The sequence below is a fragment of the Onychomys torridus genome, chromosome 16 (genome assembly GCF_903995425.1).
Source record: "Onychomys torridus chromosome 16, mOncTor1.1, whole genome shotgun sequence".
NCBI lineage: Eukaryota > Metazoa > Chordata > Mammalia > Rodentia > Cricetidae > Onychomys > Onychomys torridus.
Window position 1 is genome coordinate 46701234 of NC_050458.1, and position 119695 is coordinate 46820928.

At 44.0% G+C, this 119695-nt stretch overlaps 2 protein-coding genes, 1 long non-coding RNA gene and 1 other non-coding gene across 4 annotated transcripts in view; 3 read left to right on the forward strand and 1 right to left on the reverse strand.

Moving 5' to 3' along the window:
- Positions 1-12807: 12807 nt before the first annotated feature.
- LOC118596829 lies at positions 12808-21978 on the reverse strand. Its single transcript, XR_004946756.1, has 3 exons — positions 21879-21978; positions 17452-17583; positions 12808-12884 (listed from the first exon to the last, which is right to left on the reverse strand). It is a non-coding gene; the product is annotated as an uncharacterized LOC118596829 (long non-coding RNA).
- Positions 21414-91459, forward strand: Ep300 (E1A binding protein p300). The gene is made up of 31 exons (XM_036207735.1): positions 21414-22905; positions 37825-38462; positions 44738-44914; positions 46741-47002; positions 48917-49030; positions 50083-50328; positions 53026-53119; positions 53640-53777; positions 55763-55880; positions 59057-59231; positions 60605-60682; positions 61525-61634; positions 64823-64960; positions 65461-65892; positions 66797-67000; positions 67144-67288; positions 69347-69465; positions 71220-71459; positions 72341-72429; positions 74402-74482; positions 76887-76943; positions 77645-77722; positions 80108-80175; positions 81088-81238; positions 81353-81499; positions 81805-81918; positions 82886-83051; positions 84211-84375; positions 86755-86916; positions 88221-88502; positions 88733-91459. Exons 1-31 carry the CDS (start codon positions 22812-22814, stop codon positions 90923-90925), a joined length of 7275 nt encoding a protein of 2424 aa, XP_036063628.1. The 5' UTR covers positions 21414-22811; the 3' UTR covers positions 90926-91459.
- Positions 29215-29321, forward strand: LOC118597559. Its single transcript, XR_004946857.1, has one exon. It is a non-coding gene; the product is annotated as a U6 spliceosomal RNA (small nuclear RNA).
- A 9548-nt stretch (positions 91460-101007) lies between the features above and the next one.
- L3mbtl2 (L3MBTL histone methyl-lysine binding protein 2) overlaps positions 101008-119695 on the forward strand; it is a 20569-nt gene continuing 1881 nt past the window's right edge. Inside the window, exons 1-15 of the mRNA XM_036208670.1 lie at positions 101008-101137; positions 102375-102612; positions 103621-103754; positions 105521-105644; positions 106446-106525; positions 108305-108422; positions 108829-108963; positions 109476-109564; positions 115396-115627; positions 116029-116105; positions 116322-116426; positions 117228-117375; positions 117659-117741; positions 118012-118246; positions 119072-119137. Of these exons, the coding sequence (XP_036064563.1) occupies positions 101114-101137; positions 102375-102612; positions 103621-103754; positions 105521-105644; positions 106446-106525; positions 108305-108422; positions 108829-108963; positions 109476-109564; positions 115396-115627; positions 116029-116105; positions 116322-116426; positions 117228-117375; positions 117659-117741; positions 118012-118246; positions 119072-119137 (1888 nt within the window). The 5' untranslated portion in view covers positions 101008-101113. The remainder of the gene's footprint in view (positions 101138-102374; positions 102613-103620; positions 103755-105520; positions 105645-106445; positions 106526-108304; positions 108423-108828; positions 108964-109475; positions 109565-115395; positions 115628-116028; positions 116106-116321; positions 116427-117227; positions 117376-117658; positions 117742-118011; positions 118247-119071; positions 119138-119695) is intronic.

Below are 119695 nucleotides of genomic sequence, written 5' to 3' on the forward strand. Positions count from 1 at the left end.
ACCCAGAGATTACCCTGTCTTGGCAAAGTACAGTGATCGCTTTCCTTGTGTCCCGCTTGTCCAGAAGGACAGCACTTGTACTGTCAGCAGTTGAGGCAAGGGCCGTTCTTTGCCCAGGAGGCCATTTTGTGCCAAGAAGACAAACTTCCAAATGGAAATGTCTTAGAAGCCCAACATTCTCTCGGGATCAAATTGGTGCTGCCAGGAGCAATTGTGTCTCATGTCAACAGAATTCTAAGTTATTTAAATGTCATATTCTCTAGGTCCATGAAGTGTTTGAAGATTACTTGTCCATCTGACCTATGTATTTATAAATCTGGACAACCTAACTAACATAATTATAGAGATGACAAGCATAGCTGACAATAAATCTGTAAGTCTTATCTACCTAAACAACCTAAGGACTAAGGCTTCATATAAATAAGGCAAACAGTCTGTAAGCAAATGTACAGTAAAAGGACAATGACTTTAAAATTGTGACAATACATAAAATATCTTTTACAGAGGTAGGAATGTATAGTGCAATATGCAATATGATAATAATCCTAAATATATATCAGTATACAGAATCTTAAACACAAGTAGAACATACATACAGTATGACAGATATAAATTTACATTTGTATCAATATATAAATATTTTAAATAAGAGTAAAAAATGTGTACAATATAACAAACATAGTTTTGTAGTTGTATCAATATACAAATTATCTTAAATAGGAACATAAAAAGTTTATATTTGTATCAACATATAAGAATTCATAACAGTGCAAATTACAGTGTAAACTATCTAAGGCTGTTATTTTATTAAATTTGTTTATTAGTGTATATGATAGTCTATCATGTATTCAATATAACAAAAATAACATTAAATTTGTATCAATATACAAAAATCTATACCAATGTAACATATTTGAGACTAGTGGTTGTTTAAATGTAAACTCAACAATCTACCATTTTATCTCATAATTTCTATACTATTACCCTCCCTCCTTTTTCCCTTTAGAAAGAGATCCTTGAGTCTAATCTCGGTTGTTTATTTTTTTTTCTGACCACAACCAACAACAACTTGTAACCACCCCCCCAGATGATGACAAGCATCTGTAACTCATCTAATGACCAAATGCCATCCACCCCACCTCTTGGGAAAGTGGTCATCATGTTCTCTAGAAAGCTTCCTGTTGTCTGTGGGTGCTAGCATTTTTGAGACCCTGAGAAAACTGGGATAATGGTCAAGGCCTGGGAGAGGTAGCTATCTTATTTGCTATCCAGTCTGTATGCAACAGAAAAGTGCAAGGCTTGTCTGAAGTTCTGGCTGGAGCAGTCTGTGAGGCTGGTCCATCTCAGCCAGCCCCCTTGAAGCTGTTCTGGATGCAGAACTCTTAAGGAAACCAAAACAGATGCAGTCTGAGAGGCTGGATAACCTGGGCCACCTGTTTTCATTCATGTCTGGTCATCTTGCTCTGAAAACACATAAACTTTCAAAGGTAACGTATATATCTGCATTGACACAAGTATGGAATGTGCAGTATGCACAAATCAATTACAGATGACTTTTTTGTTTCATGTTAGAGCAGGTAAAAGGCATCTGTCTACTTTGTAAGACCATTTGGACTGTATAAGCAAACTAAAAAATTTTAAAATCTCTATCCATGCCATATGAAAGGATGGTATGTAATAATAAGTCATGAAGACTGTGGCCAACAAGATTTATCATGTCTCATCTCATCTCAGATCTGTTCCCATGTTAAGGGATCAGCTTATATGGCACCTGTCCTGTAGTCTTTTTTGGCTTCCTCCCTCATATCTGTAACCAAGATCCTCAGAATGTCTCCCCTGGTCTAATCTGATCTCTATTAATCTAGAAGGTATTCACAACATTTTGTTTCTTGTGGAAACAAAAGCATAACCTCTCCCCCAAGACAACACATTGTCCAACTTCCATTTTGAACTTAAGACATTTTAAAAATATACAGATTGGCCAGGCGGTGGTGGTGCACCCCTTTAATCCCAGCAGTCGGGAGGCAGAGCCAGGCGGATCTCTGTGAGTTCGAGGCCAGCCTGGGCTACCAAGTGAGTTCCAGGAAAGGCACAAAGCTACACAGAGAAACCCTGTCTCAAAAAACCAAAAAAAAAAAAAAAAGAAAAAAAAAAAGACTATGCACATTGTTAAATGTACTGTAACTTGTTTAGAGTTTTTTTTTTGGGCTCAACCTGCTTTACTGCGTATCTGTAACCTTTTCTGTCTGCATGAGCAAAACCTTAAGCCCACCATACAGTTTAGTTCATGGCACACTGGCAGATGGAACATGCAAGCAGCTGCTGGTCTCTGTACCATGACTGGCCTTAGAGACACAAGTTTAGGAAGATGCATTTGGCTCTGTTTTTGTGATGAGAACCTTTTTTTCAAGCTTTTTCAGGTCTTATGTGGCCCCACATTGGGTGCCATTACAGTCCAACCTTTTCATCAGTATCACCAGCTTCCCAATAATGACACAAACACTTATTATTAATTATAAAAGCTTGGCCAATAGCTTAGGATTCTTAATGACTAGCTTTTACAGCTTAAATTAACCCATTTTCATCAATCTTTTTGTCTCATGGTTTTAGTACCTTTACTCTGTACTGTCCACGCTGCCTCCTCTTCATCTTCCCAGCATCCTGTGTGCCTGAAAACCTGCTTAGTTATTGGCTGTTCAGCTTTTTATTAAACCAATCAGAATGACACATCTTAACAGTGTATAAAAAGATCATTCCACAACTCAGTAGTTCATCTGTAAGCCATTTGATTAAGAAACTGACTTTGCAGGCTGGGGATTTAGCTCAGTGGTAGAGAGCTTGCCTAGCAAGCGCGGGCTCTGGGTTCCATCCTCAGCTAAAAAAAAAAAAAAAGAAAGAAAGAAAGAAACTGTCTTTGCTCCACTTTTCTCTTAGTTTCTCAGAGTTTGGCTTCATCCAAGCTTTTGACTTCAGCCACAGTTGATATGCTAATGATGTACAAATCACAGCTTTCAATTTAGAATACTCTCCAGCTCTTTCTCTCTCTTTCTCATGCACCTAGCCATATTTGGTAGTACTTAATCACTAGGACATCTTGCAGAATCTTTACATGTTCAAATGCTTGTTTCCCCTTTCAAACATTTTTTTCCTTTCTTGAATTTTCTCTTGATAAATAACATTTGGGTAGGAGGATGACTCAGCAGGTAAAGTGCTTGCCCTCAAAGCATGAGGACCAGTGTTAAGATCTCCAGAATCCATGAAAAGGCCAGAGGTGTGGCTGTTTGTAATCCTAGTGCTTGGAAGGTAGAGATGAGATCCCTAGAATAAGCTGCAAGCTTGGCTAGTTGCATCATCAAGCTCTGGACTCAATGGAGAGATCTTGCTTTAATGAATAAGATGGAGAATATTCAATGAAGACAGTCAGTTTGGGGCCACTATATGATCCAGAACACACAAGTGTGCCCATACACTTATGAATATGCATAGAACACACACATACCACACACATAAACACATGAAAAATAAATATGATCATCAACTCCTAAGTTATTTAGACTTGACACCTGGATGACACCTTGGATACTTTAGGCAATAGGTTATAAGCCTGAACTTGGCCACTAGACAAATGGCCTAAATAGTATTTCCAAATAAATAAATACTAATTAACACATTTCACGAGGAAATTTCTTAACCTTTTTAGCTTTGTTTTTTTTTTATCACTATCATTTGTTTATTGATAGATAGATAGATAGATAGATAGATAGATAGGGTGTCACTATGTACCCCTGGCTAGCCTGAAACTCACTATGTAGAACAGGCTGGCCTCAAGCTGAAAGAGATCTGCCTGTTTCTGCCTCCCTGAGAGCTGAGGTTAAAATGTATAATAATGCCTGAAAAGCTTTGCTTTGTTTTGTTTTGTTTTTCAAGACAGGGTTTCTCTGTGTAGCCCTGGCTATCCTGGAACTAACTCTGTAGACCAGCCTGGCCTCAAAATTAGACATCTGCCAGCCTTTGCTTCCCTGAGTGCTGGGATTAAAGGTGTGTGCCCCACTGCTTAGCAAAAGATCTGTTTTTTTTTCTTTTTTTCTGGGGTGGGGGGTGGGCAGGCGGGTTTAGAGACAGGATTTCTCAGTGTAGTTGTAGTGCCTGTCCTGGACCTTCCTCTGTAGCCCAGGCTGGCCTCAAACTCACAGAGATCTACCTGACTCTACCTCCTGACTGCTGGATTAAAGGCGTGCACCACTGCTGCCAGGCTAAGATCTGTTTTGTTTTTGTTTGGGCAAGCACTCTACCACTGAGCTAAATCCCCAACCCCAAGATTTGTTTTATGAGACAGGATTTCACTATGTAAACCAGGTTAGTCTTGAACTTAGAGATCTGCCTACTTCTGCCTCCAGAGTGCTGGGATTAAAGGCGTATGCCACCACTGCCCGGCTATTTTTATTTTTTTAAAGATTTTTTTTAAATTTGGGACTAAAAAGATGACTCAGAGGATGTCTTAGTCAGTGTTCCATTGCTGTGAAGAGACACCATTTCCACAGTAACTCTTGTAAATAAAAGCCTTTAATTGGGGCTGGCTTACAGTTTCAGAGGTTTAGTCCATTATCATCATGGTGGGACATGGCAGCGTGCAGGCAGACATGGTGCTGGAGAAGGAGCTTCAGAGTTCTTCGACTGGATCCACAGGCAGCAGGAAGGGAAAGTTGCTGGGCCTACCTTGAGCACTGAACCTCCAAAGCCCACCCCCGGTGACACACTCTCCACTAAGGCCACAGCTCCCAATCCATGTTTATTGTTTATTTATTTATTTTTTCAATTTTTTAAAAAGACTTATTTATTTATTATGTATACAGTATTCTGCCGGAATGTGTCCTTGCAGGCCAGAAGAGGACACCAGATCTCATTACAGATGGTTGTGAGCCACCATGTGGTTGCTGGGAATTGAACTCAAGACCTCTGGAAGAGCATTCAGTGCTCTTAACCTCTGAGCCATCTCTCCAGCTCCCCAATCCATGTGTAATAGCACAGTTCTCTAATGACCAAGTATTCAGATATATGAGCCTGTTTGGACAATTCCTATTCAAACCACCCTGGAGGGTATCAGCACTTGCTGCTTTTGCAGAAGACCTAGGTTTAGTTCCCAGCACTCAAATGGCAACTCACAACTATCTGTAACTCTGGTTCTAGGGGATCTGCTGCTTTCTTCTGGCCACTGTGGGCCCTAGGCTCTGGGCTACATGTATATATTATATACACATACATGTAGGCGCAACATTTATACACATAAATTAAAAATAATGTTTTGAAAACAATTTATTTTATTTTACTGATTGTGTGTATGTGTGCATTTGTGTAAGTGCCCAGAGGAAGGAAAGTGTGTGTGATCACTTGAAGCTAAAGTCACAGGTGGACAGAAGCTGCCAGATGTGGATTCTGGGATCCTGATCCATTAATAGATTAGTAGTTCTCTTAACCTACTAAGCCATCTCTCCAGCATCCAATGTTAAAAATCTACCTGTCTGTCTGTCTATCTATCTATCTATCTATCTACCTACCTATCTATTCATTCATTTATTTATTATATTGTGTGTGTGTGAGTGTGTGTGTGTGTGTGTGTGTGTGTGTGTGTGTGTGTAAAAACATCTGTGGGCACAGGGCTGCCATGGTACAAGACTGGAGGTCAGAGAACACCTGTGAGCCTATTCCCTGTAACACACTGGGTCCTGAGGCACCTTAACTCACTGAAACATCTCACCCTTTTAGGTTTTGTACATTTTTTTTTTTTTTTACCTTTTTACATTTCTTTATATTTTGGGGGGAGGGCAACATGCCAGAATGGCTATGTAGAAATCAGAGGACAATGAGGAGTCAATTCTCTCCTTCCACCATGTAGATTTCAGATACTGAACTCAGGTCATAGTGCTTGGTGTGAACATTCCTTACTTGTTTTTTGTTTATTACTTGGATGGAGGTTTTTTGTTTTTTTGTTTTTTCCTTCTTTGTCTTCTGTTGTTGTTGTTGGTTTTTTGAGAGACAGGGTTTCTTTGTGTAGCCCTGGCTGTCCTGGATCTCACTCTAGACCAGGCTGGCCTCAAATTCACTGAGATCCACCTGCCTCTGTCTCCCTAGTGCTGGGATTAAAGGCGTGCGCCACCACCGCCCCGCTGTGTAGAAGCTTCTTACTGACTTTTTTTTTCTTGAGTCTGGATCTCACTCCATAGCTCACACTGGCCTAGAATTCGCTATATAGCACTGACTTCTCTCAAACTTGTGACAATCCTCCTGCGTCTGCCTCCCAAGGGCTGGTATTACAGGCATGCAGTACCACGCCCAGCAGGTCTGGATCCTTTCGATCCTTTCTCCACATTCTACCTGGCCTCTCGCACGGTTTCTTCTAAAGCTTGGCTCATGTCTACTTCCGGCTGCTCAGAATTTCTTTCAGTTCCTCAAATGGACTTTGCTCTGTTCCTTCCACAAATGCTGTTTCCTCCACTGGGGCTTCTCTTTCTTAGGACCACTTCCACTGGCTGGTTCTCTCTTGTTCCTTTCTGCCTCCAAGACCACTGGATGTCCCTGCTACCTGTGTCTCTGGGTGTCCTGTCATAGTGCTTATCAGCCCCTGCTTTGCTGCTTTTAGTGATGCCTCCCTCTGGACATGGGCTCTGTATTGATCAGCACTGTACCTTCAGATCGTAGCACCAGCCTGACCTATAATAAGAAATCAATACATTCACCTTCAGTCCCAGCACTCGGGAGGTAGAGGCAGGCGGATCTCCCTGAGTTTGAGGCCAGCCTGGTGTACAGAGTGAGTTCCAGGACAGCCAGGACTGCTCAACACAGAAACCCTGTCTCAAAAAAAAAAAAAAAAAAAAGAATTCAATACATTCATTTTGTTTTGCTTTGTTTGAGACAGGGTTTCTCTGTCTAGCCTTGGTTGTCCTGGAACTCAATCTGTAGACCAGGCTGGCCTTGAATGTACAGAGACCCACCTACCTCTGCCTCCTGAGTGCTGGGATTAAAGATGTGTGCTATCACTGCCAGGCTCAATACATTTTTTTAAATTTATTTTATTTTTGTATGAGTGTTTTGCCTGTATGTGTGCATCATAATTGTACTTTATGACTAAGGAGGTCAGAGAGGTTGTTTGATTACCCCCCCCATCTCACCCCCCCCTCACACACACACACTCCAAAGCAGGGATGGTTGTGAGCCACTGTGTGAGTGCTGGAAACTGAATCCATGTACTCACCAGAGCAGGCAGTGTGCTTAACAGCTGAGCCAGTTCTTCAACCCCAGTATTCTTTTTCTGTCTACCTATTTTCTTTTTTTGTGGTGCTGGAGATTAAACATGAGGCCTTACACATACTGGCCAAGTGCTCTACCACTGAGCTATATCACCAATCCAGCTCTACCCCTTGGGGTTGTGTATTTAGCTCAGTGGTAGAGCACTTGACTAGCAAGTGCAAGGCCCTGGGTTTGGTCTTCAGCTCCAGAAAAAAACAAACAAACAAACAAACAAAAAAACCCAACGAAACAAACAAACAAAAAACAGCCACAACAAAATCAGTTTTTCCCCCTTAATCACATATCTTGGGAAATATTTCTTTTCTTATATAACTAATTTATACGTTAACCATTATGCTGGGTGTGTGGGAATGGGTAGTGGTGAGGACAGGTTAACCTTGGAGCTTGCTAACCTACCAGTCTGGCTACTCAGTGATTTCCAGGCCGGTGAGAAACCCACTCTCATAAACTAAGGTAGAGGGAGACACCTGATTGGGTCCTTTGGCCTTCCACATGTGTAAGTATAAGCAAGCATACCTGTATACACACACACACAACACACTCATTGTTGTGAGAGAACATCCTTTAAGCTAAACCACTGCCATCTTGGAGAGTTTAGCTGCATCCCCTTGCGAACGTTCTACTGGGCTTCTTGACTATTTACACCCCGATGGAGGAGCAGGGTGTTACGAGACCCTCACCTGAGTGTCATAGCCTCCTTACCGCCTGTTGTTGGTAACGCTGCCTTATAGGACAGACTAGTGGAGGGGGCTCCGTCTATGTGGGTAAGGGAGAGCCCTCATCCCTTAGGGATAAGTGTTTTAGAGGTCCTGCCTGTCGGGGTAGGCACACCCACACCCCTGCATGTCACTCCTCACCTACGCTCTGTAGGAAGCCTGATAAACTCATTTTCCGGAATGAACTTTGGTGGAATTGTGCCTCGGTTAGTCACTGGGGCCTTAGGAGAAAGGGTACACGTTTTGTCATTGCTTATGTCTCCCCCCAGGGAAGGAACTTTAGCAATAGTCACACAAAACAAAACAAGAACTAACTAACTTGTTGGATTATTTTAAATAAATTTTTTTTTTTTTTTTCCAAGACAGGGTTATTGTGTAGTCTTGGGTGTCCTGGAACTAGCTTTGTAGACCAGGCTGGCCTCGAACTCTGCCTTCTGAGCACTGGGATTCAAGGCATTTGCCACCATCACCAGGCAGATTATATATATATATATATATATATATATATATATATAATGTGTAAAGGTGTATGTATTGCCTGTATGTATGTCTTTGTATCGCATGCATGCCTGGTGTTTATGGAGGTCAGAAGAAGGCATCAGATCCCCTGAAACTACAGTTTTGGACAATTATAAGCCACCATGAAGGTGCTGAGAATGGAACCTGAGTTCTCTGTATGGGTAGCCAGTGCTCTTAAATGCTGAGACATCTCTTCAGCCCCTTGTTTGAAACAAGCCATACAGCTTGTCTTGAACTGAAGATGCTCTTACTTCAGCCCCACAAGAGCCAGGTTTATAGACATACGTCACCATGATCATGCCTGGTGTAAAACACATTGCTTGTAAAAGGCTGTGGGATGTCTCAGCCAATGAAAGCATTTGCCCACAAGCCTGAATACCTGAGTTCATGCCCCCCAGACCCCTGTGGAATGAGAAAACCAGTTCTTTTTCAGGACAATCTTTCTCTGTGTAGACCAGGCAGGCAGTCCTGGAACTCGCTCTGTAGACCAGGCTGGTCTCGAACTCACAGAGATCTTCCTGCCTCCGCCTCTTGAACGCTGGGATTCAGGTGTGTGCCACTACACCTGGTGAGGAAAAACAAACTTTTAAAAGTTCTCTTCTGGCAGTGGTGGCATAAACCTTCAAATCCAGCACTCAAGAGGTAGAGGCAGGTGGATCCCTATGAGTTTCAGGCCAGCCTGGTCAACAAAGAGAGTTTCAGGACAGCCAGGGCTAGACAGAGAAACCCTGTCTCAAAAAACCAAGAAAAAAAAAATAAGAAGAATTGGAGAAGGTGGTACATGTAATGAGTCTTTCTCTGTCCCACCAGCCAGCTCCCAAACAACTACATAGAAAATTGTTAATTATGAAAGCTTGGCCTTAGCTTAGGCTTGTCCCACTATCTCTTATAACTTAAATTAAACCATTTATATTAATCTGTTTGCCTCATGGCTTTTTACCTTCCCTTCATTCTGTATGTCTGACTCCCTCCAAGTCTCAGTGGCATCTGATGCACACCTAGATTTATCTTCTACTTCCTTTTTCTCTGCCTGAAAGTTCTTCCCATATTGTCTGCCTTGGCCGTTCAGCTCTTTATTAAACCAATCACAGTAACATATCTTCACACAACAACAGGTACACACCTTTAATCCCAGTACCAGGGAGGCAGAGGCAGGCGGATCTCTGAATTCGAGGCCAATCTGGTCTACAGAGTGAGTTTCAAGACAGCCAGAGCTACACAGAGAAACCCTGTCTCAAAACAAAAAGCTGGTATGGGCCTGCGGCTGTGACTCAGAGGTAGAGTATAAAGGCCTAGGTTAGATGAAGTACTAAACCAGGTCCCGTGGTCACACCTAAAGTCCCAGTTTAGAGAGATTCAGGAAGGAGGGTAGAATTTCAAGATCATCCTTGGAGTATATCAAGTTAGATTCTAAAATTAAGAAATTTGACAACACCAGGTGGGCCATGGTGGCATAGGCCCTTAATCCTAGCACTCTGGCGAAAGAAACAAGTGGATCTCTATGAATATGAGTTCTAGGATAGCCAGAGCTCTACAATAGAGACCTTGTCTCAAGAAGACTGGGGGTGGGGGAGGAAAGGAAGTAATTTGACAACACCAACTTATGGGCCATTGTCTGTGATTTGAATTGATACTATCTAGAAAAAATTGGTAATATCTAGAAAAATGGAAGATATTCATATCCATCCCTAATGTATATGATCCTTAAGTAACTATGTGTTCAAATCATATGGTCTGTAATACGACAAAACCAGGAAAACGCTAGGCGGTGGCGGTGCACGCCTGTAATCCCAGCACTCGGGAGGCAGAGGCAGGGGGATCTCTGTGAGTTCGAGACCAGCCTGGTCTACAGAGCTAGTCCAGGACAGGCTCCAAAGCTACAAAGAAACCCTGTCTCAAAAAAAAAACAAAAACAAAAAACAAAGCAAAACAAAACACCCAGGAAAACATCTTGTTTACTTTTTTTGGACCTTGGACCAGGATATTGTGAATGCTAAGTATGTTCTTTGCCTTCAACCTGCTCAGCTTCATCCCAGGGTGTAAGCAAGGTGTCAGCTTGCTCTCTGTGTATGCATGGGCAAGTAATAAGTGTGCATGTGCACTCATGTGTATGAGTACCAATGTCTGCTTGACTTGGCCAGGGGTGAGAAGATCACAGGACAGCCTTGGGTATCTGTCCTTACCTTCGACTTTGAGGCCGGGATCTCTTTGTTGTTTCCAGCTGTGTAGCCCAGGCTAGCTGGCCTGCAAATTCTGGGGGTTCCCAGAATTTCTGTTTGTTTGTTGTTGTTTTAAAGATCTATTTTTATGTATATTTCTCTTTATGCCTGTTTAGATCTCTTATCTGTCTGTGCCAGTATATACCGTGTGTGTGTGTGTGTGTGTGTGTGTGTGTGTGTGTGTGTGTGTGTGTGTGCTTATAGAGGCCAAAAGAGGGCGACAGATCCCTTGGAACTGTAATTGTATGTGGTTCTCAGCCGCCTGATGCTGATGAGTTCTGGGAAGCTCAAGTGTTCTGGAAGAGCAGCTGGTGTTTTTAATCACTGACCCATCTCTCCAGCTACCTGTTTGTGTTTTTGAGGCAGGCTCTTAAGCATCCAGGATAGACTGGAGTCTTGTATGAAGGGATACCACTCCATAGTTAATATAGTGCTGAGATAGAACCCAGGTCTTGGTGCTTTAAACCGAGCCACATTCAAAGTTCTACAACAGGCTAGGATCCTTTTTTTTTTGTTTCTCTGGCTAACCTAGAACTCTGTATAGGCTGGGCTGGTCTCAAACTTGCACCAAACCTCCAGCCTCAGCCTCACAGGTGTTGGAATTGCCAATGTGGACCACCATGTCGACTTCATCAGGTCTCCATAGAAAGCTGAGCTGGGATAAAGCACAGTTAAACTGAGGTTCAATAACGGGTGGTCACACATGCATTCAAACTCAGCACTCAGGAGGCAGAGGTCACCCTGGTCTACACAATGAGTTTCACACCAACCAAAGATGCATCAGGAGACCCTGTCTTAGAAAAAGAATGGGTGAGAGGGACTGGACTAAGAGAGGGATCATCAGTTAAGCATCATAGTGCTCTTGAAGAAGGCTGTTCCTTTCCCAGCAACAACACCCAACAGCTCATAACTGCTGTAACTCCAGGAGATCTGATGCCTCTGGCCTCCATGTACATCCGTACTCATGAGCGCACGCGCGCACGCACACATGCACAGACAAACACACAGACACACACACTCCTTTGTGATGTTTAGTCTGTGAGATTTAAGGATGCCACCTTTTTTACCTGCATGGATCCTCCATGGAATTAGCTGATTATATCATGTGAATTTTCCTCAGTTTTAATAAATAAAATTTAACTTAAAACTACTTATTTATTTATTTATTTATTTTTAAAGATTTATTTATTTATTATGTATACAGAAGAGGGTGCCAGATCTCATTACAGATGGTTGTGGTTGCTGGGAATTGAACTCAGAACCTTTGGAAGAGCAGCCAGTGCTCTTAACCACTGAGCCATCTCCAGCCCCCCTCCCTTTTTTTTTCTTTTTTTTTGGTTTTTCGAGACAGTGTTTCTCTGTGTAGCTTTGTGCCTTTCCTTTGGAGACCAGGCTGGCCTCAAACTCACAGAGATCCACCTGCCTCTACCTCCCGAGTGCTGGGATTAAAGGTGTGTGCCACCACAGCCTGGCCAGCTCCCTATTTTTATTTTAAATTACAAGTATGTCTCTGTGTGGGTGTGGGTGTATACACATGATTGCAGATGCCTATGGAGTTCAGAGAATGCCCCTGGAATTAGAGTTACAGGTCAGGTGGTCATGAGCTGCCAGTTGTGGCTTTTGGGACCCAAACTTAGGAGGTCCTCTTCAAGATCTACTAGTATGCTTAACTACTAAGATATCTCTTTAGCCACTAATTTAATTTGTTTCTTTGTTTTTGAGACAGGGTTTCTTTGGTAGTCTTGGCTGTCCTAGAACTAGCTCTGTAGACCAGGCTGGCCTCAAACTCAGAGAGATCCACCTGTCTCTGCCTCCAGAGTATTGGGATTAAAGGTGTGCACCACCATCTGGTTTGAGCTCATTTGTTGTTGTTTTGGCTTGATTTTTTTGGGGGGGAGGGTTCGAGACAGGGTTTCTCTGTGCAGCTTTGCGTCTTTCCTACAGTTCGTTCTGTAGACCAGGCTGGTCTCGAACTCACAGGAGTTCCTCCTGCCTCTGCCTCCCGAGTGCTGGGATTACAGGCATGTGCCACCACCTCCCGGCTTGGCTTGATATTTTTATCTTCAGGGTCATATGCCACAGTGTCCTCCTATGGCTGCACACTAGATGCATTGGGTTGTACCTCCTGCAGAGGATATGCCCGTTACTTTGGATTCTGAGAAAGATGCTCTCCCAAATGCCCTTTGCCACGCCCCCGTCCCGCCCCGCCTCTGCCCCGCCCCGCCTCTGCCCCGCCCCGCCCCGCCCCCGAGGCTGGGATTAAGGCTGGAGCCAATAGCTTGTCTGTCACACAGCAACAATAGTAAAGGATGAGCTCTGCCGATTGGAGCAGAGCAGGCAGAGCAGAGCTCTTTTGAGATCGTTTAGGTATATTCCAGTCTGATAGGTCCACACATTGCAGCTATAGTTACCATGCATGGCTTGAGCTAAGGGACGACAAGGCACTGAAAAAACATCTTATTTGCATATGTTTCTTTTACCATCCATCCCTTAGAGCTTCCTTTTTGAATACAAAAGAACAATTCTGAGTCGTGGGTTTTTGTTTTTTATTTTAATTTTTTTTTCTTTTGAGTCAATCAGAATATATTTTCTTTCTCTTTTTCTTTTTTCTTTTTTTTTTTTTTTTTTTTTGGTTTTGTTTTTTTCCAGACAGGGTTTCTCTGTAGTTTTCGTGCCTGTCTTGGAACTTGCTCTGTAGACCAGGCTGGCCTCAAACTCACAGAGATCGGCCTGGCTCTGCCTCCTGAGTGCTGGGATTAAAGGTGTGCGCCAAGATGCCTGACTATTTTTCTTTTTTAATTTTAGGTGTTTAGGTGTTTGGACTGTTTGCATGTTTGGGTACCACCATGTGTTACTGATACACTTCTGGAGGCCAGAAGAAGGTTTCAAATTCCTTAGAACTGGAGTTACAGATGATTATGTGGGGCTATGTGGGTGCTGGAAATCAAACCCATGTCCCCTGGCAGAGCAGCCAGTGTTTTTAAACTGAACCATCTCTTCAGCCTTCTAATTTTCACAGAAAAGGTATTAGTTATGTGTGTGTGTTTATGTACAAAACATTCCTGTTCCTCCTTTCCTCCCTTTCTTCCTTTCTACATCTCATCCTTTCTTCCTTCCCATAGTCACAGATGCTCATGCACATAGGCTTCTGTGCCCAGTCTCCATACCAGGTGAGTGAGGAACGGAGGATCTTGCTCTACAGTGCAGTAGTTTGGTAAAAAGAGGCCTCCATCTTGTGGTGGGTATTGTGTTCCCTGAAATATTGTGTGTTCCCCGAAACATATCTGGGGTCAGAGGATAGACAGCCACTAGAACAAAGCCAAAAATAGAGGCTAGAAAATGGGAAGAGTAAGCCATAGCAGAAGTTGGGCAGTGGTGGTACACGCCTTTAATCCCAGCGCTTGGGAGGCAGAGCCAGGTGGATCTCTGAGTTCAAGACCACTTTAGAAACAGCTAAGCATGGTGACCCACGCCTTTAATCCCAGAAACCCAACCTTTATTCCCAAGGAGTGGGGGCAGAAAGAGAAAGGTAGATAAGGCGTGAGGACCAGGAACTAAAGGAGTAAAGCATGTAGTTAGTTAAGCATTTGGCTGGAGAAGCATTCAGGCTTTGGAGCAACACAGTTCAGCTGAGATTCATTCTGGATGAGGACTCAGAGGCTTCCAGTCTGAAGAAACAAGACCAGCTGAGGAACTGGCGAGGTGAGGTAACTGTGGCTTGTTCTGCTTCTCTGATCTTCCAGCATTCACCCCAATAACTGGCTTCAGGTTTGATTTTATTAGTAAGACTCTTTAAGATTCCTACTACACCATCTAGCAGGCAAAATACTTGCTGTACAAGCTTAAAGAGCAGGGTTTGGATTTCCAGCAAACTGCTAAGCAGGTATGAGAGCCTGTCTGTAACCTCAATGGTTAGGAGGCAGAGACAAATGATTCCCGAAAGCATGCTGGCTGCCTCAACTATCCAAATCAGGTACCTCCATGTTAACGTGATAGACGCTGCCTCATTGTATACAGTGGAGAGTGATCCAGAAAGGTCCTGAATGTCATCTTCTGTTCATCTTATTTATTTATTTATTTATTTATTTATTTATTTATTTATTTATTTATGGTTTTTCAAAACAGAGTTTCTCTGTGTAGCTTTGGTGCTTGTCCTGGATCTTGCTCTGTAGACCAGGCTGGCCTCGAACTCATAGAGATCCACCTGGCTCTGCCTCCCGAGTGCTGGGATTAAAGGCGTGCGCCGCCGCCGCCGCCGCCCGGCCTCATCTTATTTTTTCAGAAGGTTCTCACTATATAGCTTGGGATCCCCTTCATTCATTATCCTCTTGCCTCAGTCTCTCAAGTGCTGAGACTACAGGCTTTGCCTCAGTACTTGACAGAGAGGGCTTTATAGGAAAGGGAATATATGGGGCTGGAGAGATGGCTCAGTGGTTAAGGGAACTGACTGCTCTTCCAGAGGTCCTGAGTTCAATTCCCAGCAACCACATGATGGCTCACAACCATCTATAATGAGATCTGGTGTCCTTTTCTGGCCTGCAGGCTTACATTCATCTAGAACACTCATATAAATGAAAAAAGGGGGAAAATATAAAAGGTGGGGTTGGTAGTGTGAATGAAAATGGCCCCCATAGGTCATATATTTAAACGCTTGGTCCCCACTGTTTGGGAAGGATTAGGAGGTGTGGCCTTGTTGGAGGATGTTGTTTTGGAGGTTTCAAAAGCCTGCATTTTCTCAGTCAGTTCTCTCTCATCTTCCTGCTTGTGGATTAGGATGTAAGCTCTCAGCTCCTGTGCCATCAGCATGCCTGTCTGCCTGCTGCCATGCTCCCCGCTGTGATGGTCATGCACTCAGCCTAGGAAACTGTAAGTCCCTAATAAACTCTTCTATAAATTGACTTGGCTCTGCTTTTTTGTCACAACAATTGTAAAACAGCTAAGACACTGGGCTTGGTGGCTCATTCCTGTGATTCCAGCATCAGGAGGCTGACACAAGAGGATTGCTGCAAATCTGAAGCGAGACACACTGAGACCGTGTCAAAACTCAAGTAAACTGGCATAGTAGCTTGTGTTAATTGTCTTTAATCTCAGCACTCAGGAGGGATAGGTAGGCAGATTTCTGTGGACTCCAGGCCAGTAATGGCTACATTATGACACCATACCTCAAAATAAATAAATACATAAATAAATAAGTTGTATTTGTTATCTTTGCTTGTCAACTTTACTCCATCAGGCATGACCTAAGAGACCCTGGGTACACCTAAAAGGGGATTTTTTGTTTGTTTTGGTTTTAGATAAATTGAAGTGGGAAATGCAATGTGAAAGATGTCTCTCAGTGATTACCCGGGCATAAGGAAATCACAGGGAAAAGTTTTTGGTTTTGCCTTTTTGATTTCATGTCTCACTGGCAAATCCATCTATCCTGCTGACACCAGAACCCTGTATCTTTAGCTTTCCAGTGTGGACTGAAGAGCAGTGGTTCTCCAGGATTCCTTTGGGTCTTGGCAGGTTGGGATTGCTCAGACAGCCAGGCTCATGCATTAAACAGCCACTGTTTTTCAGCCTCTCCAAAATGAAGATAGACATTGTTGAACTACAGCTTATACCAACCTAATACATCTCCTTACTTATCTCCCCCCACCTTTATTTCTATGAGACAGGGTCCCACTATTGTCTGTCTTGAAACTCACCATGTAGACCAGGCTGGACTTGAACTCACAGATTCACAGGCCTGCTTCTGCCTCCTGAGTGCTGGGATTAAAAGCATGTGCCATTATACCAAACTAAATCTCACATATTAATTTTATTTTTTTGGTTTTTTGAGACAGGGTTTCTTTGTATAGCTTTGGAGCCTGTCCTGGAACTCACTCTGTAGACCAGTTAAAGGTGTGTGCCACCACTGCCAGGCTAATCTTTTTTTTAATCAAACAAACAAAAACATAGCTGGTACATGCACTCAGGGGTCAGAGGCAGGCAGGTCTCTCTGTGAGTTCGAGGCCAGCCTAGGCTATCTAGTGAGTTCCAGGACAATTAGGACCTTGTATTGAAAAACAAAACAAATAAATTTCAAGATGTGCTGCCTATTTCCCAGGCTGGCCTTGACATTCCAAACTTTCAATTCTTTGCCTCTGTCTCCTTAGAGTTGGAATTTACAGGTATCCCACATTCAGCTTCTATTTTAACCAATTAAGTTCATAGTTCAGTGCACTCACATGTATTCACATCAACTCCAGAAGTTCTTAGTTTCCCAAACCGAAACTCTGTATCTGTATCTCTCCACAATTCCTTGCTAGTGTGTCCTAGCAAGAACCATCCAGTCTGGTGCTTCCAGGAATTGAACTAATTCAGATGCCATTAAGTGGCAGTTTCTTCAGAATTGAAACTTTTCTTTTCTGGAGGAGACTTATTAAGACCTGGAAGTAAAGCTGGGTGGTGGTGCGTACCTTTAATCTCAGCACTTGGAGGCAGAGGAAGGGGAAGAGCTCTGAGTTTTGAGGCTACAGTCTGGGCTCCAGAGTGAGTTCTAGGACAACCAAGGCTACAAGACTACACAGAGAAACACTGTTACAAAAAAAAAAACCAAAAAACAAAAAAACCCCAACAACAACAACAACAACAACAAAAAACCCCAGCCAAACAAACAAACAAAAACAAAAAGGGCTGGATACAGAAATGAACTGTGGTCCCCATACCTGTGGATCATGTGGAGAGTATCTTGGCCTCCACAAAACTTTACTGATGGGCACACACCAGGATAATGCCTTCCCTCCTCTGTTCTTATATCCACAATCTAGGGTTCCCATCTGTGGCAATCATCAGGACCCCTGAGAAAGTGAATTATTCGTGTTGAGGTTTCAGTGGGCTATAATTCCATCTTTATTCTTCTAATAGCTTGTGTCATGAATGCATGCATGAGTATATGGTCTTGTGTGTACATGCATGTAAAGACCAGAAGTCAATGCTGGATGTCTTCCTCTATTCCTCTCTACCTTATTTTTTGAGGCAGGGTCTCTTACTGAAGTTGGAGCACACCAGTTTGGCAGTTTGTTCTTGTGTCTTTGTCCTCCTCAATGTTAGGGTTACAGGTGTGAGCGATCATGTTTTTTGGGGGTGAGGGGTGGGCTTGGAATCATCTTGGGCCTCATGCTTGTGTGGCAACTTTTCCAACTGGTCCATCTTCCTAGACCTCCTTTGAGTTATATACAATTCTTTCCTTTTCATTGATTTATTATTCACAGGTTTGAGTCTCTATCACTCAGGCTGGTGTCCAAATTGAGATCTCCCCTGCCTCCATCTCTTCTGAGTTCCATAGGATAGATGGTGAAGTGGTGAAGGTCTATGGAGTAGTCACTGTGTACCAGTCACTGACTGTGGTAATACTGTCCTCCCCTTACCCTGTGATGAGGATGGCACCCAAGGCTTTGTGCAAGCTAACTGCATGCTCTACCACTCAGCCATAGAATAAAGTAGGCCTGATTATGAAACTCACCTTACAGATGACTAATTTGCCTAAGTCTCTGTTGTCTCCTGGGTCCCCAAGTCGACAAGAGACAACTTCTTTTTTGTAAATGTTTTTTTCTCTTCTTTTTTTAATGCTGGAGATAGATCCCAAGATTCACACCTATCAGACAGCTACTCCAAAAAGTTATAGCCCCAACCCAATGACCACAGATTTTTTTTTCTTTTGGGTGTCTCTGTAGAACTCTGTATAGATCAGGCTAGCCTTTAACTCCCAGCTACATGCCTCCCTCCATCTCCTGAATGCTGGGATAAAGGCATGTGGCACCATGCCTGGCTATCCCAGTCTTAATCTACACATGAAACTCCACAGTTCTTGATTACATTCGATATAATCCCACTTTAAAAAAGATCTATGAGTGTTTTGTCTACATGTATGTATGTGGACCACATGCATGCTTGGTGCCCTTGGAGTTCAGAAGAGGGCATAGGGTCCCTTCAAACCGGAGTTATACAGATGGTTGTAAGTTGCCATGGGGATGCTGGGAATCAAACCTGGGTCTGCTGGAAGAGCAGCCAATACCAATGCCAATGCTCTTAATCATTCAGTGGTCTCTCCAGCCCCCAAGATCCTGCTTTTTTTTTTTTTTTTTTTTTTTTTTTTTGAGACTGGGTCTTTCTATGTCTGCCTGTCCTGGAAATCATTATGTAGAACAGGATAGCCTCAAACTAACAGATCCCCTTGCTTCCTCTTCCCAAGTACTGGATTTAGAGGCATATGCCACCATATCTGTCCCACTTTTGATGTGGTAGAGGTTAACCTTAGGGTCTTGTTCCTGGCCTGCCTTCTTGTCCACCTCTGTGCCCCCACTCTCCAAGTACCGGGATTACAGGTGTGTATAAATCATGTCCAGTCTTTGTGATGCCAAATGAACCCAGGGTCTCGCATTCTAGAAGAGCAGTCTGCCAACTGATCCACTTCACCAGCCTGTCCCATAACAGTTTTAAGAAGGCACCTCACGAGTCATGTGTGGTAACCTACGCCTATCATTATAGCACTCAGGGACTGCAACTGGAGGACTGCATGTTCAAAGCTAGCCTGGACGTTTAATGAGACATGTCTCAAAGTGAAAATCAAAAACACTTTGACTTGGGGGTTGGGAGGTAACTAGCTCAGCAGCAGAATATTTGCCTGGTTGAGCTAAGCCCTGGCTTCAATTTCTAGGTACTGTACGTATTTTTTTCTGCCCACTAGTTTGCCTGAACTAGGTTTGAAGATCACAAGACAAAATTTATTAGAGCTACTCCATAGGATCATCAGCTTTAGATGTTTGTTCATTTTTCAGAGTTAGTTCTTTCATTCTACTACATGGCTCCAGGAATCTGGTCTTCAGATTTGGTGGCAATCACCTTATCCAGCTGAGCCACCTCACCAGCCTCCATTCTAGTCTGTCTGTCTGTCTCTCTCTTTCTTCCAGAAAGCATCTCTCTGTGTAGCCCAGGCTGACTTGGAACTTGCCCCATAGACCAGACTGGTCTGGAATGCAGAGACCCACCTGCCTGCCTCTGCCTCCCAAGTGCTGGGATTAAAAGCGTGCATGTCCAACCCCCCAGCTAATTCTAGTTTCTCAAACTATTCTTTTAGAAGTAAAACATCTGCAAACACTGAGGAAGTCCAGAAGAATGGCAAAACAGGGGAAGGTGTGAAATATGAGAAAATACGGCCTGATGAGAAGGTTCAGCAGGTGTAGAAACAAACTGCTAAAGCCTGACCTCTCCAGATTGTGCTCTGACCGCCACACCTGGGCCACGGGCATACATGTCCACACACTTATACATACCAACAGAGACACATGAAATAAATGTAATTAAAAAAACAAATCTGGCCGGGCGGTGGTGGCGCACGCCTTTAATCCCAGCACTCGGGAGGCAGAGGCAGGCGGATCTCTGTGAGTTCTACAAAGCGAGTTCCAGAAAAGGCGCAAAACCCTGTCTCGAAAAACCAAAACCAAACCAAACAAAAGAAAAACAAATCTGAGAAAAAAAATATATTTTCCTGGCAGTGCTGGTGTCTGAATTTAAGGTCTCGGGAACAGTAGGCAAGCCCACTACCCATCCAATTGGTAATGGCTTCAAAGTTTCTCTTAGTATCACTTAGAACCTCGCCATGTTCCCTTGCTTTTAGGATGCTAACCACAGAGAACCTAAAAGCATGGTCCTTGCTTTCTGCTGCGAAATTAGGCTGCCTTACACACTGGACTTCACAAGACCATTTCCTCACTTTCTTCTAGTGTTACATTATCTTTAGCACTTAACATTTTTGTCTTCTCCCATATTTACACTCCTTTGAAGGTGCTACATAACATGGTCTTTTATTAAGCTCATCCGTTAGAGAGGGTTGGAAATACCCCCCAAAGGATCTTGGAAGTTTCAGGCAGATTCAGAAAAATAGTTCTCAAAGCTTCTTTTTTGAGAGTGGTACCTAATGAGGATGTGTAGACACATGAAGGGCAAAAGTGCACGCGGGGTCTAGTCCTGGATAGCCTCCCACTAGCTGTGTTCCTCCCCCCACCCCGTTTTTGTAATTATCAATATTTTCGTTGTCCAAATTTTTCCTTTTGAATCGGATCTTTCAGAGAAAATGGAAAAGACTCGCAGTGTGACTTTGGGAAACGAATCGCTCCTTTCGAAAAGGCGATGATGGGGATGCAGTGTGTTTCCATCCCGAAACACAGCAGGTGCCTGGCGGATTTAATAGGGTTCTAACGATCAACCTGCGTGGGCAAAACTCAAGCGCTCCGACCGTGCCACTGCGCCTTCATGGAGCAGCGCCCGAGCTCCGACTGCGCAGAGACCCAGCCCCAGCACCTTCTCCCGTAAATGTCCACCGACTGAAAATACGTTCTAAGTCTACCCCCTGAACCCCCCCTTCTTTAAAACCTCCCCTTTAAAGGGAGCCACCGAGTGACGCCGGAGGGGGGAGTTTGCGGAAGCGCCTACCGCGTCGGGCCCTTGGGCGGATCCCGTGATTGGGAGTTGGCACCGCCCCCCCCCGGCGCCGCTTCCCCCATTGTGTGAGCTGCCAGGGCGAGGCCCCGCCCACGCCCCGCCCCCAAGAGGATCAGCCCCGCCCCTCTCTCTGCTCCCCCCGCCCCCATCTTGGCTCATTTCCGGCCGCCGCCGCTACCGCTATCCTGTAAGGAGGATTCGGCAGAAGCAAGAAACAACAGCCGCCATCTTGTTTGTGTGATAGGCTGGGGAGGGGGGGGGGAAGAGAGAGGGAGAGAGAGCGAGAGCGAGAGGGACCGGGCGAAGAGTAGGGCAAGCGGGACGCCCGGCTGAGTGCGAACTGCGGGAGCAGGGAGTGCGGAGGGGACCGGGCCGGAGAGCAGCGGCCGCGGTCGAGACACTGGCAGGGGGCCCGGGGCGCACGGGCTGAGGCGACCCCCAGCCCGCTCCTGCCCGCACACACCCCCACCGCGGCCCGGGGCCGGCGTCGACGCCTAAGGCGGCGGCGGCGGCGGGGGGGGGGGACCATTACATAACCCCGCGCGCCCCGCGGCGTCTCTGCCCGCCGTCCAAGGCGGCCCCGAGCCGAGCCGAGCCCCCGGGGGTGTGTGTGTGTGTGTGTGTGTGGTGGGGGGGCGGGAGCTCCCGGCACCTGGCTGCCGGGGGTGAGGGCCGGAGAGGCGGCCGTCCTTATTTCTCTTCCGCGGGGCTTGGCGGGCGGAGGCGGAGAGCGCGGCGCGCGGGGAGGCCGCGTCGGTGGGCTCGGCGTCAGCGCGGGCTTGCGGGCGGGCGGGCGGCCCTACTCGGCCCGGCCCCCCTCGGCCCTCGGGGCCGGCCAGCTCCACGCTCGGCGTTGTCGCCGCGCCTCCGCCGTCCGCTGCGCGATGTGAGGCGGCTGCGGCGCCAGTCTGGCTCTCGGCTCGGGTGAGCTCAGTGCGGCCATTAGGGGCCGGTGCGGCGGCGGCGGCGGCGGCGCGGAGCGCAGCGGCGGCGGCGGCAGCAGCAGCAGCAGCAGGAGGAGGAGGAGGAGGAGGGCTCGCAGGGTGGGGGCGCAGGCCCGGGAGGGGGCACCGGGAGGAGGTGAGTGTCTCTGGTCGCCTCCTCCTCTCCCCCCTTTTTCGCCCCCGCCTCCTTGTGGCGATGCGAAGGAGGAGGACAGCGCCGAGGAGGAAGAAGCTGATGGCGGCGGCGGCGGCGGAGCAGCTCCGAGAGACCTCGGCCGGGCAAGGGCCCGCCGCGGCGGGCTGGGGACTGCGTGTGTAGAGCTGTGAGTTTGCCGAGGCTTCGCTGCGGCGGACGCGCTCGTCGGATCGGTGTTGCCGTGCCCTCCTCCGGGCCCGGCTTTAGGCCCGGCCCCTCGCACTTGCCCCTACCATTTCTGTTGAGTCCGCATCCCTCTCCGGCCACCGCCACCGGGCGAAGAGAAAAAGGAACTTCCCCCACCTCCTCCCCCCCACCCCGCTTGGGTGGCGGCGGAGCTCCCGAGCCCACCCTTAGGAGCGGGGCGGGGACCCCGGGCCGAAGAAGAGGTTTCCTCGGGATTCTCCTTTTTTTTCCCTCGGCTGTATCTCCGAAAGAATTAAAAATGGCCGAGAATGTGGTGGAACCGGGGCCGCCTTCAGCCAAGCGGCCTAAACTCTCATCTCCGGCCCTCTCGGCGTCGGCCAGCGACGGCACAGGTTAGTCTCGGGACTCCCGGCCCTCCCTCCACCTTTCCCCTCGTCTTTTCTGCTTGTTGCATCTTTTTTTTTTTTTTTTTGTATTTCTGTATCTCTCTTCCCCGTTCCTCGGCCCATGTTTAATTTTAAAGGTGTTTGAATGGGCTGGTTGAAGACGTCCAGTGGCCCGACCATTTTCTTTGCCTTCTGATACATTCATTGCAACACTATGTCATGTCACATCGTTGTGTGTTCTGGAATTAGGAGCTCGGAAGTGGGTTGCTGCATGGGCCTTCATTGTTGGCCCCTTGCAATTTAAATTGGGAAATGCCGGTACGATTGTGTGTAAGGACTTTCATGCACTTTTAGTTTTTTTTTTTTTTTTTTTTTTTTGTTACTGGTGAGTGAGAGATTTCAAATCTTTCTCCCCAATTGCACTTTGTTCTTTTCCTCTGCTTTCCACTTTAAAAATTTTTTGTTCTGTGCAGATTTTCTGTTGAGGAATAGGGGTGGCAGAAAAATCTTAGGGGTGTGTGTGATCCAGGATTTTAAGTGTAACGTGAAGTTTAACACAATACTATTCTTTGGTCTCCTCGCCCCGTTTTTGCCTTAAGAATCAGTATGGAACGCAGTTCATTTTATTTGTATTTAGTGTGAAACGGAAAATGTCTCAAACTCAGTCTTCAGGTGAGGAGACCCGAGACATTTTCTTTGCACTTGTCACTTATTTAGGAAGAAAGAGAAAAAGATAAAGTTTTTCTGGAATTTGGTACTTAGAAATGGAGATTAGAAGTTGACAGAGTCCCAGTCATGAACTTCATAAAGTGATTGTTCAAGTTTAAAAATATGTAGTAGGTCTTGTGTGTATGCTTTATTTTTTTGACTTTTGCTATTTCAGTTTACAAGATCAAGGGATTCTTTTCACTCTGCCCCTTTGTTAGGAGAAATGCAGGGAGACTTTCCATCATCCCCTTTTTTCTGCTTACTGTTAGTTTGGTGTTACTGTTCTGATGGTCACCGACCTGGTTCTCTTTTGCTCTCGGAGTTGTTTGAGAGGCCAGGATAATGAAAAAGAATCATGGCCGGTCATCTGACAGTCCACACGATGTTCCCTCTTCCTACAACCACCTCTTTAACTCAGAACAGGCTCAGCGTCATCTCTCCGCCGCCAGTGAGAGTGCACAGTGGAGTTAAATGTACCCTGGAAGTTGGTGGAGAACTTGTTGGCCATGTTTCTGAGTAGGACTTACTTAAAGCAGGAAAGTAAGATAGAGCAAGTGCTTTACTTTGCTTCTAGAAACTGTATTCTGTGACCCATGAGTTTGTCAACCTGCAGTTGGGAAGGAAGGACGAGTCTTGAGTTTTCTCAAAGGCTCTAACTTTAGTTACACATGAACATTCAGGGTAAAGTTTCTGTAGTCTTAGAGGATTTTTAAAAAATTATGTCTTCAGAATTCATCTGAATATGTTCCTTTGTAGGTATAGAGAATGTTTATAGAAATTCTCCTGTGCATTTTTTTGCCACCCCACCTCCTACCCATGCAATAAATGTAGTTCTGTAACATGTTCACATGGTACCATATTTGACCTAGCCAGTAACATGAAATACCATATGGAAAACTTTTTAAAGGAATTAATTTGAAAAATCCTAGTTTAAGTGGCTTAGTCTTGAAGTTCTATTCAAACATTTCTGTTCAGATAGACTACTGTATTCTCTATGACTGGTCTGTGTACTTAGCTAACTTGTATAGCTTTGGTTAATTTTCCTGGTTAAAAAGCAAAACTTGCTTTGCATATCTTTGAATACAATTACTGGAGTCTTTTTCCTTAACTTCTTCTTCTTCTTTGGTTTTGTTTTGATTTGTTTCATTGTGTAGCCCAGGCTGTCCTGGAACTGAGATCCACCTGCCTCTGCCTCCCAAGAGCTGGGGTTAAAGGCCTGCGCCACCACTGCCCTGCTCCAATTACTAGAGTTTTAAATATGAAAAAAATTCAACACTGAAATTGATTTATTCTTGGTACTAAAAATTTATATTAATAATAGTAACTTTTTTCTAAAAGTTGTATTGAGTTAATTTTTTGCTCTTCTTGAATTTATTTTCCAGTAGTTTTTTTTGTTTTTGTTTTGTTTTTGTAGACAGAGTCTTTCTGTGTGTCTCTGACTGTCCTGGAACTTTCAGTGTAGATCAGACAGGCTGGGTTCAAACTCACAAAGAACCTCCTGCCTCTGCCTCCTGAGTGCTGGGATTAGAGGCCTGTGCCACAATGCCAGGCTTGTTTTTTTGTTTTGTTTTGTTTTTTAATTTTTTAAAAATTAATTGTTTTATGTGTCTTCGTGTTTTGCCATGGGTGTCAGGTCCCCTGGAACTGTAGTTACAGACAGTTGTGAGCTGCCATGTGGATTCTGGAAATTGAACCTGGGTCCTCTGTAGGAGCAGCCAGTGCTCTTGACTGCCAAGTCCTCTCTCCAGCCCATTGTTTTTTTAATTGGACACAGGGTATCACTGCATAGCCCTGACTGGCCTGGGATTTAGAGAGATTCACCTGCTTCTGCCTCCCCACTGGTGGGATTAAAGGTCTGTGTCACCAAACCCAGTTCACATACAATTTAAACGGTATAGGCCTCCGTTTCTAGTTGTTCTTGCAGGGCTAGAGGAGTGAGTACAAAGAAATGCTGCCCCTTCCTGAACTTATGAAGGGTACCATTATGTTTGGATAGTTCTTTGCATCCAGGAACAGATGTGATGGTAAAACTTTCAGTGTCTATATTTCGATTTTCAAGATGTCAGTTCGGCATTTGATAAATGTAAAAGAAAGTTGTTTATTGTGCCTCATTTTTGTTTTATCTAGAGCTGGTAAAAATTCTGGACTCTACAAACTTTTAAACAGTAAATTAGCCAGCCTTGTCTACAGAGCAAGTTTCAGGACAGCCAGGGCTACACAGGTAACCCCTGTGTGTGTAGGGGGTGAGGGATGACCACAACACACACAGACGACAAACAAGAAGTTAATTAGGTTTGTACAATTGTAGTGTAAGATCAAGAGTATTTGATTGCCTTTTCTTTATAAGAAAGCAACTACTAGGTCCAGTGAGCTGTAAACTGAAGTATTACAAAATAGATAAGTATTTACACCCAACTTCTGAATTTTGTCTTTTGTGGTATTTTTGTTTTTTTTTTTTGTTTTTTTCCAAAACAGGATTTCTCTGTGTAAGAGCTCAAAGCTGTCCTGGAATTCCCTTTGTAGACTTCGTGGGTCTCAAACTCACCAAGATCTCCCTTCCTTTGCCTTCCTCATGCTAGGGTTAAAGGTGGGCTCCACCTTCTCCACCCCATTCTTGGATTTCTAAGGTTAGGTACTAATGTAGAATTAAGAGGACCCTAGGTACATTGTGAAATTGCACCAGTGATTCCAATGACTTGATATAGGTTCACATTTTGTGTTAAAATGGGAAAGGATAAAAACCTTTATTTATTTATTTGTTTTTTGTTTTGTACTTTTATGTTTGTATTTCAGTATTTGCATTTGATCCATTAAAAACTGTATTCAGGCCAGTCAAGGTGGCACATGCCTTGGGAGGCAGAGGCAGTTGGATCCCCATTTGAGGCCACTCTAGTCTGTCTACAAAGTGAGTTCTAGGACAGCCAGGGCCATACAGAGAAAATCCCTGTCTCGGACACCCCTCCCTATTCCCCTTCCCCCCCAGCCCCCTCCCAGAAAAAAAAATTGTTTGGTATGGTTGCACAAAACTGTGAAATGCATTTTTTATTCATTCATTCATTTATTCATTTATTTATTTTGAGACAAGGTTTCTCTCTGTAGTTTTGGTGCCTGTCCTGGATCTGGAACTCACTTTGCCTCTTGAGTGCTGGGATTAAAGGTGTGCACCACCGCCACCGCCGGCCAAAATGTAACTTTTAATTAATTAATTAGTGGTTCGTTTGTTTGTTTGTTTGAGATAGGGTCTCACTGTATAGCTCTGGTGGCCCTATGTAGACCAGGCTGGCTTCAAAGAGATCTTTTTCTGCCTCTTTGTGCCCTGTTTGAAACATAACTTTGTTTTTGTTCTGCCCTTTCTCCTCTAAAAGATCATGAGCCAAACACTGTTTTTTTTTTTTTTGTTGTTTTTTTTTTTTGAGCTGAGGCTCGAACCCAGGGCCTTGCCCTTGCTAGGCAAGTGCTTTACCACTGACCTAAATCCCCAACCTCTAAAAGATCATGAAAGCTGTTTGTAAACTTTCTTTTTTCTTTTTGTAAAACTGGCCACAGAAGTTAATAGATAAGTTTTTGGATACTTACTGAACTGATTTTTGCTGATCATAAGAGATGGCAGTGATGAAGGTGTCCCTTGTATTCCCCTAGCCCCTGGTTTTTGAAACAGGGTTTCTCTGTGTAGCCCTGACTGTCCTGGAACTTGCTCTGTAGACCTGGCTGGCTTTGAACTCAGAGATCCACCTGAGGAGGGTAACCTTTTTTTTTCTTTTACTTCTTTGCTCATTGAACGTTTTATCACTGCTTGGAAATCACTTAAGAGCACTTAAGGGGGCTTTGGTGGCACAAGCCTTTAATCCCAGCACTCAGCAGGTGGACCTCTGAATTCTGAGACCAGCCTGGTGTACAGAGTGAGTTCCAGGACAGCCAGGGCTACACAGAGAAACCCTGTCTCAAAAAAAAGAGGGGAGCACTTAACCTGCTCTGTAAAAATGGGTGACAGTGACAGTTTTAGGACCGATCACAATTAAGTAGGGTAAAGATTCCTCCTGTAGCACTACTGTATGGGTAAATGGATTGGCTTGGGTTTGTGCCCCAAACAAATTCAAATTCCAAATTCCTTTCCCCCAATTTATTTTCTTTTCTTTCTTTCCTTTTTTTTTTGAGACAGGGTTTCCTCTGTGTAGCTTTGCGCCTTTCCTGGAGCTCACTTGGTAGACCAGGCTGGCCTTGAACTCACAAAGATCCGCCTGCCTCTGCCTCCCGAGTGCTGGGATTACAGATGTGCACCACCACCGCCTGGCTTCCTTTCCCCCAATTTCAAAGGCACTGCTAAGAGATAGTCTATAAAGTGTACTTGAATTTTAACCACTAGGTTCATGTATACCCTAGAGAACTGGTAAGGATGATTGTTTTGCTACAGTTTTCTTGCCTCTGTCTCCCCAGTGCTGGGATTATAGGGGCAAGTCACGTATTTTGTATATTTTATTTTTCTCAGAGTAACATTGTTTAAGTGACTTACCATCCTACTTAGACTATTCTATGGAGTAGATTTTTTTTCCTAGTTCAGACATTGGCATTATGTTTTAATTTTGTTTTGTTTTGTTTTTTTAAGTTAGAAAATGTGTATATTAGAGTTGTTTCTGAATCAGTATTGATCAGATGAGGTATTGCTGACTGTGGTGCAATATAGCAGAATACTTTACCCTGTACCTTAAATTTCTCAATTTCTTGTAAATTTATTGATAGGACCTCAAGATTGTTTGGTTGAGAGTGAGATAAATGACATTTTTGTTAAGCTCTAAGTCCTGAGTGTTATAATATAGGTGCTGATTCCCGGCAGAAGCTTGTGTTTCGTTGTTCAAGAAGAGACTGTATTAGCATGCCCAGTGAATTGATGTTAGGGAGGGTGAAGAGGACTTCTGCCTTTGATGCTTTTTGGCATCTTATTTTCTACCTCCTCTAGTTTATTCATTGAAGAAAATAATTTGAAACTTGAAAATCAGTGCAGAGTGATATTTGTAGTCATATTTAAAGGTTAAAGAAAGGGAAGAGGGGCTGGAGAGATGGCTCAGAGGTTAAGAGCACTGACTGCTCTTCCAGAGGTCCTGAGTTCAATTCCCAGCAACCACATGGTGGTTCACAACCATCTGTAATGAGATCTGGTGCCCTCGTCTGGCCGCAGGCAAACATGCTGTATACATAATAAATAAATCTTTAAAAAAAATAATAAAGGGAAGAAGTGTAGGAAGAATATTGCCTGATACAAGTGGGAATATAAATAATTCTTCCTGGTAAATTTACAGAAACAATTCAGAAATCATTCTGGCAGTTTATAGTACCCAACAATTAGTTCATGGAAAATAGGAAATAATTGTTTTGTGGTTTTCAGATTTTGTTTTTCCTTTTGCGATGGGGTCTTGCTGTGTTGCCTAGGTGGTCTGTAAACTATAGGGTTCAACTGACTTTGCAGTTCAGCCTCTTTAGTAGCTAGGACTACAGGCATGCTGCATTACACCTAGCTTGAAGTTATTTTGAGTGTGAGAAACGTTAGTGAAATTAATGGGTAAGTGAAACAACTTATGCTAAAGAGTAAGACAAATTAAAACATTAAATTTTGTGCTTGCTTTGGCAGCACATATACTAAAATTGGAACAATACAGAAAGATTAGCATGGCCCCTCTGCAAAGGATAACATGAAAATTTGTGAAGTGCTCCATATTTTAAAAATTAATAAATTTTGAGTTGGATGTGTTTATTTGTGCACACCTATAATTCCAGCGCTCTATGGCAAGGAGGATTGAGAGTTTGAGGCCAGCCTGGACTATGGTGTAGTAAGGCCCTGTTTCAAAACGAAATTAAAGAAACAAAACCAAGAAACCAAAATAACAATATTGATTTTTGCAAATGACTGTTTTCATGTGATGGTTAGTAGTTTCCTTCTGAAATTTTGATACAGATTTTTCTGTTGCTCATTTCTTGAAGAGTTTAAAATGGAACTGCCAGGATGGCTGGGTAAAAGTACTTGCTTGTGCAATACTGTAGACTTTAGTTCAATCAGAAGAACCCATGTAAAGGTTAAAAAGGAGAACCAGCTCTACAAAGTTGTTCTCTGACCACCACATGCATGCTGTGATGAACATGAACATACACAATGGGGAGCCTAGAGAATAAATATTGATTAATTAATTAAGCCTCTTAGCAATTTGTATTTTTTTTTAACTTTTAGTTAAATATTTATTTTGTGTGTGTATATTTAGCTTGCATGTGTGTGTGTGTGTGTGTGTGTGTATGTATATATGTATGTGCCTGGTGCCCTCAGATCAGAAGAAGGTGTGGACCCCCTGAGACAGGGGCTAACATGAGGGTGCTAGGAACCAGACCTATGTTCTCTGGAAGAGCAGTAAGTACTCTTAACCATTGAGCCATTTTCCAGCTCCACATAAAATGTGTTTTTAGCTGTAAATTCTTTTTAAAATAAATGCCTCAAAGAACAGTCTGCAATTTTGTTGAGAGAGAAAAATACTACTAAGGCTGGCATGGTCTACATGCTACTTCTAGGCCACCCAAGGCTACTTGTAGTGAGATCCTATCTCAAAAAAAGACAACCTAGTGAATGAAAAAGATGAGTGGCTATCTGACAGTGGTGACTCATGGTTTTAATTCCAGCACTGGAGGCTGAGAAAGGTAGCTCTCTGTGAGTTCGAGGTCAGCTTGGTCTACTGAGCTAGTTCCAGCACAGCCAGAGCTACATAGTGAGACCCTGTCCCTGGAGGGAAAAGGGGGGGGGTTGGTTAAATGGGTACTAGAGTCAGACTTCTAGAATTGAGAATCCCATGCCTATGTTTATTAACTGAACCTTGGGCCAATAACCTGACTTATGGTTCATTTTTCTTATCTGTAGCACCTCCTATTGTAGGGTTGTGGTGAGGAATAAGTGAGAATTCTCTATAAAATGGTTTAAGGAAAGCTGTGTGTGGTAGTATTTATATTTATATAAATCCCAGAATTCTAGGAAGATGATACTTATTATTTCCCCTTAGAGTTTAGCCTAGGCTACAAAGTGATACAGTTTCTGGCTATCCGGAGCTACATAAAATGACCCTGGGATAAAATAAAACTAAACAAGACAGCATTAGTGTGCACATTCTGTTAACTAGTTGCTGCCAACTCCACTGCAGGAAATTAGTGTGGTAGGGTTTTATTTTAATGGTCATACAGATAAAATGGGATAAAGACAAAGGCAAGGACTTTAGAAATAGTGATCAAGTAAGTTTTGTAGCAGAGTTTTGCATCATCCAACCAAAGATTAAGTCTTTCAGCAAAGAATATGGGAGCAGAGAGGCAAACATAAAAGTACTCTTAATGATGATGTACTGTAATCCTAGCATTTGGCAGTTGGAAGCAAGAAACTACAAATTTTTAGGCCAGCCTGGATTAGAGTCATATCTTGTTCTAAGAAAAAATAAAAGTGAAGTAAAAAAAACCCAAAAGCAATGTATGTGCTACCACACAGTGTTTTGTATCTAAGTAATTAAAAATGAATTGGTATTAAGAGTGTGAGAAACTGAAAAGCAGATTGTTCCTTTTGGCAGTGTTCAAGATACGGATGATTTTTTTGGGGGGGGGCAAAAGTTGTGTGATTGAGCACTAATTTTTTCTAGTTTCCATTTGTTTGTCTAGATGAAATTTTTTCTATTTATGTGTGAGTGTTTTATCTGCATGTATGTATGTATGTATATGTGTGTGTGTGTTTATCTGGTACCATAGAGGCCGGAAGAGGGCATTGGATCCTTTGGAACTGGAGTTATAGATGGTTGTGAGGCACCATGTGGGTGCTGGGAATTGAACCCTTGAGGTAGCAAGTGCTCTTTACTGATGAGCTGTCTCTTCAGGGACTGTTTGTGTTGTTGTTCTGAGACAAGAGTATTCATTCTGTACTACAAAGTGGCCTGGAACTCACTGTGATAGCCCAGTAGTTCAGGTTCCTTTCAGATCTCTTCTGATAGCTCTACCTGCCTGGTGTTCTGAGGGTAGAAGAATCACCATGCCTGGCCAAAAGATACATTTTCACAGGTTTGAGCCATCTACACTAGTTTAAGGATTAAAAACTACATTTATATGTAGCCCAGAAACCCTGGTCACAGTGTGGTTATTGTGTATGTGTTTTATGTTCCTGTGTGTGTGTGTGGACCTGTGGTTAATTTGGGACGTCTTCTGTAGTCACTCCCCACCTTAATTTTTGAGGCAGGGTCTCACTGAATCTGAAGCTCATTGATTAAGCTAGACAGTCTCAGCAGCAAGGCTCAGGGCTTCTCTTCTCTGAGCTTCCTCAGGGTTCGGAGTACAGTGTCACTACTTGCTTTTACATGGCTACTGGGGGCCCAAACTCAGGTCTCTTTTTTTTGAGCTGAGGATCGAACCCAGGGCCTTGCAAGCTCTACCACTGAGCTAAATCCCCAGCCCCCAAACTCAGGTCTTTAAGCTTGAGTGGCAAGGACTTTACTGACTGAGCCATCTCCTCACCCCTGTTGATAATGAACTCCGGTATTTTCTCTCTTCTGTTTTAGCTTCCTTGAGTGCTAGAATTACAGGGATGTGCCATCACACCCAGGTATTTAGTTTGGGTTTTTTCAGAGCCTCTTGATTAGTTTTGTGGTCTACTACTAAGCTTGTGAATCACAATTTAAAGAATATTAAGCCGGCGGTGGCGGTGGTGGCGCACACCTTTAATCCCAGCACTCGGGAGGCAGAGCCAGGCGGATCTCTGTGAATTCAAGGCCAGCCTGGTCTATAGAGCAATATCCAGAAAAGGCACAAAGCTACACAGAGAAACCCTGTCTCGAAGAAAAAAAGAAAAAGAAAAACAGAATATTAAAGAGTTAACAAGATGGCAGTAGTCTTTTGGGCTAATATTTTTTGTATGCTCTTATGCTGCGTATAGATCCTTGGTTTATGGAACGCTCTGGTAGTTCAGACAGAGATGATTTCTTTTTGCTTTCCTAGGAATTACAGATTCAGGGGGAAGACATTGATATCCAACAAGCCTGTTGTGACCAGAATTTATTTGGGAAATACAGGGACAGATGGGTGAATATGGAGCCTTTAGCCTAGTTTATAGACACTGGTGAATATCTTTGAGGCATTTGTGTCCTGTCTTGGAATCTGATAATAGATATGGCTAATAAGAGTGTCATTTGGCTAGAACAGGGTGAGTACATGAGGCTTGAAAGTGTGATCATTCTGAGAACCTGACTAGAGGGGTAGAAGTGAGAGGTGAGCAAGGGGTTAATCATTTGGGACTAACAATACTTAGAGAAGTTTAAATTTTACATTTTAGCTATTTAAATGGATGCAAGATATTAAATTGAAGGAAGACTTGAGAAAAAGGCAGTAAGAAGTGACGTTAAAGGACGCTAGCTCTAGTATGGGTGGTCTTTGTCACAGAGGATGGAGACAAGTGGGAAGGTTTGGAAGTTAGTTAGCTGAGACGTAACTTGGTATTGTTTCCAGTGTAAGTGGCCAGATGGAGAATCAGAGCATTCCCAGATTCAGGTTGGGGAAGATGGGTAGGTAATTTTTTTACTAAGAGATTATAGGAAGAGAAAGAAGTGTGTGTGTGTGTGTGTGTGTGTGTGTGTGTGTGTGTGTGTGTGAGAGAGAGAGAGAGAGAGAGAGAGAGAGAGAGAGAGAGAGAGAGAAAATGCATGAATATGCTGGGAGAGTTAAAACTTGGACATTTTAAAGTTTTTTTCTGATTTCATTTGGTTTCTGTTCCTTTATAGGTAGCAGATGCTGAGTATTTACCAAGGATTAGGCATTTGAGATATAAAGGTGAACCAAGGTGGTTTTTTGCTCTGTGAATGTAGGCCCTGGTGAGGTGGTGTACACACACATATACTGTTTCCTTATAAGCAGTGCTCTGATAACTAAAGGTTAGTTGATAGGAATATTTCAGACATGGGTCTTGGATGTTGCTAGAAAAATTCATATAGCTTAATATGTATTTGAACAAAAGTTGCTAGAGCAGAAAGTACTTAGCTTTTCTTAGGCATGGGGAAGGGAATTTCACATAAAGGAAGTACAAATGATGTGGCTGGGACTTACGCTGTGTGCTTGGGGTGTTTTCATGGAAACAGATGGAAGAAGATAGGATATTGGGAAGATGGTAAGACAAATATGCTAAGGAATTTGCCATTTATTTGGTTATTCCAGCAAAAACTGTAGGAGTAGAAGTGAGGTTGGTGAAAGACAATTCTGATGGCAGTATACACAGAATCAGTTGCAGGGGGAGGCCTGATAGCAAACCAGCTGTCCTGGAACCCTCTGCAGACCAGGCTGGCCTCGAGCTCAGAGATCCATCTGTCTGTCTCTGCCTCCTAAGTGCTGAGATTAAAGGCATGTATCACCATTGCCTGGCTGGAGGCTTTAAAAAATTAGAATTTTATTTATCTTTACTGAGTATGCATTTGTGGAGTTGTTTGTTTCCCTTACCTTAAATGGGTTCTAGGATTTGAATTCAGTTGTTCAGGCTTGTGGGGCAAGTACCTTTACCTACTGAGTCATCTATCTTTCTGGCCCCTCTACGAGATTTTAAAAATAAATAACATGACACTTTACCTGTCTATACTCCTGTATGTATTCCTTTTGAACAAATTCTGAAGTTTATTGAAAACCAAGAAGTGTGCAGTGATAAATTAACACAGTTTAGATTTAATGTGAATATGCCATTTGGCTGCATAAAAACAAAACCATTGTTGATTAAAAAACAAAACTATTTTTGTTTATGTGTATGTGAGTGTATCTGTGGGTATATGTGTGCACGCGCGCACATGCGCTTGTAGAATGTGTAAAATCCCCTGGAGCTGGAATTACAAGTAGTTGTGAACTGCCAACTTTAGTCTGGGAACTGAACTCAGGTCTTTAGGCAAAAGCAACAATCGCTTTTAACCACTGAGACCTAGGTCTAGCCTATTCAGCTCATATTTTGTTTTTCATGTGTCTGAGTATTTGCCTGCATGTATGTGTATGTACCATCTATGTGCCTGGTGCTTAGGAAGGCCAGAAGAGGGTAAGCTGTCACATGGGTTCTTTGAACTGAACCGCTGTCTTCTGTAAGAGCAACAAGTGCTTTTATCTTCTGAGCTGTCTCTCCAGTCACCTGAACTCCTATCTGTTTTTTCATTGTTTGTTTGTTTATTTGAGGCAAGGTTTCACTGTGTAGCCCTGGATAGTTTAAACTCCCTATGTAGACCAGGCTAGTCTCAAATTGATTGAGGTCGTCCTGTTTCTTTCTGCCTTCCAAGTGCTGGGATTAAAGGCATGCACCACCTCCACACCTGGCTCTTACTTTCTTTAAAAAAATTTTCCCAAGTTTCACTTACTTTTTGTGTGTGCGTGTATATGGGTGTTTTACCTTCATGTACATCTCTGTACAATGCCTGTGGATGCCAGAAAATGGTGTTAGAGCCTCTGGAATTTTAGTTACATATGATTGTGAACTACCATGTGGGTACTGGAAATTGAATCAGGTTTTCTGAAAAAAAACAAAACAAAATAAAACTGTTGCTTTTAACTGCAGAGCCATCTCTCCAGCCCCTTAAGTTTAGTCATGGTGTTTGTTTTTTGTTTTTTGTTTTTTTTTTTGAGCTGAGGATCGAACCCAGGGCCTTGTGCTTGCTAGGCAAGCGCTCTACCACTGAGCTAAATCCCCAACCCCTCATGTTTTGTTTTTTGAGAGAGGGTCTCTCTGTCCTGGTTGTCTTAGAACTACTATGTAGATCAGGATGATCTTGAACTCAGATTCAGCTGCCTCTGCTTCCCAAGTGCTGGGATTAAAGGCCTGTGCTAAACATGTACACATGAGTGGGAAACCCGAACTGAAATTCTGCAAGAGCAATATGTGCTCTCATTTGCTGAGCCATCTCTCTAACACTCCACTTCAAGCCCAGTTTTGTTTGGCATTGGGGAGGAAACCCACAGCATCCAGTATATTAAACAAGCCATCAATCTACCAACTAAGGTGTATTTCCAGCCTCCCACCCCCACCCCAGAGACAGGGTTTCTTGTGTAGCCCTGGCTGTTCTGGAACTCACTCTGTAGACCAGGGCTGATCTTGAACTCACAGAGATCCACCTGCCTCTGCCTCCCAAGTGCTGGGGGGATTAAAGGCCTGGTTCCATATTATTATTATTGTTGTTGTTGTTGTTGTTATTATTATAACATGTTTCTCCCTCCCTCCCCATGTTTATTTGTATGTGTCATGACACTGAACAACTTGGAGTCCGATGTGGCCTTTTTCCACTGTCTGTATGGGGGAATCAAACTCATTTTATAGGCTTGGCAGGAGCCTTATACTAGCTGAGCCATCTTGGTAGGTAGCTGTATCACAAATTGTTAGAAGGTCTTATTAATAAAAACAAACCAGGAGCCAGGTATTGGGGTGAACACTGACAGTTCAGAGAAGCAGAACAGGTCATAGCTAACCTCACCTCGCCAACTTCTCAGCTGATCCTGTTTCCTCAAACTGGAAGCCTCTGAGTCCTCATCCGGAATGAATCTCAGCTGAACTGCTGCTAAAAGTCTAAAAGCTTAACCAGGCTCTAGTTCCTGTTCCTCGCCTTATATACCTTTCTGCTTCATGCCATCACTCCTGGGATTAAAGGTGTGTGTCACCATGCCTGGCTGTTTCCGTGTGGCTTTGAACTCACAGAGATCCACATGGATCTCTGCCTTCGGAATGCTAGGATTAAAGGTGTGTGTGCCACCATTTTCTGGCCTCTATATCTAGTGGCTGGCTGTTCTGTTCTCTGACCCCAGATAAGTTTATTAGGGTACACAATATATTGGGGAACACAATATCACCACAGGTAGGTAGCCCCTGCTATTTTTTTGTTTTTGTTTTTGTTTTTGCTTTTGCTTTTTCCGAGACAGGGTTTGGGTTTCTCTGTGTAGTTTTGGTGCCTATCCTGGAGTTCACTCTGTAGACCAGGCCAGTTTCAGAGATCCACCTGGCTCTACCTCCTGAGTGTTATGATTAAAGATGTGTACCACCACCTCCTGGGTCCCCTGCTGTTTGTATTACTGTTTATTTTGTGATTTTTGTGTATAATTTGTGACAATGTATAAATTCTAAGTAGTTGAAGGTTATTTTAGTTCCTTCACTTTATGTTCAGTGTGCTGATAATATGTGTCTCTAGATACTCCAGTAGAAAGTAAAAATACATACTGTTAAAATAATCTTTTTTTTTTTTTTAAATTTTTTTTGAGCTGAGGATCAAATCCAGGACCTTGCACTAAATCCCCAGCCCCCTAAAATAATCTTAATACAGTGTTGCCACATGTCTTTACACCTCAGGAGGCAGAGACAGGATTTCTTTGAATTGGAAGCCAGCCTAGTGTACAGAGTGAGTTCCAGAGAAACCTTGTCTCAGAAACAAAACAAAACAACTCAATAATGTAAACAACAAGGAAATAAAGATACTAAGCAATTCTTTGAATGGTGGCTTGAGATAACTTTCATTGAAAATTCATGTTCCAAACTGTCTATGGTTTTTAAAATTAATTTAAAAATTTTTTTTAATTACTTGTGTATCTGTGTTTGGGTTTGTATATTTGAATGTACTCTCTTGGAGGCCAGAAGATTTCAAGTCTCCCAGAGCTGGAGTTATAGATGGTTCTGAGCCACCTGAATTGAGTGTTAGGAACCAAACTTGCATCCTTTGCAACAATAGTACACACCGTCCACTGGGCAGTCTTGCTAACTCCTGCATAGTTTATTACATTGTTGTGGTAGAAAGAGCCTGATAAGAGTCTTTCAAAGAAGAAAGTTTAAAAAAAAAAAAAATCTAGGCTGTAGGGCTAGGAATATGTAGCTCTGTTAGTAGTCTGCTTGCCTAGCACACATGAAGTTCAATCTCTAGCATCTATCAGGTGTGGTGACACACAGCTGTAATCCCAACACTTTTGAGATGGAGGCAGGAGAATTAGAAGGTCAAGATCATCCTCAGCTAATTATTTTAGGCACGGTTCTTAAGTTTTTTAACCTTTATAACCAAAATTAGCTCTTAAAAAATGCATAATTAGTATATGAAAACCTGCAATACAAAAACTAAACATGTAGTTTTCTGTGGAGAGTGTAGATAAGATTAATTCAAGAAGACACTGTCTTATGTGCTTCTGATTTGGGTTGTGTTAAACTTAATTTTTATATTTTCTATTTGTGTTTAGATTTTGGTTCGCTGTTTGATCTGGAACATGACTTACCAGATGAATTAATCAACTCTACGGAATTGGGACTAACCAATGGTGGCGATATTAGTCAGCTTCAGACAAGTCTTGGCATAGTGCAAGACGCAGCCTCTAAACATAAACAGCTGTCAGAATTGCTACGGTCTGGTAGTTCCCCTAACCTCAATATGGGGGTTGGTGGCCCAGGCCAAGTTATGGCCAGCCAGGCCCAACAGAACAGCCCTGGATTAGGTTTGATAAATAGTATGGTCAAAAGCCCAATGGCACAGACAGGCTTGACTTCTCCCAACATGGGGATGGGCAGTAGTGGACCAAATCAGGGTCCTACACAGTCCACAGCAGGTATGCTGAATAGTCCGGTGAATCAGCCTACCATGGGAATGAACACAGGGATGAATGCTGGCATGAATCCTGGAATGTTGGCTGCAGGCAATGGACAAGGGATAATGCCCAATCAAGTCATGAATGGTTCAATTGGAGCAGGACGGGGACGGCCGAATATGCAGTACCCCAATCCCAGCATGGGCAACGCTGGCAACTTACTGACTGAACCACTACAGCAAGGCTCTCCTCAGATGGGAGGACAAACAGGATTGAGAGGCCCCCAGCCTCTTAAGGTGAGTTCTGTTTTTGTTTGTGTACAGAGTACTGATTTGGCTGCTTTAGTGATGCCGGAAGAGCTTGAGATTATTCATTTATTTTTGTGTTTATGTACCAAGGATTTAATCTGTTGGTATAAGTTTTAAGAAGCTCTTTTCCGAAATTTATAGAAAAGAAAAATATTTTGTTTTACACTTGACTGATATCCTGTACCTTCATGATTATTCTAGAATTATTGCCTGTAGTTCCTAATCTTTCTGGCCTAACTATTGTAATATTTTTAATTCATTTTAGACTCCACATTATCCTTGTAGCCTCCTTATAAAAGTGCAATTTTAAGATAGTAGGTATTAACACTGTTTACGTAGAGAATTCATTTGTTCTACTTCTTAGAGGCTCATGTGATTTATTAAGACTAGGTCTTGGCTATTCTTGCAGAGCACCAGAGTTCAGTTCCTAGCACACACATGTTACTCACAGCTGCCTATAACTCTAGTTCCTGGGGATCCAACTCTTTCTGGCCTCTGTGGGTACATGCACATACATCCATTGTGCATAAAGCCTTATCAGGCACATTCATATATCCATAAATAAAAGTATCTTGGGCTGGGCGGTGGTGGCGCACGCTTTTAATCCCAGCACTGGGGAGGCAGAGCCAGGCGGATCTCTGTGAGTTCGAGGCCAGCCTGGTCAACAAAGCGAGTTCCAGGAAAGGTGCAAAGCTACACAAGAAACCCTGTCTCGAAAAAAACCAAAAACAAAAGTATCTTGGAAAAAAAAAAGTAGAACACAAGGTCTTGCTATATACTTTGGTGGCTAGAACTCACAATGTAGTCCAGGCTGATCTTAGTCTTAACAATTGTTCTCCTCCTGCCTCTGCCTCCCATGACCCACATCTATAGTTTAATCAGCTCCCCTTCCTCCATCTTAAATTTTTTCTTCACTCCAGCCCACATTTAGGGGGATGGGAAAGATGAGTGAGGGTAGGTATCTTTCACTTTAAACATTACATAGTTGATGACAATGTGAATTAAAAAAAGAAAAGAAAGAAACCTATGAAAACTTAGCTAGCATTCTAAGTGGTTTAAAAAGTAACCAGATGTTGGGCTTTGTTTGAAATTTTTTGTTTGTTTTGTTTTGAGACACTGTCTTACTATGTATCCTTGGCTGGCCTAGAATTCAGTATGTAGACCTTACTGGTCTTGAATTCAGATCTGCCTGCCTCTGTAATGCTAGGATTAAGAGCATAGGCCACTGTACCCAGCTTTTTTGTATCTTTTTATTATTGTTGCTTGTGACCCATTGAGTTTAATTAGGATTACATACATGGGCATGATGTTACTGGAGCATGGGCAACTATCCTGTGCTTATACCACTGGAGTAAATGAATTCTCCTTCCCTGCAACTGTTAACTACTACTAATGAATTTCTCACCTATCCATGATGAGATGTTAATGGTTTCCCTCTTGAACAGGCTTCCCTCTACTTCATAGTACTTCCCATTCCTTCTTTTTAAAATAATGTGGGTGTGTGCATTGTATGCTACAGCAGGTATATGGAGATACCAACAACTTTGAAATTTTATTCTCTCCTTGCGTGCACACACTCTCTTTTACCCACTGAACCATTTTACAGACTCTTGTGCACATCTTGTTCAAGTAACCACATTTGCTGTGCGTTCATTATTTTCATTATTGTAGCGGTCATATTGTGTCATATTGTGGCTGGCTTTTTTTTTGTTGCTGCTGTTGTTGTTTGTTTTTTCTATTTTGAAATAGGGTTTCTCTGGCTATCTTGGAACTCGCTTGTAGACCAGGCTGTCCTCAATTTCACTGATACCCGCTTCCCTATACCTCCCAAGTGCTAGGATTAAAGGCTTGCACCACCACCTTCAGGCCTGTGGCTGGCATTTTATAGTGGTCCTCCATGTTTCTTGAGCCTGTAGAACCAGGCTGGTCTCAAACTCAGAGATCCTTTTGCCACTGCCTCCTGAGTGCTGGGGTTAAAGGTGTGTGCCATCACTACCTGGTTTAAATTTTAAATAGAGAAATTCACATATAAAGAGTTTTTGTTGGCTTGAGGATAAGAGAGTTTTCTCTGTGTAGTCCTGGCTATCCTAGAACTCACTGTGTAGACCAGGCCTTGAACTCATAGGGATCTGCCTGCCTCTGCCTCTGGAGGTAAAGGTGTGTGCCATCATGGCTGGCTATATATAAAGATTTTTATTAGGGCCAGATGATAATAGGGTTTGCTTAGCATGCACAGAGCCCCACATTCAATTTCCAAGAATTGCATAAAATCAAATGTGGCAGCACAAGCCTGTAATCCCAGCATGTGGGATCTGTAAGTAGGACCCACAAGGTCTTCTCCTGCTTTATAGGAAGTTAAAGACCAACCTTACCTCAAGGAGGAAAAAATGGGGATTAGAGAGCTGGCTTCATTGGTAAAGGGTGTAGACAGACTTTTCTTTATGGGCTGCCAGCTAACAAAATGACACAGAGATCTATTACTAATTATGAAAACTCGGTCTTAGTTTAGGCTTGTTTCTAACTAGCTCTTATATCTTAACCCATATTTTTTAATCTATGATCTTCCACATGCTCATTACTCTATCTCCATTCTGCCCATCCTTGTTATTTCATATCTCACTGGTGACTCTGCCTTCTTCCAAGAGTTCTCTATGTCCAGAAGTCCCACCTATACCTCCTGCCTAGCTGTTTATTAAATCAGTCACAGTGGCACATCTTCACACAGTGGAAAGGAATATTCTACTACAAAAGGGCTTGCTTGCTTGCTTGCTTGCTTTCTTTCTTTCTTTCTCTCTCTCTCTCTCTGTCTCTCTCTCTTTCTTTCTTTTCTTTCCTTCCTTCCTTCCTTCTTTCTTTCTTTCGTTTATTTGTTTTTGTTTTGGAGACAAGGTTTCTCTGTGTAGTCCTGGCGTCCTGGAACTCTGCTTTGTAGATCAGGCTGGCCTCAAACTCAGATCCACCTGCCTCTGCCTCTTTAGTTCTAGGATTAAAGGCTTCTGTAATTGCCTGGCAAGGAAAAAAGATCTTAAACTGAGCATGGTGTCACACACCTTTGGTCCAAGCACTTTTTAGGCAGAGCCACATGGATCAATCTCTGAATTAAAATCCAGCCTGGTCTACCATAGAGAATTCCAGGATAACTAGAACTACATAGATGCTGTCTCAAAAACAAGGGACTAGTGGGTGGGGGAGGTGTGGTGGGATGGATCTTGCCTCATTTAGGATGTAGTTCAGAGTTCATTGTAGAATGTGTGCTTAGGGCTGGAGAGATGGCTCAGAGGTTAAGAGCACTGACTGCTCTTCCAGAGGTCCTGAGTTCAATTCCCAGCAACCACATGGTGGCTCACAACCATCTGTAATGAGATCTGGTGCCCTCTTATGTATACATAATAAATAATAAATCTTTAAAATAAAAAAAAAAAGGATGTGTGCTTAGTATGAACAGGACCAAAGGATTGATCACCAGCACCCCTAAAATACTAGTGAGCTTTATCTATTCAAGTGAATATTTGTTTAGGAATAAATTCAGCTCCCTAAAACAGAAGTGATAGTGTAACTTTTGGAGTTTACTCTTGGCATCCATCTGTGATAACTTTTTGTATGTAATGTTAGAATTTTTGTTGTTTAAGATAGGATCTCAATATCCCAAGCTGGCCTCCAACTCCCTATGTAATACTGATTTTCCTGCAACCATTTCCTGAATGCTGGGATTACAGGCATGTACGTACCCTACATGTGGTTTATTGGGTACAGAGGGGTCAAACCCAGGAATTTATGCATGGCAGGCAAAAACCTATATCAACTGAGCTATATATATCTCTAGCACCAAGACCCTGCTCTTTTAATTTTAGATTAAGAGTTAGAGTAGAGACGATGGCTCAGTAGTTAAGAGCTTGTTCTGATCTTACGTAAGACCTGAACGTGGTTTCCAGCAACTATGATGGATGGGTGGTTCCCATGCACCTGTAAGTATAGCTCCAGGGCATCTGATGCCTCTTGTGCTGGAGGACCCGAATATTTATGGCATACTTATGTGACACCAAGTCCAGCCTTTTGTTTTGTTTTGTTTTGATATGTACCCCAAGTTGGTGTCAAACTCGAGTTACCGAATTCAGACCTCTTGTCTCAGCCTCCTGAATACTGAGATTACAAGCTTGAGCTTGCCTGGTGTAGAGTGCTTTTGTTTGTTGTTTTCATGTGCATATGTGCTTGGTGCCATCAGAAGCCAGACAATTCCCTGGAACTGGAGTTAGGGAAAGTTGTGAGCCATCAAGTAGGTGCTTGGAATACGGACCATTTGTAAGAACAAGTGCTCTTAACTGCTTAAGCCATCTCTTCAGCCCCCTTGTTTTGTTTTGTAATGTATCTGTGTCTACGTGTTACTAAATTCCTACCTTTTTGCAGCAACTTAAGTATTAATAGGTACTTAATATATATTTTTTAGCAAAAGAATAATGATAAATAATAATTTTTTTTTAAAAGTCCCCAAAAGCTTTTGTGGGGTGGGGGTGTCTTTTGCTTGTAACTTCCTGGTTGTTGTGTGGCATAACTTTCTCTGTGCAGACAAAACACACACGTCTACTTAATCAAGGACCAAAGTATAGATACCACCAAAGTCCAATTTGGTGAACCAGTGAGCTTTTTGGGGGGCTGCTTATATAGGAATATGGGTGAAAGGTTGCTTACCTAAGAAGAAATAACTCAAAGACCACTGCATCACTAAAGCTCACCCCAGGATAAGTGACAGTTCATAAAGCTGGGAACCTGGAACACACTGCACAGCCTGTGGGCAGCTCAACAAGTTGGAGAGTGTGTCCTTTCCAATTGACTCAGTTGGTCTAAACCTCTACTAGGCATCTTGGTTGGTTTCTGCTGCTTCCTGATAGCTGGTCTAGCCTCCATGTCTTTTTTTATAGCTTTTCTCCTAAGAATCTTTTTTGCAGCTCAGCTTCTGTTGGAGGTTAGGGGCTCTTACCATTTATTGGTTACTCTGGCAGGTAGGGACTAGGGACTTTCTGAAGCTATTTTAAGTTGTTAGCTTCTTATTTAAAAAGCTCCATGCAGAGTGGAATGTTTCGGTCTGGGAGCACAATACTGATCCTTTCTCTGCCTTTTCAGGTTAGGTCAGTATCTGTCTAATAGTGGGTAATTGGACAAGATCAAATAGCAGTGTAGCAGACACACATATAGTCTCATCTTATACTGTTTGGTGGAGGAGAAAGAAGGCTTCAAGAGACAGAAAGTGTAAAGATGGCAAGGTGGAATTCTGAGGGAAAACACGAGATTGTATTGAGATATATGTGAATAAGGACATTATAATTACGTACAGATCCCAAGGCAGCTTACAGATTTCTGCATTTTATCTATTTTGTGAACTTTTGTAACTTCTTGTTCTTTTATTGTATCATTCAAAGTTCTATGGTAAAATGGCTTTCATCCTATGTCTCAATGAATTTCCGTTTTAATTAGGGAAGCAATTATGAATGAATTGTAATTCAATATAGGTACGGACATCATTATAATCATTTTAGAATAAATATTAGTACTTTCAAACTTAGAAGCCAAGCGTTGGAGAAATGGTTCGGTAGTTAAATGGTTCTCCTCCTAGAGCACCCAGGGACAGTTCTTGCAGGGATCTGATGCCCTCTTCTGGCCTTGAAAGGCCCTGCATGCAAGTAGTGCACTGACACGTGCAGGCAGAACATTCACACACAAAATAAACACGTGTGGTGGTACATGGTGTTTATGATCCAGTCCTTGGGAGGTTGAGGCAGGAGGATTACACTTCTAAGTCCAGCCTTGGCTACTTAGAGTATATCTCAAAAGAGAAAGATGTGAGTAAGTGGTACTATGTAAGGAAAAAACTTTAAAATTGGGACTTTGTTATCTTAATAGTTTTGCAAGATATTATCAGGTAGTCCCATAGTGGTAATTGATGTGCCTACCATGGAACTGGTAATTCTCCTAAAGGCTGGATTTTATTTATTATCATTGTGTGTATGGTACATACCACGGTAAGGGTGTAGAGGTTAGAGGATAGCCCTATGGAGTCAATCCTCTTTCTCTTTTACAAGTGCAGGGCATCAAATTCAGGTTGGCAGACTTTTATTAGTAGGCACCTTTACCTTCTAAGCCATCCTGTGTGTTTTCTTTAAATAATCAAGATTTGTTTTAAAATGATTTTGTAATATAGAACATGAAGTATGGAGATGGTGGTGTCTTAAAAATATGGAGAATGAAATTTTGTTTCTAATTTTATGTAGATGGGAATGATGAGCAATCCCAGTCCTTATGGTTCACCATATACTCAGAATTCTGGACAGCAGATTGGAGCGAGTGGCCTTGGTCTCCAAATTCAGGCAAAGACTGTACTACCAAATAGCTTATCTCCATTTGCAATGGACAAAAAGGCAGTTCCTGGTGGGGGAATGCCCAACATGGTGAGTACGAAATTTCTTTTAGACTGTTTCTTCCTCTTTTTTCTCTTCTGTTTTGATTTTGGAGACAGGGTTTCTCTGTGTAGCTCTGGCTGTCCTGGAACTAGTTCTGTAGACTATGGTGGCCTTGAACTCGAAGAGCTCTGCCTGCCCCTGGCTCCCAAGTGCTGGGATTAAATGTGTGTGCCACCTCCACCTGCCTCTTTCTTTCTAACATTTATGTATGTATGTATGTGTAGGGTAGGTTTGTGCACAAAGGCCATGGTGAATATGTGAATGGTAGAAGTCAGTTTACAGGAGTTGGTTTTCTCCTAATGTGAGTCTTGAGCTGTAATCAAGCCATTCCCGTTACCCATTAAGCCATTTTGTGAGCATTAGGCTAGCATTTAAACAATCATACATACTTGGAGCGTGACATACATGGTGGGGTGAATCATGTGAGGGGGCACCTCATGCCTTAGAATGGAATTTTACTTCTCAAAGTCTCCATATGGAGTCTTATTTCTTGTACGTATTGATCTGTAGGAAGACTAATCACAATAAGAGTATAAATGTGTGCCACAGTGAAGTCATTGGGGCCTGTCTTTCAGCAGGCTTTACTGTTACTGAAGGAGACTAGAACTTTTCTGTTCTTGGAGAAAAACTCTCACAAAGGTTTCTATTCTCAAGGACTGAGTATACAAACTTTATTTGCATTAGTATAATGAAGTAATTTTAAAAATTATCTGTTTATTTCTGTTGGGATGGAACCTGGAGTGTGTTTGTCTACTGTTGAACTTCATTGTGCAGCAGCTGTAATTGACAACTTTCACCTTTCAAACATTTCTACGAGGGAGGAGGCTCTCCGTAAGCTTTGGCCAGTCATGTCTACATAGCGAGTTCCAGGCCAACAAGGGCTGAGCTGAGACCTTGTCACTTAGGGAACATGCTAGGTGTGGTGCAGCACACCTTTAATCTATGGAGGCAGAGACAGGTGGATCTCTTGTGATTCAAACAATTTCTAGTTTTGAATTTTAAGTTTAAATAGTTTGTTCTTACCTTTCAGTAATTGTCCTAGAGTAATTTTATTTATTTTGGTTTTTACATGTTTTAATATTTTGGGTTGTATTCATTGCCTGTATTTTTAGAAAGTTTTAAACATACAAAGATAAACAAAACATGTTCTTTCTCTCCTAAGAAGTAACTTTTATTGGGAAAAGTTTATTTCTTTTGGAGGTGTAAAAACAATTTTTTTTTCTGGACACGGTGGCACATGTCTTTAATTCCAATACTTTTTTTTTTTTTTTTAAGGTTTCTTTTTGTTTACCTGTATATGTTTGGAAACAGGAATGGTGTCCAAGTAGGCTAGAAGAGGGTCTTGGATCTCTTAGGGCTGAGTTAGTAGTAGGTGTTTGTGAGCTCTGAACATGTGTGCTATGACTTGACTTCAGGTCTCTGGAAAAGCGAGCTCAGTGCTCTAAAGCCTCTGTCAAGCTCCTATGTGTTTTTAAGACAAGGTGGCTACAGATTTGCTGTATAGCAAAGGCTGCCCTTGAATTCTGGATCTTACTCCTGAGCCTCCAGTCCTGAGAATGTGTAGCTTACCTGTTTTTCATTTGGGTTTAGTTTTATGTGTATACATATTTTAACTATCACTGAGAGATGTTGTAATTTATTTTCTTATTGCATTAAGCTTTCTTATAATAGGAGCTATCATGTATTTATTGAATTCTTTCCATCCAAATAAACAAATGAAGTCTGGCATATAGTAAATCACTAAGAAGGATTTAATTTGAATATATCTAGTCCTTATTAAAAGAGAGCACACAAATCTTTGTCACATCTTTTAGGGCCAGCAGCCTACTCCATCGGTCCAGCAGCCAGGCCTGGTGACTTCAGTTGCCCCTGGGATGGGTTCTGGAGCACACACAGCTGATCCAGAGAAGCGCAAGCTCATCCAGCAGCAGCTTGTTCTCCTTTTACATGCTCACAAATGCCAGCGCCGGGAGCAGGCTAATGGGGAAGTGAGGCAGTGCAATCTTCCCCACTGTCGAACCATGAAAAATGTTCTAAACCACATGACACACTGCCAGTCAGGCAAGTCCTGTCAAGGTGAGTAGCCTTTAGGGTTATTGTTTAGTACCTTGATTATGGTGATGACATTATGGACATACACCTGTTCTTACATCAAAATACGTAAATTTGTGGGCTGGAGAGATGGCTCAGTGGTTAAGAGCACTGACTGCTCTTCCAGAGGTCCTGAGTTCAATTCCCAGCAACCACATGGTGGCTCACGACCATCTATGATGAGATCTCTCACCTTCTTCTGGCTGCAGGGACTCAGGCAGGCAGAACACTGTATACATAATAAATAAATAAATTTTAAAAAACCCACAAAACTGCCCCCTCCCCTTTTATAAACAAAGCAACTTTATACCCCAGGTTCATTCTAGACTAATAAAATCACAGCTTCTTGGTATATATTTGCTTGTTTGTGACATACCTGGAGATTGAACCCTGAGCCTTATACGTGCTAGAGAAGTACTCTATTGTTGAGCCATGTCTCTATCCCTAAATTTGCCAGGAGTCGCTGATTAGGCTGATCTAGCTATCAGCTAGTCTGAGGATTGATTGTCATTAGCTCTCAAGCATTGGGGTTAACATGACTGACAGTTTCTGGGCACTAGGGGTCTGATCTCTGGTCTTCATGCTTGCATAGCAGCCCTTGACTCACTAAGCTATTTCACAACTTGATCGTTCCTCGTCTGCCTTTAAAAAGCTATTGTCCAAGGGGTTGGGATTTAGCTCAGTGGTAAGCCCTGGGTTCGATCCTTAGCTCAAAAAAACAAAAACAAAAACAAAAACAAAAACAAAACAACAAAAAAAACATTTTAGGGCTGGAGAGATGGCTCAGAGGTTAAGAGCGCCGACTGCTTTTCCAAAGGTCCTGAGTTCAAGTCCCAGTACCTACATGGTGGCTCACAACCATCTGTAATAAGATCTGGCGCCCTCTTCTGTATACATAATAAATAAATAAATTAAATTAAAAAAATAATAAAAGCTATTGTCCGGATTAAATGCAGTTTACCTACATTCGTAAAAGATTATATTCTCTTTGGGGAATTACAAAGATAGCTGCTGTATAACAACAAAATACTTTAAGTAAGTAGGATGTAGTAGTAGTATAGGAAGTTGTCATGGTTCTGTTTTCTATTTTGTGATACTTGATTTGTTGCAGCACAGTACTTCTTAGACAGTAAGTACTGGTGAAAGCTTAGTCAAAGCCATGTGGACAAATACCAAATGCAGTGCTACAGTCTCACCCAATTGGATAGTTTTATGTGTGCTGGGTATTGTGTTCCCGGAAATAGTGTGTGTCCCCCGAAATAAACATATCTGGGGTCAGAGAACAGACAGCCACTAGAACAGAGCCAGAAATGGTGGCTAGAAAATGGGAAGAGTAAGCCATAACAGAAGTTGGGCGGTGGTAGCACACGCCTTTAATCCCAGCACTTGGGAGACAGAGCTATCCAGATCTCTGAGTTCAAGGCCACTTTAGAAACAGCTAAGCAGGGTGACCCACGCCTTTAATCCCAGGGAGTGGGGGCAGAAAGAAAAAGGTATATAAGGCGTGAGGACCAGGAACTAAAGTAGTAAAGCATGTAGTTAGTTTAAGCTTTGGAGCAACACAGTTCAGCCTAGATTCATGTGGAGGAGGACTCAGAAGCTTCCAGCCTGAGGAAACAAGATCACCTGAGGAACTAACAAGGTGAGGTAGCTGTGGCTTGTTCTGCTTCTCTGATCTTCCAGCATCCACCCCAATAACTGGCCTCGGGATTGAGTTTTATTAATAAGACCCTTTAAGATTCATACTACATTTATGTGTGGCATCACTGTTTTATAGGTATGTATTTTCTGCACTATAGTCTGGGATATCTTTACTTAAAAGAGGTACCACATCTGGAGCACTTGTTAAGTTGGCTGTTATTCCTGTAAAGAAAACTTGAAATTATTGTTTTGTTTTAGTGGCACATTGTGCATCTTCTCGACAAATCATTTCACACTGGAAGAATTGTACAAGGCACGATTGTCCTGTGTGTCTTCCTCTCAAAAATGCTGGGGATAAGCGAAATCAACAGTGTAAGTGATTAAATCTTGCTAATTTATTCCCAAGGTTGAGAACTACCCTGGTGCCATTTGATAGGGTTTAGAGTACTGCTTGATTATGTGCTACTCTAGTGGATAAACTGGTCCTGTCATGCCATGCTAAACTAACATTTAGTAAAGTGAGAACTAAGTATTCCTGATCTTTAAAAAGATCAATAAGTGAATGTGTGTCTGTCCCCTTCCCCCCACCTTGAGATAGAGTCTTACTATGTAGCCCAGGCTGGCCTTGAACTTGGTGTCTTTTTGCCTCAGCCTCCTGAGTGCTGGGATTACAATTATGTACCATCATGTACAACTTACTCTTTAGTTAAAAATTTTCTAAATTGAAGCATTGTTGCCTTGGCATTGAGTGGCTTTTTCTTACACACTTGCAGCCAAGTAGATCATTTAAACAAACATGTTTTTTTCTTCTTGATGTCCTGGTACTTGCTTTGTGCACCAGGCTGTCCTGGAACTCACATAGATCTGCCTGCCTCTGCCTCCCAGATGCTTGGATTAATGGTGTGTAGCACAATGCTGTGATTTATTTATTTATTTGTAGTTTTTCAAACGGTGTAACTCTGTATACCAGGGTGGCTTTGAACTCATGGAGATCTGCCTACCTCTGCCTTCCGAGTGTTAGGACTAAAGGTGTGCACCACCACCACCACCACCACCTGGCTCCCTAGCTGTTTTTAAAGCTATTTTTTATTTTATTTTTTTGTGTGTATGTGTGAATTTTTATTTTATAAAATAAGTAAAAACTTATCAGATGAAGATGAGATTGTTCTCAGAGAAAAGTAGTAAGTAAAAACTATATTTAAAAAGTGTAGCTACCACATCTTTCTTCCACAAAATATTAAGCATTTGGTATCAAGATAAATTTGGAAGTACATATAAAGCATGTATCTAGAAAATTTTTCAAAAAAATCTATAATACTAGATACTTCAGTAATTGAAACTTTAAAAAAATTCATTAAGCATTTTACCCTCTCTTTCTTACCAACTATGTAGTATTCTAATACTGTGTCTTTTGTCTTTTCTAGCAATTCTGACTGGAGCACCAGTTGGGCTTGGAAACCCTAGCTCTCTAGGAGTGGGTCAACAGTCCACCCCTAGCCTAAGCACTGTTAGTCAGATTGACCCCAGCTCTATAGAGCGAGCCTATGCTGCACTTGGACTACCCTATCAAGTAAACCAGATTCCACCACAACCCCAGGTACAAGCAAAGAATCAACCAAGTCAACAGTCTGGGCAGTCTCCTCAAGGCATGCGATCCGTGAGCAACATGAGTAAGTTCTTCTAATCCAGAGGTGTTGTGGTTAAATGTGGAAAAAGCATGTATAAATCAAGATTTGCCTAATGTAGACATGCTCCCTCCCCACTTCTATCATACCCTTCTGTTTTGTTTTCCACTAAATGAATTTTGGAAGTAGGTAATTTTAAATTGTAGCATAAAGGATATCTTTAAAATCCTTATGTTGTAAGCAGTTACAGCCAATGCTTCTTTTGATTACTTTTTCCCTTTTCATACTTGAGTTTAAATTTCCAGAAATGAGATCCTTTGTGTCTTAAGTCTTACGGAACTTTACCTATTGAGTCATTTCATTGGTCAACCCTATTTATTCTTGTTTTGTTTTTATTTGGTTGATTTTGTTACTGTTATTTGGTTTTTGAGACAGGATCTCTACAAATTCCTGGCTGTCCTGGAGCTTGTTAATGTAGACCAGGCTGGCCTCAAACTGAGAGATCTCCTGCCTTTGCCTCCCAAGTGCTGGCAAAAGGCATGCGGCACCACACCTGTCTAAGCAACTTTGTTTTTAAAAAGTTACAATTTTTTTGCTGGGTGGTGATGGTGCACACCTTTAATCCCAGCAGTGGAGAGGCAGGTTCAGGTGGATCTCTGTGAGTTCCAGGACAACCTAGTCTACAGAGCTAGTTCCAGGACAGTGAAGGCTACACAGAGAGACTTCATTGAAAACAGACAAATTAATCACTTTTTATGTGTATTGGTGTGTCTTTGTATGAACATGTACTTGTACTGACCATGGAAGGAGTCCAGGAGGGGTGTTGAGTCTCTCTGGAACTGAAGTATTTGAGGCTTCTGACACAGGGGTGCTGGGAACTAAAGTTGGGTCTTCTGGAGCACCACTAAAGTGATCTTTTTTTTTTTGAGCTGATGATTGAACCCAGGGCCTTGTGCTTGCCAGGCAAGTGCTCTACCACTAAGCTAAATCCCCAACCCAAGTGATCTTTTTGATTGTTTGGGGTTTTTGTTTTTGTTTTTGTTTTTGAGAGGGTATCTATATAACCCTGGCTGTTGTGGAACTCACTACACTAGGCTGCCCCCAAATTCAAAGACCTGCCTGTTTCTGCCTCCCTAGTGCTGGGATTAAAGGCTTATACTACCAAGCCATTGTTCAAGCAAGTGTTCTTAACCTCTGAATCTTTTTTTCAGTCATACCTTTTTCATTGTATTTTATGTTTGAGTATGTTTTCCTTGCTTATATATTATTCTACCACATGCATATAGAGGACAAAAATGAGGTGGCAGTATCCTAGAACTGGAAATTCCTTGTGGGTGCTGGAAATCAAACCCAGGTTCTCTTTTAGAGTAATCAGTGCTCTTATGGTCTTCAACCTCTGTTTTGTTTTTAAATTTTTTTTTTTTACATTAAGTACTTTTAATTACATGTATGTATGTGTGTCCATATCCATATGTGCTTGTGAGTATAGGTGCCCTTAATAGGTCAGGACTCTTATATCTTGAGTTATATTACAGGTTATTGTAACCTATCTGACATGGGTGCTAGGAACCAAACTGGTGTCCCCTGGGGCGGAGCAGCTTGTGTCTTAACACTGAGCCATATCTCTAGCCCCGCTTTGTTTGTTTTTTTTTTTCTGAGAGGGTTTCTCACTGGACCCCTCAGCGTGTCCTTTATGCTCTGCTGACAAGCCACAGAGTCCCAGGAACTGAGCTCTCTTTGCTTCCCCCTCACTGATATTACAAGTACACATATCACATCATAGGTGCTGGGAATCTGAGCTCTAAAAGGGCTTCATGATATCATGGCAAGCACTTGACAGATTAAGCTATCTATTCTTAGTTTTGCATTTTAATGTTTTATTTATCTGGATTTGTGTTTCTGATTGCTTGACTGTGTGTGTATCACATGTAGAGCTTGAGATAATTAGAGGTTATTAGATTTTTAGAATTTTGTATGGCTTTCAGTGTGGGAACTGAACCAAGATTCTCGAGGGCAGCTTTTATTATTTATTTAGTTGTTGTTTTTTTGTTTTTTGAGACAGAGTCTCTCTGTGTAGCTCTGGCTGTCCTGGAACTACTCATTCTTTAGCCCAGGCTGGCCTCAAACTCACAGAGATCTGTCTGCCTTTGCCTCCCCACTGCTGGGATTAAAGGTGTATGCCACCACAGCACATAATTGCTTTATTTATTTATTTTTTTTAAACCTCTTAGCTTTCTTTTCTTGCTTTCATTTTTTTTGTTTGTTTGTTTTTGTTTTTTGTCTTGTTTTGTTTGAGACAAGGTCTCACTATGTAGCTCTGACTGTCCTGGAACTCACTTGAGTAGACCTGGATGACCTCTGACTTACAGAGATCTGCTTGCTTCTACCTCCCAAGTGCTGGGAATAAAAATGTGTGCCACCACTAACGTCTGGCAACCACCCCTTTTGGCACTGGGGTGACTTTTGAGCACTATATTTTGTGTATGTGCATGAGATCTGGACTCTGATCTTCATGCTAGTGTAGCAACACTACCAATTGAACCTTTTTTTCTAACTCCTGGGCCTCTTCTTTCTTACTGGTTTGTGGGGTTGCTTCAAGTGTTTTTCTGTGTTGTTAATTGCATTGCTAAACAAATGTGCTATTTTTATAATTTGACAATTTTTCTTCACTTGGTTTATGATATTAATTGTATGGTGATTATTTTATTTATTATTTCCCTATTTTGTTTTATTTTGCCTTAGGTGCTAGTCCTATGGGTGTAAATGGAGGTGTAGGGGTTCAGACACCGAATCTTCTTTCTGACTCCATGTTGCATTCAGCCATAAATTCTCAAAAGTAAGTTTGCTCTGAGTCCCTTCAAATACTTAAGAATTCCTTGAGTGTTTTATTTAGTTTCCTTGATTTGCAAATAGCTTTTGGGAAGGAAAGGAACAGGGTGTTCATTCATAACTTTATTTGACGTTTTCATCACTTACATGGTTAATGTAATGCAATGTTGTAGCTCCATCCCATTCTTCGATGATGGATACTATCAGAACATACTGTGCAGGCGTATGAAAGTTTTCAAAGAATATGTTTCTTTTAGTGTTATTTTAAGCCATTTTTCAAAGGCCGTCGTATTAGGTGGATACCATGGCAATACAGCATGGTGACATGACTTGGCTTTTCAAATACAAGAGTTCATCCTCATCCTTCATGAGGAAATGTAACACTTTTCTTTACTGAAGTACACACACAAACAACATGTAGTCTCATACACATGCCCTTTATACAAATACTCAGTCACATGGCAGTAATTAAAGCCTGTCTCTAGTACTTCTTCACTACAACTATTTTACCACTCATTGTTTTAAAGCCCAATGATGAATGAAAATGCCAGTGTGGCCTCCCTGGGCCCTTTGCCAACAGCGGCTCAGCCATCTAGTACCGGAATTCGGAAACAGTGGCATGAAGATATTACTCAGGATCTTCGAAACCACCTTGTTCATAAACTGTAAGTAAAGCATGTCCCTCTTAAGAGTGGTGTCAATGCTGGGAATGTTACCACCAAAGACATAATCTTTGTATAGCCAGGCTGTTGATATTTTGATAGTTTACTTTTTGTGTCTTAAGGGGTGAGTTTTGCTATAGCCCAGGCTAACCTTGAATTCTTGATTCTTTTCCCCCACCTCCCGGGTACTTGGGTTGTTGTATGCATCTGTCTGTCACCATGCCTGGTTCTTGATTCTATTTTATTCTTTGCTTTCTTCTCCATCTTTTTTAATGTTATTTTACAAGGCTTTCATCATTAACATATACATTATCTGCCCCGTTTCAGGAAATAGTAAGTAATTTTAGTTACTTGCGGCTTATAAGATGGGTCAGTGACTAAAAGCTCTTGCTGTCAAGTCCACCCCTGGACTCACATGGTAGAAAGGGGAAAACTGACTCCTGAAGCTATGCACTGGCCTTCACCACTAATGCTGTGCCTTACACTCACCAACAATAAATTCAACAGTTTGAATAAAAATTTTGATTTTTGAATCTGGTGATGTTGCCAGAGTACTTGCCCAGGGTACATGAACTAGGTGTGGTGGTGAGGTGAAAGAGGGTCAGACGTTTGGGGATGCAAGGGCTCCTGCACGTGAGACGCTTATGTAAGTTATCACACACAGTTTTAAAATGGAAGAAAATTCTGTTGCTACATATTTTCCAGGGAACTACTGCAGTGGGAAACTTTCTTTGTATTTTGAGTTAGAGTCTCTTGTTGCCCCCATTGTCTTGAAACTGGATATGCAATCCAGGCTGGTGTTGAATGTGGGAAATCCTGCCTCAGTCTGCTGTGTACTGAAATTAAAGGTAGTAGCCATCACACCCAACTTTACAGTGAGAAACTTCTATGGTAGCAAAAATGCTTTCTTTTTGCTCCTGCTTTACAAGTTCTTAAAATTTTTTGAATAATTACTGTTTTTTTGTTTTAATAATGTAAATAAATTTAAAAGAGCAGAAATGTCTACAGGCTCATGATACTGGAAGAAAAGTCAGGTTTTCTCTGTTTATGTGGCACAGTACAACTTTTTACATGTAGAATCCCAAAGACCAGAGAGTATTTCATTCATGCTTATATGTTTTTGTATGAGTTTATGCTGTGTGGGTATGAGTGTGTGGGGAGATAGAAGAGGATGTTTGATCCACTAGCGGTGCCTAATACTGGTACTGAGAGCCAAACTTGATTCCTCTGAAAGAACTGAAATTACTCTGAATCACTAAGCAGTCACTCTAGCCCTCCAGAAAATATTTTTATGGGGTTACTTTTCATGATTATAAGAACCTTTTGATTATCATGTAAAAAAAATTTTTTTTAAGTTAATATTTTGTATTGTAACATCAGCTTTGCTTTAATAAAAACATTTGATGGGCATGGCGGCATAGACATTTGATTCTAGCACTCGGGAGTCAGAGACAGGCGAATCTCTGTGAGTTCAAGGCTATCCTGGTATACAAAGTGAGGTCCAGGACAGCCAATGCTACACAGAAACCCTGTCCAGAAAAAAGGAAAACATGACCAAAATTAGGCACAACACTAGAGAAGAGCAAAACTAGCCAGACATTGTTCTGTTGGTAAATTTTGAAAAGTACAGTATTTTGGGGTCTGGATTGATGGCTTAAGAGCATTGGCTGCTGAGACAAGGACCCAAGTTCTAAACCCCCATGGCAGGTCACAGTTGTCTGTAACTCCAGTCCTATTGTATATGATCCTATTTTCTGCCGACTGTGAGCACTGCACACTCATAATGCAGACAAACAGGTAAAAAACCTAAATAAAATACAGTTGAGACTTAATGAAATGAACAACTTCAGAAAAAGAATGAGAATTTTATATTTTGTGAATGAACTTTGACAATATTGGTTAGTATAAATTTCACAATATTATGTTTTACTGTGGTGAATGTATATAAAGTTGACATGTTACTACATTGGTACTGTTTTATGTTCCAGGGTTCAAGCCATATTTCCCACTCCGGATCCTGCTGCTTTAAAAGACCGACGGATGGAAAACCTTGTTGCATATGCTCGTAAAGTAGAAGGGGACATGTATGAATCTGCAAACAATAGAGTGAGCATGAAGTTTTTCTCTTTTCTGAGTGGGTGTGTTGATTACTTGTTGCTCTTGGCGAGCCCACCACCCAGCTTCCAAATAAATCATACACAGTGACTTATTCTTTCTTATGAGTCCAGCCTTAACTTGGCTAATTTCTAGCCAGCTTTTCTTAACTTAATTGTCCCATCTTATCTTTTGCCTCTGTGCTTTGATCTGTTTCTATTTCTGTATACCTTTCTTTACTTTTTTCTCCGTGGCTTGCTATGTAGCTGGATGGCTGGCCCCTGAAGTCCTCTTTTCTCCTATTTATTCTCTGTGCCTGCTAGCACCATCTATCCTTTCTTCTACCTTGCTATTGGCTGTTCCTGTGTTTATTAGAGAAGTCAGGTGTTTTAGACAGGCACAGTAACACAGCTTCACAGAGTTAAACAAATGCAACATAAAAGAACGGCAACAGGGGTTGGGGACTTAGCTCAGCCGGGTTTGAGCCTCAGCAAAAAAACAAAACAAAACAAAACAACAACATATCTTTACATCATTAAACAAATATTCCACAGCATAAACAATGTAACAATCTTAAAATAATCTGCAACAGTTGAGTTTTAAATTTTCTTGTCTTGGTAAGGTTTGGTGGTGCATACTTTGTTGTTGTTGTTGTTTTTGGGGTCAGTTTCTTTTGCTTTAGAGCCTGTCCTGGAACTTGCTCTGTAGCCCAGGCTGGCCTCTGACTCACAGATATCCATCTGCCTGTGCCTCCCGAGTGCAGGGACTAAAGGCGTGCACCATCACCTCCCGGCAGTAGTGCGTACTTTTTTTTCCAGAGCTGAGGACCGAACCCAGGGCCTTGCGCTTGCTAGACAAGCACTCTACCACTGAGCTAAATCCCCAGCCCCTAGTGCATACTTTTAATCCTAGTACTTTGGAGGTAGAGGCATATAGGTCTGTATGAATTTGAGGCCATATACTGAGAACTTGTCTCTCCAAAAAAAAAGCACATAAATTTTCTTGTCTCCTATAACATGACAGACAGTGCTGGTTTCTTGAGAGGATTCTCTATAGTTTTACTGTTTCATCTTCCTAGTACTGAACAGTCAAAATAACCAAGCAGTTCATTCATTTTGTTTGAGACAAAGTTGGAAGAAAAATTTGCTGGTCTCAAAGGTGGAGGCTAGACTTGAATGAACTCTTGATCCTCCTGTCTTTACTTCTCGAGTGCTAGCAGAGCAGTATCTTTAAGTGTGTGTAAGTTATCTTACCTCTTATCTTATCAGCCTGTCTGTCTCTCTCACTCTCTCACACACACACACCCTGGCTGTCCTGGAACTCACTCTGTAGACCAGGCTGGCCTCAAAAGCTGATCTGCCCGCCTCTGCCTTCCTAGTCCTTACCATGTCCAGTTTACATTTTCTTATGATAGATTATTAGTGGTTTTGTGATGTCTTATATAGAATGTGGTGAATCAGTTTATTGATATTTATGTCAAGCAGTATTTTCTTTGCATTAAAGTGAATGTTTAAGAATTTGTAGAAGGGTGCATGGCACACTCCTTTAATCCCAGCACTCGGGAGGCAGAGTCAGGCAGATCTCTGTGAGTTCGAGGCCAGCCTGGTCTACAGAGTGAGTTCCAGGACAGGTTCCAAAACTACACAGAGACATCTGTCTCAAAAAATGTCACATTATGCCAGACAGTGGTGGCACATGCCTTTAATCCCAGCACTTGGGAGGCAGAGCCAGGCAGATCTCTGTGAGTTCGAGGCCAGCCTGGGCTACAGAGTGAGTTCCAGGAAAGGCGCAAAGCCACACAGAGAAACCCTGTCTAAAAAATTAAAATATGGTAGACTGTCTAGGCTGCCAGCTGTCTCTGTCTACCTTTGCAAGTCCCCTAAAGTTGCTTGCATCCTCCCATTTCTTAGGTAATATTACATCCTTCTGAGGTCTTTAATGTAGTTGGAGATGGTTATAATTTCCTTAGTTATGATAAAAGAGAAGTTAGATATGAAACCTTAAACTCACAAATATAGGATACATAGGATATCTTCTTCAATTTTGCCAAATACAAATAGACTAGATAAAGAAAGAAAAGATGCGGTGGATATTGCTCTATATGCTGTAAATGTTTTGCTCTGATTGGTTAATAAATAAAGTGCTGATTGGCCAGTAGCCAGGCAGGAAGTATAGGTAGAACAAAGAGAGAGGAGAATTCTGGATAGAACAAGAAAGCTGAGTCAGGAGTTGCCAGCCAGACACAGAGGAAGCAAGATGCAAAGGCAGAACTGAGAAAAAGTACCGAGCCACATGGCTAAACATAAATAAGAATTATGGGTTAATTTTAGTGTAAAGTCTTGCTAGCAAGAAGCCTAAGCCATTAGGCCATACAGTTTCAATTAATATAAGCGTCCGTTTGTGCAGGCCAGGCAGGACTGGAGAAAACTCCAGCCACAGGTAGTGCTGGGCAGTGGTGGCTGCTGCGCACGCCTTTAATCTCAGCACCAGGGAGACAGAGCCAGGTGGATCTTTGAGCCTGGTCTACAGAGCGAGATCCAGGACAGGCACCAAAACTACATAGAGAAACCCTGTCTCAAAAAATAAAAATAAAAAAAGAAAGAATTGGTAGTAAGAGCTGGAGAGATGGCTCGGGTTAAGAGCACTGGCTGCTCTTCCAGAGGACCCAGGTTCAATTTCTAGCACCCACATTACAGCTCATACCTATCTTTAACTCCTGTTCCTGGGCTTCTGACTCCGTCACACAGACATACATGAAGGCAAAAAAACCAATGAACATCTAAAAAAAAGGTAGTAAAATGTAGGTCATTCTTATAAATTGCTAGTTTGCATTTTGTAAATACAATCATAGAAGTTAATTTCATTTTGTGATATCATAGTAAAATTACTAGTCACATGTTATTGCAAGTATGAGTTCATTTATTGATGATTTAGATACATTAGAGTCTTCATACTTTCCTGCCTGTGTTTGGTTTTACTTTGTTTATTAATTAATTATTTTGATACAGAGTCCTTTAGCTCACTTTGTAGACCAGGCTGGCCTCAAACTCAGAGGTCTGTCTGCCTCTCTTACAGCCAATTTTAGTTCTTGTCTGTACTTTAAATGAAACCAGTATTTGGTCTTGGTCCAGTTTTTGTGTTACTCGGTTCCTGTCTTTTCCTCTTTCTAACTTAAATTTTATTTCAAGGCGGAGTATTACCACCTCCTAGCTGAGAAGATCTATAAGATTCAGAAAGAACTAGAAGAGAAACGGAGGACTAGACTACAGAAACAAAACATGCTACCGAGTGCTCCTGGCATGGTTCCAGTTTCTATGAACACTGGGCATAACATGGGACAGCAACAACCAGGAATGACTACTAGTGAGTACTTTTGGTTATACTTAATAATATAAAGAAAAGAAAGGTGGGCGGTGGTGGCGCACACCTTTTTTTTTTTTTAATTATGTATACAATGTTCTGCCTGCGTGTAAACCTGCAGGCCAGAAGAGGGCACCAGATCTCATTATTAATGGCTGTGAGCCACCATATGGTTTCTGGGAATTGAACTCAGGGCCTCAGGAAGAACAGCCAGTGCTCTTAACCACTGAGCCATCTCTCCAGCCCAGTGCACACCTTTAATCCTAGCACTGGGTGGCAGAGGCAGGCGGATCTCAGTGAGTTCAAGGCCAGCTTGGTCTACTGAGGAAGTTCCAGAATAGCCAAGGCTACACAAAGAAACCTTGTCTTGAAGAAAAGAAATATAGAATAAAATAATACCTCTACTTCTTAAAACTTGGAAAAATATAAGGTTTCTAGGTACGATATTGACGTAACTTGATAATCTACTATTATTTTCACTGCCCAAGAGAGCCTTTAAAATTGTAACACCTAGGAAATTTCAGATTATGTGTTTTTCTTTTCTTTTCTTTCTTTCTCCCCCCCCCCCCCCCCCGCCTCCCAGCCAGGGTTTTTCTAGTTTTGGTGCCTGTCCTGGATCTTGCTGTGTAGTCCATGCTGGCCTTGAACTCACACAGACTGCCTGGCTTTGCCTCTCATGTGCTGGGATTAAAGGCGTGTGCCACCACTACCTAGCCAAGCTTACATGTTTTCACTGGTTTTCTTCTCCATCCACTCTCTTGTATATGACAGTTTAAAAGGGTTAGTCTATAATCATCATGTTCGGAAGCAAATATGTGGTACTGGATTGAGCAGTAGCTGAGAGCTTCATATTCTGGTCCACAGGCAGAGAGAGACTAAGCTGTGCTTTTGAAGCCTCAAGGTTTATCCCTAGTGATACACATTCTTCAGTGAGGCCTTGCTTATTCCAACAAGGCCATACTTCCTAGTCTTTAACCAAATAGTTCACTCTCTGGAGGCCAAAGCATTCCCATATGAGCATATAGGGCTCATTTCATTCAAACCACCACATAGGGTTTCACTATGTAGACCAGGCTGGACTGAGATCTGCTTGCCTCTGCCTCCTAAGTGTTGGGATTAAAGGCGTGTACTTCACCCTGTGGATCCTGGATATCAGACTCAGGTTGCCAGGTTCAAAAGTAACTTCTCTGTTTGTTTGTTTGTTTTGTTTTTCGAGACAGGGTTTCTCTGTGTAGCTTTGTGCCTTTCCTGGATCTCACTCTGTAGACCAGGCTGGCCTCGAACTCACAGAGATCCACCTGCCACTAACATTTCATGGGATTTCGTTGTTTTCGAGAAGCAAGGGGATATCTAAATATTTCTGACTTCCATTCCAGATGGTCCTCTACCTGATCCAGCTATGATCCGTGGCAGTGTGCCAAACCAGATGATGCCTCGGATAACTCCACAACCCGGTACATTTTGAAAAAATACTTAGTTGATTGTAAGAATCTCTGTAAGAAACAGATACTTGACCTTAGTTTCTGATTTAATTCATCTGCAAGTCCCATAATTATCTGCTTTGGAAATTTGAAAATGTCTTGTATTGGAAATCATCAAGGAAGGGGCAATGAATAGGTTGGTTGACAGTTCCAAGAGTAGATCATAGTAAATCAGCAAGCACCCATTGAAAACCAACTAATTGCCAGTCATGATAGTGCTCACCTTTAATCCTAGTACTATAGCGTCAGAGGCAGGTTGATAGAACTCTTGTGAGTTCAAAGCCTACCTGTTCCACATGGTAAATTCCATCATGAACCCGTCTCAAAAAAAAATCAGTACAATAATCATCATCAGTTTATTGGCTGGGTCTGAGCATTTGGGGGCGGAGGTGGGTGGACATCCATGAGTTGAAGACTATGTTCCAGTCTAGCCAGCACTATCGAGTGATACTATTTCAAAATTGACAATGTAGTAATTTACTACATGTAGTAAATTTAGTTCAGTAACTTAGTACTAATAATGCCTTTGCTCCAAGCTGGAGAAGTAGCATAGTATACTGGCTGCTGTTCCAGAGGACGCTGGTTTAATTCCCAGCTGCTGCTCACACTGTAACTCCAGTTCCAGGGGACCTGACATCCTCATATAAACATACATGGAGGCAATAATGACTTTGCTTGGTTGTTGTGACTGAAACACATTGATTCAGAGTTTCAATATTATTTTGTTGTTCCTGAGCAAATGAGAAGAATTGTACATTAACCATGTCTTGTTGTTAACTTCAGCAACAGTATTAATATTTTGCGTGTATTCACAGGTTTGAATCAGTTTGGGCAGATGACTATGCCTCAGCCCCCTATTGGACCCCGGCAACCCTCTCCTCTTCAGCACCATGGACAGTTGGCACAGTCTGGGGCACTAAATCCGGTTAGTTTGCCTATACATACACCTTAAAAAAAAAAAAAAAAAAACTCTTTCTTTGTTATTACTTCAAAAGCACTAATGTCCAGCCAGGTGGTGGTGACACATGCCTTTAATCCCAGCACGCAGGAAGTTGAGTTTGAGGCCAGCCTGGTCTACAAAGTGAGTTCCATGACAGCCAGGACTATAAAACAGAGAAACCCTGTCTCAAAAAAAACCACTAATGTTTGTGTCTGTCTAAGCAGAACATTGTATTGTGTGAGTAACTGTGTTTTCCTTGTTGATTCAAAAGTCTCTTCCTGTTTCCAAAGTGCTGGTATTAAAGGTGTATGCTATCACACTGGGCTAAATACAAAAAAAAGTGGAATGGCAGAAATTAAAATACAACATAATTCATTTTTGTTTCTCTGTTTTGCCTGAAAGTCACACAGAAGTGCTGGGGAGATGGTGTGAAAACATAAGCAACTGCATCCATACCCCCAGCAGCTCATAAAAGCCAGGCCATGGTGGCACACACTTACAACTCCATTGCTAAACATGGTGATTCCATGGAGCTCATAGGCTAGCCCAAAATGTGAATTCTAGGTTCAATATGAGACTCTTTCTCTAAAATGAAATGGAGGACACTGTTTCTCTTGCATAGTATAGTATTCAGGTTCAGTTGTGCTGGCATCTGAATTAATAAGGCTATAATTAATAAGGCTATAAATTCAGCCCACACCTACTGACATACTTTCTCCAGAAAGGCTGCACCTACTGAAGATTTCATAGTCTCCCCCAAATAGCACCACTAACTGGAGATGAAGTGTTTAAATGCCCAAGCCTATGGGAAATCTTTCTCATTCGTATCAACACAGTGCCTACCTAGTATCCATCTACATGCAGACTTACACACCTCAAATTTTCAAAAACAAAGCAAAAAGGAAATGCAGTTGGTGATGGAGTTTGCCTTTAATCCCAGCACTCAGGAGGCAGAGGTGTGCAGATCTTGGAGTTCAAGGCCAGCCTGAACCACACAGAGAAACCCTGTCTGGGGGGGAAAATGCATATATACATAAATGCAGTTTTTAAAAATTGCTTGGGCCTAGGTACATGGCTCAGTTAAAAATGATACTTGTTCCAAGACTTATGACCCACATTTATTCTCCTAGACTCATCTGGTACAAAGAGAACTGATTCCTGTAAATAGTCCTCTGACTTTCCCATTCGTGCTGTGGCATGTGGATTCAAACAAGTGTAATTTTTCCCACCCCCCAGAGCTGAGGACCGAACCCAGGGCCTTGCTTGCTAGGCAAGCGCTCTACCACCGAGCTAAATCCCCAACCCCTAATTTTGAAAGTAGATGTCATCATATCATTAATAAATGCAATCCTGTAGTTGGTCAATTAATGGCTGAATAATGACACTATTTGTCAAAGTTTAGTTGAATTCATATGTGTCATAGTTTCCAAGAGAGTAAAGAATACTCCTAATGGATAACATGGCATTTTAATTTATTGAACACTTAAGGGTTTATAGCCAAAATTACTTTCATACTTTTTCTTAAACTTTCTTAAAAATTTATTTATCTAGCCATGTGTTGGTCGCGCACGCCTTTAATCCTAGCACTCGGGACACAGAGACAGGAGGATCTCTGAGTTTAAGGCCAGCCTGATCTACAGAGCGAGATCCAGGACAGGCCCTAAAACTTCACAGAGAAACCCTGTCTCGAAAACTAACAAATTATTTATTTAATGTACATTGGGGTTTTGCCTGCATGTATGCCTGTATGAGGGTATTAGATCCCCTGGAGCTGGAGTTACAGTTGTAAGCTGCCTTGTGGGTGTTAGGAATTGAACGTGGGTCCTCTGGAAGAGCAGCCAGTGCTCTTATCTGCTGAGCCATCTCTCTTGCCCCATTTCATACTTTCTTTAAGATTATAATACTAAGCTGGATGTGACTTGAGATGATACTGGCGCAGAACATCTGCTGGTTTTTCCAGAAGACCTGGGTTCAGTTGCCTGGACCCATCTTGGGCAGCTCAATCTGCCTGGAGGTATCTCCAGCTATGAGTGATCTGATACCTTCTTTTGGCCTCTAAAGGCATCCACATATGTGGCAAACACTCACAGCGACGTGTGTGTGTGTGTGTGTGTGTGTGTGTGTGTGTGTGTGTGTGTGTAATACAATTGTTAACAAAAAAGCAATAAATACTAAAGCTGACAGAATCAAGTAGTGTCCCATGTTTGGGATTTCAGTATTTATACTTTGCTGCAGGTCCTCGCTCCTTCATGCAGAGAACTGTCTTTTGCAAGGGTGATGAAGGAGCGAGCAGTTGCTTCCTAGACTCTAAGTGTCTTGCTGCTCCTTTTGTTTGTTTTGTTTTTACAGGGCAGGGTTTCTCTGTGTAACTGCTCTGGCTATCTGCAACTCACTCTGTAAAACAAGCTGACCTTGAACTCAGATCTACCTGTCTCTGCCACCCCGAGTTCTGGGATTAAAGGCGTGTATGGTTCCCCCACCCCCAGCTGTAATTCTGTCACTCACCAGCTTTCCATACCCACTCTATTCCGCTTTTCTGTGCCTGCGAGTACACGGGTGCCACTGTTGCTCGAATCTTTTTGGAGTTCTTCAGCACTTGTAATCTGCCAGGTTTAAGAGTCCTGTCCTTTTTAATCGATAGAAGTGGCTTTTTTAGATTACATTTCTTTTAGTTTTCCATATTTCCTTTTTTTTATTTATTAAAGGTTTGGATTCACGTTGGGCAATTTTATAAAGGAAGTATAACAGTCTCAGCACATTTACAGACCATGAATACCACATTAGCCAGGAATCATGTGATTTTTACTTGTTGTTATCCTTTTTAGTAGTCTTAAGTTTGTGCTGCTAGAGCACCAGTAGTAAAAGCAAAGAGGTCACAAAGTTGTTAATTCACTGTCTAGCATCTTGTCAGAGTTCTAGATACGTTTGCCATAAAAACATCCCCTGGCCCTTCACTCTTTGTTTCTTGAGGGATATGTTAGTAGTTATAAGCCTATTATTCTTGGCTTTTAATAGTTCTTCCACTTGTCATGTTTCTCCTCTAAAAACTATTGTCTTTTCCCTTTCTCTACTCAAACATCTGGATAGCAGACCAAAAGTAGTCCCTTACTGTGTAGTAGAAACTGTAATGAAGCAATTGGCACTCTATGGTTTGTTGTCTTGTTTTTCTCCAGCCTATGGGCTATGGACCTCGGATGCAGCCGGCTTCCAGCCAGAACCAGTTCCACTCCCATACTCAGTTTCCATCTCAAGGAATGAATGTAACAAACATGCCTTTGGCTCCATCCAGTGGTCAAGCACCAGTGTCTCAAGTATGTTTTTACTAATTAAATTGATGTTTTAGTGTGCTGGTATAGGCACACATGACACAGGGCACACATACAGGACAGTAGTGTATAGTCTGTTCTCTCTTCTACCCTTATGTGGGGTCTGGGGATTGCACTCAGGTTTCCAGGCTTAAATGGCAAATGGCAAATATCATTTCCTGCTGATTCCAGTTTTCACAAGTGTGACATCTAATGATGTTCCAAAACAGTTTGTTTCTAACCTGTATGATTTTGAAAGGTCCCCTCTTTCATTTCTTCTTTGAAAACTCTGATTGTGTCCAGGTATGCATACCTTTAATCCTTACTCCTGGAAACAGGCAGTTTGATGGATATCTGTTAGTTCAAGGCTAGCCAGGTCTACACACTAAGACCACATCTCATAAAGAAAGAAGTTTGGTATTGTTCTTTGTTAATAATCACTGTGTGTCCTAAATAATATATGCCTTACCTTTGTAAATACCATATATTTTTTTTCATTTTAACAGGCACAAATGTCCAGTTCTTCCTGCCCAGTGAACTCTCCTATAATGCCTCCAGGGTCTCAAGGGAGCCATATTCACTGTTCCACTCTGCCTCAACAAGCTCATCAGAACTCGCCTTCTCCTGTTCCTAGTCGTACCCCGACTCCTCATCATACTCCCCCCAGCATAGGGACTCAGCAGCCACCAGCAACAGCAATTCCAGCACCTGTTCCTACACCGCCTGCCCTACCACCTGGGCCACAGCCCCAAGCTCTCCATCCCCCATCTAGACAGACACCTACACCACCAACACACCTTCCTCCCCAAGTGCAGCCTTCACTTCCCGCTGCTCCTCCTGCTGACCAGTCCCAGCAACAGCCTCGCTCACAGCAGAGCACAGCAGCCTCTGTTCCTACCCCAACAGCACCCTTGTTGCCTCCTCAGCCTTCAACTCCGGTGAGCAGATGTGTCTTGGAGTGTCCATAGAGTGTGTTAAACTCCAGGGGTGTTTGTGCACCGTTTCTTACACTTTTGATTCACCCCTTGTTTTGTCCATAGATAGAATTGATTGTTTCCTGTTCTTTCTTCCTGTGGTAGTACCTATCGTAGAGAAAGTGGGAAGCATTTCCGTTAGTTTTGACCGACCATTTTGTTTTGTGGGATGTTCTGAGTCCTGAAAACTCATCTGTTAGTTTAACACCTGTACTTTATATTTTGAGGCAGAAGCAAGCAGATCTCTGGTTTTACTAAGTGAGTTCCAGGGCAGCCAGAGTTATAACATAGAGAAACTCTGTCTCAAAAAACAAAGCAACAGCAGCAAGAAAAGAAAAGGGGGAGAAAGATATTTTGAAACAGTTTAAGTTGCAGTGCTGATAATTGAGACTGAAGACCTATAGGAGGAATTACATTGACTTAGTGTGTGCTCGTGGGCACGCTCACACACACACAACCTGTAGGGGTCCTCTTCTTCTACCATATAAACCCAGGGATAAAACTAGGTTGTCAGAATTGATACCAGGTGCCTCTATGCAGTGCACTGTACTTAATGTCATTTTTTTTAATGCTGTGAGCTTCTCTGAAATAGTCATCTTTGGAACTTCCACCCCTAAACACGTAACAAAAACAACAATATCAAAAATCCTTGGTAGCTGTTTCAAGTAAAACCAACCAGCCAGCTAGCTTTGCCCAGTCCTTTATCACCCATTCTTGAAAATGATCCAAGGAGGAAGAACCATAGTAATGGGTTCAGTGACACTGCTCTCAACATTAGTGGTTAGTCCTGTGTAATTTAAATTTAAATTATGATTGCATAATTGGCGATTTTGTGTGTGTGTGTGTGCTTTTCCTTTCTCCACTCCAGCTTTCTCAGCCAACTGTGAACATTGAAGGCCAGGCATCAAACCCTCCATCTACTAGCAGCACAGAAGTGAACTCTCAGACCATTCCCGAGAAGCAGCCTTCACAGGAAGTAAAAATGGAGGTTAAAATGGAAGTTAAAATGGAAGTTAAAATGGAGGTAGACCAACCAGAACCAGCAGATGCTCAACCTGAAGATACTAAGGAGGTGAGACTAGAGCAGAACCATTGGGTTCTGCTATGAAAGGAGGTTCATGTCTGTCCATATGGAGAGGAAATAAGGTGATGCTAATGGTCTTGTTCCTGGGTGTATATCTTTGAAATTCTTAAAATTCCTGCCTCATATTTTAGGTTAAAGCTGAAGATGGTAAAGTGGAACCTACAGAAACAGAGGAGAGAGGCACTGAGTTAAAAACTGAAATAAAAGAGGAAGAAGACCAGCCAAGTACCTCTGCTACACAGTCCTCCCCAGCTCCTGGACAGTCAAAGAAGAAGAGTAAGTTACAGCTAGGGAGATCATTCATTTGGTAAAATACTTGCCCCACTAGCAGTGAAGATCTGAATATGTTTCCTAGCACTCGTGTAGATATCCCAGTGCTTAGGAGGCAAAGGGAGATGAATCTCTGAATTCAGGGACTGCCTTGTTTACTACACAGCAAATGGCAGGAAAAGCTGCATTAAACAGTTAGACCTTGTCTCATAGCTGGACATTTTGGTACCTTACAATCCGGGCACTAGAAAAGTAGAGGCGGGTTCAGATCTTAGTAAAGCACACTGTCTTGGCAGAGGGTGAGGTAAAGAGTGGTGAGTTAAGAGTGCTTAATTGGGGCTGGAGAGATGGCTCAGTGTTAACGAGTACTGGCTGCTTTTCCAGGGGACCCGGGTTCAATTCCCAGCACCCACATGGCAGCCCACAACTGTCTGTAACTCCAGTTTCAGGGGATCGACACCCTCACACAGATATACATGCAGACAAACACCAGAAATAAAAAATACAATAACAACAAAACAGTGTCAACTGCTCTTATTGAGGACCCTGGGTCAATTTCCATCAACCATATGGCAGCTTATAACCACCTGTAACTCTGGTTCTGGGACCAAACACTCTCTTTTGTCTCCCTTAGGCTCCAGCACACATTCATACACACAACACACACACCAAGTTCATATAACCTTAGGCAAACATACTAACACATAAAATGAAGTATCAAAAAAAAACATAAAATACAATCAAAAAAAAAAAAATCAAGGTTATTGACCTCTGACAAAAACACCCACCCAAGGTTGACTCTTGATCTACAAATGTAGGCGCGCTTGCGCGCGCGCGCACGCACACACACACACCACACCCACCACCCACCCACCCACCCACACCAGCCATGCTGGAAAGAGTGATGACGTGTATAAGTTGTTCTTTGAACTCCACAAGTGCATTCAAGATAAATATAAATACAACTTAAAAATGTTATTTTTTTTAAATCACTGTTTTTGTTTTTGTGGGTTTTTTTTTTTTTTTTAAAAGATTTATTTATTTATTATGTATACAGCATGTATCCCTGCAGGCCAGAAGAGGGCACCAGATCTCATTACAGAGAGCCACCATGTGGGTGCTGGGAATTGAACTCAGGACCTCTGGTAGAGCAGTCAGTGCTCTTAACCTCTGATCCATCTCTCCAGCCCAATTTAAAAATTTTAAAACATTGACTATCAGTTGTTTCTTGAACTCTTTTGGTTTTTTTGAGACAGACATTCTCTGTGTAGCTTTGCGCCTTTCCTGGAACTTACTCAGTAGACCAGGCTGGCCTCGAACTCACAGAGATCCACCTGCCTCTGCCTCCCGAGTGCTGGGATTAAAGGTGTGCACCACCACCTCCTGGCTAATGAACATGTCTTTCCCCTCAGTTCTATAAAGTATTATCCATTTTTAAATTAAAGACTATTCCTCAGTGCCTTCCATTGTTAGGTGTAAGAAACCAGATCTCAATTCTGAAATGTTAAGTATTGGTATCATAAAAAGTGCTGCTGCTGCTGCTTTCCTCACCACCTTGATGATTAGTTTCAATTTCATTGTGTGGCTCCACTCTGCCCTACAGTCTTATTTCTCAGCAGGGACTTGTATGTACTTAGACTTCTCACTGTCCCAGCCTCACCTCAAAGATCTTCCTGCTTTATTGTGCCCAGTGCTAGGATAGGAGTGGGGCTATGTGCTCCCGTAGCACTCAGAGAAGACTTTTTCAGTTCTGCTTGACAGAACCCCTCTCTAAAATAAACATCTTTTGGACTGTTACTTTGAGAAGTCTCTTCTGTGTTCTTAGGAGTTTTTGATTCTGTTTCTCTTTGACCAAGTTTGTTCTCAATCTGCAGCTGGAAAAGCAAAATCACTAGTAAGGATAGTGACAGCTCTGTTGTTTTGCAGGCCATGCTTAAAGCAGAAAGTGAGCCCTTAGTCAAGTTTCTCTGAGGACAATGCCACTTTTGTGTTCTGTAACTTGCACGTATTTTTAAAATCCTTTTGCTCAGTTGATAACTGATTTCAAATGGATTCTCCTTTAAGTTTTCAAACCAGAAGAATTACGCCAGGCTCTGATGCCAACATTGGAGGCACTTTACCGGCAGGACCCAGAATCCCTTCCCTTTCGTCAGCCTGTAGACCCACAGCTTCTAGGAATCCCTGTAAGTATTTGATATTTTTGTATTGCCTTTTAAATTGAGAACAGCTTTATTTGGCACACGATTCACTTGATACAGAATGTACCCTATTTAAAGTGCACAAGCTTTAGTGTGTTCACTGTTACACAACTGTCACCACGGCTTTCATTCATCTTCACAACCTCCCCAAAATAAACCCACATCCATTAAAGTCACTAGCCACAGCATTCTTAATTTCCAAACCTTTGGGTGACCTGATTCCTCTGGCAGAATAGATTTCTTCTATTCTGGTTTTTTCCTTAAGTTGAAGCGTACAAATACACTACATTTTGACTGTCTTCTTTTCAGAGACACTATGGGATGGTGCACTGGTTGGATTTTATGGTGTTGGGAATCAGGATTGGGTCATTCAGTGCTTCCTTTTCATCATCGAATATTCAGCTATGTTGATGGTACTGTGTTTCCTGTGTGTATAGTATAGTTGACAGGCATTTAGTTATTTACAGTTTTGGCTGTGGAGAGAATACAAGTACTGTAAATCAACGATGGACAGTGCTGCTTCCCCTTTTGTTTGAATCTGAGAGTATCTCACTTTATACCGAAGTTACCTTTGCACTTTTAAGTCCTCCCTCAGTGTCCTAGCACTGAGATTACAGTAGTGCCTATAGACTTCGGTTTCTCTTTGGTATCTACTTAAAGGTGCAATTTTTGGGTCAACAATTTATTATCATTTGAACAACTGCAGATCATAATACTAAGATGAGCCCCTTAGTTTTGAAGATTATTTATATTTTATGTGTATGAGTTTTTGCCTGTATGTATATGACCATCACATGGGTACCTCGTTCCTAGAGGCCAAAAAAAGGTGTTCATTCCCCTGGAACTGGAATTACAATGGTTGTGGGCCACCATGTGAGTGCAGACAGCTTAACTGTCCTCTGTAAGAGCAGCCAATGCTTTTAACTGCTAAGCCATCTGTCAGTGTCTTTCCCCACTTTAACTAAACCCCAAGGGTTTTTGTTGTTGTTGTTGTTTGTTTGGGTTGTTTTGTTTTATTTTTCAGATAAGAGTGGGGTGGGGAGTCTCACTGTATATCCCAAGTTGGCCTGGAACTGACTATGTGAACCCGATTTGCTTCAAACTCAGGGAATCTTCCTGCCTGCCTCCCAAGTGCTACGATTAAAGGCATTTGCACCAGGCGGTGGTGGCGCACACTTTTAATCCCAGCACTAGGGAGGCAGAACCAGGCGGATCTCTGTGAGTTTGAGGCCAGCCTGGTCTACCAAGTGAGTTCCAGGAAAGGTGCAAAGCTACACAGGGAAACCCTGTCTCGAAAAAAAAAAAAAAAAAAAAAAAAGAGGCATTTGCAACAATTCCCTGCCAAAATTAGTTTTGTAAGATAATAAACCCAGGTTGTTGACAGGTTTTGTTTAAGGATTTTAATAAGTGCTATCAGATAGGGTATTGGAATATTTTTCCCAGGTTTATTTAGATTTTGTTGTTGTTATTGTTGTTACCTTTGAACACTAATTCTCTGGGATTTGTAGGTCCCTTCTAGTACTCAAGATTTAAAGATGTTTTGTTCTACTGTATATATGTGACAAACTGTCTGGACCTGTTGTTTGGAGAGCCTCTCAGTCCTCATAGCCTCTTCATATGTTTGTAGAAGTGACAGGCTTCAGTCAATATTATGTGGACAATTAATGATGATAATAGGAAGATAGTTCCCTAAATACCCTGCTCATGAGTGTGTGATGTGGTGTTGCTCATACTTCTAGGATTATTTTGATATTGTGAAGAGCCCCATGGATCTTTCTACTATCAAGAGGAAGTTAGATACTGGACAGTACCAAGAGCCCTGGCAATATATAGATGACATTTGGCTCATGTTCAACAATGCCTGGTTGTATAACCGCAAAACCTCAAGGGTATACAAATATTGCTCCAAACTGTCTGAGGTGTTTGAACAAGAAATCGACCCAGTCATGCAAAGCCTTGGATATTGTTGTGGCAGAAAGGTAAGATGTAGCTTTCAGACTTGCCTTTAACTTCTAGGGTTCTTAGAATCTAGTGGTGACTTGGGTTAAAAATAATCCTCTTTCTTGCTGGGTGGTGGCACCTTTAATCCCAGCACTCTGGTGGCAGAGACAAGCAGATCTCTGTGAGTGCGAAGCCAGCCTGGTATACAGAGTGAGTTCCAGGACAGTCAGAGCTACACAAAGAAACCATGGTTTGAAGGGGAAAAAAATCCTGTTTTGTTTTGTTTCGTTTTTTCTCCCTGGAGCTGACGACAAGCACTCTACCACTGAGCTAAATCCCCAACCCCAACGTCCTGTTTTTTACTTTGATAGAGTCTCCCCATCTTTTCTCCTCTCTTCCCTTGTCTCATGTTGCTAGAGATTTCAAAACACATTATTGAGTCACTTTACCTATCCCAACCCCAACAGGCCCTTGCTCTTAAGGTGTTTATTTATTGTATACACAATAATGTCTGTTTCTGTAGAATGTGCTTTCTGTGAAGATTTTTTTTTGCATGGATAAGAATTATATGGCAGAGCTGACCATCTAGAATATTGAATCATCAGACTAAGCTCACGGAGTAGGAGCTTTATTCTGTTCACCTATAGGTCCACCTTGTTCCACATGTGATACTTACCCTGCACTTCATTTCTCATTGTTAAATCCTATGTTGCCTATAGGTATCTGGAAATAGTGCTGTACAGATATACCTGCTCAGCCGGGTGAAATTGTGTAGTAAATTTGGGGTGGTTTTTATAAGCTGAAGTGGCTAATTGTGATTTACCTAAGTGAGAGCTGAGTTTGTTCTGACTTGCCCTTGTGACTATTTTGCGTTGTATTTCAGGGCTTTGTGCTCTTAAACAAATACTTTCTTTTTCAGTTGGAGTTCTCTCCACAGACACTGTGTTGCTATGGCAAACAGTTGTGCACAATCCCACGTGATGCTACATATTACAGTTACCAGAACAGGTACGCTCAACCATGTGTGGACCATGGTCCATGTATGCTTGTATATAAAGTGCATGCAATCCAGATGTGCTGGCACACACGAATACATTGTGGTTTATATGTTACCTGCTTGAAAACCTCTGTATAGCGTAAATTCTGTTCTTTGCTTTGTTTGCAGTATTATTTTTTATTTTCTAGTGAAAAAGCTTTACAAGTTCTATGTACCTTTTCTTAACCTAATTTCTTATTCTTGGATTGTGTGTAAAAGGTATTCCAAAATGTTTACATTATTTTGCTGTGTCGGGCAAATTTAAAAAGAAATTTCCCAGAACTAAGGAATTAATTAATTAGTAGAGTACTTGCCTAACATGCAGTAAACCCTGGGATTGACTGTAGCACTTCATAAACAGAGTTCATGCCTATGATCTGAGCACTCGGGAGGTAGGGATAGGGAGATCACTTCGGAGTTAGCCTTGCCTGGCTACATAAGTAAAAATGAGGTCAGCCTAGACTGCATGAGATCCTGTCTGAAAAAAGACAAAGGACTAGGAGAAGAAAATACATATGGCTGTTCTCTACAGAGACTTGGATGTGCTGCTTTCACTGACTTTGTCTTGCCCTGTGGCTGCGGTCACCTTAGTTGTATTCACTAATCTCTTGATCATGAGTAATCAATCTCCTGTTAATAGTAATTGGCCTGCATGCATTAGAACTCCTCCAGTGTGTCTTCCCGGCGGCATTCTGCAGTAGAACAGCAGGGCCAAGCAGTGACTGCCCCTGTGCTTGCTTATTGCTGCCAACTCTGGGGTGTCCTGTTGGTGAACTTGTGAACTACAGATTCTTTTCCAGCTTTGAGAATTTTCCTAATTTTTTATTTACAGGAAAAGTGGCTTCTAATGCTACTTTCTAAATATAGTCTAGATTTGTTCATTTTACTCCTTGAAACCTAGGGGAAAAGGGGTCAATGTCATGGTAAAAATCACCGTTTATTAAAGATGCAAGTGACAGCTGATAAGAAATTTTCTCATGTTCAAATCTTGACATGTAGGCCAGTTTTGGACTTTTTTTTTTTTTTTTTACAGTTTTTTTCCTTTTTTTTTTTTTTTTTCCCCCGAGACAGGGTTTCTCTGTGTAGCTTTGCTCCATTCCTGGAACTCGCTTTGGAGACCAGGCTGGCCTCGAACTCACAGAGATCCACCTGGCTCTGCCTCCCGAGTGCGTTTCTATGTGTGACTGCCTTGGAACTGGGACCAGGCTGGCTTTGAACTCAAGTAGATCTGCCTACCTCTACCTCTGGAGTGCTGGTACTAAAAGCTTGTGCCACCACACCCCACCCACTTCTGGGTGTTTAGCAGGAGTCTACAGTGTTCATCTTATACCAGGATATGTTTTAGTATTATCTTAATAGACGTCTTTTGAAATGTGTCACTCAGTGGCTATATATAATGAGTGCTTTCTTAGTTTTTTTCATTTTTGTTTGTTTGTTTTTATGTTCATTAAAGAAGTGTTGTATAGAATAGTAAAATGAAGCAGTATGGGTCTAAGTGAAAGGTCTTCATTTTTATTTGCTATAATCATTTGCTACTTGGGATCCCATTGAGATATTTATTGCTAATATGTGCTTTGCCTTGGCTTTCTGCTTTGTGGTGTCCTGTCTTGCTTTTGTTTTTTTTTTGTTGTTGTTGTTGTCTTGCAATCCCTCATTTCTTCGTTTGTTTTGTTTTTTTTTCTCCCTCATGCTTGTCGTTGTCTGCACTTGGCTTTGATTGCAAAAAAAAAAAATTACAAAAAAAATACAAAAACAAAAAACAAAACAAACCCAAACTGTGGGGCCCATAAATCTACATCATTGAATGTCCTTGTCGCCGTTGATGACCTGCTCTCTGCTCCCGTCCCCCTCCTTGGCCTGCTGTGATTGGTGGCTTCGTTGCTTGGCTTGGGCTGTGTTGTGTGAACGGAACAGTTCACCCCAGTATGGCCTTCTTGCCGACAGGTATCATTTCTGTGAGAAGTGTTTCAATGAAATCCAAGGGGAGAGCGTTTCTTTGGGGGATGACCCTTCCCAGCCTCAAACGTAAGTAACTACATTATTTTGATTCTCCATTCTCAAGTGGTTGTTCTCAGGCATTTTTAAGTGATCTCAGATTATTTTCCCCACAACATTGTATCCCATCAGTCATAGCCAACTATTTAAATACAAATGAGTTTAAGGTAAGTAAAATTAATTTTCAGTTGCATTCTCTCACACAGAGGTACTTACCTCTGGTTACTGGCTACTCAACTAGTTATCCTAGATCCTTTGACATAACAAAGTTCTGTTAGCTATTGCTGAGCTTAGAAATATCTGAGCATTGGATGGTGATTCTAATAATAAGTTTTGGTTTTTTAAAAAATATAGCTTCTCTTCTAAAAATTGAAAGGTTATTAAGTATTGAATTTGACAGAGGTTGGACTCATACTGACTGCCCTTAAATACCTTCTCTTACAGATAAATAGTGCCCAGTGAATATACTTTAATTAATATAAAGCATAATATGAGTCCTCCCAAGGCTATGTAGTTTTATAAGTTTTTAGTGTTAAAAACACCAAGAAAATTTTCAACACGGTCTGAACTTCCAACTAGTATTGTTAGTCTCTGTAACATAGAGTTAAACACCATATTTCAGCATGATAGACAACTTTATGAAGAACTTTTAGGTGAACTTTTGAAATTCCCATGGAAGAGCCAGGCAGTAGTGGCACACACCTTTAATCCCAGCACTTGGGAGGCAGAGGCAGGCGGATCTTTGTGAGTTTGAGGCCAGCCTGGTCTACAGAGTGAGTTCAGGACTGTGAAACAGAGAAATCCTGTCTTGAAGGGGGGAATAATTGTGAAAATTTTCCATGGGTTCATATTTACCTATGATAAACAGAAGCTGTTGAGAGCATTCCACAAAAATAGTGTCTTACAGGGTTAGTGAAACAGTATAGTGAAATAAGCCTCTGAGACAAACTGGTTAAATTTTGTAGTTTATGTTGTACAGCAACACCTTCCCTTTCAATTACTTTTGAAATACGGTGTAGGAGAAGAGATGCTGGGCACCGAAAGACATTCTGAGTCTTAGCAGAATGAGAGAAGTCCACATAGGGAGGGATTTCCCTCTAGTGGTCAGAGGTGTGCATGCTTGACCCATGGAATCACAGAGCGGCCTTAAATCAGTAAGGCTCTTAAGTTAGAAAGTATAGGATTCCCTTTGTGGTTCTGCAGGTCTATAAGGGGCCTACGAGACTGGATTTTTTTAAAAGTTCTCATGTCATTCTGGGTGGTATTGGTCTTAGAGTCTCCTGTCGGTCTTAGGACATACAGGAAAGTGAATAAACCCTTAGGCTTTTACTTATGTAAGAAACATTTAAATGTGGGTGTTGTTTAGTAAGGAAAAATCATAGTATCAAAATGTCAAGGGCAGTCTGTGAAGTCATGGAAAAGAAATCCGGTGAAATACAATAATTTTTGTCTTTCATATTGAATCTGAGGTAATTACAGGAATCTGAAGTATGCACTTAGCCTCAGTTTCCACCACTGCTTAAAAATACATGACTTGCCAGTGGTGGCACACGCCTTCAATCCCAGCACTCAGGAGGCAGAGGCAGAGAGGTCTGTCTATGAGTTCAAGACCAGCCTTGGCTACAGAGTGAGTTCCAGGAAAGGTGTGAAGCTACACAGAGAAACCCTGTCTCAAAAAAAATAAAAATAAAAATACAGGACTTGACCATTTGGTTTCTAAAACCAAACCTCCTCCCTAAAATGGAGGAGTGAGTCCCCTCCTTTTTTTTAATTCCACCCTTCTAGGTTTTCATTATGTAGTCCAGGTTGGTATCTAATGTGAAACCCTCTTGCCTATGAACATGGGGAGGATCTTACTCTGTATTCTAGACTAGCCTCAAACTCGAAGCAGTTCTCCATCCTCAGCCTCCCAAATAGAACTATTCTTGTTTTGGTTTGCTTTCTTGCTTTTTAAAGACAAGGTCTCAACTACATACCATTGCCTGTCTTGGAACTCACTATGTGAACCAGGCTAGCCTCAAACCCTGCCTCTGCCTCCTGAATGCTGGGCTTAAAGGTGTACACCACTGTGCCTGGCAAAAACTATTCTTAAATAGTTTATAACTACCATGTTCACAATCTGGGAACAGCAGATAGTACAAAGTGCATCCTGTATACTATATAGTGAACCAGACTTGAAAAGAGAAGAGCCAGCCATGATAACACGAGGAAGAGGCCTGGAGCTCTATGAGCTCAAGGCTAGCCTTAGCTACATAATAAGATCCCGTTTCCAAAGCAATGAGGTACTGTAGAACATTCTCATATGCAACTGAATTTTCTATGACCCAAGAAATACAGAAAATGAATTTTGTTCAAACAGCATTCAGATTGCTATGTGTTCATGGAGTTACTTGTGTGTATTTTTTTTCTCACTATGTCCATTTTCTCTCCTTAGTACAATAAATAAAGAACAATTTTCCAAGAGAAAAAATGACACGTTGGATCCAGAACTGTAAGTAGTTTCCCATGAATTGTTAGAACACTCTGGGACTTTTTTTCAAGATGACTTAATATTCTCAATGCTAATGTTTATGTGTCATAAATGTTAATAGCTAGTTAATAGTAAGTAGAAACGTTCAGGCGCTAAGGCTGTCGCCCTCAGTTACTGTCCATTCATTGTCCCTGTTGAGTGTCATACTACTACTGCCTAGGGCTGTGCTCTCTCTTCTCTGCATTTCCAGTGCATACAGAGAATCCCTTAGACACATGTTGGCTTTCTGAGCCTGAAGCACTGAAAAGTACAGGTTCTGCGGGTTGGGAACTTAGCTCAGTGGTAGAGTGCTTGCTAGCAAGCACAAGGCCCTGGGTTCAGTCCTCAGCTCCGAGGGAAGAAAAAATCAAAAGTGAAAAAGCACAGGTTCCTCTGGTTCCTCTGAAAATGGGATGAGATGACCACAGTCTCAGCAGTTATCCTCTCTTGCTGTCTTTCTGCACTGAAATTTTAGATTGTTGATTTATTTGCTGTGCTTTAATGTTTTTGAAATTTGCTTTACCTATAACATTAAAGCCAGAAATCTCCACTAAACTAATTTTTTAATTCTTTGGCATGACAGTGGTTTTCTATTGAATTGTTAGAATTTATGGGAGATACTGAACATTTTGTTTGGTGATGATTTGAGATCAATCTTAGAAATTGATACTTTTTATTTCTAGGTTTGTTGAGTGCACAGAATGTGGAAGAAAGATGCACCAGATATGTGTCCTTCATCATGAGATAATCTGGCCATCAGGGTGAGGCTTAGGACATTGGCAGAAGTGTTTTGTTTTCTTTACATGAGCATTCTTATCCATGACTGTATTACATGTTCAAAATTATTGTTTGGTTTTGTTCAAGGTTAGAACTCACTATGTAGCTCTCTGTAACTAGGAACATGCTATGTAGACAGGTTGTCCATGAATTCAAGAGAACCCTCCTCCTGCTGCCCCCGGAGTGCTAAGATCAAAGGTGTACCTCACCATACCTGGATAATGTTACAGTCTTCTGAGTATTTTCTTTGGGGTCAGAATCTGGCTTACTGTTACAGCATGTTTGCCACAAGTTAGGCTCTCGGTTGTTTGTTTGTTTCGAGACAGGGTTTCTCTGTGTTGTTTTGGTGCCTGACCTGGATCTTGCCCTGTAGCCCAGGCTGGACTTGAACTCACAGAGATCCACCTGGCTCTTCCTTCCTGAGTGCTGAAATCAGAGCTGTGCGCCACCGCTGCCCAGCAGGCTCTGGGTTTTATCCTAACACTGCTGAAACTTTTTTCTCTTTGGATTGGAAAAGGATCAGTCCAAAACCATTTTAAAACTTTAAAGAGCAGCTGAGGAATTGGCTCACTGAGCAAATCACCCAAAGTGTTAGGACACCCAAAACACCTGTAATGACTACACCGGTGTGGCATCTGCCTCTCTGGCTTTGGTAGGCAGATACCCATACACATTTAAAAAAAAAAAAAAATCTTAAATCTGGACAATATGGTGAAAACCTGTCTCCGTTTAAAAAAAGGAAGGAAATGTAATGCTGATATTAAAGCCACTGTTAGCTATAACTAAATTGCCAGACTGGAAAATATTTACTGATAGTACAATCTTTAAAAGGGTACAGGTGGTGATATAAAGGCAAAGAATACCTCCTTTATGAAACATCCTAGTTGTAATGGTATACTAAATGACTCTTGGTGGGGGTGCAGGACCAGTACGTTACATAGCTGTACTATGGTATAGACTCAGGATCTCATGAGATTCAGAAAGGATACCTCTCATTTCCCCAGGAAAAACAAGTTAGAGAGTTGAGTTTATGATGTAGTGGGTAGGAACTCCTCACTGTGTATTGCTTCTTTAGTAGACTAATTGTTGATACAGCTAAGCAGTTGAAAGAAATGGAAAATGTCATTTAATTTATCTGAAAATTGCCAATAGTGATTGTCAATGGTGACCTTTCAATTTTCTCTGTAATTTGTCTTTAAATATGCATGTTCAAAGACATACTTGGTAAGATTGATATTAGAATTTAAGATCAACCAGCTGGTTAAAGTATAAAATATCATTTCTACTATATTAATGGGGCCTGGTGTATATTTCTCTTAGAGAAGACCTAAGTTCAGTTCTTAGCACCCAAGTCAGAAGCTCACAACACCTTGCAACATTTGTTCCAAGGAATCTAATGCCCTTTTTCTGGCATCCACAAGCACCCACACTTAGGTGCTATATACTCTGAAATACATGCAATTTTTGTTTTGTTTTCGAGATAGCCTTTTTCTGTGTAACAGCACTAGCTGGCAGGGAATTCGCTCTGTAGACCAGGCTGGCCTACAACTCAGAGATTCTCTTGCCTCTGCCTCCCAAGTGCAAGTGCTAGGATAAAAGGCACACACCACCATCTGCCTGAAAAAAATTTTTTGGGGGGTGCAGGGTTTTTCTGCATAACATTGCCTGTCCTGGAACTCACGCTGTAGACCAGGCTGGCCTCAAGTCAGAAATTACTTTCCTATAGAATTTAACTACTGCTTTGGAGGCTGGCATGGGAAACTGAGAGTTAAAGACTAGCCTGGTATAATAGCTGAGGGATGCAGTTCAGTGGTAGGGAACTTACCTAGTGTATATTTATAGAAATGGTGGAGGTGGGGGCGTTGAATTGTGTGTGAAGAAACATAGATTAATTTCACACTTGTTGTATAATCAAGAATACCCTCCAACTCACCTCTACCTCTCAGGTGCTGGGATTATAAACGTGTAGCCCAGAAACCTAAGAAGGGAAAAGGTCCTTTGTTCTGTTAGTGGTGGGTTTTTTTTTTTTTTGGAGATGGTCTCACTGTAGCCCAGGCTGGCCAGCACCAGCAGCTGCTCCTGATCTTGCTGTCTCCCATTCCCAGTTGAGATTATAGTTGTTCTCTGTCCCTCTCAGCTAGACCACCCAAGCCTGCCTTCTAAAAGCTATTTGTACACTGTTATCTATGTAGGAATTCTGATGCCAAGTCAGTGGTGATGGTTGTTGTTTTTGTTGTTATTTATGGTTTTGTTTTTTGGGGGTGAGGGGAAGGTTGTTTGTTTGTTTTGTTTTTTTAGCTTAACTGGATTTGAATGACTGATTTAGTTATTACATGGTAGTAAAAGCAGTGTCCTCCTTTACGTTTTAGGTTTGTCTGTGATGGTTGTTTAAAGAAAACTGCACGCACTAGGAAAGAAAATAAGTTTTCTGCTAAAAGTAAGTATCGTTATTTGAGGTAAAAAATTTTGGTTTAAAAATTATATAGACTGGGGTGGGGATTTAGCTCAGTGATAGAGCGCTTGCCTAGCAAGCATAAGCATAAGGCCCTGGGTTCAATCCTCAGCTCAAAAATAATAATGATAATAAAAAAATTATATAGCCAAGTGTTGTGGGTTCATGCCTTTAATTCCAGATACCTGAATACTAGTGAAAATGAAACCAGCCAAAATTAATCAGTTTTAACTGTTTGTTCCAAGTGTTATAGCACATTCCTCTTAATCTCTGTATTCCAAAGGCAGTTGGATCTCTGAGTTTGAGGCCAGCCTTGGCTAAGTAATGAGACTCTTTTGTTTCAAGAAAGAAACAAAAATTTTAAACCAACATACAACAATTCTATAGCTTTTTTTTTTCTTTTTTTCCAATATTTTTATTCCTGTTCTGGCACAGGTCATAATGTGGGCCAAGTGTAAAAGTGAGTAGAATTATTGTTACAGGAGTACTCAGTTTCCCTCCTTTGGCAGTATAGAGGTAATTTACAGAGACCTTCAGACTTAGATGAGCCTGTGTGTTGAGGGATAGGATAGCAGAGTTACCTTACAGTATTAAAAATCAAATACAAGCTATGCAGTGGTGGCGCACGCCTTTAACCCTATGCTCATGAGGCAGAGGCAGGTGGATCTCTGTGAGTTCCAGAACAGCCTGGTCTACAGAGTGAGTTCCAGGACAGCTAAGGCTATAAAAAGAAAACCTGTCTTGACAACCAAACAAAATCAAATACTTCAGTTTTATAGATGAACCTCAAGATTGACAGTAAAAATTTGAACCATGGTAACTTTCTTCCTACTCTTTAATACTTGGAACTGAGCCCAGTGCCCACACCTTGGTAACTTTTAACTTTTGTATTCCTAGGATTGCCATCTACCAGACTTGGCACATTTCTGGAAAATCGAGTGAACGACTTCCTAAGGCGACAAAATCACCCTGAATCAGGAGAGGTCACTGTTAGGGTTGTTCATGCCTCTGACAAAACTGTGGAGGTGAAACCAGGCATGAAAGCAAGGTATCTAGTAATTTCCTTTTCTTCTCTTATAGATCCACAGTTGTGCTTGCTCAGTTACTTTTGATAATTTCCACCTGAATGATATGTGGTTTCCTTTCGATCTGAATTGTATAGGTTTGTAGATAGTGGAGAGATGGCAGAATCTTTTCCATACCGAACCAAGGCCCTTTTTGCCTTTGAAGAAATTGATGGTGTTGACTTGTGTTTCTTTGGCATGCATGTTCAAGAGTATGGCTCTGACTGCCCCCCACCCAACCAAAGGTAGGACTTTCTTAACCATGACCAGCTTCTCATTTTGTGAGGGTGGGAACAAACATGGGGATTGGATTCATACTATAGTACAAAAGCTCCCCTGGCAGAAACATGATGTTGTGTATAGCATGTACCAGATAAAAATTACATAGAAGCCATGGCCAACTCTGGTCCCCACACATCCACAATCTATGATTTTCCTATGATAATTTTCAAATAACAATGAGCACAGGAAAGAAGGAAGATGTTTTTAGCCATGTAAATAATAACTTAATATGTGATAGAACATTTTTCTCTCCCTGTTTTTGATATAGGAGAGTATACATATCTTACCTCGATAGTGTTCATTTCTTCCGTCCTAAATGCTTGAGGACCGCAGTCTATCATGAAATTCTAATTGGATATTTAGAATATGTCAAGAAATTGGGGTAAGCCTATTAATAATTACCATCTTTTAAAAACAATGTGTTGTGGGAATGTGTAAGTATAAGAATCTGATGTGGCCGAGCGGTGGTGGCGCATGCCTTTAATGCCAGCACTCGGGAAGCAGAGGCAGGCGGATCTCTGTGAGTTCAAGGCCAGCCTGGTCTCCAAATCGAGTTCCAGGAAAGGCACAAAGCTACTGCAAAGCTACACAGAGAACCCCTGTCTCAAAAAAAAAAAAAAAAAAGAATCTGGTGTCACTATATATTTCCCTACTTCATTAATCCTTTAGTTCTATTTTGTTCTTAGTTAAGCACTTGTATTTTCAGTTTGAATTAAAAGTTATTGATATTGGTTGGAGAGATAGCTCAGCAGTTTAAGAGCACTGGCTGTTGATCCAGAGAACCTGGGCTCAATTTCCAGCACCTACATGGCAGCTCATAACTGTCTATAACTCCAGTTCTAGGAGATCTGACATCCTCTCACCAATGCACATAAAATTGGGGGGGGGGGGGAGTTGTTGGTATTACTCATTTAAAGATTAAAATTTTCTTTGATCCTTTTGTACTTGGATATAAAGACTTTCAATAAGTTGAATGCATTGGTGTGCACTTACAGTTTCAGCACATGGCAGGCTTGGGGCTGGAGAGTACAAGTTCCTTTATAAGTTAAGACCTGAGGTATTCTTGCCTTTAAAGTACTTCTCTTTTGATCTTAAAGAACAGACTTTAGGATCAAGAGCTGTCACCCCTTTATAAATGAAATTCACAACATGCCTCCATGGTCTTTCAAAACAAATAGGTGGTGTGAGAACTCTTTAGTGCTTAAGTTGCTTCCAAACATTTGGATCTGGGTTTTGGTCTTCTTAAGAGTAAGCATTTGTGTCTGTTTTCACCTTGTGGTTTACAATGTATCACTGCCTTTCTCTGGCACAAATGATATCTTTTTGATGTCCTTATCTTCATGTTTTAGATACACAACAGGGCACATTTGGGCATGTCCACCAAGTGAAGGGGATGACTACATCTTCCACTGTCACCCTCCTGATCAGAAGATCCCAAAGCCCAAGCGTCTACAGGAATGGTACAAAAAGATGCTTGACAAGGCTGTGTCAGAACGTATTGTCCATGATTACAAGGTCAGTTGGAACATGGAAGTGAATTAGTCTTAATATTTTTGTTTTCTTGTGGACAAGTCTTCTGTTCTGGCCTATAATGGGTAATTGTTCTAACTATGTTAATTCATTAAAATATATTTTTAATTCATTAAAGGTTTTTTTACTTGGTTTTGGTTTTTCGAGACAGGGTTTTCCTGTGTACCTTTGTCACCTGTCCTAGAACTCACTCTGTAGCCCAGGCTGGCCTGGTACTCGACGGATCAGCCTGCCGATGCCTCCTGAGTGCTGGGATCAAAGGTGTGCACCACTACTACCACCACCACTCAGATAAAGTATCTTTTTTATACTGAAATTTTCAAAGTAGGAAAATCTAGTGTTAAGTGGCTTAAAAATCAGCAAAATCTGGTAGTGCTTGCCTCTAATCTCACTTCAGAACCAAGGCAAGCGGATTAAGAGGTTAAGACAACTATCATGGGTCTCTGGAGTGATGCATCAGCAGTTTAGAGGCCTTGTTCTTGCAGAAGATCTAGATTCAGTTTCCAACACCCACGTGGTGGCTCAACATTCATCTGTGACTCTAATTTCAGGTAATCTGACTCCCTTTTCTGGCCTCAGTGGTCATCAGACACACACATGGTACACACAAATGCATACAGGCCAAATATTCATATAAGATAAAAATTAATACATCTTTTTTTGGAGCTGAGGATCGAACCCAGGGCCTTGCGCTAGGCAAGCGCTCTACCACTGAGCTTAGTCCCCAACCATTATTTTTTAATAGTTAATTCTAACGTGGATAGGACATGGTGGTATGTGCCTTTACCAGTGGATAGGCAGAGGCAGACAAATCTCATCTATGTAGGGAATTCCTGAACATCCTGGGCTAAGTAGTGACACTTCTCAAAAAAGAACTGGGCATGGTGAGGTAAGCCTTTAATCCCAGCACTCAGGAGACTGAAGCAGGTATATCTCTGAGATCTGAGGCCAGCCATGGGTACATAGTGAGAACCTGTCTCAAAGAAGGAAATATAGTGTTCTCAATGTCTCTCTGGCATGTGCCCTGGAGGACATTTTCATTCTTGCTATACAATGAAAGCTTTTTTTAAGAAAAGAAAGCATAGAAATTCCTAATTGTACTTTGAAATTCCTAATTACTTGGGTTTTTTTGTTTTTTCAACAGGATATTTTAAAACAAGCTACTGAGGATAGATTAACAAGTGCAAAGGAGTTACCCTACTTTGAAGGTGATTTCTGGCCCAATGTTCTGGAGGAAAGCATTAAAGAGCTTGAACAGGAAGAGGAAGAGAGAAAACGGGAGGAGAGCACCAGCAGTGAGAGTGCTGACGTAAGTTGACAATGTGTCTGTCTGTTTAAACAACTGTGTCACAGCCTGGCTGTCCCGGATCTCACGCTGTAGCCCAGGCTGGCCCCGAACTCACAGAGATCCACCTGCCTCTGCCTCCCAAGTGCTGGGGTGAAAGGTGTGCGCCCCCACCGCCCGTCCACGTAGTCATCTGCACACACCTTCCTCTCAGCACTCAGGGTACGCAAAGTCAGCCTGGGCCACATAGTCCAAGGCCCACCTGGGATGCAGAGCTGACCCTGTCTCAGAACGAAGGGTTACTGTGATTCTAACTGGTACCCTAGACGTTGAAGCTGCTGAAAAATACACAGTGAGAATACCCAACTGGCCATGTTGTAACTAGTGCAGGCTTTGTAGCCTGCATGTCCTCTCCAGTGTGTTTTCCTAGACGTGATGATGATCATGCCCAGACTGACATGCTGCTATTGGCAGGTTCTCTGCTGCCACTGAAATGCTCTACCCACACAGCCTTTTTAATAACTGCTTTTTAACTTAACCATCCAAAAACAGGCCAGGAATAGACTTGACCTCTCTGCTTTATAGAACCTGACCTAGTACCCTAGTCTCTTATTGACCATTGTTTTCTAAGTTTCAACTTAGTAAAATCAGTTCTGGCTAGGCGTAGTCATATACACTTTTTTATTTAAGCATTCAAAAGGCTAAGACAGAAGGGTTGGGCATTTAGCTCAGTGGTAGAGTGATTGCCTAGCAAGCACAAGGCCCTGGGTTTGATCCTCAGCTTCCAAAAAAAAAAAAACTAGACAGATAGATAGATGAATAAATAAATGGTGCGTCAGAGTCAGGAAGGTATATGTGAGTTCTAAAGCCAGACTTCTGTGTACCAAAACCATGTCCAAAACAAAACTTGGGCAGGTGAGATGGCTCTGGGTGAAGGCCTTTAGCTACCAAACCCTGAGTTCACTCCTTGGCCCCAGACGGTTGAAGCAGATAACTGGCTCCTACACATTATTGTCTGACCTCCATACCTGTGTGCTATAGTGCTCCAACATGAACACACATACATGTAAGGGTCCTAGAGAAAGTTCAGTCTACAGCGTCAAAACGAAAAAGAAAAAGCTCTTAAGCCAAGCATGGCAGTTGCCTGCCTGTAATCTCAGTATTTGGATGGTAGATACAGGAAGGTCAGTTTAAGGCTGAGGTGAAATTCCGTCATACACAAGTCTCTGTTTCAATTTTCCATCTTTCTGTCTGTCTGTCTCTCTCTCTCTCCCCCAATTTACCAAAATCTCCCCACTTCCCCATGACAGGGTTTCTCTGTGTAGCCCTGGCTGTCTTGGAACTCACTCTGTAAACCAAGCTGGGCCCTATCATCTGCCTTTGCCTCCCAAATCCTGGGATTCATGGAGGGAGCAAGCCCGCTCTTCAAATGCTTTAACCTTTGGTTAAATTCATTGATAGGTTCTGGGTGAAAGAGGAGACAGACACCAAAGTCTGCTTCCTGGTTCCCACTTCCATGCTCCATGGGTTTGTGCTTCACCAACCTTGGTGCACTCATTCTTCACTCCTGCCCCAAAATGGGACACATCAATCTCTATAACTCTGTAAACTCAGGCTTTTCATTTATTTTATTTTATTTTATTTTTTTTCTAGATAGAGTTTCTCTGTGTAGATATGGCTGTCCTGAAACTCACATTACAGGCATGTGCTGCCAGGCAGTGGTGGTGCACGCCTGGAATCCCAGCACTCAGGAGGCAGAGGCAGGTGGATCTCTGTGAGTTCGAGACCAGCCTGGTCTACAGAGCTAGTCCAGGACAGACTCCAAAGCTACAGAGAAACCCTGTCTCGAAAAAACCCAAAAACAAACAAACAAAAAAAAAAACGAAAGAAATGCGGTCCTCAGCTCTGGGGGAAAAAAAAGGCATGTGCCACCGCTGCCTGTCAAAATGGGGGTTTTCTAGATAAAATTTACAGGTTTTCATTTCTTTAATGAAGCTTGAGGTCTTCACTAGGAGGCAATTAGGAGAGGCGGCTCAGTACTCAAGAGCACTTGCTGCTCTTTCAGATGACTTCCGTTCTGTTCCCTGCACCCACCACAGGAAGCTCATAACTGTCTGTAACTCGTTTTGGAATCAAACAGTCTCTGAAAGCACCTACACGTGGGTGGCACACACTCCTACAGCTACACACACAAACATAAATAAAAGAATAGTTATGCATTAGCTGGTGGGGTAAAATAAGAAACAGGTTAAAAAGGAGTGGATGATGAACATCTAGAAAAATAAATAAAATACTGGCTAAGAATGTAGTATCCTGTTTCAAAGAAAAGAAGCTTTTGCCTTCAGTCTTATTTCCAAATCCGTCCAAACAACATTTTTATTTCTACTTTGTGCTGCCCTACAGGTAACAAAAGGGGACAGCAAAAATGCTAAGAAGAAGAATAACAAGAAAACCAGCAAAAACAAGAGCAGCCTGAGTAGGGGCAATAAGAAGAAGCCTGGTATGCCCAATGTGTCTAATGACCTGTCTCAGAAACTGTATGCCACCATGGAAAAGCATAAAGAGGTGAGGGGCAGCCTTCAGGGTAGGAGGGTCTGTGTAGCAGGTGATGTTCTAAACTGCCCACCCTAACTGACATTGTAATGAGAACTCCAGGTTGCTGAAAATGAGGAGGACAGAAATGGTTTGAGGGATGACCTCAAAAAAGAATACGTGTACAGTACAGATTTTGGTGTAAAACAGAAAATGTTTTAACTATGTGGCTGATATCCGTTCCTTCAGCCATGCCACTGGCAAGGAAGGGGCTGCATTCTAGCAGACACCACTATCAGAATACACTCCTAATAGCCTGACCCAATTTTGAGGATCAAGTACTTTTTGAAAAAGCTCATGGTAATTGATTCGACTGAACTTGGCTAATCTTAGGCCCTAGAATCTCAAGTGGTTCAGAGACATACATTCAGGCAAAGCACTCATGAACATAAATCTACTGTATGTATATACATGCATCTTTTAAATTGATAACTGAAAAAGCTGTATATTCTTCCTGCGCCATTTGCTATTTATCTGTTGTCTGTTTTAGCAAGTACTTTCTAAGAAAACATCCAAACTGAGGAGAAGTGTGTGGAGTTGCCGTGTCTTCACAGTGGTCCTTTTTGAACAGGCCTCAGTCTTCTGTCATGCCATGTGCATTTTTGTTGATTAGTCCAGGCCAGGGCCATAAGATCTCCATTTAGATTTGACTGGATACTTCCTTGTACTTAGATTCAGGTTAAACCACAGACCCCATCTTAAAGTATACTATTGACTGCATGTGTGCTGGCCCTGAACTAGTCTGTTTGGTTTGGTTTGGTTTAGACAGGTTCTAACTATGTAGACCAGACTTGTCTCAAACTCACAGAAAGCACCTGATGCTGACTTCAGAGTGCTGTGTCAACTACACCCAGCCCTAGATTGTTCTTATCTTAAAGATGTTACGTAAATGAAGTAACCGGATGTTAATTTAAAGGGTTCTTTTGGTTTGGTTTTTTGGTTGGTTGGTTGGTTGGTTGGTTGGTTCTCAAGACAGGGTTTCTCTGTATAGCCCTGGCTGACCTGGAACTCACTCTGTAGATCATGCTGGCCTCAAACTCACAGAGATCCACCTGTGCTTCCTCCTAAGTATTAGATTAAATGTGTGCACAATCACCACTTGGCTTGAGTTTTAGGTTCTTTATACTCAAGTCTCAAAATGAACAAGGATAGGAGACAGGGCAAGTATGGCTGTCAGCTAACCCTAAACCCACTCATCCTGCTGTGGTCTCCTCTGGTGCCTTTCTGCTGCAGTGCCATTTTAGTTCCAGAGTCACAATGATCTTGTCTCTTGGCAGGTCTTCTTTGTAATACGCCTCATTGCTTGTCCTGCTCCCAACTCCCTGCCTCCTATTGTTGATCCTGACCCTCTCATCCCCTGTGACCTGATGGATGGTCGAGATGCATTCCTCACTCTTGCAAGGGATAAGCACCTGGAATTCTCTTCCCTCCGAAGAGCCCAGTGGTCTACCATGTGCATGCTGGTGGAACTGCATACACAGAGTCAAGATCGATTTGTCTACACTTGCAACGAGTGCAAGCACCATGTGGAGACACGCTGGCATTGCACTGTGTGTGAGGTAGGTACCACCTTGTTGTGGGGAGGGCAGGACAGGCCACATTGGTCCCCGCTGTCTGACTTACATAGGCCTGTGTTAAAAACACCTGCCCTGATGGGAAGTGACGAGATGAAGAGAATGCTTTTGTCTCTTGTAAACGGAGCTTGTCTAGCCCAATCAAAATATATCCAACACTTTTGAATTATTCCTGTCATTCAGAGTTGACATTCATCTCTGTTTTTCCCCTCCAGGATTATGATCTGTGTATCACCTGTTATAACACTAAAAACCATGACCACAAAATGGAGAAACTAGGCCTTGGCTTGGATGATGAGAGCAACAACCAGCAAGCAGCAGCCACACAGAGCCCAGGAGACTCTCGCCGCCTCAGCATCCAACGCTGCATACAGTCTCTGGTACATGCCTGCCAGTGCCGCAATGCTAACTGTTCCCTGCCTTCCTGCCAGAAGATGAAGAGGGTCGTGCAGCACACCAAAGGCTGCAAACGGAAAACCAATGGTGGATGCCCCATCTGCAAACAGCTCATCGCCCTCTGCTGCTACCATGCCAAGCACTGCCAGGAGAACAAATGCCCGGTGCCATTCTGCCTCAACATCAAGCAAAAGCTCAGGCAGCAACAACTGCAGCACCGGCTCCAACAGGCTCAGATGCTCCGCAGGAGGATGGCCAGCATGCAACGGACTGGTGTGGCGGGGCAGCAGCAGGGCCTGCCTTCCCCAACTCCTGCTACTCCTACCACCCCAACTGGCCAACAGCCATCTACCCCACAGACACCCCAGCCCCAACCCACCTCTCAACCTCAGCCCACTCCTCCCAACAACATGCCACCCTACTTGCCCAGGACTCAAACTACGGGCCCTGTGTCCCAGGGAAAGGCAGCAGGCCAAGTGACCCCACCAACCCCACCTCAGACTGCTCAGCCCTCTCTTCCAGGTCCTCCACCTGCTGCAGTAGAAATGGCAATGCAGATTCAGAGGGCAGCAGAGACACAGCGCCAGATGGCTCATGTACAAATTTTCCAAAGGCCAATCCAGCACCAGATGCCCCCCATGACACCCATGGCCCCTATGGGCATGAACCCACCTCCCATGGCCAGAGGTCCTGGTGGGCATTTGGAGCCAGGAATGGGTCCCACAGGAATGCAACAGCAGCCACCTTGGGCCCAAGGAGGAATGCCTCAGCCACAGCAGATGCAATCAGGGATGCCAAGGCCAGCCATGATGTCAGTGGCCCAGCATGGTCAGCCCTTAAACATGGCACCACAGCCAGGATTGGGCCAAGTAGGTGTGAGCCCACTTAAACCAGGCACTGTGTCTCAACAAGCCTTACAAAACCTTTTGCGGACTCTCAGGTCTCCCAGTTCTCCCTTACAGCAGCAACAGGTGCTTAGTATCCTTCACGCCAACCCCCAACTGTTGGCTGCATTTATCAAGCAGCGGGCTGCCAAGTATGCCAACTCCAATCCACAACCTCTCCCTGGACAGCCTGGCATGCCCCAGGGACAGCCAGGGCTGCAGCCACCTACCATGCCTGGTCAGCAAGGTGTCCACTCCAACCCAGCCTTGCAGAACATGAATCCTATGCAGGCAGGTGTCCAGAGAGCTGGCCTGCCCCAGCAGCAGCCCCAGCAGCAGCTCCAGCCACCCATGGGAGGAATGAGTCCCCAGGCTCAGCAAATGAACATGAATCACAATGCCATGCCTTCACAGTTCCGAGACATCTTAAGACGTCAGATGATGCAGCAGCAGGGAGCAGGGCCAGGAATTGGCCCTGGAATGGCTAACCACAACCAGTTTCAGCAGCCCCAAGGAATCGGCTACCCACCCCAGCAGCAACAGCAGCAGCAGCAGCGGATGCAGCATCACATGCAGCAGATGCAGCAAGGGAATATGGGACAGATGGGCCAGCTCCCCCAGGCTTTGGGAGCAGAGGCAGGAGCCAGTCTGCAGGCCTACCAGCAGCGACTTCTTCAGCAACAGATGGGGTCTCCTGCTCAGCCCAACCCTATGAGTCCACAGCAGCATATGCTCCCAAACCAGGCACAGTCCCCACACCTGCAAGGTCAGCCAATCCCTAATTCTCTCTCCAATCAAGTGCGTTCTCCCCAGCCTGTCCCTTCTCCGCGACCACAGTCTCAGCCCCCCCATTCCAGCCCATCTCCGAGGATGCAGCCTCAGCCTTCTCCACACCATGTTTCTCCACAGACCAGTTCCCCACATCCTGGACTGGTAGCTGCCCAGGCTGCCAACCCCATGGAACAAGGGCATTTTGCCAGCCCAGACCAGAATTCAATGCTTTCACAGCTCGCTAGCAATCCAGGTATGGCAAACCTCCACGGTGCAAGCGCCACGGACCTGGGACTGAGCACTGATAATGCAGACTTGAATTCAAACCTCTCACAGAGTACACTAGACATACACTAGAGACACCTTGTAATATTTTGGGAGCAAAAAAATTATTTTCTCTTAACAAGACTTTTTGTACTGAAAACAATTTTTTTGAATCTTTCTTAGCCTAAAAGACAATTTTCCTTGGAACATGTAAAAACTGTGCAGTAGCCGTTTGTGGTTTAAAACAAACATGCCAGATGAACCTGAGGGATAATAGATACAAAGAATATATTTTTGTTATGGCTGGTTCCCCCAGCCGTTTTTCCCCCTTGTGTGTGTGGTTCAAGTGTGCACTGGGAGGCGGCTGAGGTCTGAAGCCAACCATATGCTCCTGCCTTGCACCTCCAATAGGTTTTATTATTTTTTTTAAATTAATGAAAATATGTAATATTAATAGTTATTATTTACTGGTGCAGATGGTTGACATTTTTCCCTATTTTCCTCACTTTATGGAAGAATTTAAAAAAAAAAAGAACATTTCTAAAACCAGAGGACAAAAGGGGTTAATGTTACTTAAAATTACATTATATATATATATATATATAAATATATATAAATATATTAAGATACCAATTTTTTTCTCTGGGTGCAAAGATGTTTGTTCTTTTAAAAATGTTTAAAAAAAAGCCTCCTCTTTCCACCCCTCAAGTCAACTTTTGTGCTCCAGAAGATTTTCTATTCTGTAAGTCTGAGCGTAAAACTTCAAGTATTAAGATAATTTGTACATGTAGAGAAAAAAAATGACTTTTTCAAAATATACAGGGGCAGCTGCCAAATTGATGTATTATAATATTGTGGTTCTGTTTCTTGAGAGAATTTTTTTGTTATTTTTACATCTAACAAAGGAAAAAATTTAAAAAGAGGGTAAAAAATGACTCCAATGGGGTGATTTAACATGCAAATGTCCGAGGTTTCTCCGCTCGCTTTCTTCCTTACTCTGCCCCCGACACACACACACTTTCTGTAAAACTTGAAAATAGAAAGCAAAAACCCTCAACTGTTGTAAATCATGCAATTAAAGTTGATTACTTATAAATATGAACTTTGGATCACTGTATAGACTGTTAAATTTGATTTCTTATTACCTATTGTTAAATAAACTGTGTGAGACAGACACCTCGGCTTGTTTCACTTTTTTTTTTTTTTTTTAAGATTTATTTATTTATTATGTATACAGCATGTTTGACTGCAGGCCAGAAGAGGGCACCATCTCATTACAGATAGTTGAGAGCCACCAACTGGGAATTGAACTCAGGACCTCTGGAAGAGCAGTCAGTGCTCTTAACCTCTGAGCCATCTCTCCAGGCCTTCTTTCACTTCTTTAAGGCTCATCTTAGTCTTAGAGAAGACCAGGTCAGCACTGGAGATGAAGCTGGTATACTGCTTGCGGGACATGTACAAGTCAGTCCCCAGCCAGCACCCCAGGGAGCATGTACCTGCAAGCCTAGTCCTCGGGAGGATAGAGGTAGAAAGATCCAAAGCTGAAAGTCGTTTTCAGCTATGCCGCAAACTGGGCGACAGTCTACGCTACCTGAGACCCTGTCTCAGAATTTAAAAAAACAAAACAAAAAACCAAAAATCTCAGCACTAAAGAAGAAAAGCTGCTACTTGGCAAGCCTGTTTAGGGCCTAGAGTAAAAGTTTGGCATGTCCACTAACTTACATGTAATAAGTCACTAAGTTTACCTAATTTTTCCAAAGTTCAGGAGATAGAGACCCCCTCCCCCACGCTGCCCACCAAAAAGCAGCCTTTTGTGATGGCCATTTTTAATCCCAGTGCTTGAGAAGCAGAAGGCAGGCAGATCTCTTGAAGCCAGCTTAGTCTACATGGCAGGTTCCCAGACAACCAGGGGCAATGTACAGTGACCCTGTCTCAAAGCCAAAGCATTTTGGCTCTCAATTCAATTAAAAGGATCCAGTACATTCTGTACTGTATAGAAGAATACCTATTTAAAAAAGTTATTAGTTGTGTGTTACTGTTATTTTGTGTCTACACTTACATGCCATGACACATGTGCAAGTTAGACAGTGATGTGGTTAGAGTCCTTTCTCTTCACTACGAGACTAAACTCATCAGGCAGGCAGCAAGTAAAAGACACGGGTCAGCTCTCAAACTTGTAACAATCCTGCTCCTTCATCCTGAGTGCTGGGATTACAGGCTTTGTAACACTACTCACGGCCCAAATTATTTCTTCAATTTTACAGTCTTGAAATATAAGATGGGCTTGGGAGAAAAATGTGACTCAATGGGCTATACAGCTACAAGATGTTTGGTTTGGTTTCTTTGGTTTTTTGGGTTTTAAGTTTTATTTTGAGGGGGGGGTTGCAAGGGAAGAGGGCAGATTCAAGGGGACTGGGAGATGAGTGGTATCAGAATTCATGATGTGAAATCCACATGAATAAAAGTTAAAAAATAAATGGGCTGGAACCTGTTAGCATTCACCAAGGACAACCTTGCCTGAGATCAACTCACCCAATAGACACAGCACCTAGTTCTGGGCTAGATCTGACCACCACACATACAAACAGGCTTCCTGGCCCTTGAGCAATCTGGCTGGGCCCTCATGTTGGCTTAATGGAAGATGGGAGGGAGGGGGGAGGGAGTGGGCTACATGCACAAGTTGAACAAGGCTGGGGGGCCTTTTGAGTTTGTAGAGTGCTTCTTTGAAAGATAAGGCCCTGGGTTTGTCCATCACCCTCCCACTCCTCCAAATGTATCTATGAGATTCTATCAAAAGAAATCAAACCATGGTGGTGTTTGCCTTTAGCACTTGGGGGAGAGACTGGTATTAATTTTTGAGTTGGAGGCCAGCTTGGCCTTCATGGAGGGTTCTAGGCTAGCCAGGCATACTTAGTGAGACCCTGTCTCAAATGTTTTAAAAGTTAAACAAAAGAAGCCGGGTGATGGTGGTGCACACCTTTAATACCAGCACTCAAGAGACAGAGGCAGGCAGATCTCAGGGAGTCCTAAGGCCAGCCTGGGCTACAAAGCGAGTTCCAGGACAGCCTCCAAAACTACACAAAGAAACCCTGTCTTGAAAAATAAAACAAAAAAGAAGGGATGTCTAGGGACACTGCTACAAAAGAAATTGCGGCCAGCCTGGGCTACGTAGAGATGCCTTGTCTGAAAAAAATTATCAGACGTGCAAAGTGGCCCAACAGAAAGAGACCTAATAATCTGAAGATCAATCTCTGATCCCACCCAGAAGTTGTCCACTGACCGCCACTCCCACATAAATACAAATAATGTCAAAAGAGTTTACATTTATTTTGTATAATTGGATACCTGTATGGAGGTCAAAGGACAAACTCCCTTCCAACATGTAGATTCTAGGGATCAAACTCAAGGCGTCAAGCTTGGCAGCAATCACCTTTACCTACTGAAGTATCTTGTGAATTCAAAGTAATTTTTAAAATTGAAAGGCAGAGGCAAGCACATGTCTGAGTTCAAGGCCAGCCTGGACTACAGAAGGAGTTCCAGGACAGCCAGAAAAAGCCCTTTGGATGGGGGTGGGAGTACATAAAAATAAAGCAGACTCTGGGACAAGGAAGGGGTACGTTTTGAGAACATATGCATTTCCTTCTATTTTTCTTTCTTTTTTTTTTTTTTTAAGATTTATTTATTATACATACTGTATTCTGCCTGCATGTGTCCCTGCAGGCCAGAAGAGGGCACCAGATCTCATTACAGATGGTTGTGAGCCACCATGTGGTTGCTGGGACTTGAACTCAGGACCTTTAAAAGAGCAGCCAGTGCTCTTAACCTCTGAGCCATCTCTCCAGCCCCCTATTTTTCTTTTCATTCATTTTGTATTTTCTTATTTTGGGCGAGATGATATTTGAACAGAGTCTGAGGAAACCGGCTTTGTTTTCCTTCCTGGAACTCAATCCTTCTTCATAACTTGTCAATTTAGACACCTGTCTCGATTCCCAGCATTCTGTGTCAGGCTGTATTACTCTAGGCTCCTGACGGAACAGACTCAGCTAGAGAAGAATGTGGACATGCAGAGGCGGGAGACAAAGGAACTGATAGATGGATGGGACCAGCTGATACACGTGTTTGAGCAAATGAAAGTTTTCTGTAAGGACCTGAAGGAAGCGATCAATTACCAACAAACCCAGATCCAACAGGGGATCCAAAGATTGGATGAAAGTCATCAGTTCCTGCTGAAACAGAGAAAGATACTCATGCAGGAACAGGGCTTGGCAGAAAAGCTGCACCATTAATTTGAAGACTCCCAGATGAGGTCCAAGAGTGAGGTCTATGAGCAAGGTACATCAAGATCATGATGGGGAAACCTACAAAGCCAACCAAACAAAACTTGTGGGAATTCATGAAATGTATCAACAGCTGTGGAGTCTGCCTGGGACTGGGCTGGGTCCTCTGCATATTGAGACAGTTGTTTAGCATGATTTGCTGAATGAACTCCCTGGCATTAAGATCAGAATCCATCCCTGGTGCAAAGCAGGCTTTTTGGAACCCACTTCTATAATGGGACACCTAGCACAGCCTTGAGGCAGGAGGAGGGGCTTAGACCTGCCTCTACTAAATGTGCCTCTCCATGAGGGAATGGGGGGTGGGTTGGGAGGGGGAGGTTAGAGGGGTAGGAGAAGGAAAGTGGGGGTTCTTTGGCAAAATGAATAAAAATTTAAAAAAAAAAAAAAAAAAACAAAGAAAGAAAGAAGAAAGAAAGAAACCTGTCTCAAAACTCTGCCAAAAAAATAAAACAAACAAAAAAGTCTCAACTGAATTCCTAATTCATTTTAACTTAAGTAAGGGCTCCTGTCGGGGATCCAGCTCATCTTTCCAACTATGAAACTGGAAAGCTTGGGCTTCTGTTTTCATGCAGTGGGGGATGATACACATTAAGATTCAAAAGATAGCTGAGCCATGGTGGCGAACACCTTTGATCCCAGCACTTGGGAGTCAGAGACAGGTTCCTGTGAGTTCGAGGCCAGCCTGGTCTACAGAGCAAGTTTCAAGACAGCTGGGCTGCAGAGGGAAACCTGCTTTGAAAAAAAAAAAAAAAGCAAAAGAACCACAAAAAAAGAGGTTGATGCATTTTCTGACTGGTTCAGTCAGACTTGATGGGAAAATGTCCCAAGCTCCAGGACTTCCCCCTCCAGATCCTGGTCTTCTCATCCTAGCAACCTTCCGGTCTGCTCTACCGTGACACGGGCATCTCAGACTAAGCACAATTCTTTTTGTTGTTGTTGTTTGTTGTTTTGAGACAGGGTCTCTTATAGCCCAGGCTGGCCTTGAATTTGCTATGTAGTGTCTGTGGCTAGCCCTGAACCTTCTCATCCTCTGGCCTCCACCTGTCAAGTTCAGAGGTTGTACCATTGCAGTCAAACCCAAGGCTGGAATAAGCACTCCTACCAACTGAGCTACATCTCAGTTGTATGACTTTATTATTGTGTATGTATGTGTGAGGTGCATGCAGGCATGTATGTGCAGCGCTGCACGTCTGGAGGTCAGAGAACAACATTGGGTTAAAAGGATCAAACTTAGGTCATCAGGCTTGTCCTGAAAATGCCTTGACCTGCTTACCCACACTCCCAGCCCCTTTTATTTTCCTTTCAAAACAGGTTTTATTATTACTTTTTATATTATTGTTGATATTATTATTGAGACAGGATGCCACTTTGTAGCCCTTGCTGGTCTGGAACTTGTTATGTAAACCAGGCTGAAACTCATAAGCTCCTCCTGCCTCCTGCCTCTCAGTGCTGGGTCAAAGGCGAGCAACACCATGCCCAGCTTACTGTTCTTTTTTTAAATGGGTGTGTTTGTGTAAGCGGATGTTACCTGGGTCCTGGTGACTGCAGTGGTGGGATGAGAGTGTTGGAGCCTCTGAAGATGGAGTTCCAGGCAGCTGTGAGATACCTGATAGGAGAACTGGACTTGGGTTCTCTAGAAGAATAGCAAGTAATCCTACCACTGAACCATCTCTCCAGATCGCCCACCCCCCCCACCTTTTCTTCTTTCCTTTCTCTCCTCTCTCTCTCTCTCTCTCTCTCTCTCTCTCTCTCTCTCTCTCCTTTTGCTTTTCAAGACAAAGTTTCTCTGTGTAGCCCTGGCTGGCCTCGAACTCACAGAGATCCGCCTGGCTTTGCCTCCCGAGTGCTGGGATTAAAGGCAGCCAGAGAGTGGTCTTCATTTCATCTGAGACAATCTTATGTCACCCAGGCTATCTGAACCTCAGTACATAGCAGACGGTAAACTTGAACTGCTCATCATCCTCCTGCCTCTACCTCCCCAGTGCTAGGACGACAGGTATGTATACTGCACGAGGCTGAGAGTGACTTTGACTAAGAAGGTATTGCTCTCTGGAAACGGTATCCCATCCAGGGTGAATTCTTGTTCTCACTTCACAAGTCAACTCAAGCCTAGAATCCAAGAACAGAAGAGAACAGAAGGGTCTAGCAAAGGCAGGAAGCCTGGCAAGAACACAGGCCGAGTCACTCAGTTTTAAGGCATTTATCTGAAACCCAAAGAGAAACTATTAGGAGGGGGTTGTTACTTTTAATTTGTTTTTAGTTTGTTTGTTTTTGGTAGTGGTGGTGTGTGTTTGGGTTTTTTTGGTTTTTCGAGACAGGGTTTCTCTGTGTAGCTTTGTGCCTTTCCTGGAACTCACTTGGTAGCCCAGGCTGGCCTTGAGCTCACAGAGATCCGCCTGCCTCTGCCTCCAAGTGCTGGGATTAAAGAAGTGCACCACAGCACCATCTGGCTTTTACTTTTTAATATATCATTATTTTATGTGTATGGATGTTTTGTCTGCATGTATGATTGTGCCAGAGGCTGTGTGGAACTGGAATTACCACCACGTGGGTGTTAGGAACTAAACTCTGATCTTCTGCAAGAGCACCTGGTGCTTTTAACTGCAGCTCTAGGAGGTTTTTGGTGTTTTGTTTTAAATTTATTCTTTTTTTTTTTTTTTATTTAAGATTTATTTATTTATTATGTATACAGTGAGTGTTCAGCCTGCAGGCCAGAAGAGGGCACCAGATCTCATTACAGATGGTTGTGAGCTGCCATGTGGGTGCTGGGAATTGAACTCAGGACCTCTGGAAGAGCAGTCGGTGCTCTTAAACTCTGAGCCATCTCTCCAGACCTTAAATTTATTCTTAAGTGCATGTATAAGGTGTGTGTGTGTGTGTGTGTGTGTGTGTGTGTGTGTGTGTGTGTTTGTGTGTGTGTGTGTGTGTGTGTGTGTATGTGTGTGTATGTGTGTGTTTATGTGTGTGTATGTGTGTGTTTATGTGTGTGTATATGTGTGTGTGGGGGGGGTGGTGTCTGCAGAGTCCAGAGGTTTTGGAACCCCTGGAGCTGGAGTTATGGGTGCTTTTGGTCAGCCCAACACAGGTGCTGTGAAACAAACTTGGACCCTCTGGAAGAACAGCCAAGGGCTCTCAATCACTGAGCTGTCTCTCCAGCTCATCTGCTAGGAATTTGAGGCAAGAAAATGGCCACGTCACTTCTGTAAGGCTTAGAATGTAACTCAAAGTTTGAACTCTTTCCTAGCATGTCTGAGGCCCTGTATTCTATCCCCAGCACCAGAAAGAAAATAAATCTCTTGTGTGGGTTAAAGGTGAAGATTCAGTGTGAGGATGATGGCTCAGTCAATAAAGCCTTTCTACGCAAACATGACGACCTGGGCTGGATCCTTGTAAAAGCTGTGTCCCTCAGTATCCTCCTGTGATCCCAGTACCGGGGAGGTAGAGACAGCCAACCCTGGAACTTCCTGGCCACAAAGTCTCACCAACTGGCGAGCTCCAGGTTCAGTGTGAGACACTGTCTCACACGAAACAAACTTCCCAGCCAGCCAGGGATACATAATGAGTCTCTGAAACACCACCCTGGAAAAAACAAAAACAAACAAACAGACAAACAAAAAAACAACAACAAAATCCTCACTAACATCCAATAGTGTTTGCAGAAACTCACAATTGGTCACACTGCAGAGAATGAGTGTCAATGGAGTGGGCACCCGCAAATGGGACAATACACACGCCCACCCCTCAGGCCCCAGGGATCCTCACAGAAGAGGACTTGGTCAATTTTTTGTTTTCCTTTTTCTTTGTCAAGAGGGTTTCTCTGTGAAGCCCTGTAGACTAGCCTGACCTCTAACTCACAGAGATCCACTTGCCTCTATCTCCCGAGTGCTGGGATTAAAGGCCTCTGCCACCACCACTAGGCGATTTGGTAAATTTTTCAGAGACTAGAGCTATAAAGAATGTCTCTGGACATGACAGGACCACTGCACCCATAAATCTACAGCAGCTGTGGCTGTCTGTAAAAAGGCATGCACTAGATGAAGCCAACCAACATCCCAGCAGGGGGTGGGGAGGAGTTTGTGAGCTCCTACTCCTAACTGAAGTACCATGGACAGTAGACAGATTTGGGGGGAGTCGGTGGTTTTCTTTAAGGCCTGGCTCCTGGGAGGCCAACCACACTCAAGTGGATGGCTCAACACTGAGAAATACAAGGGGAGCACAAATTAGACTCAAGGCCTTTTTAAAAACAGTGACAAAGGCCGAGCGGTGGTAACACACGGCTTTAATCCCAGCACTTGGGAGGCAGAGCCAGGCAGATCTCTGTGAGTTCGAGGCCAGCCTCAGCATGTAGTGAATTCCAGGCCAGCCAAGGCTTACGTAGGGTGACCCTTTCTCAAAAAAAAAAAACAATAAAAGCAACACACACACACACACACACACACACACAATGGACCAGAGAGATGGCTCAGTAGTTGAGAGCACTGGCTGCTTGTTCCAGAGGACCCAGGTTCGATTCCCAGCACCTACATGGCAGCTCACAACTGTCTGTAAATCCACTTCCATGATATCCTACACCATCTTTCTGGCATGTGCTGGCATTAGGCATGAACATGGTGCACAGACATACACAAAGGCAAAACTCTAATACACGTGAAATAAATAAATAGACAAAAATTTAAAGATTAGAAAGCAACAAACGGGGTGATGAGATGGGAGTGGGGATCTGCTTTCTCTGGATTTCAGATGTGTGTGAGGCTATACAATAACTCCTGAGAACCTGGGGTGTAGAAGGACGTTGTGCGGACTCCATGTGTGTACTCAAGTTGGATAGAAGCTGACTCCAGATATCTTCCTCAGCCCCTTTGCACTCACTACAGCTATGCTGGCTGGCCAGCAAGCCATGGGGACCCTCCATCATGATCAGGAGATGGAACTCAGGCCCCCATGCTTTAGCTGCAATCATTGACTGTCTGAACCATCTCACCTTGCCTGAGGGTTATAACGTATCATTATAATGTTCTATGTATATAGGTATTTTGCACTGTGTGTGTGTGTGTGTGTGTGTGTGTGTGTGTGTGTGTGTGTGTGTGTCTGGGGTCCTCAGAGGTCAGAAGACAAAGTAGGGTTCACTACAACTGGAGTTACAGACGTTTGTGAGTTGCCATGTGGGTGCTGGGAATCAAACCCGGGTTCTCTGAAAAACATCCACTGACCACTGAACCATTTCTCCAGTCCTTTGGGTATTTTTCTTTTTATTATTATTACATTTATTTATTTAGCATGTGTGTGTTTGCTTGATGTGTGTGTAGGTGTGAATGTTGAGGTCAGGACAACTTCTTGGCGTCGGTTCTCTCCTTCCATCTTTATGTCGTGGGCTTGGAGAGTTGAATTCGGGTAGAAGGTTTCGTGTGTCAAGCTCCTTTACACGCTAAACCGCCTCACCAGCCCCAGCCTGAGAATTTCGAGGGAGCATAGCATTGATAGCATACTTAGGGATTAAGAATATTCCAGGTTCTGCCTGAGTTGAGAGACTAGGCATTTCTTCTAGGCATCCCAGTAGACGAGCACCTTTACTTCCTACCTGGGGAGGGTGCGAAGTTTCGCCTGGCGCCTGGAAGCGTCCATCCTAGGTGCTGGGAAGTGTTGAAAGTTGGCTTACAGAGGAGGACTAGAGAAGCACCCTCCAGGAGATTTATGCGTTACTAGGGCAACGCCCCCTCGCGTTCACCCGGGAGAAAACTACAACTCCCCTAAACGCCCTGGGCTACCCAGCCCCGCCCTAATGGAGGCGGGGCGCGGGCGAGCGCGGAACCGGCTTTTCCTATTTCCGACGGTGTGATTGGTCCACAGCGCAGGCGCCGTGACCAATCAGCACACTCTCGGTGAGCGGCGAGGGCAATATGGCTTCCTGCACCTGGTGACGGTTGAGGAAATTGACTTTGGTATCATGGAGAAATCGCGGGGCACCGAGGTAAGAGGGAAAGGGCTCAGCCCTGCCGGGAAAGGGAGCCCTGGACGCCTCACTGGGCGGACGCGCCGTTCTGGCGACGCCTTGAGGGTGGAGAGTTGCAGGATTGGTAAACTGAGGGAAGGAGCGTAGTCCCGCCCCGAGACACCCTCCCCCTCCCCCCGGGTTATACCGTGGGCTCGGGTCCGTGGGAGACGGCAGGAAGGGAACGCCTCCCCATCCAGGGGCTTGGAGACCGGGCTCTAAACTGAGTCGCCGCCTCTTTGTCTTCTTGGCTTCGTGGTCCTGTGCTTCAGCGGTTGTGCGGCGGCCTGTCGCTTCCACGCGGGAAGTAAAGGGAAATGAAAGTTGATTATTAAAAAGTGGATCCCACGCCGGGGCGTTCACGTGTCTGTCTCCAGTATACGCATGGCCATCTTCTTTAGGGAGGGGTTAAAACAGCCTGTTGGATTCCCCAGGATGTGACACAGCTGGAAAGTGCCAGACTAAGCACTAAGTATGTCAGTTTCCAAAACCTAGTACAGCGGCCGGTTATCCACCACTTTGCATTTGAGGGCTCCTTCCTTTTTCAAGCAGTAATAGTGGCCAATATTTATTGAGCACTCTTCTTGTATCATCCCTACTTCCCAAAATATTATTAAATAGTGGTATTGTTCTCATTTTGTGGAAGCCGAGACAATGGGAGTTGACTTGCTGTGGATTGTACAGCTAGGAAGCACTAGAGATGGTATTTGAACCCTGAGTGTTTATGTAGTGTCACATCCATACCTCACGCTCTGTGAGCCAACACAGAACATCTGTCCTAGATGAGAAAATTGTCATAGACGAGAAGTTAAATGACCCCAAGGATCAGTAGCTGAATAGGATCAGAGCTTAACTGTAAGCTGTGGTACATACCACCATACAGTTACAGTCTAAGAGCTCTTAACTGCTGAGCCATCTCTTCAGCCCGCTACGGGATGACATTTTAATATGGATGAAATAGAATACGGTAGGGTCACATCTGGGTAAACCTACTGTAAACTAGAATATTGTAAATTGAAGAGCTGGAGAGATGGCTCACTGTGTAGACTGGCCTTGAACTCAGAGATCCCGCCTGGTCTACACAGTGAGCCATCTCTCCAGCTCTTACTGCTCTTTCAGAGGACCAAAGTTCAAATCCCCAACCCACGTTGGGTGGGTTACCAGGTTTGCAAATTCTCTTCCCAAGTCAACCAAGCACATGTCATCCTTCCACTAGGAGACGCCATCTTCAGAGCCAATGGAAGAAGAGGAGGAGGATGACTTGGAACTCTTCGGGGGCTACAATAGCTTCCGGAGTTACAACAGCAGTGTGGGCAGTGAGAGTGGCTCCTATCTGGAGGAGTCAAGTGAAGCAGAAAATGAAGACAGGGAAGCAGGGGAGCTTCCCACCTCACCTCTGCATTTGCTCAGCCCTGGGAATACCCGCTCCTTGGATGGAAGTGGTTCTGAGCCAGGTGCCTTCCCGGTTTCCTTAAAGATGGAGAGTCGTCAGGGGGTTGTGGAAGGCTGGGGGATGGATGGACAGAGGCCGTGGGGGCAGAGCCATACAGATATCTAAGGGACTGTCCCCAGGGTCATTTCCTCTCCGGCAGTCTAGTCTCAATTTCCCTGACACCTCGTTTCTTCTCTTCGGCACCTGTTAGATGATGCCGTTACAGTAGCGTGAGTACTCTGGGTAGTCCCTACGTCTGCATGTGGAGATGAGACACTGAGTACAAACAGATAGCGTATGGGCTGCGGCTGGGAAGTTGTAGGGGACGTACAGATCAGAGGGCAGGCATGGAGGTGGGCAGAAGCGAGTGGCCAAGCATCATCCTGAAGCCTTGGATGGCTGCCAGACCCTGTGTCAGGGCTTCCAGAGTGTGAGCAGTGTGTCCTTGAAAAGAGGCAGGCTCCGGTCTGTGAGCAGGCTCTCTCACTCCTTCATACTTGCACTCTTGGGCAGTGGGGTTTCCTTCCAATCATCTTGACTTCTCCTCCACACTCCTTGTCTTTCTCCTTTCTGTTTTCTAACCCTCTCAGACTCTGAGAGCTTCAATCTAGCAGGAGTCACGAGGGAGAACAGCTGGTCCAGGGCCTGGTTCGTGACCCCGGCTGCAGATTAGTAGTCATGGGGGAATCTGATAAAACACTTCAGATGCTGTCACTGGAGCCCAGGCCAGTGACCTAGTGAAGTCAGGTGAACCCGGCTTGTCCACTTGCTCCTTGTGAGAATAGGAGCACCTTTTCTCTTGGCACTTTCCTCTCCAAAACCTGTCGACCAGTCTCTGCAGATGTTTGTGGGCATTTCCAGTCCCTTAGCCCTGGCTCTCCGTAAAAACCACCAGTCACCTTAGGTGGGTAGATGGAGCGGCACACACTTGTAGTCCCAGCTGCTGAGAGGCGGATGGCGGAGGGTCAGGAGCCCACGTTTGACTGACAGTAATTATGTCAGGGAGTCACATGCCGAGTTCTCTTTCTAGCGGTCTGTGAGATGTGTGGTATCGTGGGCACAAGAGAAGCTTTCTTCTCGAAGACCAAGAGGTTCTGCAGCGTCTCGTGTTCCAGGAGCTACTCCTCCAACTCCAAGAAAGCCAGTATCTTGGCCAGACTGCAGGTAAGAGCGGCATTCACCCTCCGTGGGGTCCTGGACGCTGAGCCGGAGCCACCACATGATTGGAGGCTGATGGCCGAGTCAGTCTGGGGAACTTGTTCCTAGTGGGCATCTGAGGTACATGAGACCTCGCCTCAAAAATTGCCACCACCACCACTGCCCCCGCTCTGGCCGGGCGGTGGTGGTGCACTCCTTTGATCCCAGCACTCGGGAGGCAGAGCCAGGCGGATCTCTGTGAGTTCGAGGCCAGCCTGGTCTACAGAGTGAGATCCAGGACAGGCACAAAAACTACACAGAGAAACCCTGTCTCGGAAAACAAAACAAAAAGTGCCACACACACCCTTCTTTCTCTCCTTTGCGTGTGTTGTTTTGTTTTTGAGATGGCCTAAAGTAAGTGTCGGGTAGCCTGGGACCTGGAGGCAGTGGAGGCTACCATGTGGTTGCTAGGAGCTGAACCTGCGTCCTCTGGAAAACCAGCCAGTAGTCTTTACCAGTGAGCCATCTTACCAGACCCCTATTTTATTTATTTATTTATCTATTATTTATTTGGTTGGTTGGTTGGTTGGTTGGTTTTTCGAGGCAGGGTTTCTCTGTGTCCTAGCTATCCTGGAACTCAATTTGTAGATCAAGGCGGCCCCTGCCTGCCTCTGCACTACCATGACCCGGCTAGTTCCTCATATTGTGGTGACCTCCCACCATAAAATTCTATTTGTTGCTACTTCATAACTATAATTCTGCTACTGTTATGAATCATAGTGTAAGTATCCGATGGGACCCCTGTGAAGGAGTTGTTTGTCGCCCCCAAAGGAGTTGGGACCCACGGATTGAGAACCACTGCTTTAGGGTCAGAACCTCCATGTAGGTGTGCCTCTGTTTAGCTGGTGTGTTGAGTGGATTCCTGGCCTTTGTCATTGTTGCTTAGTTCTCTTGTATAAGTGAGCTTCTCCTGAGCCCTGATGAAAGTCTCTAGAATGTTCTGGAGCAGACTCTCCAAATGTTGCCTATGGGTTTGCAGAGTTTCCGGCCCCACTTCAGCCCCTCAGTTATAGCTCTCCAAGGAGCTGGGAGAGGACTGGGGGCGGCTGATGAGAGGCTCTGGAGAGGTCAACTTGCAGCTCTGTGGACCCCATCCTTCTGTAAACACCTCCAGAGTGTTCTCACTCATCATCAGGGTTTTGTTTTGTTTTTGTTTTTGGGGGGTTTTTTTGAGACAGGGTTTCTCTGTGTAGCTTTGGAGCCTGTCCTGGAACTCCCTCTGTAGACCAGGCTGGCTTGGAACTCACAGAGATCCGCCTGCCTCTGCCTCCCCTAAGTACTGGGATTAAATCAAAGGCGTGTGCCACCACTGCCTGGCTTGTTTTTGTTTTTGTTTTCGAGACAGGGTTTCTCTGTGTAGCCCTGGCTATCCTGGAACTCTCTGTAGACCAGGCTGGCCTCTAACACACAGAGATCTGCCTGCCTCTGTCTCCTGATTGCTGGGATTAAAGGCGTGTGCCAACACCACCAACTCATCATCAGTTTTACCAAAGAAACTCAAGCCCAAAGAAAGTTCAGTAGCTAGATCAAGACCAGGAGCTTGGCCTCAGCAGTGCCAATCAAGCTCTGTTCCTCACTGGGTCTGCTGGCTCATGCCTGGAATCCCAGCAACCAGGAGGCAGAGGCACAAGAGCTACAGATTCCAGGCCTTTGTATCTCAAAAAAACAAAGCAAAATAGAAACAGATCCCATTTATAGCTGCCAGCCTATACCCTTCTCTTCTTGCCTTCCAGGGAAAGCCGCCCACCAAGAAAGCCAAAGTGCTGCACAAGGCAGCCTGGTCTGCCAAAATTGGAGCCTTCCTCCACGCCCAGGGGACAGGGCAGCTAGCAGATGGGACACCCACAGGACAAGATGGTGAGACAGAATCCTGGGATGGTGACCAGGCTGAGGAATGGCCTTGCCTAGGAAGAAGGACTGGAAAAGGTGGCCTGCTAGAAAGTTGGGGATCCAGGCCTGCTATGAACTGTCTCTACCTGCTGGCTTTTGTGGAAATGACCTTAGGCAGTTTTTTGAAACAGGGTTTCTCTGTGGCTTTGGAGCCTGTGCTATATCTCGCTCTGTAGACCAGGCTGGCCTCAAACTCACAAAGATCTGCCTGGCTCTGCCTCTCGAGTGCTGGGATCAAAGGCGTTCGCCACCGCCCGCCCGGCTGGCAGTTCTCTCAATGGCCCTCAATGGCCTGGTTCTGTGATAACCCGGAGACCAAGTTAGCTGCTTTGTTTCTCTTTTCACCTGTCTCCATGGCTTCCGGCTTCCTGGTGCAGCAGAGGTCCAGGGTGTGTGCAGCAGGTGGAAGGGCCTCTCGGTTTTCCGAGCATAGTGAATGATGAGCAAAGTACATAAAGCTTCAAAGAGGCTGACACTGGACTGCTCAGCCAGGTGGGCAGTCTGCTGCTCTGCCTGCCCTTGCCAACGAGGTGTCTCAGTGACTGGGTGCAGAAGGAGGAAGTTAACCCTAGGAGATCTGATCCAATCCCCCTGGCTGTGGGGCACGAAGGGAGAGAAGTTTCTCTTTGGATGCCCCTCTGCTCCACGGTCCTGATGGCCATTGGTGGTGATAAAGAGACTCTTTCCTGGAGCCCAGTGGGGCTTCCAGGTGCATGTTAACATGCTGCGGAGGATCCCCTGCTTCACCTCTTCCTCTCTGCTCTGCAGCTCTGGTCTTGGGGTTCGACTGGGGGAAGTTCCTGAAGGACCACAGTTACAAGGCTGCTCCTGTCAGCTGCTTTAAACACGTGAGTGCTCTGCAACCAGGGAGGGGCAGCCAGGGAGAGCCAGGAGGTATCTCAGCCGCCTGCCTCATTGCTACCCACACACTTCAGTTGAGCTGCTCCAGGCTGGACAGCGTCCCTGAGAATGGTGGCCATTCCCCAGAAATCCTCCTCTGTCTTGCTGGAGAGATGGCTCAGTGGTTAAGAGCACTGGCTGCTCTTGCAGGAGTCCTGAGTTCAATTCCCAGCACCCACATGGCAGCCACAACCACCTATAACTGTATTCCCATAGGATCCTGTGCACCCTTGTGTGGTGCAGGCAGTGCACCAATATGCTTATACAGTATATGCCTGGTGTAATGGTGTATGCCTTTAACTCCAGCACTTGAGAGACACAGGCAGGTGAATTTCTGGGAGCTCTTGACTAGGTTGGTTTCTGTAGTGTCTAGAACAGCCAGAACTAGAGAGATCCTGTTTTAAAAAGAAAGAATAAGAGTGTCTTGCACCATACACAACTGCCCCTGCTTTCCGAAGTGTCTACATACTATTTACACAATTGAATTTTGGTTTAGTCTGAGTTCAGGGGGTGTTCTTTTTTTCATTTTTGATGTTTTTTTCCCCCATTAAAAATTGTTTTTAGTCAGGCAGTGGTGGCACACACCTTTGATTTTTCGAGACAGGATTTCTCTGTGTAGTCCTGGCTGTCCTGGTACTCGCTCTGTAGACCAGGCTGGCCTCGAACTCACAGAGATCCACCTGCCTCTGCCTCCTAAGTGCTGGGATTACAGGTGTGCGCCACCACTGCCCGGCCAGCTATTGGCTCTTTATTAGACCATCAGGTATTTTAGACAGGCACAGTTACACAGCTTCACAGAGTTCAACAAATGCAACATAAAAGAATGCAACACATCTCTGCATCATTAAACAAATGTTCCACAGCATAAACAAATGTAACACATCTTAAAATAACATTCCACAACAGTTTCTTAGCCTTTCAGTCCTGTTTCCTAAAGCCAGAGAGAAGGCCTCCTGAGGCCTTTTTTTGACCAGAGTAAGACAGATGCTTGGCCTTCCTACATTGTCCTGCCTGTCCTGAACTTCAACAAGTTGGTGCTAGGACTGACTGTGTCTTTCTCTGAGTTGCTAGTGAGTATGTATCTTTCCTGCAGGGTAAGAAAGCATTCTCTTTTGCCCCAAATTCTCCTAGTCCCCACGTTTTATTGTAGGGAAATTAGGTCAAATTAACACAAGATAAAGGATGCTTTGTAAAGAGCTTGCGCTGTGTGGCTGGCCACTGCATGCTGCCCCAGGCCTCTGTGAGCCTGTCTGCCCTGGGAGATGGACTGTTAGCAAGTAGCTTAGGCCGGGTCTGACAGTGAAAGAAGATCCAGAGGAGGACCAGCTTCCCATTGGCGGCAGACCGAGGGCTCGGCACTGGGAGGGTAGGCAGAAGCTGCTCTTGGGGATGAGTGTGCATGCACCCTCCCAGCTCTGTGTACGCGCAGAGTGAATGACAGTAAAGCTGTCATCTCTGTGCTGTGTCACCAGCGCGTCCACACTGGTAGAGGTAGGAGCTGGCCCCATAATGAGAGGAATTCAGGTCTGCGCCTCTGGCCCTCTACCCATGACTGCCTGATGGCGCCCTGCCATCTCATGCTTCTGGACAGTGGACATGCCTTGGTTACCTCTTTATTCCTAGTTTTCTGCGCGGTATATGATGTGGGAAGTTAGGGTGCACAGGAAACGATGGCTCAGGCCCGAGGCAGCTCCTCTCAGCCTTCCCATGCTCTCGTCACCACACAGGTACCCCTCTATGACCAGTGGGAAGATGTCATGAAGGGGATGAAGGTGGAAGTCCTCAACAGTGATGCCGTGCTCCCCAGCCGGGTGTACTGGATCGCCTCTGTCATCCAGGCAGCTGGTGGGTGTTCCTCTGGTCAGGGCAGGGTCTGGAATTTGTCCACAAAGCGACGTACCTAGTGGGTGGGTAGTGTCACAGGGTGAAATGGGTTTCTGGAATCAAAACCTCACCCACTAGCTTTCTTTCCCCTTAGATGAGAGCACAGAACTGGGCAAACTCGAAGTCTAGGGTTTTGTTCTGTTTTGATTTTTAAGGTTTATTCTGGAGATGATGAGGATGTAGAAGAGCTCACCAGACCAGAATACTTTCCAAATGTGTGGCATGGATTTTGTTTTGTCCTGTCTATCAGGGACCCCACATATCTGCAAGGAAATAGGAAACCTGACTGGGTCTAGAGAAGGAAGAAGGCCTGAGAGCGTGCCTTCCCCATCCCCTTCCCCTCACAGGCCCTTGTCCTTCCTTCCAGGGTACCGGGTGCTGCTGCGATACGAGGGCTTTGAAAACGATGCTAGTCACGACTTCTGGTGCAACCTAGGGACTGTGGATGTCCACCCCATTGGCTGGTGTGCCATCAACAGCAAGATCCTGGTGCCGCCGCGGAGTGAGTTCATGAGAAACTCCTGAGGGGAAGGAACCCAAGAACAAACATACTTGTCCCCTCGTTCCTTTCCCTGCTCAGCCTCCAAGTCCCTGGGCAGTTTGGATTTCTAGAGCCTGTTTGTTGTTGTTTTAATATGCATATATAAGTATATACATATATGTTTACATTATTTCCTGTGTATGTATGTGCCTGAGTGAACGTCTGTTGTTCACCGTGTGTGCACAGGAGCCTGAGAAAGTCAGAAGAAGTGTTGGATCTTTTGGAACTGGGGTCAGAGATGGTTGTGAATCATTGTGTGTGTGGTGGGGATGGGAATTGAACCTATGTCCTCTGGAAGAGCAGGCAGTGTTCCTAACCACCGAAGCATATCTCTAGCCCTAGAGGCTGGTTTTATAAGATGAAGTCATCACTGGCCTGAAGTGGCAGAATGAAATAGTTCCATCCCTCCAGCTGATCTGGTTGGTGAAGGTTCTATCAGTGTATGTTACTGGTTTGTGCTGATGTCTCTGCAGCCATCCATGTCAAGTTTACTGACTGGAAGACCTACCTCATGAAGCGGTTGGTGGGCTCCAGGACGCTTCCTGCAGATTTTCACATCAAGGTCTGGTTGTGTTCCCAGCTCATCCTCTCCTCCCTTCTTCCCTCCTCCCCTCTCTTCCCTCCCTCTCTCCCTCCCTCTTTCCCACCTACCTTCTCCCTCCTCCACTTCCCTCTTCCCCTCCTGCCCCTCCCTCCCTCCTTTCCCCCTCCCTCCCTCCCTCTCCCACTTTTCTCCATCCTTGATAGGATTCACCTCAAGGTTTTGTTTGTCCCGGGGTTCTGGGCTGGGACTGAGGGCTCTCCACGTCGAGTGCTGGGCACAGTGTTCCTAGTCCATGCAGTACTCTTCTGTGATCTCTCATCTGGCAATCTTCCACCTAGAACTGCCTCTGGTGGCTGGCTCCCTGTCTCCCTGTCAAGGCCGCGCTCCACCACATCGATCCTGTTGCTTTCTTGACCTTTTGGGTTTTGAAATCTTCCAGAGTCTTGCCCTTGCTTCTAGCATTTTCAAGAGGATCTTAGGTTTCTATTGCTTTGATAAAACACCATGACTGTGAAGCATCTTGGGGAGGAAAGGGTTTATTTTGCTTACATTTCCACATCATAGTTCATCATCCAAGGAAGTCAGGATCTGGTGCAGAGGCCATGGAGGATCACTGCTTACTGGCTTGCTCCCTCTTGGTTTGCTCGGCCAGCTTCCCTGGCATCCAGGAACGCCAGCTCAGGGTTGGTATTGCCCACAGTGGGCTGGTTCCTCCCACATCAGTCATCAATCAAAAAAAAAGTACCACAGGACAGTCTGGTGAAGGATTTTTTCAATTAAGTTTCCCTCTTCTTAAATGACTCTTGCTTGTATCAAATTGTCGTGAAACTAGCCAGCACAGTGACAGAAACACTTATGATGTGCTGATAAAAGACAGCATTATGGGCTGGTCATGGTGGCTCATTCCTTTAATCCTAGCACTGGAGAGGTCAAGTCTAGTAGCAAGTGGATCTCTCCCTTTTTTTTCCCCCTGAGACAGGGTGTCTCTATGTAGCCCTACCTGTCCTGGAACTCACTTTGTAGACCAGGCTGGCCTTGAACTCAGATCTGCCGGCCTCTGCCTCCCGAGTATTTGGATTAAACTTGTGCCCAGCTTACAAGTGGATCTTATATTGAGTCTATATGTTTATTCCAAGTCACTCAAAGCTATATAATGAGACCTTCACCCTGTGTGTAGTCCTGTCTGTCCTGGAACTCACTCTATAGACTACACTGGCCTTGAACTCACAGAGATCCTCCTGCCTTAGCCTCCCAAGTGCTGGGATTAAAGGCATGTGCCACCACCACCCCTAGCTGAGACCCTGTCTTTAAAAAAAAAAAAAAAAATGGACCTAGAGATTGTTCAGTGGTTAAAAGTACTTGCTGGCTTCCCAGAGGACCCAGGTTCCATTCCCAGCACCACATCAGCTCCTTAGATCTGCTTGCAGCTCCTGCTCTAGGGTACCCAACACCCTCTTCTGGCCTCCACAGGCACCAACCCCCACACACGGCATACAGATAGTAAAAATAGAACACGGGCTGGAGAGATGGCTCAGAGGTTAAGAGCACTGACTGCTCTTCCAGAGGTCCTGAGTTCAATTTCCAGCAACCACATGGTGGTTCACAACCATCTGTAATGAGATCTGGTGCCCTCTTCTGGCCTGCAGTCATACATGCTGTATACATAATAAATAAATAAATCTTTAATCTCAGCACTCAGGAGGCAGAGCCAGGCGGATCTCTGTGAGTTTGAGGCCAGCCTGGTCTACAGAGTGAGTTCCAGGAAAGGCACAAAGCTACACAGAGAAACCCTATCTCGAAAAAACAAAACAAAAATACCAAAAAACAAAGCACTATGGGAATACAAAGTGTATGTATATGTATGTGTGTATGTGTGTTTTGTGTGTATGTGTGTATATACATTACATATACATGCATGTGCCTAAATTCTCCAGCCTGGTGGGAGAAGTAAATAAGAATCATGCATACAGATAATGGTAAAAATAGCCACCATCTGAACTAGGGCTAATCAACCATCTGTATGGAATATCATTTCAATTTAGAAAGCTACTTTGTCTGAACATGGTGGTATATGCCTTTAATCCTAGCACTTGAAAAGAGGCATATGGATCTCTGTGAATTTAAGGCCATTATGATTTACATAGCAGGTCCTTAGCAAGTCAAAACTAGACAGTGAGATCTGTTTCAAAAAACAAAACCTTAGAAAGCTACTTAGGTCTTTGCCTTACCAAGGTCTGTGTACATAGTAACCATTCAGAGCGATCCCAGGCTCTTCAGAACACTGTCTCTCCCTGCTCAGTAGACCTCAGTGTGGACTACCTTTGGGTCTCTTGAGCGAGAAGTTCAAGGTGTTCGTATGAGGTTAGAGAGGCCTCCCAGCAGGATACAGGAACTTGCTGCCAGGACTCTGCTGACCTGGCCTTGTGTTGTCAGAGGAGCAGGTATCAAACAGGCTTCCCAGAGACTGGCTTTTGGATTGGACCTGCATGAGCAGAGCTCGGGTGGTGTGGAAGCCAGCTCTGAAACATAAAGATGGAGGGGAAATTGGGGCCCATCACAGACAAGGCTGTGGTGTGGATGGAAAGCTGTGCCTGGTGGGTTTCTGTGGGGGAACTGACCTTCCCCAAGCTGGGCTTCAGTGCACCTCTGATAAGCATGCCTGGTTTTGGTTTTGGTTTTCTCCCTGTAGAGTAGAGGTTATTTTTCTTTTGAACTTACTGGGTTCCTTGCTGTTTCTCTCTCTTCCATACTCTCTTTTTCTGTACTCTGTATTTAGCACAGTGGAGCTTTATCTCCTGTCCCCTTGCACAGCTGGCAGATTAGTGACGGGACAATTGGCCACTCGCTCAGCCAGCACTTGTTTAGGATGGGCAGATAGACAGTGGCGGGGGTGTGGCCCACCAGGGCAGTAAGGAGCCGCCCTTTCTTCACACGTGGACAGGTCTGCGAGCCTGTGCTGACTGCCCCTGCTGTCCTGCTCTGCACTTGGGAAGGGACAACAGGTGACCAAGACTACCAGCCCCTGGTTGGTCAGGACAGTAACTGAAGAAAGGGTGAGAAGATGTGAGACAGTAGAGGACACAAGAGCTCTAGACAGGCTCACTGGGAGGTCACTGCCCCAGAGAGGAATTGAAGAGCCAGCCTTTGACAGGCCGACCACAGCTTAGGACTTTCCAGTGGGAAGCACTGGGCTGTTACTTCGCCAGGCACATCTGAAAACAAAGGTGGTAGGGCAGAATGGGGTGGGCTTGTAGAGAATACTTGAGACGTGGCCCTTTGGTGCCTACAGTATAGTAAGGGCACACAGTATATGGGTGGTGGTTGTCTGTTTGGTTTTGGTTTTGGTTTTGGTTTTCCGAGACAGTGTTTCTCTGTGCAGCTTTTCGCCTTTCCTGAATCTCGCTCTGTAGACCAGACTGGCTTCAAACTCACAAAGATCCGCCTACCTCTGCCTCCCAAGTGCTGGGATTAAAGACGTGTGCCACCACTACCTGGCCTGTTTTGTTTTTTGAGATAGTCTCAGATAGGCCATGCCTGCTTTAAACTTGTTACATAAGTGGGGATGCCCTTGAACTTTTTTATTTACAGTGCTGGGTAGAAGTAAAGACAGCCCTGTGGGCCCTGGAGTGGGTCCCACTGAACCATCTGGCATGCTTAACCTTGAATTTCCAATCCTCCTGCCTCTGCCTTTGAAGTGCTGAATTACAGGCAGGAACCACCAAACCTGTTTTAGGGGTTTTGTTGTTGTTTGTTGGTACATGATCTGTCTACATAGCACTGTTTGTACTGAACCTTATTATGTAGACCAGGCTGGCCTTGAACTCACAGAAGTGTGCTGCCTGTGCCTCCTGAGTGCTGGGACTAATAAAGGTGTGTGCCACCATGCCTAGCTCAGAGTAATGTTTTGGATGAACAGATGTCTCCTCAGCCAGGTCAGGTGTGTGTGCGTTCTCTTGAGAAACAGACCAACCCTGCCTAGCTCAGAGCTGAGAATGTAGAAAGAGATCAGTCCATCATAGCTTCAGCTCCCCTACAGTCTGCTAACAGGGAAGGCAATCAGGTGTGCCTGGGTAGTGGGCCTTGAAAGGCCAGCTGGAATAAGTGACCCAAAGCTTGCAAGCCCAGGGCTGTGTCATCTCAGATCACAGTCAAGCCCAGGGCTCTGTCGCTCCTAAATGAGCTGCTGTAACCTTTAGTTGGTGGCAGGATGTAGTCTGGCCCATGAGCTCTGGAGAGGCAAGGTCTGTCTGGTGTAGGGGACTGGGCTAGCTCTTCTGCTTAAAGATAGAAATTTTGGATTTTCCTCTGACAAGCATGCTTGGGTTTAGAGAAGGAGAGAGCCACACTCCAACTCCAAAGCCAGCTTTAAATTTTAATTGAGTTGGGACTACAAAAAGACCACTTGCCTTATATGTCTATAGAAAACAGAAACATTAAGGAAGATTTATGAATTTTTTTTCTGTTTTCTGTTGGAAATGTGTTATACCATTGAGCCAATTACTCTTTTTCTTGGGACATTTTCTCTGGATAACCCATCCTCTTCTTCAGCTGTCTCGTCTGTCCAGTGGTCTTCAATTCTTTAGTTGGATGCTTTTATTCTCCTGGAAAGACAAAACAAAACCCTGCCCAAACCCTGACTCCACACTAACTTTTTTTTTTTCTTTCTTTTTTTCCCCCCAAGACAAGGTTTTTCTGTGTAGCCCTGGCTGTCCTGGAATTCACTCTGTAGACCAGACTGCCCTTGAACTCAGAGATCCACCTGTCTCTGCCTCCCGAGTGCTGAGACTAAAGGTGTGTGCCATCACAGCCTGGCATGTGTGTGTGTGTGTGTGTGTGTGTGTGTGTGTGTGTGTGTGTGTGTGTTTAAAGGAAGTCCCTCCACATGGTCTAGGTTGACCTTGAACTCACTATGGTCTTGTGTGCTGAGATTACAGCTACCATACCTGTTGAACACAAATCTTACATGTGCCATCCACAGAGGACCAGGCAGTAGAAGGGAGTGTAGGGTGCCCAGGGATCAGTACAGAGCCTTGAAAGGCCCAGTGGACACCAGAACTGAGCCTGCCTATGCTTTTCTAGGTCATTTGAGTTTCCTTGGTCTGAAGTAGATTCTGGGATTCTCATCATCCTGACTAACTAAAATCTGGTGAGAAGCGGGCACGCACTGAGAACTGTAGGCCTGTCCTCTGCTGTTCTAAGGGTTTGGGGCCCAGGCAAGACAGGAGGGCTCAGTGCCTCCCAGATCCCACCACCCTTCCCTGGTCTCTCTGACCCTTTAAAAAAAAAAAAAAAAAAAAAGCCGGGTGGTGGTGGCGCACGCCTGTAATCCCAGCACTCGGGAGGCAGAGGCAGGTGGATCTCTGTGAGTTCAAGGCCAGCCTCCAAAGCTACAGAGAAACCCTGTCTCGGGAAAAAAAAAAAATTTGCTTATTTTTATTTTATGTGGGTGTTTTGCCTGCATATATATGTGTTGTATTCATGCAGTGCTCTTGAAGGCCAGAAGAGGAGCTGGAGTTATAGAAGGTTGTGAGCTGCCATATCAGTGCTAGGAACCAAATGTGGGTCCTCAGGACCGGCAATTGTTCTTAACTGCTGAGTCATCCCTCCAGCACCTCCTTTGCTGGCCCTTCCTTTGGTTTGCTCTAGTTTTTCAAGACAGGGTTTCTCTGTATAGCCCTGGCTGTCCTGAAACTCTGTAGCCCAGGCTGGCCTTGAACTCAAAGATCCACCTGCCTCTGCCTCCCGAGTGCTGGGATTAAAGGTGTGAGCCACCATGCCGGGCTTTTGCTGACAGAGCAGGACTGTAAGGCTGGCTGACCAAAACAGATCGCCTTTCCGTGTCCTTGCAGATGGTAGAGAGCATGAAGTACCCCTTTCGGCAAGGCATGCGCCTTGAGGTTGTGGACAAAACCCAGGTGTCACGGACCCGCATGGCTGTGGTGGACACGGTAATTGGGGGTCGCCTCCGGCTCCTCTATGAGGATGGAGACAGTGATGATGACTTCTGGTGCCATATGTGGAGTCCCCTGATCCACCCAGTAGGTTGGTCACGGCGTGTCGGCCATGGCATCAAGATGTCAGGTTAGTGGAGCCCCCAGCTGGTGTAACTCCAGGCTCAGCCTCCCCAAAGATCAGTAGGAACATCTTTGCTATACCTTCAGTAGTGTCGTGAGATGGGCTACCATCACCGCCTGCAAGTGACTGTACTGAGGGTCAGAGAGGCCCAGTGACCCAACCTGGGTCACTCAGGTGCTACTGTCACGGTGCCAGCACAGAAGATCCCAGATCCCCTCTGCTGAACAGTCCACAAGACTGCTCTGACTCCTCTGGGCCAGCTTGTCTGCTTCCCTGTGTAGGGTGGGAGCTGGGGCACAGCTGAGAACAAAGGTAGCCTGCCCGGCCCCAAAATTCGGGGGAAATGTGATAACCATTGGCTGCCTTCAACTCCCTTTTCTTCCTCTCTTCTCTGCCATCTCCCCAAGAGAGACGATGTGACATGTCCCATCACCCCACCTTCCGGAAAATCTACTGTGACGCTGTTCCTTACCTCTTCAGGAAGGTAAGGTGCCTCTGTGGGCACTCCCCAGGCTGCAGGAGCTTGACTGCTCTCTGGGACTGTTCCTTGTCACAGCCTGTTTAAGTTCTGGGACTATAGGTGGGTACCACCACACCCTGTAGGACTGCCCCTTGCCCTCTGTTTCCATCCTGGGCCTGCAGCATCTGCAACCTGCTTCCTTTCCTTCCCCTGACTCCTCAATGGCCTCATTCCTTTAAGGTGCGGGCTGTCTACACAGAAGGTGGCTGGTTTGAGGAAGGGATGAAACTAGAAGCCATTGACCCTCTGAATCTGGGCAACATCTGTGTAGCAACCATCTGCAAGGTGAGCCTAGGCCACTCTCCCAGCGCCAGCATGGCTGTCTGCAGGTTGGATCGCACAGAGCTTTGCCCCACAGTTAGGCTCATGGGGCTCTAACACCGGCTGCTGCTCACGTTGTACTTAACTTGTGTGTGGTGGAGGGAGACTCTTCTGCCTTTACTCAGAGCCTATCTTCACGGTAACATCTCAGCCTCATCCCGTGTCAGGTACAGGCTCCATACTGTCCCCTCATGTAGGCCTTCCTGCCTCTTGCATCTCTTGCATGCCCAGAGCCTCAGCCCGACTCCCTGCTCCTAACTGCCTCATTGCTGCAGCCTGAGGACACTGCTGATTGTCCATCTAGCCTGCTCATGCCCAGCCCTGTGTTCCCTGCATGCTGAGAGCCTGGTGCAGCAAGGCAGCAAGCCCTGACCGCATGAGTTGGCCATCCAGTGGAGAGGATATATTACCCTACAAATGCACATTCCTGAGTGCTGGGTGCTCTGCCAGACGCCTTGGGGTATTTTGGTGGAAGGCAGAATTCAGCCACCCAGTTGGCTCCACCTGCCTCGTGTCCAGCCATAGCTATTTTACTCTGGGGGTCTGCGGTCTGCAGTTAACATCACCATGCTGTTTATTGCTCTGTGCCCATTCCTGGGGCTTTTTGTTTTGTTTTGTTGTTAAATACATTTATTGTATGTGCATGTGCATGGAAATCAGGACAGTTTGTGGTAGTTGGTTTGTCCTTCCACTCTGTGGCTTCTTGAATCATGCCAAGAGCAAGTGTTTTTACCTTTTGAGACATCTGGCTGGCCCCTACTCTAGGTCCTCTTGGATGGTTACCTGATGATCTGTGTGGATGGGGGGCCCTCCACAGATGGCTCAGACTGGTTCTGCTACCATGCCTCCTCCCATGCCATCTTCCCAGCCACCTTCTGCCAAAAGAATGACATTGAGCTCACACCCCCAAAAGGTAAGGCCTTGCAGGGAGAGGCCACAGATCCCTGATGTGTGGCACCTTAGTGTGAGAGACGGTGGGCGTCTACAATCACCACTAGCTTTCCTCTGCCTGGGCCGCCCAGCCCCGTGGCTGATGTGTGGCTGGAGAGCAGAACTCTGTGTGTCCTAAGCTGGTCCGTGACCCGTGTCACAGGAAGTCCGGGAGAAGGACAGCTACAGACTGGGCTGCAGTGACTCCAGCAGTGTGCTGCTCTGGCCCTTGACCCACTTCCTAATCGAAATGTCCTGCCCTCCAGGGTATGAGGCTCAGCCTTTCGACTGGGATACCTACCTGGAGAAGACAAAGTCGAAGGCAGCTCCAGCAAGACTCTTTAACATGGTGAGGAGCCTCGGGCGCTGGCTCAGGGAGTCGGGCGGCCCGGGGACCGGCTCTGCTCACTGACATCAGTGGTGGCAATTTCAACCCACTTTTTAAGTCTTTACTGCTGGGAAAAGTCTGTGACGTGGATACTGTCTGAGCCACAGTGTAGACAGAACCTTCTCCAGCGGCCCTCTCCCCTCATAGTTCCCTCAGCAGCTCCCTGCCTACCTGGGTGAGCGCTCGGGTCTGGCCCTGGCCAGCTGGGCAACTGCCTTCTCCCCCAACCAGGACTGCCCCAACCATGGCTTCAAAGTGGGCATGAAGCTGGAGGCTGTGGACCTGATGGAGCCCCGGCTCATCTGTGTGGCCACTGTGAAGCGTGTGGTGCACCGGCTCCTTAGCATTCACTTCGATGGCTGGGACAACGAGTATGATCAGTGGGTGGACTGTGAATCCCCGGACATCTACCCTGTGGGCTGGTGTGAACTCACCGGCTACCAGCTCCAGCCGCCTGTGTCTGCAGGTCAGGTGGGGGGGGTGGGGGGTGGAGGGGGTCAGCGCAGAGAGCTCTTGGGTTTTCTTCACTTATCCTGCCAACTGCTCCTCCTATGCCCACCATAGTCCTCTGGCATGAGACTGAGAAGTCTCCAGGTTTCTCTAGGCCAGGGGTTCTCAACCTCCCTAATGCTGTGATCCTTTAATACAGTTCCTCATGTTGTGACCCCCCCAACCGTGAAATTATTATTATTATTATTTTTTTTTTTTTTTTTGGTTTTTCAAGACAGGGTTTCCCTGTGTAGCTTTGCGCCTTTCCTGGAACTCACTCTGTAGCCCAGGCTGGCCTCGAACTCACAGAGATCCGCCTGGCTCTGCCTCCCGAGTGCTGGGATTAAAGGCGTGCGCCACCACCGCCTGGCGTGTGAAATTATTTTTGTTGCTACTTCATAACTGTAATTTTGCTACTGTTCTGAGTCGTAATGTAAACATCTGTTTTCTGATGGACTTCGGGGTCGTGGCCCATGGGCTGAGAACCATTGCTCTAAGCAGTGTGTGCCTGCCTCACCTCCCTCTGTCTCCCTCTCCCCCAGCCCTGTAGAACACCTTCCTTCCTCTTGCCCACTCTGCCCTATGTCTGGGCCCTTGTACACCCAGACCCCTGGAGCAACCCTGGAGACAAGGGGGTGGATGGGATAACTGTCCTCCAGCCCTTCCCCCATCCTGTCCTCAGTGCCCAGCTCTGGCTTCTCTACTTGGAGTATCCCATAGATGAGGGTCAAGGGTCTTTCAGGAGGTGTCCCGTACCCTTCCAGAACTCTCTTCTGATCTCTTTTGTTCTTTCAAACATTAGAACCAAACACACCTCTGAAGGGCAAAGAGGCTACAAAGAAGAAAAAGAAACAATTTGGAAAGAAAAGTAAGTGAAGCCCCAGAATGCGAAGCACTGGCTTCTGGGGTGCTGCCATTCAGGGGTCTTTGTGGCCATGCCTTTCCTCTTCCTGGACTGTGCTGCAGGGGACCCTGAGATTTGAGGGAGGAGTGGAGGGGGAGAGGGAAGGGGTCCTACCCTGCTGCTGCTTGCCCGAAGCACCCGTCACTGTTCGGTTCTAAGGAAAGACGGAGAGAGGAAAGAACTCTGGCTCCCCAGGCTGCTCTGCCCTCACCCTCCTAGAGCAGCTGAGTCGCAGGCTGCTCTGCCCTCACCCTCCTAGAGCAGCTGAGCCGGCCGACTCTACCTGGCTGTCAGGAGCCACCCTTAGTAGACCATGGATGGGGCAGCAAGAGGAGGGGACAGAGGGCAGGTGACAAAGCTGTAGAACGGGGTTCCACAGCATGGCTACCAGGTGGAGGGAGGAGAGGAAGGTCTGCAGGGGACGAAGCCAGAAGCAAGGACTAGGTCCCTGGCAGGGTGACATTTGGATTGAGACTGCTTTTCAAAGTGGGGACCTGATTGTGTCATGTTACAATTAAATCA

Coding starts and splice junctions, on each gene's coding strand:
- Ep300 (XM_036207735.1), top strand. CDS start 22,812: ATGGCCGAGAATGTGGTGGAACCGGGGCCGCCTTCAGCCAAGCGGCCT. Junction 67,001..67,143: donor AACCTGAAGATACTAAGGAG/GTGAGACTAGAG, acceptor CTCATATTTTAG/GTTAAAGCTGAAGATGGTAA. Junction 81,919..82,885: donor GAATATGTCAAGAAATTGGG/GTAAGCCTATTA, acceptor TTCATGTTTTAG/ATACACAACAGGGCACATTT.